The following is a 121896-nucleotide window of genomic DNA, read 5'->3' as shown; positions in this document are numbered from 1 at the left end:
AAACTCTTATGAACTATTTTTGTTGTTATCATTATATTTGTCCAAACAAATGTACCTTTAGTTGTACCAGGCATTAAAATGAACAAGGAATTGAAGAAAACAAAAGTGGTCTAATATTTTTTTCCGGGACTGTAGATACTATGCATGCAGAAGTTGCATAATTGCTTCCAGAAGTTTCTGTCAAGTAGCATCTTTAAAAGTCACTGCTGGTAAAGTAATGCACTGGGAGGAGGGTGGAAAGTCTACAAATTTTAAAACATAAACTTGTTAGTGAGAAATTAGCCTAAATTACAATTTAGAATGGCAAAAATTCAAAATCATCGTGTGGTTTCAGTTGTTTTTATTGTTTTCACCTTCATAAGAGTCGGTTAAGCTAACCAGTGGCACCACCGGACAAAAGGAGGGAAACATAGGCCATCATTTTTGTTTTGTTGTGATTTGTTGATGTTATGGAGGAGGATAAGTGGACTAGGCAGAGCTCTGCACTCTCTGCATCCTCTTATAGTGTGTCATTGTTGTGCTTTAGTGAGTCCTTTGTGTCCTTTCCTTTTACAAACCTAGCCTTAAGTCTTAACTCTCATATGTAATGCCTTTCCTTTGCACAGATCAGATTTTTCAGCCCTAAAAGAAAGTGACTTTGTGTTCAGCCTTGTGTTCCAGTGTCCGTGAACCTCACCTGTGTCATTCGGTTTCGGCTGCAGGATCATATTCCTTGTAAGTTAATTATGACTCTGTTATTGACAGGACTTTTAATAGCCTATCTGTGTGTGAGACAGAGGAGGAGATAATGTGTGTTTGCATAGTGTTAGAAGACAGTACACAGAAACAAAGTGTTTGCATTTGCATGTACTTGGAAAAGCTTCTTTCTCCTCCCTCCTTCCCTCTCTCACCTCTCCTCATGTTTGGTCACGCTGCCTCTCTCAGACAAACATAGCGCCCGGCACTCGAGGAGCAGCGAGAGGGGGAGCAAACACACTGAGAGACGAGGAGAGAACAGGGAGCTCAGTAAATCTCTGGCGGAGAGGGAGGAAACGAGAGGAATCACAGACTTACACCAGGCTCAGCTGAGGACTTGACGAATGCTCATCCGGCCCGGCTTAAGGTTGTCCTCACTCAGTCAGCTGTGAATGAGCGTCTGAGCAGAATGGGGATGGTTTTGGTCCGACAGCCGCCGCGTAGGATCAGCCCCTCTGTAGATGATCATCACTCCTGTTGGATTATTTCACAAGATGTTATGAATGGGAATGGCAACAGGAGGAGAAGATGGTAATGTCACAATCTGCTCTCTCCTTTTCTTACTAGAACGAATGTTTCTGGTATTAGTTGTTATAGTTATAGTTCCATGCTTGACTTATTCATTTCATTAATTCCTTATTAAAGCTGACCTTCATGTTTGCCTAAAGATGGACAGATTAATCAGTTTGACAGTTTAATCAGTGCTCTTAGGATATCTTAAAAACTTATAAATCACTCGACTCTGATGGTTAATATGCTATCATTAGAACTCCTGACTTTGACAGAAAATACCTCAATAATTAAAATTTGCACTTGTAATCATCTGGATTTTTTTTAATGCAAATTTGATGCTCTCATCCAGATTTATTCATTTATTACTTTGATTCATGCAACTATAAGCAAATCAAAGTTTTCAGTCAATATTACCAGCCAATTTATCAGCTGTCTGCTTTGTCCGGCTTTGAATAAACCTCAGCATATAATTTTTTTTACACCATCGGCCTGACCTGGTCTTAACTTTGCGGTGTTGACTCTTTCCAAACATGTTTACTGTTTTATCTAGCTCGTGTTGATGCTGTTACTAACAAGCTTAAACCTGGTAAACACTAGAATATTTGCGCTAATATAAAGTTCTGGCATGTTTGACATACTTGTGTGCTTGTACTTATATGAGGGCTGACCTGTCGGGGGGGGGGTGTTAGATGTCCTGTAGAGTTTCACCTTCCCGGTATTTGCTTCATAATATATGGTTTTGCTGTCATAAGCGTCACTGGGACATGACAGAGGAGAGGAAGCTGCCTAATGCTACCTCCGAAGGTGACTTTCCAGACTTAAGTAACCTCTTTGTAGCTGAAACATGAGGTTAATTAAGGGATTATTTTAAGTATTGTGTCCTTGTGGTCATTGGTTATGAGTTTACGATATTTATGAAGCTTTAAGGCTGTTAACGGAGGAGTTTCAGCTGCTCAGTGATGTAAGGATTTGCTGTCCTTCTCAACTTTCTGTTGTGCAGACAAAACAATGCACTTAAAAGCCACTTTAATTACATATGTCTTTTTACTATTTTACACTCAGTTCCAAGGCTCAGTATTCTTCCAAAAATTTGTAATATCAGTATAGATATTGGCTTAGATACTAGTTTCTATACAATATTTTTTGCTGATTTTCCATCTTTTTTATTTATTTATTTATTTTTTTTTTTTATTGACATTCAGTATCAGACATTCACATTCAGTACATCACACATACATATAGCATACATTTGTTGTCTGTTTTAAATGCCAGAATAATATCTTTGTTTTGTCAAATAACCAAATAAAAGAAAGAAAGAGAGAAAAAAAACCAAACAAAAACAAACTACGAACAGGTCGGGAGTGATCTCTTCCATTCAGCACAAACACTAATTTGTGAAAACAAAATCAGGTCTATAGGGTGTGACATAGTTGACCCAGTTTTCCCAGTATGAAGCAAATTTCTCCAATTTGTGATTAACAAATACTGTTATCTTGTCCATTTTATAAGCGTCTCTTGTGATTTCCATCCATCCTTTTGAAGTTGGGCTTTTTGATTTTCCATCTTAACAAAAATAAAATTACATTATGCAAAATTACATTAAACAGCACAGTTAAAATCAGAGTGAATAGCTGTTTGTCTGTGTGTGTCAGGCCTGCGAAGGATTGGAGACACCTCCAGGGTGTACTCCACCTTTGCCCGTTGGTAGCTGGGATAGGCTTCATCACCTCCACGACCCTCTCAAGGACTAAGCAGTTCAAAAAATAAATTAATGAATTAATACAGTATAAATTTGTTGTTATGTTTTTCAGCTCCTCTGCATTTTTATACATTCAAAGCAACATAAAAAAACAGCCCTGTCTTTTATCATAATAGATAGATAGACAGACAGACAGACAGACAGGGGTCAAAACACGGTATTCGAAATCTCTTTGACAGGACATTTTAGACACAATTTGACAGATTACTGTTGCTAAATGACCCACATTACTTTTAAATTCATTTTTGCTTTAGTTGGACCACAAGGGATTATCTAAAACAAGGAGCTACTTTATATTGAAATAAATGTTGGAATGGCAATCAATTAAAGTTTGCTCTGATGGGACATGACTGTGTTTGGACCCATGGATGGATGGATAGATGGATGGATGGGTGGATGGATGGATGTACTTTATTTATCCCAAACTGTGAAATTACTGTGTAGCAGCAGCATAACACACATTTAATAACAATATAAAACCACAGCAAATGTGAGTAAAGAGAAATATAACATAAGAGCAAACACTATACATTGTACATTATGAAGTACAAATATTAAAAGATCTGGGTAGAATCTGGATCATAAATGTAATGTGCTGAAATAGAACTGTAAGGTGCAAAACAATATACTGTCTGTTAATATAATATCATCAATACAAGTTATGGCTATGTGCTACGTTCACTGACACTAATGGGATTTACTCCTTGAGTGTGAGATTTGGTATCAAGCAGATTTTTCATAAAACATTCAAAGTACTCAGCCCTAATGGGAAGATAAGAAAGTGCATTAATTGTCTCATTAATTCTAACTCGTATAACATGCTGCTTTTTGCACCATGAAAGGATTTATGTTACATTCTAGCAGTTGACATGACAGTTACAGCACTGTCTCATTTTACCGCTTAATGATTTATGTATTACATTGCAACAAGAAGCTCTTTTTTTTTTTTTTTGTTCCAACATGCATGTACTCTGACTGTGCAGTGCATATGGCATAGCTTCCATATCATACACTGCCTGCTACTCTCTACTGGAGTGTTTTGACTCAAGGTGAAGGTTTCAGGTTACTGAGCATTAAGACTGATTTCACAAACCAGCCACTGTATCTGCCTCCTTCCTGGATCCCCTTTTACTGGCATGTGAGTCATGCGAGAGCTAGAACGGATCTGTATAAAAGGAACTAAGATACTGCACAGCATCAGGTCAGAGATGTTGGAAATTGCTGCTCTGTGATGTATGATTTCTTAATTATTTTGCAAATCCCACTCTGCTTTTCCCTGTGAATGTATTTTCTATGTTGTAAAACCTACTTCTTTTCCAGAGAGGGTGTGTCCTGCCAGTGCATAAAGTGGATTTTGTTTGGCGCTGGCTGCAGGATGTTATATAGAGAGCTGAATTTTAAAATACCCGCCCAGCTCTCATGTAGGTTTGATTTGGCAGGACGCTCAGTGTATGTGTGTGTGTACAGCTTCCTGCATATTTGCCGTGTCGTTGAAACCAGCATCCATTAACCCGACTATTCCTGTTTTGGGAGTGACCTCAATGTTTGGGAATTTGTTCCTGTGTTGACCAGGTTACACAGAGCATCTTTTTTCTCTCAGCAGAAAGGCGTCTTGTCCTGTTCTGGTGATTCAATGGAAATACACAACAGTCAGTGCACTGCTCTGTTTGCCAAACTACAAATCATCACCTCGTCTTAACCTGCAGCCCGCTCTTTTACAGTGCAGTCACCTCATCTGCAAACTTTTAATGTTGCTTTAAGTCTTTCTAGCGATAATCACTTTGTTATGCGACGTCTATACTGAGCTGATACTAATGCAGGTGTTCATAGTCTTTAACTCGGAGTGGTGTATAGATGTGTAGAGGGGTTTTTTCTGAAAACTACACTGCTCATTTTGCTCTCTGGCTTTGCAATTAGTTTTCTAATAGTATGAAAACACTGACACCTGATATTCACTTGTCCTATGATGATCCAAAGTCTTGTATAAAAGTTGATTCATTCAAAATCAATTTGCTCTTAACCCATAAAGACACAGTGCTACTTTTGCTGCAGTTTCCAAATGAAATTTTCCTGTCTATTTAACCTTTCCTAAGTGATTTATCACATTTATTATAATATTGTCATCTGTATTTTGCATTTTTCACTATAAACCATGTATTTTCCTATATTTAATTTAGATGTTTATGAAAACTCAGAGTTTATTCAAAGTTTATCACATAAAAACAGAGAAAACTGAAGAACAGTAACTTTTTAAGCAAAGTTGATATTAACTAAACATAAGAACTAGTGTGTTTATCCTGTTATTTATCAAACTCCATGGGTTTTACTGGTGAATCAATGTTGTAGAAGACGACAGTGTTTCCATGTTCACTACAGAGCCTCTGAACGACCAAATGGGTCATACTGTATCTAATGACCATGAAAACTTGACCAACTGCATTTTACACCAATTATTTACATGTATTGATAGGATTAATGGATCGACAGGTGTTGAACATTTTAGGTCAGTAGATGCTTTTGGTCGCCAGTGGAGGTTTGGGTCTTTATGGGTTGATTATCTAAATCTATAGGTCAGCCATAAATACTACTCTAATAGTTATTGTTAATTATAAGATTTTTAAGGTAGTTTTGAGCATCATCTCATTACATTTGTGGCTTAGCATTAGCCACGTTGGTAACGATCTGTAATTTAAAGAAGGAGCTAAAGCATGCTAGAAAAACTGCAGGATGTCTCATGTTCAACCCAGACAAAAATGTTGCCATTGTACATTTGTGCAAACATTGGATATGTAGAGAACCTGTTTTTTTTTAAAACAAAAATACAATTGTGTGTACATTTGTGCCTATCCACATTAAATATATACTCGATTGGGTTTGGTATAATACAGCAAAGACTTGATTTATATAAAAAAGACTCCCTGCATCCAGGAAGTGGAGGTCAGTCTCATTAAAACAAAAAGAAAGTCACAGATCCATCAAGAACAAGTTACAAATGCCCGTGGTTTCCAAAAATGTACAATGGCAATGTAATTTTTGGTTTGGTTTTTGGGTTCCATGTGCTAATTTACATGTTCATAACATTGTAAGTCTTTATACAACATGAGGAACTATGTATTTCATGAACAAAGTAGTTATAATATGTAACTTTAAACAAGTACATTCTCTGGGAAACAACACATCTCACTCATGTATCCATCTGGTTTCTGAATTTTTAACCAAATCAGCTACTGCAATTCTATCGTAAATGGATATTAAAAGTAACTAAACTTAGCAGGAAAATTACAAAAATATCAAGGCTGAGCTTTAATGTGTCAATCAGTGCTGACATAGAAGAATGAGAATGAAGGACTGAAAATATTGATGCTAGATTCCGTCATATCTATACTAATTTGGGGTAAATGTGCATTTTATGATCAATAGGTAAGACAGTAGAAAGTAGCTATCATATGTAAATAATCCTGAATTGATAGGAACTACTCATCTATTTGCCATCACAGTTGTATGTGAACTACAGCTCATTAAATATGTATTAAAACTACTGAAAGCTGCTTTCTTCAATATAATATATAGATATGGTAGGTTGATAAAGAAATGTCCTTATGGAAGGTCAGTGCTGCAACGTTTGAGTTCAGCTTGGCTCGAGATTTGTGTCTCTTGGATCTAATCACTTGAATTCAATCAAACGTTTCTCAGTTCCAGTATTATTTTCAGAGGCCAGTTGTACTGCCAATTACACTGAGACTTTACTCCAAATACACTGATCATTTGGATCAGATGGTGGCTGAATCCTAATATCAGGCCTCTCCTTTGGAATTAATGGCTCTGAAGGAAAATAATGGCTAAAAAATAAATCTCACCTACATTTACCCGGGATTTTGATGCTTAATTTGATGCTTTAATTCCAGATTTATTGATTGATTAATTAATTAAGGCAAATATTTGACTAATCTGTTCAGTTCTGCAGTTATACCACTCGGTTAATGTGTTATTCACTTTTTCGTGTTAGGAACTATCATGCACTGTTGGTGCTGGTTGAGTTTCCTCTCTAAGTGATGATACATCCTGAGTTTTATTTGGTGTTGAAAGGAAGTCAATTGTCACTTTTCCATTGACCCTCAAATTGCGCAAATATAACTTGTGCATAAAAATTTACTTAATGGAAAAACAATAATTTCGCGAAAAGTCTCATTTTTTGATTAAAAGTTTTTGCACTCACAAGAGGTGGTTTTTCGGGCGTAGCGCAAATGGTATGTCACACAGAACTGCAGTGGAAAGAGTTTTTTTTCACAACTAGAGTCATGTGAATTAAAAAACCAGATGCTGACATATGTTACAACAAGCAAAGAAGAAGAAGAAACATGTTGCAGTATGTGTGGACACACCAGGAAACCCAATCATTTTTTAATGTAGTACGAGATAGAGGGGTAATATATAATAATAATGAATATATCTGTAAATCAACACCATGTTTACGTTCATCGCCATGTTTATGGAATGACTTCTTGTGTCATCTCACAATAATAAATAAACAAATCATCACATTTGTGATTTAATGGAAAAACCAACATTACGCACTTCTTTTTTTTTTCGACATTTAGTGAATATCTGTAAAGTTTTGCGCTGATGTCCAATGGAAAAGTGACTAGTGATGTATGTACAAGCATGCAACAAGTAGCTTTAGAAGAAAATCAGCACGAAGACATTTTTTTAATTGCACATTTTCTCAAATCATCTATATATGGGACGACACAGTGGTGCAGTAGATAGCACTCGTGCCTCACAGCAAAGAAGGTCCTGGGTACGATGGGTCCACCAGGTGATTGGGGTGGGACCTTTCTGTGTGGAGTTTGCATGTTCTCCCCGTGTCCGCGTGGGTTCTCTCCGAGTACTCCAGCTTCCTCCCACCATCCAAAGACATGCACTGATAGGTTAATTGGTTAATCTAAATTGCCCATAGGTGTGAATGTAAGAGTGATTGTTTGTCTCTATATGTTCAGCCCTGCGATGAACTGGCGACTCGTCCAGGGTGAACCCCTCCTTCACCCCTATGTAGTTGGGATTGGCTCCAAGCGACCCCCATGACTAGTAAGGATAAAGCAGGTTCAGAAAATGAATGAATCTATATATGTGCGTGTGATTTTGAAGATACAGTTCCAGATTTGGCTTCACGTGTCTCATTTTGTCCGATTAGCGTCAGTGAGTGTAGTTCATCTCGTCTTGATGTTGAAAGTGTTTTCACGTGTTTTTCCTGTATCTAAGTGATCATTTCTGGTTGTTTGTTATGAAATCTTCTGGTGTGAGTTACATTAAGCACAGCTGTGGGCTAATTACAGATGAGATGAGTAGGCCAGTGAAAGCTAAGCCACACTTTGATATAATAACACACCTCTCACATGCAGGGCAGACACGTCAACACACTCATGATGTGTTTGAAGACGTGCTTAAAGTCTGGGTTCATTCATAATTCCCTGACGTGTTTTTAATAACTTAAACACAGGTCTCGCCACCTCCTGACTGCTACTTTACAGCCACCCTCAAACCATCCTGCTGATCAAGGCCGCCATGATTAGTGTTTGCCCTCCGCAAGCTCCGATTTGCTGATCCCTCTGAAGCTACTAAATATACCGTCTGGCCGTCTCGGTGCCTCTGTGGTCATGTAGTGGATCCACTCAGCCTGTGTTTATGCCCAAATCCAGTGCAAGTTGGCTCGCGTCTATGTTCAGATACCATCGGGCGAGCTGAGGTAAAGAGACAAGAGATGTTTTGCTCAAAAAAGAAAACGATAAGAAACTCGCTTTTTGCCTTTTAGGCTAAAAGGTACAACACTTTATCTATTCATTGAATCCATTTACTCATAGCCTCCCTGACAAAAGATGGTATTTTGTACCTTTTTTCTCCATGAACTCTGTCCTGCTGCATATTCCCAAACTGTATATAGCAGAAAATGGTGAATTATTGAACAAAATGCTAAAAATACATATGTTTCTGCTCAACCTGGAAAATATTTATGGCGTCTATTTTCATCTAAAATCTCAGAATGGAACAGTCTTCCTTAATCCAGTCAATTAATATTGGATTTTCTCAAGGACTGATTCTAATTTGTGTGAAACTGCATTTATATTATGAATCCGATTATTTAGAATTATTTATCACAGGCAGCAAAGTTGTTTATGTATTTGTCAAAAATAGCACTTAAACATATGAAATTACATATAAATTTGTAGAGAAAACCACACAAATGCATTTAGAGAGCAAAAACATTTAAGATAATTAGATGGAAGTTTCAGTAGTTGTTAAAGATCCAATGCTAGGCAGATTATTTTACATTCAATTCACTATCACAGAAGTAATCTAAAAAAAATATATGATGTGCTATTTCAAGATCCCATATTGGAAAAGTCTCCTTCACTACATATGTTGTTTATAAGGTAAAGTCACATATGAGGAATCACTGAGCTGTATTGATTGGCTGTGGTTTGTTGCTGCTCATCTTCTGCGTCACTGCTAATCTGTTTACTGTAATTCAATTTTCTGCCCAGTCACAAAATACTTCAGATATTTTCACTCTAGGTTTCCTGGTTTCATGTGTTTTCATTCAGAAAGTCTGACTGAATGACACTAACAGAACAGCAGGAGGTAATACACCAGTGCATGATGGGACAGTTTCTAAGATGAGAAATCATTTTTGTGAAATGTCCTCAAAAGGTGGTTCAGTTCAGATTCATTTGTACTCAAGGATGAACTGATTTGATTCAGATTTTAGCCGTTAAATAACAGGCTCTTCGATCATGTTTTTAAAAATAAGTTGCAAATAAAAAAATAAAAAAATTATAGAAAATGTGAATAAACTGGGCTGTACAACAAAATCCTAAGTGCCATCCAGTCAGTGCATCAATTCTATACAGAACCTACTGTAAAAATATAAATACAAATGAAAGCAGCTGAAATAAATAGGTAGAAAAAAAGCAGAAACCATTCACTTACACACAAGCATACATTTTGTCATTGCACTAATCTCTTAAAACATATTGCACATCAGGTGTTTTTTTTTGTTTACTGAGTTGTATGATTTTTTTTTTTTTTTCCAGGAAGCTCATTGGTTTCATTCATTGTGGTCCACCGTTAAATTATGACTCCATCAATAATATTTTAGGCATTGATTGGAGCATGCGATTGATAGAATCAGATTTTCTGTTTGTTGAATAAAACATTTTTTAATCTTCATTTTATCCCTTTTTTTTGATGAAATTTACCATTTTGCAGTGTCAGTGAATTACTTTTTAACATCAGCTCCCCCATGACCACTCGCATTCACACCACTCTGCCCGCTTTTGTCCAAATATGATCATTTCATAGGTAGATACAGTATATGAAATCTTTGAGTCTTTTATCCACTGGCTTTTTAAACAAATGTGACCTAGTCTGGTTATAAATTTAGTAGATATTCTTGTGCTGGCGTTGCTTTCTGTGATTGTTCTGTGAAGTGTTGTTAGTCTGTTTTTGGTTGTTATTTAAAGTTTTAGTACAACTATTAGGGCTTTTTTTTTTTTTTTTATACTGTATGGTAATTGTTATGTTTCTTTTGTTTTTACAGTATATCTTTTGACTGTTGTGTATAGTTCTAGTTGTACTTTTCTAGCACATGTGTATTTAATATTTTATTCTGGAGCTTTTTGCACATGCCTACATACATTTTTAGTATTCTGTGTGATATTTTTATGCAGTCCTTTTTGCACTAGCAAGTGTTTTTGCTGCTAAACAGAACAGAGCTGCTCAACTGATTTTCGTTGTTCCTATGACAGTGACAATAAAGATCAATTCTATTCTCCTCTATTCTATTCTGTTCTATTCTATTCTATTCTATTCAACAAATTGCCCCTTGGAAATATTACAGTTTTACACTTTTCTACTCGACTCTATTTCTGATTCCAAAGACCCAAACCATATCTTCAATACAGTTTATAGTATATGCCTGACTGTTAAGAACAGAGTAGAAGAAGGAGGGCATTCTGTAGCTGTATTTTTAATATAAAATAATTGTAAAGTTTGGGTTTTTTTGTTTTTTTGTCATGGATCAGGCTGAAGAATACTTTGTTCTTATCCGTCCACCCTACTTCAGCCTCTCCTTCCTCCAGGTATATTTTCATGTTTTATGGGAATATTCAGGAAGATGTGTAATAGGATAAAATGACGAAGTGACATTATGTTTCTAATAGGTCAAAGGTCAACTTGACTGTGAAATCATAATGCTCTGCGTCCTTTCCTTGGAACAGAAGGGCAGATTGTGATCACTCATCACTGAACTGTGTGCAGTGTGCTGACTTGAATGTGTAACCCCTTCATAATAACACGTAAATTGTATGTTGACTGTTCAGAGGCATACAAAACACATACAAAACACAATTCTAGTTTTTGTCTAGACGATGCAACCATGAGGAGATGTTCGGTGTTTTATCTGAGTTGACTTTTATAAATTAAGAATGAGATTCCTGGGATTGAAAGTGCTGATGTGGAAAACTTTGTGTTTGTGTCTGAAAATAAGCTTATGGTCATGTAAATTCACCACGTGCATTGTCATTTCATCTTTATACTTTTAGCTGAGGTTAGATACAGAACTGCTCCTCTGCACTTAATAGGGCCTGAGATATGGACTTTCATTTGGCTCATCTTCCCGTCCTTGACTTCTTCCATGACTCAGCATATTAAAATGACCCACTCTCATTTAAAATGCTTAAAGTCACATTAAGGGGCTTTGGATTTCTCGTAATGAGGCTCGACAGAAGGATGCACACGTTGAAGCTCATTGTGCTGCTCTCAATCTCATATTTAGCTCCCTTCTGTTCTCTCTGAAAACACCCGGGATCAGCATAAATCTTTATCACGCAATGGATTTTTTTTTTTTTCTTTCTTACAGCTTGTTAGCAGTGAGCAACATTTCCTCTCAGACCACTTGAACGAAAATATACTGAAATGTAATTGTGGAATTTTTGCTTGATTTTGCCAAAAAACAGTCACCCAAGGAGATCTGTCGGCTATTTACCTCCCATTTCAAAGGCCACAACTCTGTCAAAATGCTATGTGGTCACTGTCAAGGAGCGTGTTTACATGCACACCAATACTCCGACTATTATCCGATATCTGGAGTTGTTAAACTGACCGTGTAAACAGGATAATCGTCTATGTTTTATCAGATAACAGCGGCCGTCTGATTATGACAAATTGGATTAACACACCTGGATTTCTCCCCAGTACTCTCATGTCTTCCTACATGTATACAGGTTAATGTGACTTATTTTGTTCTTTTATGTCTGTGCATGTGTAAGCACGAGAGATGCAAATTATAGATTAATTCACTAATCATTAGTTGGTTGACCTTATCGATCGATTAACGATTAATTGATAAGAGGTGATTTTCCTGAAAACCTGAATATCTTTTTCAGTAGGGTCCATAAGAATAAAAGCTAAATATTGTTTATATACTTCATGAAAAAAGCATGTCATATTCCATAATGATTGATTTATTGAACCATTAGGGATACAGTACAGGCAATGACATTTATGGAGTAGAACTAAATACATTCTACAGAGACATAAAATGAAATAAATGGATCTGAAGAGGGGCAGATGAAATGGGCATTTCTGACTTTGCATCACTACCTGACACGATAGAGCGAAATTTTTATTATTGATAATTAATTGATAGTCAATTAATTATTTACATTGATAATAAGCACAATTAAAATTGTAGAGAACGGAAGTTACACAGTCAAATGTTAGCAGAAGACAACAGGAAGTTTAAGTCTGCCATCACTGCATACATGCGTACTCCGAGAGAAATCTGATAATGGACTGGAGCATCTAAACCAGGGTTTGTCGGTTTCAATTTATCACATTCAAGTGCATGTAAATGTGTTAGATCTGATATTACAATTATCTGATTACACTCAGTTATCTGACTTTTACGGCCATGTAAACAGACTCAGTGTCATGTAAGATAGAAGAAAATGAGCATTTACCTGGACATTAGATGATGAACACATGCTTTTCACACACAGACGTTCAACAGTCTTTATTAGCCTGGCCAGCCATCCGGTTTTCTTAGCGTATTCAATACTGAAATATGCACGATCTATTCAATATCAAATTAATCACAAGTCTGGGAGGTAGGTGTTTCACAATGCGTCATACACACCAACTTCTTTGTAACAACTGTTGTCGGTTGTTTATTTGATTTAAAAATATGGATTGAATTACAGATTACGCCAGTTCTTTTCAACCTTGGGGTCAGGACCCCACATGGGGTCACCTGAAATTTCTAGGAATTGATAAAAAATAAATAGATAAATAAATAACCTTACTAATAAAAAAAAATACATGGTGAGTTGAGAGAAAATCATAATACATAAGACATCACAAACTCTTAAAGTGCTGCAGCTCTTTCATAATTCATAGTTGGAGTTCTTGTTTGTTCAGTATTAATTGTCAGCCTTGTAAATCCAAGCTGGACTGACTGTACACATTCTGACCAAGGAAAATAAAATTCTCACTTTGTGCAGTAATCTACACCTGGCATTTCTGCCTCCATCCATAATAATATACATTATATAGTCTAAATAACGTCTAAAATTAATGCTTATTTGCAACATAGCATAGCAAAATATATATAGCCCCCCCAAAAAAGTCTCTGTTTTGAATGTCTGGGGTCGCTAGAAATTTGTGATGTTAAAATGGGGTCAGAGCCAAAAAAGGTTGGGAACCAGTGGATTACACCCTGTATTCTTAAGTTTCTCTGACAAATGTGTCACGTCCACCTTATCTGTGATTGTTTTACTCGGTGCCTGTTCGTCCTGCCTTCATATTTTGATTCAAGCCCCTCGATTCCAGACGGATTTCTCATTGCGATAGACAGATGGCTGGCCAGGCTAAGTCTTTATACCTATCCATCCAGTGAAGAAACTATATCTGCAGAAAAAACGGAATGTAATGAAGTGAGAGTCTTTGAACAGCTGTTTATCTGCAGACTCTGGATACCCAAATCTGTGACACCAGTATAACCTGGAAGTCACCTGGGTCAAACCAGAGTCAGGGAGGAAGAGGTCAAAGATCTTGGCATGATGGCATGAACAGATGGTTGTTTCAGTCATGTTCAATTAGTGTTGTAAGTTATGTGACATGTGAACATATACCAACACACGTATTTCTTTGGAATTTTTACTGATGGAACCTAAAGAGGAGACACATTTTCTGTGACATTAAAGAATATAAAACCATTATAGAGAGTTCAAGTCCTGCCCCTTCTGGTTTTGCTCCATGGGACCTTACTTCAGGAAAGAAAGTGCATATTTAGTTGTTGTAAAAGTGTCGAACTATCATACTGTGAAATATAAAGACTACCCACCTGTCGTCATGGTAACTGTCTCTGTCGAAGATCTGTTCAGAGTTGCTGAAAGCGTCTGTGCAGCTTTAATATAGCCAGACTGGAGTGATTTTCACCTCTTAATACTTTTTCACCTTGCTCTTGAAGATTAAGGTCAAATATACCAAGACAATGATCCTTTTGGTGAACACATGCAGTCCATTGAGCTATATGTTTATTATCATGTCACAATTTTCTTGGCTTGTAAAATAGAATATTAAGATCATATGTGTAAATATTTGCACTATTAAAACAGGATCAAATATTCTGCTGTTCAACTGCTGTTCTTATATTTTCCAAAGTTAGGTCACATAGGGAAAGGTGACATTTTGACTCTTTATATCAATATACTTCGTGAAATTTACCTAAAGCTTTATCATTGTAGTAAATAAGTGAACATTTGTGTCTTGGGGAGCTCCATATTTTGTTTTTACAGGTAGAATGAGTTCTGGAGCCTTTTCTCTTTTATGAACCACTCTGCTGAAATACTAACAATGTTATTATAACTTGTACGGGTGTGTATTGGCAAGAATCTGGCAATACGATACAAATCACAATACTAGGATCACGATACGATATATCATGATACTGTTAAAAAGGCAAATTTTTTGTTTCTTTTTTAAAACGATTATTTCCTGGAAGAATTGAATTACACCAGAAATATGCACAAATACTAAACACGCTTTTATTTGATCACAACAGGATCTAATGCTATATCACAAAATGTTCCTGTGTGAAAACTTTGTTTTACAGACTTTACAGATTAAGATCCTGCTCAAATGTTCATATTCTATTAGTTCATAACTAATATCATAACATTATTTTTGTGCAATCCCAACAAAGGAACTAACATCTGCCTCTGTCAGACAGTTAAAAGTGCTTTTAGGATGCTTCAAATAAGCATTATTTAATAAAACAGTGTTAAATAATAATAAATAAGATATAAGCAATAAAAAAAAACAAAAATGAAACTCCGCCATATCTGCATTTGAATAAATACCTAAAAATATTGATACAGTACTTTTTAATATCGATACAGTATTATGAAATGAAATGTCGTGATATATTGCAGATTCTATACTTTCTAACACCCCTAATAACGTGTATTAATCAGCATTCTCCTTTGATGCTATCAGATTAACAATTAAAAAGTAGATGATTTTTCATTGTTGAGCTTTTATCTTCTCAGTTATTATCCATCTGCTTCTATTGGAACCAGCACTAACAGCCTGTCAAACATGTTATTGGCCCAGATCCATCAGTCAAACAGCATCTAAGACAATTGACAAAACCATTTCCTGCTTCTGTGCTCTTTTTTGTGTGGGCAGCAGGAAATCTAAATAGTTTGTATAATCCAGAGGGGAATCAGTTTTTAAAGATGAAAACTCACAGACATAAACACAGGAAATGGATTCTTTCATTTGCTTGTTTAGATGCTGTATCAGTGTCTGTAGGAGGTTTGAAGTCTGGCCAGTTCACACACTTTTGATTATTTTGCTTCACATATTTCTCAGACATTTTATGTACACAAAGCAACAGTTTTGGAAGTTGGAAGTTTGTGAGTCAATGTATTGGATGATGTCTCAGTAACTGTGCAAATAAAGATGAAAATTACTGGTATTGGATTTGATGTAGTAGTAGTTCATGTAGTAGTAGAAGTGGCCATATAGAAACAAATACTAATTAACACTTAAATATTTTGCTCCATATGGTTTTCTGCTTCTTTCTTGAGCAAAATCTAGACTAACAGGAACACATTTCTCTTCTAGATGACCAACAGAATTAAGAAAAAGAAAATTTAGCTTATAGTTTTACATATCAGGACATAGAAAAACCATCTGGTCCTTTTCAGGCTAAAGTGTAAAACTTCACACAACAGATTCCACCATATCATATATTTAACTACAATGAAGAAAAAATGGTGATGAATAATTAAAAAAATATATATTCAAAGGGTGTGTATGTTCTTTGCTTACCAGGACTGAAGCTGTGTTTTTTTGTTTAAATGCACAAAATCCAACATTTACATTAATTTAACTAAAGCACCAAGGCCTATGTTACATATCGTGTTGATTTGTACACAGTGCATAACATTAACCCTTTAACAGCAGTTATCTCTCCGGTGCTGCATTCTGCACTTTACAACATTCAAATTATTGTAATTCCTGAACCGTTTGCACTAACACAAAATTCAAACGCCATCGGAAAGCTAAGATCCCGACCTTTCCGACACTATATAACACTTTACAGCAGCAATGTGGGACTCTATTACAAGTAGAAAGGAACTGTTTCAGAGACTTCCAAACAGGCCAAAAAATCAACACCTAAAAGCATGTTTTGTAAAATAGTTGAAAATGTATTTTTGCAGTCTCAAAATGTTCCGTCATGGACATTTACAGTTGTTTCTGATAATAAATATGCTAAATCCTTCAAGTCTGTTTTTTTCTTTTTTACTAAAGCATAGTGTTTTAAGCATTAATTATTTATAATAATGATAATTAATGGCCAGATATTGAAAATTAAGTTCGTCCTGAAAACAAATGTGCAAAAGAATTGGCAACCAAGACATTTTCTGACACTTCTATTGACAAGAAAACATGAAGACACCGAGGCAGCCTGTTATAATGGCAGTCTTAAAAGGGTTAAAATCACAGAAACACCCTAATTTTTTCATTGTAACAACACATTTCATTTGGAATCATGTCTCTGTGTTATGCTAATATTATTGTTTAATGTTGCTTGCAGATATTTCACTAGAGGGTTTTGATTCAACATGATTATTTGTCAGATAAGGCTGTAATATTTAGGGGTGAAGCTGCATCTGCGAATGGCTACATGCTATTGTTTTGATTGAGAGATGTTTAGCTTGTGAAACTGCATACTGTGCCTTTAAATATAGGGATGTATATATCAGTATACAACATCCGTCTTCATTTCACCTCTTGCATTAGCTGATGTTTATCTGCTGTGTTATGAGTTTTTTTCATAAATTTGTATGGTTGGATTTGTGCTCATTCAAAGATAATGCAATGAAGGGCTGAAAGACTTTAAAACAGTTTATTTAGCCCATTTTTATTTATATAATGAATATTTTTTCTTCTTTTTTTTTTTGATAATGAAGGATTTTTTTTTAACTACAACAACAAAACCAAAAAAAAGCAAATGGTTATCAGGCTAGAATTTTACAATCTGTGCATCTGCATTAAATATCATGTAAGGAAAATAAATAAATAAATCATAATAAATAAATCACAGAAGGACACATAAATATGTTGGGTCTGCCATGGTTGCCTCGCTTAGTTAATTTATGATATGTAATGCTGTATGTAATCCATACAAGCCCAGTTTAAATTCGGTCAGGGATCCGTTCCATCTCTCTTTTCACATTTCTTGTCACTCTGTTAGATTTTACAGAGGCTTAAAAGAACGAAGTGCTCAAAAAACATTCCAAAATCAGTAACGTCCCTGTTAAAGATAGAATATATTAGAGGAAAATGTCCCTTTGGAATGTCCAGAGTCTGTATTTCATTGTTAAATATTTGGTTCTTGTTCAGGCAGGAACCTCCATGACATCTGGAATGTGCAAAGACTATTTTCGTTTCATAATCATACCGGACAGAGATATTCAAACTGTCCCCAGCTCCCACGCTGAGACATCTTATCCACAGTAATGCGAGCATCGTCGTTTATTTCACTGGCTGAGTGAGAGAGATCTGGGTGTTTATATTGAGCCGTGTGAATCCACAGCAACAGAATACTGGCCCGAGCAGAGAGACAGATCTGTACAGGCTGCTCATTCAACACATACCCAAGACAGACATGCAGATAATAAACATGTTAACAAAAAAAAAGAGAAAAAAAAACACAGAAAAAAAAAAAAGTTAAAGCATTTACGGTTTTACAGCCCTATGTTTGTAAGCAGGTCAGTATCTGCATAGATCCCTGTAAGCAGGTGTACAGTAACTGGTGAAGAGTGGTGCTTTTTACAGCTGACTCATATTACCAGCAGTGTAAATACACTAAGACTTACATTTCACTGTTGTTGTGAGCGCTCCAAAGACTCTCTACCTCATGTATATTTATTCATTTATAATGAATCATCACTGCCAGGGAACCTTTCCTACTTAAAGTGGCTACAATCAATACTTTGTAACGTGAACAGGGTCCTTTCTACTGTCATCATCTGACTGTGCACTTTCCTTCAGCCTGAAACTTTATTGTTTTTGCTCATTTTTATGGCTTTCACTCCTGATGCAGCTGTTACATAATCACCTTATTGCAATTATTTAACTTAAAAGACTGATTTTTTTTTTTTTTTTATTAAATGGAATTATGCATTTTAAAACATTTCCCTGTGGTCTGCATAAACTGTAAATGCTCCACAGGTCCATCTTCAACCCTATTTCTGAGTAATGACACCAGAAAGGTCGTTCTGAGCGCTGGCCCTTTAAATGCAAATGACCCCACCCCCTCCAGGTTGTTGGCTGTGCTACTCTGTTCCGTTCAACCAACAACTGAACATTTTAGGAAACCAGCTCGAAGTTTGGACATATTTTCAGTATGGGCTACAACCTACTGACAAACAACTCGGAGAAATGTTCGTTGGAAGGCTTGCCCTTTTATGTGCAAATTTAGTGACATAACTAGTTATAAAACGTAACAAATTAAGCAGGAATTAAAATAGGTTGTAGAAATCCACTTGATTTTTGCCAAAATGAATATAAAGATACCTTTGCAGCACCTGGAGGGTTCAAATTCAAACTTTTTGAACTATTAGGGTCCAAATACACAAATAAATGAACCAAAGACTAATAAAAGTGGATGTAGCTAAATATGACCCCTTTAATTTCAGTTATTTTGGGGAACAGTTGCACCATTCAGTTGAAAAACATGAAAAACAGCTGGTAGAAACAGAAATTTGATATTTTTACATCCTTCACAATCATTACAATTGAGTGTCTAACTTTTATTGGTTTCTTTCATTATAATAAAAAGGTTTTATGTGCATTATATGAGCACAAATGTTTGGACGCATAAAACTGTAGGTTTGCAGGACTTCCCACTCCCACTTATTGTAAAGATTAACAAGATAAAAATGTTCATGAAAGCTGTTGTCAGTGATTATCCAGTGGTTACTTGTGTTTTTAAAATGATTATTTATGGTCTGAATGTGACAAATATTTCAGAAATCAGGATGAAGAACCTGTCCATCCATCCATCCATACATACATACATTCAAAAAAAAAAAAAAAAAAAAGAAGTTCACATTGAGTAATATGAAGTAAAAACAAACTCTGAAGTATTTTCCAAGCATATAAGATGGAATGGAACCCAAATTAACCCCAAAAACTAAATAAAAATGCTTATTTCAATGAAATGTATCACAATATAAAATTATATTTTGACATTTCTCATTACTATTTTGTAGCCCAGCCCTCTGTTAGCAAAGAAACACCTGAATTCAAAGAGTCCCAATACTTTTGTCTATATAGCGTATTTGTATTTATGTCAGAAAAAAGGTACAAAAAGTGAACAGAGACAGTATTTTTATTAATGCATTGATAGCAGTGCATGACTCCTCTTCTTCTGCAGTTGGACTACACGTGTCTAAATGAGCCATTATTAGGTTATTACTATATTACATATAAAATAGCAGTATTAAGTGCTAGACAAATGAGTGAGCCAAAACAAAAAATGGAGCAAAAATACTGTCAGTAACGGACATATAGTGTAAATACAAACACAAGTCCTCATAAACAGTGCCGGGACTGAGTGATATAGCCAAATATGTTATCACAATAAAAGTTAAATCTTTAATTCTTTTAGTCTAAAGCAGTGGTTCCCAACCTTTTTTGGCTCATGACCCCATTTTGACATCACAAATTTCTGGCGACCCCAGACATTCAAAATGGAGACATTTTTTTGCTAAAATTCATTTGTTTTTGATCATGTAATAGTTTGCTGTACTATATTGCAAATAAATGTTAATTTTAGATGATATTTAGGCTATATAATGTATAATATACCTACATATACTCTGTTCGGTCCGGTTTTCTGACTATGACTGTGTCCGGGCAGGTTGAAGCATAGCTACATATATGGTCACATGATCGGGTCAATCAAGATATGCCCTCTCAGATATTATGTCCTGCATTTTATTTGAACTCGATTTTTATTAGGAAAAGTGTGTGGTGTTTTAATTATAATGACATATATATATATATATTGAATCATTAAATCATTTTTTAAGCGGAATTTTTAATTTCTATCAATTACTAGAAATTTCAGGTGACCCCATTTGAATTCCAGGTGACCCCACGTGAGGTCGCGACCCCAAGGTTGAAAAACACTGGTCTAAAGGCTGTACTCTTGAGTTATACAGGGTGGGGAAGCAAAATTTACAATGAACATTTAGTTGTTTTTTCTCAGCAGGCACTTCGTCAATTGTTTTGAAACCAAACATATATTGATGTCATAATCATACCTAACACTATTATCCATACCTTTTCAGAAACTTTTGCCCATATGAGTAATCAGGAAAGCAAACGTCAAAGAGTGTGTGATTTGCTGAATGCACTTGTCACACCAAAGGAGATTTCAAAAATAGTTGGAGTGTCCATAAAGACTGTTTATAATGTAAAGAAGAGAATGACTATGAGCAAAACTATTACGAGAAAGTCTGGAAGATACTATTAAAGAAGAATGGGAGAAGTTGTCACCTGAATATTTGAGAAACACTTGCACAAGTTTCAGGAAGCATGTGAAGGCAGTTATTGAGAAAGAAGGAGGACACATAGAATAAAAACATTTTCTATTATGTCAATTTTCTTGTGGCAAATAAATTCTCATGACTTTCAATAAACTAATTGGTCATACACTGTCTTTCAATCCCTGCCTCAAAATATTGTAAATTTTGCTTCCCCACCCTGTAATTGTGGTTTTAAGAACATTACATACATTTTAGAAACATTCAACAACATACCGACCTTCTTCTTCTTCTTCTTTAGAGTTGCAATGATTCATCAGTTAAGCTCAAATCTAATTAATCAGTCAAAAAACTCATTTTAGTCTCATTGAAGAAAGTGCAGATTTGTCTTTGTGATAAGAAAACATTTGATTGTGAATAGAATTAAATTACAGTGATGATCGTCTGAGTTTGTATTTCACACCTCTGTCTGCATCTCTCTCCGCTCTACTTCCCCATCATTTTTACACCAAATACCGCCGACCTCCTCCACTTCCTCCTCCAGTGTTATCATGTTGACCATTAGTGCTTTTTGTCCCAGTGGGGTGTGGCAGAAGACCAGAAATCTGTGAGTCACAGCGATGTTTCTGGAGCTGTGGGGGCTGAGAGCGGAGCAGCTGTAGACGATAATGTGAGGGGATGAGACAGAGAGAGGACAGGGTGTTGTTGCTTGGGAGGAAAAAAAATGAAATCAGCCTCAGATGGAAGCCAAAAACAAGAAAAAGAAAGAGACAAAGCAGAAAAGTGTGTTAGTCTGAAGACCTACTTGGATATTTTGTTAGTACTTCCATATAGTTTTGTGTGTACACCATACACTAGGTAAAAAACAAAAACAAAACAGAAATAATGATCTCAACATTCATTTCATTCATTCATTTCATTTGTTTATTTCGAGCATTTATAGTATACAAGCAAATTCAAAATCCCCCCCCCCCCCCAAAAAAAAAAAAAAAAATCATTCATTTAAAAGGAGTGGGAAGAAGAAGAACTTATTTAATCCCACCCCCATTCTCATCATCTAATAACTGAACATAATAACATTCTTTTTTTCTGTATCATCACAGCAGGCGTGGAATTATCACCAACAACAAACAACAACTGTTGATCCTAAATATATCAAAATAAGTGAGTGAGTGTTAGATTTTTGTTTTTAAGACACCAATTCAGATAGTAACTGCAAAAAGTTAAAACTGCCGAAAAATGATTAATATGTGATGGTTATGACAGATAGATTTAGCTCAATTCAAGAGGAAATTGGTGTTCATAGGTAATAGTTTTATGACATCTTTTAATATTGGCATTTTTGGTCTGTAAAACTGACAGTTAAGGGGTTAAAATTCTCAAAATAAATAAATAAATAAACTTCACATAAAATTTGTTTGCAGAGAAATGAGTAAAAATGAGCATCTTATTTTTTTTTGTTTGTTTGTTTTGTTTTTACTTGCTTGCATCCTTCTTGCATGCAAAGTGGAAATAACTCAGAATCTGCACCAACATGTGTTATTGCAGTAGTGATGTAGTAGCAACAAAGTTAAAGATTGTTGGCCATTACTTTCATTTCATTTTTTATTTGCTAGTCTTTCTTGTTCCTCTATATAATCAAGATGGCGACCATTTAGGGTGAGAATTGTCTGCTGTCAAACATTTAAATAAGATGAGGTATTAGCAGAGTTAATATAATCAGCATTAAAACATATTTAATACATTTCAATTTCATCACCTTAAAAAAAAATCAAGGAATTAAATTGTTTTCTACAGAGTAAAACAGTAAAAGACTGAAACATTACAAAACAACTCTGTTAAACTTAAGCTGCAAAAAGCTGCAGGTCAACCTCTTAAAAAAAATTTAACATTACCACAAGTTGACTGCCCATCACTTTACTATAAAATGGATAACTGCCAAACTTAAAATTAAAGTAATAGATAAAAAATATATATATTTGGATCACTGTAAAACAAATTAAACTAAATTAATCAATGAATCTGGAACAGAGCATCAAACTAATTGTAAAAAAAATACATCTTCCAACACATGATTTCAACCATCAGCCAGTATTAGAATCAGATTCTGCCAGTTTTTACCAAACTGATTAATTTGTTCATTTCTAAGTATGTGCTCTCAGAGTGCACTGTATTTTGCTATAACTGTGTGTTTGAATGAATTTACTCAAAATAGCGAGTGTAGAAGAAGAAAATATGAGACACAGTTCTCCAGTTGTGCAGTTCTTTCAAAAGGTGCAAAGAATGTCTTGCATAGAGGACAGTAGAGGTTATGAGGCAGCGATCCAGTTGTAACTCTGGAGATGTGATCTGACATAACCCGACACACCCTTATCTGTTTCCATCCATGTTTGCCTCCTTTCATAACTACAGCTGGGATCCATTTAGATTCTATGGAATGAGCTGTTCAGCTGCATAATACTTTGTAAGAGACACATAAAGCTCTCGGTGCATCGTTGGTAATCAGGTAATGGCTGGTTGCAGAAATATCTTTAATAAAAATAAACAACAATAACACAACAATTAAGGCACATTGGAAGAACACAGTGACTTAATGAGGAATGAATAGTTTCACATGTTGCTTCTTCAGAATAGCTCACCAAAATTACATATACATGTACAAATGCAACATGGTTGTCGCCCATAAGATTGGAATAAAATGTCATGAAATAACTGTGACAATGTGATTTATTTTTGATAGTGAAACTGGGACACAGTTATGTAATCACTGTACCTGGTCAAATGTGATTACTGATTTAAATAGGAATAAAAGGAGGAATGTGGAAAACAAAATTTTTCCAACATTATGGGCAACAGTGTACACATCCATATACATATCCATATGAATAGATGAATAAACATATACATATCCATATACATATGAATATGTACATATACATGTGGGTCACATGATAATGATGATGGTCTTTATTTTCTTTTTCACAACACAGTTATGTTATTTTGAAAGGCATTCACTTTTTTATTATATAACAAGGCAATGTTACACAATTCCTCATTTTTTCCAATCTCTTCTCTTGGCTTTTTCCTCTTTCCTCTTTTCTCTTTTCTTTTCTCTTGGCCTGATCAATGAATATGTGGTTGCGTTCACTTTCTTTAGCCATAATTGGACAAATCTCTTCATCATAGTCTTCCAAGTATCCCAACCTCAAGCATAAAAACTTAAAAAGAAGAAGAAATCGTGTAAGTGTTCTGGAGGTCATACCACCTGCTTCTTTACAGTACTTTCTCTTGCCTACTGCCTGGTATTTCATGCATCCTCGGGAAGAGAAGCGTAGGAGAGTCTCTCCCCTCGGAGCCCAAGCCATGCATTTACATATAGTACATTAACCCCCGAGGTCTGCCGCTGTGGCCTTTTCCGGGCTAAATAAAGCAGGTCCTATAAGTGGGTAGCGGGCCATGAGGTCAAAGGGAACGTGAAACCATAAACTAGAGGGCTCTAGCCTTGGGACACACAGTTTACTTGGATATCTGCTGTCAGACTGGCTGGCTTTGTGTTTAATGATGACCAGCACGTAGTGTTCATGTTTATTTAGCTATTCTCTTGACAGGTCATGAGGTTGAAAACAAGGCCCATGAGATTTACTGTGAGATGCCAGAGAGATGAAAAGTGTTTGGCTGGAATGACAAGAGCTGCAAATCACTTGTGGACACGACACGGAGGTTCGTGATGATGGAGTGAAAGTCCACGTAACAAGTCTCTCCTTCTTCTTTCTAATTTCAGAACCTTGACTCTCTGGAAGGCTCGATCCAGAACCTGCTGTCGGTCCTGTATCCACCCTTTGAGGCCACTGCACCCACTCTTCTCAGCCAGCTCTTTAAAATCATTGAAAGTCGATATCAAGGCGACGCTCTGCGGTGCCTGCTGGACTTCCTGGTCCCAGCAAAGCACATCTTGGACACTGTGCAGCAGGCTGCATGTGTAAGTACAATAATGTTGGAACTTGGAGCTTGTGTCAGTTGGCTCCTCTGAGATTAACCAGATCGCTGCATCATGCATGTTCTGTACATAATGGTCCCAACTTTAACTGGCATAATGAGGACATATTTAATGATCAAATCAAGGCAGCTGCAGGTTTTGGACTTACCTGGTAGAAGTCACATGAAGTCTTTATGAAAACAGCTTCACATGTAATGAGTATAATAGATACTGTCAGGGTGGATTATTATAAGAGAAAATGTTGTGGTTGATGAAAACTTTACACAGCCATAAAAGCATTTGCAGTAAGAAGAAGTGCCGAAGTCCTGAGATACTGAGTCCAACCTAAAGAGATACAACAACTGTGTAAACAACACAGTCTCCAGATGTATCCATCAGTGCAACAAAGGCAAAGACAACATAACATTTTGGGTTTTTGAGTGGATAGTGTCAGGAGTGAAACAAGGTTATTATCGTTAACGAAAACTAACGAAATGATGAAAATTAGAATTGAAAAAACATTTTCGATAACTGAAATAAATAAAAACTATAATTAAAAGAAAAAATGAAAACTAACTGAAACTGTATTGTGTGCTTACAAAACTAACTAAAACGAAAAAAAATTATGGATAAAATTCCTTTCGTTTTCATCTTTGTCAATGTAGGATTGATACAAAATCAATTTATTTCGCTCTAGCAATTTTAGCTAGCGGCACCATACGACACTTAACCATCCGTCACTTCTCGTCACTTGTCGTTTAGAGTCGTCTTCTCATCTTCTCTACCTGGCAACATGGAGACTAAAGTTGGGAGAAAGCAGAGTCCTGTATGGGATTTATTTGAATATGACGGCAAAGAAGATAAAATATATGACAAAACTAAAATTAAAACTAAAACTAAACTAAAACTAAGCATTTAGAAAAAAATGGAAACTAATAAAAACTAGCAAACCTGCTCTAAAAACGAATTAAAACTAACTGAATTAGAGAAAAAAAAAGTCAAAACTAAATAAAACTAAACTATAATGAAAAATCCAAAACTATTCTAACCTTGGAGTGAACTAGTTTTTATTAAGGGTTGTAGTGGGTTTAAGTTTTACATCATACAGACGTAAAACCAAGGTTTATGACACTGTTTCTGCCTGAGTGCTGCATATGTTAAGTCTGAAGAAGTTTTTCAAGTGTTTAACAAAATAGGTAGGGCATATATAGGGTATATGTTTGCTGTAATGTCACACTTTAACTAATCATCTTCAATTAGCTGGATTATTGATCTCAATAAGTAATTAAGACATTTATCACTAATAAAAAATGTGGGTTCTTCTCTGGATCTAATGAAAAACTGCAGCTACTTTTATTTAACTCGATTGTTGCCTTTCTCCTCATTACACCACAAAATGTTCAGACCAGGTTGGACAGAACTTGCATGGTTTCAAGTGTTTAACAAAATTAAATGGTATACATGTAGTTCACCTAATCTTGGTTGGTCTGTTTTGTTTTGTTTTTTTTAAATTATTATGATTATTTTGACTAGGCTGTACAGCATGAGTTAGCTATGTCACACTTTGATTAATTTTTAACCCATTTAGACCCAACGCTACTTTGGTGGCAGTTCCCAAATATATTTTTCTCTCTATTTAACCTATCTTAAGTGATTTATCACCATTTATTATAATATTATCCTCTGTATTTTCAGTGTAAATAAGGTATTGTCTTATATTTAATCCGCTGATCATGTTGATGTTCATTAAAGCTCAGAGTAAATCCAAAGGTTATTAAATCAGACACAGAGAAACCTGAAGAAAAAGTGATGGTTTCAACAAATATATCAATAACTGAGCATAAATCAAGTGTATCCATCCACTAGCATTGATCAAACTCTATAGATTTTACTGGTGAATGAATGTTGTAGAAGATAACAGTCTTTTGCACATTCAGTACAGAGCCTCTGAACTTCCAAATGGGTCATATCTGATGACCATGAAAAGACGACAAACTGTATTTTACATCAATTATTTACATGGATTGATGAAATTAATGGATCAACAGGTATTAAACATTTTAGATCAGTAGATGGTTTTGGTCATCAGTAGCTGTTTGGGTCTTTAAAGATTAAATTGGCTGGATTATCAATATCAATAAGTAATTAAAAACTCCATCCCTTATAAAAAAAAAAAAAATTAGGTTCAGGTGGTAAACAGTCAGATTTAGTTAATTTCCACTGATCATAATGTCAGTAAAGATAAACAGATATATGTATATTTGTGTGCTCTTATTTGTTTTCCTTGGTGGATTTTAGACCTATATTGGTAACACTGAATAATAAGTACACATTATGAAGCATTAGTTAAGCATTAACAAATACTGAATTCATCATTTATAAAGCATATTTCTGATATGAATACTCATTAGTATTTAGTTTATAAGCACAGTTATAATGGTTTTACTCATCACTAATAAGCATATTAGTTAAGCATTAACAAATACTGAATTCATCATTTATAAAGCATATTTCTGACATGAATACTCATTAGTATATGGTTTATAAGCACAGTTATAATGGTTTTACTCATCATTAATAAGCTCATCTACAATGTGCTTAATGATTGTATTTTCATACTTTATAAATTATGGATTCAGTATTTAAAAATTTAGTATTGCATCACTTACAAACCAGTTATGATGTGCATTTATGCTCACACATACACTATTCAGACATGTGCTAATGGTTACTGAATATGTTAGTGGGTATTTTATACAAACTCACACATTTATTTTTCAATAGATGTCCTATAAACAGTTATTAACACAGGAATTCATTATTTCAGGTAGTTATAAAGCACTTACTACTCAATAATTAAGTATATAGTGTGAGCTCATCTAAAGTGTGCGCTATCTATGCCATCTAAAGCATTTACAAATGAGATTTAAAGGTTGGCAATGCCTAAAGACTCACAAAAGTCTCAATTATTCTAACAAAGGACATACACAGCGCATGGGATTATTAAAACAAACTGCAAGATTGAATCATGAATGATTATGATTATGAATGTTTAGTAAAACCATTATAACTGTGCTTATAAACCATATACTAATGAGTATTCATGTCAGAAATATGCTTTATAACTAATGAATTCAGTATTTGTTAATGCTTAACTAATGCTTTATAGTGTGTACTTATTATAAAGTGTTACCCCTATATTCTGAATCTGACTCCAACCCCAACCCTCTGTTTTCTGTCCATTTCCTCTTCAGTCTCAGTACTCGGACGGTCTTTTCCTCTGTGAAGGCTGGCCGCTGTGTTTGCGTGACCAAGTCGTCATCCACTTTGCTCCCATCGACCCACTGCAACTCCAGCCCGGTGACTTTTACCTCCAAGTGGCACCGTTCTGCGACCAATCAGCTCGCATCGTGGTTTGCAGCCTTTTGGAAGAGGAGGAGCTCCGAGTGGAAGTAGTGGAGGAAACCCCAATCCCCGAAACCTCATACCCGTGTATATTCAGCCGTGACTGGTTGGAGGAGATCAACCAGGGTCGCCATGGGACCCCCCTCAGCCGATGCCTGCTCGCCACTGAGCAGGGCGTGGTGAGGTTACCATGGGAACGGGTGGCCGTGCCTGATTTTGTGGATGTGCCGGAGCGTTTTGGGAGTAGTATGGCCTCTACTCCCTCTTCATATCCACCTCTACCACCTCCACTTCCTCTTCCTCATTTTCCTGAGACTTCTTCATCAAAACACCCACTTCCTCTCTCATCTTCAAAGGAATCTGCACAACCTCAAACTAATTCTGTCAAAAAATCTTCACATGCACCTTCCTTTTCTGTGGAGACAAGGATTTGTCCGGCAAAGCACGGCATCGCTGTGTCACTTTGTTTGGTCGATACTAGCACTGCTTCTTCATCCAGGGTGTTTAAATTAAAAGAGCCTGAAGCAGAGTCCAAGCCCATAGGCTGGGTTTCTCCAAATACATGGGACAGCCGCTGTACTGGGCCGGATACGAATGCAGAGACTAAAACGAGTAGTACAGGTACATGCACCCCTGCTAGCACTAGTAGTCATCTGAATAAATGCAAGGGTGGAGATCCGATTGTTGATGAAAATATAGAAGATAAACACAAAGATACAAGCAGAGGTCAACAAACAGACCAAAATAATAGTACAAGGTGTGCAGAAGGAGAATATATTGATATACAGCAGGCAACTATGCTTTTTGGGAGAGCGCAGTCAGCATCTGGAGGTCAACAGAAACTAGAAATGCAACCACACACACAAACCGAAGCACAAATGCAAAGAGTTCCACAAAGGCAATTACAAATGCAACCTCATGCATATATGGAGTCGTACATGCAAACACAAGGACAGGTATGCACACAGATACCACCTCAGACACATGCACAGTTACTTACAAAACCACCAACACACAGTCCTGTATTATTGAAGCCTAACACATCAGGGGAAACAGGACCTCCACCTGCCCTCCAGCATTCCCAGCCTCATCTTCAGGACTCCACTGATGCGTCTCCATGCGTCCGAACTCTCCGGTTCTCAGAGAAACCCTGTACCCCATGCATGAAGAGGAAACAAGGCGGGAAGTTTTCCAGAGCTCAGGAGTTGAGGTGTCGCTACAGAGACTCGTACCAGGCTGCGATCCAGAACCCTGTCGCTTTTGGACAGGAGAAAGACAGGGGGAAAATGTTGGCGGTTTTGGAGGAGGATGGTGATTTTTCACAGTGTGAGGGCAAGAACTGGCAAACAGAGACCGATACAGGAGAGCCGTGGTGTCACATCCAAGAAACGTGGATTCAAAACCAGCCTGATTCCTCTGTTAGTGGCGCAATCTGTAAGGAGTCAGGGGAAATAAACACTGTTCCATATTGGAAACCAGGAGACCCTGCTGCCTGTATGGATTACAGAGCTACTAGTTCTCAGATAACTGAAAGGACCACTGTGCCACTTAGGGAACCAAGGGACACACACTCCGCCAGACCACATGGCAATTTACATGTAAACGGGACAAGTTCACCAGCAGGAGTGAGAGCAAATGCACTGTTTAGCTCAAACGAATCTAAACAGTCAGATGTGGTCCCCACCAAGCCTTATGGATTACCGTTTTGTTCAGGTGAAATTTCAGGGATGAACATGAACACCGCCAAAGCTTGTGAACAGCTACAAAACAGAACCAACTCTTTCAGGCTTCATTCAGTTGTGTCTCCTGCATCTCCACTCAGCAGAAGGGAATCGGTTTTGTCAGATGGAAGGTGTTCCTCTCTTTCCACAGCAGTGGTGGACACCTCAGAGAAGTGTGATGTGGTTATAGTTGAAGGTCAGAGGGTTAGGAGAAGAGAAACCATGGACTCCTGTGCAGAGATTCCTCAGCTGCATGTGGTTAAGTGTAAAAACAGCACAGCCTTCGGACTGGTTTCCCCAAAGATCAACAGGAGGAAGTTGGTCATTCCAGGTAAATTACATACTGTTTGTTATTTTATTCTTCTAACACTGAACTTTTACCTATAAAGACCCAGTGTTAATTTTGTGGCAGTTCCCAAATATTTTTTTCTCTAGATTTAACCTTTCTTAAATAATTTATCACCATTTATTATAATATTATCCTCTGTATTTTATGGGGTTTTTTTTCAATGAAAACCATGCTCTTGTATTTAATTTACTGATCATATAGATGTTCATAGAAGCTTAGATTAAAGTTGAGGATTATTATATCAGAAACAAGTCATAATTCTTCCCACTCCTTTTCGAGTGCTGAAAAAAATTGTTTGACCATGTTGTATGGTTCTTTGTTGTCTGATGATTCTATGAGCTTGGAATAAAACTAAACTAATTAACTAAGTAACTAACTAAACTTCATGGGTTTTACTGGTGAATCAATGTTGTAGAAGATGACTTGTTTCCACGCTCCGTATGGAGCCTCTGAATGTCCAAATGGGTCGTATGTGATGACCATGAAAAGATGATGAACTGCATTTTACACCAATTGTTTACATGGATTGATAGGATGAATGGTTCAGAAGTTATTAAATATTTTAGATCAGTAGATGGTTTTGGTTGCCAGTTGCTGTTTGGGTCTTTATGGGTTAAGGATTTACCATTCAATGAATATCTGTCTTCCTTACTTTTACTACCATAAAATGCATCCATTGTCTATAGATGTTGCTCAAACTGGTAGTAGAAATGGACATCAGATGGAGAACCAGCCTCAGTCTGATCAACCTCCAGCAGTAGTGATGCAGAAGAACCCTCCATCTGCCCGTCCCAGACCAGACCACCTCCCCCTGGGTTCCCCAGACCCCAGAGCCCACCCCCTCTATCAAGGAGTAACATCACTCACAGGTGAATCAATCTGTCAGTCTGTTTGTAAATGTATTATGGCCTCTGTACAGTCCTGGTTCTGTAGATTCCACTATTCTAGCCAGTTAGTAACACAGGTATTTCTTTTCTGTGTGGTTGGTAATATTTAGTTTTTTGTTTTGATTTTTTTGTTTTTAAAAGGGCTAGCTTGTGCTAAAGTGATGACACACACCCTCAAAGTGTATCCATGAATAAAACTTGTGAAAGAGTGCTGAGGGGAGGGATATATTAGTTTGGCTGTTGAGTTTATATACCAACAATATATTCATTTTTCAGAGTAAAGACAAATATTACTCTTCATCCATTTAGCTTTTGCATCTGTACTGTTGTGTTTTTTTAATTCCCTGGTGTTATTTATACAGCACTGGGCCAACATTAGGTTAGTTGGTTTAGTAAAGTTCTAATGACCACACATATGTCTCTCTCAGTTTGCATTAAGATCCAATCTGTATATATGTGAAGTATGTACAGCAGAAAAAACAAAAGCTGAAGGGAAAAACTAGCTTCTATGAACCACAGTGGTCGTATTTAATGTGACCTGCCTCTCCACTTAACATGTCTTTAACCCTTTTGTTCAGAAAATACAAGATTTATTACATTCATTTTCTGATGTTTTATACCAGGTTTCATTCAACACATGTCAGATGTTTCTAACTGTTTGTGCTGCTTCATATCATGGGGTCAGGGGTCACACTAAATACTGAGTTAGAACCCTTTCAGTTCTGTTTTTGTGTCTCGTTTAAGGCTGCGCACATATTCCTGTATTTTCTTGTCATATCTGAAGAAAAGACAGTCATAAATAAATATATTTGGTTATTTTAACCTCGAAAAAACAACTAAGTTAAAGGTGGAATAAGACTTTTGCACAGTTCTGTATATCTGCATTGTTTACTCTCTTCATACATCTCAGAAACCTTTCCTTCGGACTCAGCCCACATTCTTTTAGAGCTGCACTAGTACTGGAGATAGTTCTGGCACCATCCACTATCATTCTAGAACAAAGTTAAAAACTCTGGCTAGTTTGTATTTCTTTAAATGGATCATAGTCATTTCAAATGGCTCTAAGCCCAGGATGGAGTGACAATGCCAAAATTGTGCTGTGGGACTAGTTGTTTTGATGTAACAGGAAGTGACGTGGTATTAAAATGAAATCAGTAAACCTCACATTAAGACATATAGTATGTGTTGGTGAAAACTTGACATTTTCAGTGTGTATATAGTTGCAGGTCAAGGTTGTTGTTGATGTCACAGGGGTAAAATACTGTATTTCCCCCAAAAAATTACAATCGGACTTTCCGCGTTGATAACTTTCAAAATAATTAATCAATCTAAATGCTATTTCAGGGTATGAAACTATTACTTTTTACCTACATTTTGCAGAAAACCCCTTTTAATTCGGTTCAGTGGTCACGGAGAAATGTGGATCTTTGTAAAGCATTGTCATGGGTTCTTTGACAGGTTAAGGGAGGAGTTTAGAGAAAGGAAACGCGTCTCCTTACAAAACTTGGAGGGAAGGGACTTCTGACATGCTTTACAAAGATCCCCATTTCTCCGTGACCACTGAAGCAAATCGAATGGGGTTTTCGGCAAGATGTAGGTAATAAGTGATAGTTTCATGCCCTGAAATTGCATTTTGATTGATTTATTAATTTTAAAGTTATCATTGCAGAAAGTCAGATTGTCTGGGTTTTTTTGGGACCTACGGTACAGGCAGTGGAAACGTAAAGTGGCAGAATTGTTGCAACAAATGACCTCCTATGAACCAGATTACCCTTTCCTTATATTTTATCCAGTAATACAACATGAAACCTATCTTATCCCCCCCCAAAAAAACTGTACAGAAGCATAAAAACAAAAGCTTTTTTATTGAATTCTTCTGGAGCTGAAGGGTGAAAGAAAGTGTTAAAAGTCATAAAAGAAATCCTCAATCTGCCTATTTATCTTCATTTAAATGTAAGTGATTTGTCTATTGATCTGTAGCCTACCCTTCTACAAAGTTTCTTGAAAAGGAGTGCCGTAGTTTTTGTGAATTCCTGTAAACCAACAAAGAGGCATCAACTACATAACATCCAAGGAGCAGCAGCAAAACAAAGTCGATGCTTTTCTGAAGATTTTGGTCGTAACTCCTCGTATGTAGTAAAATGCTACAGTCAAAGTTCTTCCTCCTGTCATTTTTTGAGCTGATGATACTTCAGGATTTAGTAGAGATTATGGAAATATTCCAACCAGTCGGCAGGACTTAAATTCTCGCTGATCTTCTTTCCTCAGGAGGCAGAGACAGAACAGGCAGAGCAATAGTTGAGCTCTATGGAGACCACGAGGGATGGAGATCAACGATAACAAGCCAGGAGCTGTTTAAAGTGCTGCTGTACTTCTACTCCATCACCAGGTAAGAACATCTGTGTAGACCAGGGGTGGCCACGCTTTTCAGATTGAGAGCTACATTTGAAATGACCAAGTCAAAATGATCTACATACTCTAAAAAATACCCAAATACGCAGTGGTGGGAAAAAGTTTTAGGACATATTGCATCAAGAATCACTCTTAAGTCATTGAACTCTGCCAAGTATTGTTCCATTCTCCAAACCCACATGCTTACATCTGCACATGCTCTGTTCCATCCAGGTCAAAACTGGATGTTTCAGCAGATAATAAAACATATCCACAGCATGACAGGTTGAAACTGTCAAGAATTTAGTTATATTTTTTTCTTGTTAAGGGTCCAAACACAGTAATGTCCCGTCAGAGAGCAAACTTTAATTGATTGCCATTCCAACATTTATTTCAATATAAAAGTAGCTCCTTGTTTTGGATAATCCCTTATGATCCAACTAAAGTAAAAATTAATTTAAAAGTAAAAATGTGGGTCATTTAGCAACACTAATCTGTCAAATTGTCTCTAAAATGTCCAATCAGAGAGATTTCGAATACCATGTTTTGACCCTTAACAATAATTATTTGCATTTGTTTGTGTCTGTCTGATGTAGCTACACCTTTTGAAACACAAAAAAGAGTTTTCCACAAATATTTCATGATAATATTTGAGACTACAATTTTGAAGTTTGTGTTTTTCAAAGGAACACTGAATATTAATGTCACTCCCTCCAGGAAATACACCATGCCAAAGTTCTTCATTTACTGATAGATTTATTCTTCTGAGTTTATCACTGGTAAATCCACCCTCGAACTAAGCAACACACACATAAGTACACAATAAAACACACATACACATTGACTGAATCCATTATATGCAACACAATATAATATAAATAAATGTCCATCGCTGGCTGCACAAAAACAAGGGGGGGGGGGGTGAAAACGGCAAACACAAAACCCTTCAGGGAAATCGAAGTAATTTAAACTTTATCTCACAAGCGGAGCAAAACCTCTCATCATGGTTAAGGTTAATGACGTTCATTTTGTCTTCTGTTTATGTAGTTATACTTTTCTTTTTTCTTTTGTTCAGACAAGGTATAACATCTAAAAACTATACCTTGTCTGAACAAAAGAAAAAAGAAAAGTATAACTCTCATCATGGTCTTCATGGTCTCAAAATGCTGCGACAACTAAATTGTCCCTGTGCAACACAGACTGTGTACAAAGTTCCTACCTATTAAACAAAGTTAGAAAAAATACATTATATAAATAAAACATGTAAACAAACATAAAATTACAAAAATGAACATCAATGCCTTTTATGGCAGTTAAAACTAATAAACACTGTAACTGCTGGTTATTGAATGTGTCCACGCTTCGTACTGATGTCCACAGCAAGTTTATTTTTCACAGAAGATAGTGCGATAGCACACCGTGAAAACTAAATACAACAAGAAAAGTAGACAAGGTTTTACTTAAACATCATCCTTACACAACAGTAGTTTCTGTTAACATAAATTAAAAGTTGTTATTACCGTTTTTGCCTAGATAACCAACAGAAAATGGGATGGGGTGTAATGTTCTCTGTTTGGACCCGCCAGATCTGTCCTTTCCTCCCGTGTTTTCCTTCGGTTCCGTGTTGGGGGCTACATGACAATACATGAACTTTGACCAGGACGAACTTACTTAGTGCAAAATACTAATTTGACTTAACAAAACGACTTAACTTACAACAAATCAGATATTTCAAAAATGATGTGCAAAATAAAATTAACTCAAAAAATCTAAAATAAAATGATCAGATTAATAAACTACTGTGTTGCCATAGCAACTTGATGTCCTGAAACTATATCCGTTACAAACACAATATGTGCCAATACGCAAGATTATAGCTGAGGCTAAATTTATCTATTTTAAGAATGTCCAAGAACTTTTTTCCACCACTGTGCGTTTATTTATGTGAGTCTACTTTATGTATACAATATAATAGGCGTACCTTACATAACTACATGAACCTTTACAGCACAATACAGTTAAATCCATTTCTGGTCAGTACCTTACTCTGAGTTGGACTGAATAGAGTCATTGCACAGTCTGGACAGTAACTGCTGGTCCTAACCTCAAACAGACCCCACATGAGCATCATAGTGAAATGTTATGTGAACTCAATAATTTTCAAGTGAGAATAACGACTGCTGTCCGATTAACTGTTAATTAATTTTAGATCCCTCATCTTTCTCTTTCTCGGTTCATTTTTGGAGGGAAATCAGTGATGTAGTTTTTCTGAACAGTTTCAAAGTGCCTCTCTACATTTCCCTTCTTTGAAATAGCAATTATAATTTAACAGATCAGATAAATGCACTTTGAATATAACATGGTGGAAAAAAGTCCTCCTCCCATTCTGTATAGAAGTGGTCAGTTTTGGGTTTCTTACTTGGTCCAGCTCTTAGCCCTTTTTAGCTGCTTTTTAAACACTTTTTAGTAAATGTAAATTGGAAGCCTAGCTATTTCACTTATCTTAATGGGGTTTTGCAGTAGTGTGCTGACCCCTGTGTTAGTAAAGACCATCACCCTACAGGTCAATCAAATATAAAATGCCATATGTAGGATAAATGATCAACTATAAAGGTTTTTTTTTGTTTTTGAGGGCACACAGTCTACCCCCATTACCACTGTGATTAACCAGACATGTTGGGACCCCTGATATAGACATTACTGGGAAATAAAGTATTCATCTGACCAGTGTGTGTTGTCTACTGTTTTTTTTTTTTTTTTTCTAGAAGAGAAATCAGAGAAGCCGGACTGACACTGATCTTTGATGCAAGAAAGACAAATCCTCAACCACAGCTCTATAAAGCCTTAATGTCGCTTCAAGTAAGACGCACACAAATCTCCCGTTGTACATCTGAAAACAGGTCAGAGTTAAATGTTCACTGGGTGTTAGCGTCAGGTTGGATGACGGCTCCTCACAGACAGTACATCCTGACTAAAATGCCAAGTTCTTGAATAATGTATCGGCTCAATAGTTAATTTATGGAGTGTTAAATTGTTACAGGAGCAGACTCCCCAGGCCGTGAACAGTTTGGTGCTTCTGGTGGATAAAGAGAACAGCCATCGGCCAGAGAGGTGTCCAGGGATCCAGGTCAGCTTTTTCACCCCTCCAAACAAGCTCTTTATGGAAAACAGCTTCTGTGAGGTTTAATCACTTTTTACATATGCAAAAGAAATTAAAAGTTACTCAAGTTTGTTACTTACTTTAATCTCAGATTTTTTCTTGCTGTGTTGCCATAAATTTGCACAATATTTAATATAAAATTACAGTGCAAACAAGCAGTGATGTAATGAGACAAAGTAGTTTTACTCAAGTTTATTTTAAAAGTGCTTTGATTTCCTTTTATTCTTTACATTCAGTACATTTCTGAGCCTGATATTATACTTTTTACTCCACTAAATTTGTGTGACAGCTGCAGTTATTTTTCCGATTGTGAAAACCACATATCTCCCATGTGTTGATTCTAAAATGTTTGTGATATACTGAATAATGTGGTGTATGTATTTAGTGTATAAACTCAGCCAAATTAGTTATTTAAAAATGTTTAAAACCCATTTAGGACTTGTTTGTAAATGTGTATGTGGTTCTCACATGATAATATTATTATGGAATATAATGCATCACTGCAGCTTTAACTGCAACTGTGTAAAGTAGTGTTTTCATCATGTACAGCAGTAAATGCAAAAGTATAGTTAACCTGATGATACATGCCAGTACATATTTTAACTAAGTTTTATAGAGTGAGGTTTTAAAGGCTGAATTTTTACTTATGGAGGACTATTTTCACAGGATGGTATTAGTAGTTTTTCCTTAAAAGTTCTGAAAACATACATAAATGTATAGAGTAGACAAAACCTGTTTAACAATGATTTTGCCACCAGGAAATACTTGATTTGATGCAGTCTAATCCCAAAAGTGAAATCATCAAATAGCAGGATTTTGAATCATACACAAGTCAAAATGTAGCCACTATCACCTGCATTTTAGTTCTATTAAAAAACTAAGTGATCAGAATTTAGATGGGTTTTTATAATTAAAAGAAAAATACAGTACAGCCCAAACTGATGTAAAACTGGAGTTCTTATTTTCATTTCCTCTAGTACCAGATGAACATGTTTTGTTGTTGTTGCCCAGTGACTTAACCTCTTGAGACCCAGCAATGCATTTTTGTCATCTGTAAGGGACAAAAGTTTGACAGTTTTACTTGAAAAATGCTGTTCATTGCAAAGGACATTCTATTAATAAATAAATAAATTAATTAATTAATTAATTAATTTTTAAAAATGTATCTGAAAAAAACAGTTTCATTATGCAGTTTCCAATCAAGACAATTGTTTAATATAAAAAAAGCTAAAAATGTTCACTTTCCTGGGTCTCAGGAGGTTAAAGACCCTCACACTGTTGTCCATTTAACACCTTATAACCACATGTTGATCGATGCATTCCCTGTGATCAGACTGAGGTGTTGACTTCAATGAAAGCCCTGTTGAAGCTGGTGGAGGTGGGTCAGCTGAGCTCCCACCTGGATGGGACTCTGTGTCCGAGCCTCTGCGACTGGATGGAGCTGAACCAGGTGAGAACGTCGCCTCAACATGTAAAATGTCTGTGTTTTTTTTCTACCTCTGATCTGGAGCTTGTTGTTCTTCTCATGACTCACTCATGTCTATGTGTTTTATTCTGCAGAAACTTTACCCATTTGTGTCTGATCTTTATGAGGCGTCCAGTCTGTTACTTCGAGCCATCAGTAGGTTAGAGGAACCTGTGAGGACGGACACTGTTCAGGTATTTAACACACCTTTACACTCTCCTTCACTGCGTTTTTGTTGCCTCTTATTTTAACCAAAAACTTGTAGCTTACTGTCTTGTTTTTTTTCTTTGAATCTGTTTTTGGCCACTGTATACAGAGTAACACCATCTTTATTATTAACAGAGATAATATAGTACAATTTAATAATACTACAATTGTAGTTTCATATTTATTATAGCTTTTTTAACCCTTTCAAGCATGAATTATGAGAACCTTAATCAAGATTTTTTTTTCCTGAGTGTTTTTATTCTTCTTTAGGCATGAAAAAAAACAAAAAAAAACAATGCAATTGTTTTTTTATTAACCTATTTTTCATGGAGTTATGAAAATGTCCACTCAGCTGGACACCATGCGTTTAATTTTAGAAGCACAGAAACATGTATTTACTGATATACTGTGTGAAAACTATGAAATAAAAACATTTTTAGTGCTGTTAATCTGATGTTTTCTCACATTTTAATATACCTGCATGGAGATAATACGCAACAAACCCCCCACCCCACAAAAAACACACTTTTTGTTAAAAAAAAAAACAAAAAAAAAAAACCTGTTAATTACAGTCTAATAACAATTAGCTTTTTTTTTTTTTTAACTCAGACATGTTACTGCAGATCAGGTTTATCTAGAACAGCAAAGTTACAGCAGTGGTATGAATTACAGTGTATGGGATGATGCATATACGTCCACTGTGTTGGCTGATATGGAACTAAAACAACAAAATCCATGAATATACAAGAGAACACCTTTAAACAGCTGTCCACTGTGGTGACCACTATGCATGAAAGGGTTAATCATAATTTCCTTTTACAGTTTTGTTTTACTTTGTGTCAAAAGTGCTTTATTATGAGGACTTGACTAGTTTAGTTCAGGTTTTACTTACTTTTAGAAGCAGAGAAAGGTGGGACAAAAGAATATACAGCATCAAATTATAAAACTATTGTTGATTAAATGTCCAATATTGTGCATATCTGTTATATTTAAAATTACTAAAAGGATATTATTAAATGTCGTTATTGTTGATTGTCACTGATCATTGTTGTATTCAAAGTGGACACATTTTTATCTTGATTTTTTTTTTTATCAGTGCTTTTAGTATAATGACCCTGTTTTTTTATAAGTGTCTGTCTTTTTATGATAATCCTCATAAAATAGCAGTTGTTCTACTAAACCATTAAAGTGAGTCAAGTCCTTTTTTTTAATCTAAATTAATTCCAAAAACTCTCCGTCTAACAGACTGTGCAGCAGTGCATTATGGACCAGAGGACTTTGATGAGGGATGTTCTGGAAGACATCCGATTGGTCAGCCTGCAGAGGGAGGGCGGGGCCATGTTGGCTCGACTGAGAAAGGAGAGCGACCTCAAATATCCCCACAGTGAAGACCTGAGGTAAACACACAGTGTAAATGTCATGTCTGTTTTGTTTGAACACAACAGCTTTGTTACCTGTGTTCATGCTTTAAGCAGAAGAGTACCCAGTTTGTCTCTGTGCCAACACATAACATCAACATAATATTCTGCCATTATAGTAACATTTTAGGCTCATTATTTAAAACAGTAGTAGTCTGATTTGTAGGAAAGAAATAAAAAAAAAATCTTTCGTATTGTAATGGTCAGATAAAGGGTTAATTTTGAGTTTTTTAGTAGATGCTAGTTTAGTTTTCATTCTTTAAAAATGCTTAGTTTTAGTTCAGTTCTTATTAGTTTCAGTGCTAATTTTTGTCTTTTTCATTTTTTAACATGGCATATTAGTGTTGAGAGTCAAAAAGGTCTGAAAATGTATTTAATTTCATTTTATTTAATTTATTTCATTCATGGTTGTGCATTTCATCAGCAGACATTCAATAATAATCAGGTGAACAAACATATACACAGCCATGCTCAAAAAGGAGCAGGATGAAGAAAATCTTATATTTCCTGCCCCCTTCTAAATAATAATAGCCTTAATGGTTAGCTATACACCCCTATAAAGTCGTACTGTATAAAGTCAGACAAACCAAACAAAATACATCCAAAGATGATACAAAATGAATACAAAACCACGTGCAAAACTACATATCTAGGTAGTATAAAACAAAACATAGGTAAATGTATACCTGATGAAATGATGCAAAACGGTTACGATACCAGACCAGAATAAGTACGTAAATAAATATGTCACAAAATGCAAAAACAAATTTGAAGCAAAATGTAAAAACTTATAACTGTTCATATAATGTCATTGCTCTTTCTTTATACACTTTCATCAGTTGGAATGTGTTTTTACATTCCTTCGGCTCATTATAAAGAGAATTCCAGAGTTTAACCAAGTTTAATGTAGTGTGTACTAATCAGAATATTCCCAAACAGGACTCTGGAGCTTTTTTCTGACTTTCCCAACATGATGCTAGTCATGAATGCATTAGAATCACACATGCAAACCATATAAAAATGTGGAAGATTTTATATCAGTCAAAAAATAGCAGGCTTTTTCATAAAATATCAAGACAAAAATTTGATGTATTATTGTAGTCTATTTATTTATTTATTTACTTTATTACCTAGTTTTGTGTCATTTTGTTATTGCATGAAGCTGATAAGGATAGGACATATTTTACTGTTTTTCTGTGATCGCAATGTAGCTTTAATACTTCTGCTGTCACGTTTGCTGTTTTCTTCCATTTCAGTATTTGGCTAAACCACCTGTTATATGCATTTTTGTGTTTACATAAGTCGGTAAATGTATCTTTTTCGACTCCATGCAGTGATGCGGTGGACTCAGTCACCAGCCTTTATAACCATGTGGAGGAACAGACTCATGTCTTGGTGCAGAGATCCAACATGTCACTGGAACATCTGGATTATCTGCTGCAACTCAGAGAAATTGAAGGACACTTTTCACAGGTACTTAATATTCACTGACTTTCAAAGTCATCAGATAAACAGTATCTACTTTTAAAAAAATACTGCATGTGATGATAACAGGTAATAGAGGTAAATGAAGGAGTTAATAATTTGAATGAAGTACAATCATTAGTTGTTTTTAAACAATTTTGAGAAACAGTTGATTAATTATAATGTGCAGCTGTGGAAAATATTAATACGTTGTGTATGTTTTTGCTCATTGAACAGATGAGTGACAAAATGGAGAAGAAGTACATAAATGTTGAGTAAAGATATTAACTATGATTTTTTTTGTGAGAGTTTAATATTGAAGAAAGGGAAAACTAGCAGCAACTAAGAGAAAATCATGAATTGCACTTGAGTAAAAGTTGTAGCCATTAAATTCCTCGTCTGAAAGTATGTGTAGCATGTGCACAGACTCTAAACACTGAACTCTTCTTTTCCCTATAGATGCAGCAGTGGTTTAATGTAGAAGGGGAGCGCCACCTGCTGGAGGCCGAGTTGGTGGAGGACTCTGGAGACCGGATGGAGCAGATCCTCAACAGCTTCACTCGTTTTCTTATTGAAGCCAATGTGAGTTTCCAGGTTCTAGTGGTTGTGTTTCTGTCTGTGCATCGCTCTGACTCATTCTCCTTCTTCAGGACCGGAGACATCACGCCATGTCGTTAGTGTCTGAGGCAGAGCAGCTCCAGCAGAGTGGACCGTCCTACCCGGAGACCGAGACCTTCAGGACTTTGGTCAACTCCTTCAAGTCCGGTCTGGAGGACTTCCTGTGCAGGGCAGAGGCGTGTGGCAGAGAACTGCAGACCATGGTCAATGTGTGCGATTTCTGTGAACAGGTTTGGGTTTTTTGTCATTACAACCAGAGTAGTCATCCTATAATTTAACTCTTAAAGACCCAAACAGCCACTGGTGACCAAAATCATCTACTGATATAAAATCTTTAATTACACTGGTCTACAATTTTTTTAGAAATGATTTGCTTCAGAGATTAAATGTGCTAAATGTTACGTATTTTAAATAAGATTAATTGGAAAATAAATGACAAAAGTGCCGGTTTGCTGATGTTTTCAAGGTATATGATTAAGTGTTATTACACATATATATTGGTTTATGTACATTTGTATAATAGTTTTATAAATCTTCCACTAAATAGAACCTGTAAAGTGAATGTATTCTAATGTGCAGACAGTATTTGAAGTAGATCTTGTAGCTCTGAGACAAATATTCCTTTTGAGTCAAACCCATTCTCTTGTTAATTCTTGAATTTCACATTTTGACCCAAGGCTGTATCTTGGAAAGTTCAGCCAACCAGCATTTTTTACTTGATTTTTCTTTGTCAGTGACTCTCATGTGGTAAAATTTCATTGCTTTTATTCTGGAAGCATTTTCCTTGTAGACCAGTGTTACTTCTGATCCACTAAACCTATAAATTGATTGATTGATGTATTTATTTTAAATATGAATGTCAAAACAGAAGAAAATAAATAAACAAAACACTTAAACATAAGACATATAATACATATTCAAAAAGGAGTGAGAAGAAGTACAACTTATAAATTCCCACCCCTTCTCCTTATATAATTAATAACAATAATATCCTAGTCTAAGCATATCTATACTATATACTATAATATGACTGATACTTATTATTAAATGCTGTGGTTTCTGGCTTTATATTATTATGAACAAATAAATGCATGTAAATAATTGGTGTTTGTCATCTTTGACAAACTGCGAACGTGGAAAACGTGGAAACACCATCATCTTCTACACCACTGATTCACCAGTAAAACCGATGGAGTTTAATTAATGACAGTGGATGGAGACACTTGTTTTATGTTTAGTTATTGATGTATTTGCTGAAAAAGTCACTTGGTCTTCAGTTTTCTGTGTTTCTGATATAACAACCCTCAACTGTGCAAGAAACCATATCCCTATTCAACCTGTGGCAGGATCAGAATGTGCACAGATGTAAATGGTATACCGTAATTTCCAGACTATAAGCCGCTACTTTTTTCACACGCTTTGAACCCTGTGGCTAAAACAATGATGCGGCTAATCCAAACGCACTCACACTAAATTCTTCAGATCAGTCATTTTGCGTGTCATGTACACACCCTCATCATGGAAAACACACGAAGAAATGCATATGAGCGCACAGCTTTCATTTAAAGGCGATCGATCTGGCTGTGGAAGAAGGAAATAGAGCTGCTGCGTGTAAACTTGGCATCAATGAATCGGTGGTGAGATGTTGGAGACAGCAGCGTGCAGCTTATATTCAGGTGCGCTCAATAGTCCAAAAAGTAGCTTTTTTAAATGTGTCTGTATTTTGGATTTTGCCCTTTATTTTGCTCTTGTGTGCTTTTGTGTTTTGCCGCTGTAAATCTGGAATTCCCCCTTGTGGGACTAATAAAGGCACATCTTATCTTATCTTATTTTATCTTTACTTTAATCTGAGCTTTTATGAAAATTTACATGATCAGCAAATTAAATACGGGAAAATACATGATTTTCACTATACAGTAAATGGTGATAAATCACTAAAAGGTTAAATGTGGAGAAGAACTCATTTCCGAACTGCCACAAAAGTAGCACTGGGTCTTTATGGGTTAAACACTTAAGTTGTCAAATTTGTGATATTTTATCTATTGTGTCTTTGAAATCAGTATGCTTTTTTTTTTTTTACATTTACCCTTCTCTAAGACCTTACAAATAAAAGTTTGAGTAATAACTGAAATATACAGTATAATAATTTAAATTAAAAGTTCCCTCTACTATCTGTCTGCTGTTATTTAGACATTTTATATGATTAACTGACAGGGATGAAGTAATAGAGCAAACATATACTGGAATGAATCAATCAAATTCCTGAATGAAATGCTTTGAATGATGAAAAACTGAGTTTAAATGCATTTTGTCAAGCCAGGTGTATGTACATTTTACCTCAAATATGTAAAGTTTTCATGATTTATTGTTTTAATTGACACACCATACGCTAAGAATGCACATTTAATCACTTCGTTCAATTTTAGTTTTATTTCACTTTTGTCCATCTGATCTGTTCTTGGATAGATTTACCAGGAAATTAATCTTTTTTTTTTTTTTTTTTTTTCATCAGGCTTCAGCTCTGGCCAGTGAATGCCAAGACTACCTGGAGCAGAGTCAGCATCGGACTCCCACAAACCAAGACCAATTCCATGACCAAAATCCTGCACCTGTGGATCAAGCAAACACTCAACACCAAAACCCAGACCCTGTTCAGACCTCCACCTCCAGTAACCACGCCATCCTCCAGTCTTTCCAGGACAAGTTCATCCAGTTCAGCCCAGAAAGGTTTCAGGAGGTGAAGACCCAGGCCAGCACCCTGCAAGGCTCCAGGGGGATGCGGGTCTGGAACGTGGCCTGGCTCAGATGCCAGGAGGTCCGGCAGCAGCTTCAGGAGAGGCTTCAGGACGCTGAGGAGATTTACCACCAGGAAGCACGGTCCAGCAGCTGCTGTGAACATCATTATATAGACGTGGTGAGCACTAATATTCAAACGGTGACACCCGGTGGCCAGACACTGGTGGTTCAGTCGACGCCCGGGCCTCGACACCCACAGTGGGAGGGGATCGTGTCTGGAGCGGTGGATTTAGGCAACAGACGACCGACGTTTGGCGCCACCAACTCAACAACTGTGGCCTGCTGCAACATCATCGTAAAACCTGATGATCACAGTGATCCTGGAAACATTCAGGGGTCAGAGGTCCCACCACAGTCACCTCACAGGTAGTTAACCCTTTATAGGACCCTCATAAAAATACACTGAAATTCAAAATTTCAACATTAGTGTGTTATTGGAGGACATAAGAAGACTTTATTACTTGTGTGAAATTTTTCAAAATGTTTTATTATAGAATAGAAAATTGAGGTCAATGAAGTTACCATATTCGGATAAAGTTACCATATTTGGTTCTTTACCCATAAGTGGCAAAAAAGTAAAGTATATCTCAGAAGTGTACAGTCGCGGAAAAAAATATTGGACCACCCTTGTTTTCTTCAGTTTCTTGTTCATTTTAATGCCTGGTACAAGCAAAGGTACATTTGTTTGGACAAATATAATGATAACAACAAAAATAGCTCATAAGAGTTTAATTTCAGAGCTGATATCTATCCATTTTCCATGTTTTCTTGATAATAACCAAAATCACTTCAGTTCTTACATCAGTATCTATGGTATTGTACTGATAAAAACAGTGCTTTTAGGCGTTCCATGTTTTCTTTTCTGTCTGTTTTAGTCACATGATACACACAGGAGTTCGTACTTGATTGCATAACCATTGTTTCTGATGACTTTTGATGGTGTAATAATTTTTTCCTCGACTCTATATAAAGATTACAAGAAAAACATGTTTTTTTTTTGTTTGTTTTTTTTGTTTTTTGTTTTTCTCTTTTTTTTATTAAAAAAAAAAGAAAAAGAAAAACATTTGTAATGTGAAAGGAACATGTGTTTTAGAACATTAGAACAACATTTTTAGAACATTTGAACAACATAAGTGCTGATCCAGACACCTGTCAACATACACATTATCTCTTTGAACATCATTCCTTACATTTGTACCATTACTTCACGGTACCTAACAAAGCAGTTACATTTTGTTTTGAGATTGTTGCCTCACTGTCCTCACTGTAACTGTTGCTGTCACTGTCTTGTAATGTTTGTGGAAATTACCAAAAATAGTGCCCGATAAAGGGTTAAGATTATTAAAATAAAAGGTTACTATACCTACAATAGTATTTCTATGTAGGTAATGATGTTCTATTGTTGCATTTCTTTTTTTTAATGTTAAAGGTAATCTTTGTAGTATTGATATTCCAAACTTTCAACAGCAGAGACAAGTCGTGTACTAGAACACATTTAGTACTACCAAAACCAAGAACGAATCAGTGCAATGTATCTACAAATTGTATCACTCACTGAATAAAGTTTGAAGCTCATTGTTTACACACATCTGTTTTATGGTATCGTCATCTCCAAAATAGTCAATCAAAATAATATTGTCTTATAATCTTCACATGCTGCATCGGCTGATAGTTTACATTATAACTCTGTTAGTTTACCTCTGTTTTAGACAGAAAACACAGTAAAACCACAAATCATTTCTGTTTTCTGCATGGTTTGTGCACCAAAGATCTGTTTGGAATCGCCCAAACAAGGTCAAGGTCAACAAATGGCAAATTAGTCTAAATAATAACACCCCATAATAACTTTATACATTCATTATCCTGATAATCAAACTGATCCATGTAGGAGAAACGCTTTATTTTCAGAATCAAACTCCCTTCTTTTTATTTAGAGCTGTGTCCAGTGGTGAAAACAAGCACAGTGTTTCTAGATTTTATCACTTTGTCATATTCTTTGAGTCTTAAACTTGTTTGGTGGTGGTCCTTTATTGGACTTATGTTTTTTTACTAACAGTTCTGTCTCAATCAAACCAAATATACATGAATGACCTAAAGAAAAAACACTATAATTGATGGTAAACGTTGTAATGAAAGATTTGGAATGAGTCACTTTGTGTAAGTGTGTTTGCAGACTTGGGGGCTCTGGTCTAGTTCTAAGGCTCAACTGAATGACCCTGTTGTTCCCTTTGTGTCATTTTTTAACAGGTCAGTTAAAAAAACGGACAGGGAAACCAGAAGGAGGCAGGCGGCTCGAGCGAGGAGCGAGCGAGATGCCGCCGCTCTATCTCAGTCCCATACTGTCGGCTGCCAGTGGTTTCCATGGGGGCGAGGTCTGGGGGCCAGGTCGGCGAGCCAGGACTCGTGCACCACCGGGGCAGCGACGGCGGGGTCATCCACCCCTCCAGAGGAGCGGGTTCGATCCCCGTCGTCCTGCTCACACCACGGCCAGCCTTCCTGCCGGATCCTCCAGGAAGCTCAGAAGTTCCAGATTTCCCGCCATGGGAGTTTCTGCTCTGAGGAGTCCTGTATGAGTGACCGGGGGGCGGCGGGGGGAAATGGCGCTCTGTGCTGTAAACACTCCAGCCTGCCCGTCAGGAGATATGATGAGGCGTTTTGTCCACAGGAAAGTGCCAGCAGTGCCTTGTAAGTTTACTGCGACTTAATGACATTTCAATGTGTTTCATGATGATGTTTCCTTTTTATGTGAGTCGGACAAATGTACATAATGAATGGAGTCTTATTGAGGTTTGATGCACTCTTTTCTGTCTCTAAGCTTACAGTGATGGACTACAGGTATTGTTTCTACTCATTCTCTTCTCTTTTATACTTGGCATCCATTGGTTGATTACTGTTATTCATTTTAGTTTCTTACTCTAATGAAAAATCTATCTGAAAGGCCCATTAACAAGATGTGTCTCATTGAAAGCACTCAAATTTAGGAATAGTAATGCAAGCTGAACGTTTTTATCATAATTCAGATTCTTGATAATGCTGCTACATGATTCATGAGTAGACTATAGAAAAACTATTTCAGGAATTCAGCCCAGGGTCAGTAAATCCATAATCAATAGTGACTGTTTTATAATACATGTAAAAAGAAGTGACTGCATGTTGCTGCAAAAATAATTTTTAAAAAGTATCTACAACACAAGTAAATATTTATTAACTATGTACATTTTTGTTCCATGCATATGTAAGTGTTTTCACTTATGGAAAACCAGTACATTTTAAATGCATTTGCTGTATTTCATTAGTATTCACTGATTTATCACATTTCATTGTGTGTATGTGTGTGATGAACATCAAAAGAAATCATTGTATTAACTCCTGATGTATTAACTCCATTTAACCAGTCAGGTGAAGCCTTCACTTACCCTCAGATTCTGCAATTTAAATGGATAAGATCTGTATTAGTTTACACACTAATAGCAAATTTGAACATTATCACAAATGGCTGACTTTCTTCATATCATGCATTATATAAACAAGTGTTTTAATACAGGAGGCAAGAAAGCATGCAGCAAAACACAACACTGAGTAGCATGAAAATGTATGTAACTGAAGATGACGCTGCAAAAATTAAAAAATAAATGCAAAAGATTTACCTTCTCATTAGGACCAAACTACCCCTTAAAATGTACATTTATACTGAAGAATGAACATAATGTACACAACAGTTCACAAACAACAGACAAATAAGATTAAATAACGTGTGTAAAGGTTCACTATATGTCTAGTTTAGGAGGATTTATTTGCAGAATATAATGTTCATAATTATTTTTTCTTAGTGTATAATCGCATGAAAATCAAAATCATGTTTTTCATACCACTGAATGAGCTGTTTATATCTACTCACCTTCACAGAATCAACTATCGGCCACATTTCTATGTAGTTTTCTATTCAGAAAGTTTGTGGTTTTCTTTTTTTAACTTAACAGCGGGCGCTTTCCAGTGCCAAGGTGTATTACTGCCACCTACTACATCTGAGGAACACAGTTATTGTTACCCTTAACTAAAAAGTCCAGAGCAAACCTTAAACTACCTCATCATTCTCAGATTGTGGTTGTATTTGCTTTGCAGGAGGCTGCAGCGAGTCCTGGAGGAGCTGGTCATCACCGAGCGGGAGTACGTACGCTCACTGGGATACATCCTGACCCACTACCTCCCCCTGCTGGACAGACCAGACATCCCCCAGGACCTCCGGGGAAAGCGTGGCATCATCTTCGGGAACCTGGAGAAGCTGTACGACTTCCACAGCCACTACTTCCTGCCAGAGCTGGAGGCGTGTCAGAGGGAGCCCGCCATGGTCGCCCGCTGCTTCCTCAGACACGTGAGTAACTACATAGTCACAGAAAACATAAATGGATGTATATTTATATCAACTTCATTAAAATGTACCGTTTTTTTTTTTTTGCCTATATTGAGCTGCTTATAAAACCAATTTCATTCTAAAAGATTTTTAAGAAAGCTTAGTGATTTTTTTTTCCAGTAAAATAACTGAACAACTACACTATAATACTCTCATATTAGTGTTTTATAGAAAAAATATTAATTGGATTTGAAAAAACTGGGACATTGTATAATGTAAACAAAACCATAATGCAAGGATTTGCATTGAAAATGTTTGTTGCATCATGAAACGTAGAATACGACAATCCAGGACTGTTATACAGCAATAATCCTACATCAGACAAGATCGTTTATGAATAAAATATGGATATAATGTATATGTTTTTAATATTGAAGATCTGCACTTTTAATTTTATTTATGGTGTTATGTGTTTTTTTTTTCCTCAGAGTGAAAGTTTTGGCCTGTATGCTCTGTACAGCAAGAACAAACCTAAATCAGACATTCTGATCCTGCACCGACGCCATGACATCTTCAAGGTCAGTTTATACCATATCTACAAGATGTTATGTTTTGTTAGTTTTCAATTAAAATATACTGAAAAAAGGAACATAAGTGCTTGATGTTTGTGTAAATAGTTTCAAATATGTCTTTGGCCCTTTTAAAACTATTTTTGACTCAAAGTTAAGAGATAAGTAAAAACAAAAATTAAAAATGCAGAGAAATGTAAATCCAACAACACAATACCAAAGTATATTATTCAGTTTGAGGTTTTTGTCTCTTTGTAAGTAACATTCGTGCTGTTATTTGGTGACTTACATCACATTTTTTTAAAAAAATAAAAAATTCATAAAAATCTTAAAAGAAAAAAGAAAATCAGAAAAAAACACAGTCAAATCGATCAGACCAATCAGGCTACTAAAACAATAACATAAAAATGTTGTGTGTGCCTAGATTTTTCTCTATTGACAAAGAAACACATAATAATATATAGATACAATATCTGAAAATCATTAAACATTACTGTGACTTTCCAACTGATTTCCTATCATTATCATATACTATAATTTAATTTTGCCATACATTTTGTTTGGACAAGAAATGAAAACTTTGAGCAGCCTGTGATTTTCATTCAGCATCAGAGCAAAAGAGAACAGTCCAGAAAAAGAAGAACAGGTCACATGTGGAAAATCCTCCTGAGACCCAAGAAAGAAAGGTTTTTTATGGAATGTCCTTTATAATGGACAGATGGTGTTTTTTTAATGAAGCTGTGAAATGCTTGTCCCCTACAGAGGACAAAAATGCAGTTCTAGGTCTCAGGAGGATAATTGTTCACGTCTGTGACACATTTGGATGTCATCTAGACTTGGAAACTATAATAAGAGCTGTCAGGGATGTAAAATAGGACTGAGATGATGTTTACTTGACCATCAACAGAGCTTTCCCCTGTCTATTTTAGCCATAAACCATCTGTTCCATAACAATAAAATTATATAAAGTGGGATTTGAGATAAGTGTTATAAATTTCAACTGATTAAGAATAATGTAATGTCCACTAAAAGATCAGGACACAGTTTAGGAGCCGAACTATTGATAAGGTGAACCTAGCAGTTGTATGGGACTGATTGCTGTTGTCAGGGTGTTTGTGTAGGTCTGGAAAGTCTTAAAAAGTGTGAAATTTTGAAATATTGTTTTCCAGACCTTGAAAAGTCTGGAATTTTTTGTGAAAGTTGCAATAAAGTATGGAAAAAGTTTCTCTCACAGTTGAATTTTAGAGTATGCTCAAAGGCACATAATCTTGGAACATAAGAAATGCATAAGGAAAGAATCTAAAAAACTTAATATGATTTCTCTAACCCGTCTGTACTGGAATGATTCTAGTGAAACTAGTTTGTGTGATATCCATGCACTTTTGTGATTTTCATAAGTTTTGAAAATGTTTGTCAGTAAAACATAATTTACTGTGAATTATGCATTCATTCATTCATACATTTATTAAAATTACCTTTTTTACTACACACAAAAGGTACAATCTCAACCAAAAAAGTAGGCACACAAGTATAAAAGTACATAAAGTCAAGGTCTTGGGGGGAAATGGCAGTTTTGGAGGAGTCTGGCCACCTGATTGCACTTTTTGGAACCTTCTCTTCCACACTGCTTTTAAGTAAAACAAACCAGAACATAATTGTGTTTGTCACTCTGTTGGCAAGACGTCTGATTTTACTCAAATGGAAATCTCCAACTCCTCCATCCCATATTCTTTGGATCAAATCCATCTTGAACTGTATACATGTAGAGAAGATACAATACACACTTCAAGGCTCCAGGACCAAATTTTATACAATATGGACCCCTTTTCTTTCATATGCTTGAGATCGAAATTTCCCAGCCATCCCTGATTGATCAGTTGTGTCTTGTGTATTCACATATGTGGCTGTTCCCCCGCTAGACTGGAGTGAACTGAACCTAATGTACTACTGAATATGTAGGAGTCTGAGATTATGTGCTCAGTGAGGCACTTTAAATGCTGAGATGGACCATGTTTACACTGATTGACTTACATACGATTGTATAATTGTATTCTTTAATGTCAAGGTACTGTTTGTTTGTTGTCTGTTTTCTTTGTTGTGGTTATTACCTCCGCCAAGAGTAACGGCGGAGGTTATGTTGTCATTGGGGTCTGTCTGTCTGTCTGTCTGTCTGTCTGTCTGTCTGTCTGTCTGTCTGTCTGTCTGTTTGTCTGTTAGCAAGATAACTCAAAAAGTTATGGATGGATTTGGATGAAATTTTCAGTAAATGTTGATACTGGTACAAAGGGAACAAATGATTCAATTTTGGTGATGATGGGGCGGGGGGGGGTGGTTGACTAAATTTTCAAGAAATGTTGATACTGACACAAGGAACAAATGATTACATTTTGGTGGTGAAGGGGGGGGGGACTGAATTGCCTTGGCGGACGTCTGTGCTCTCCGAGTGCTTTTCTAGTTTTATTTTGTTTTTATACATTACTGTCACCTAGGTTATTGACTTTATATCCTTTTACATACAAAGGTGTGTTGTATAGTTATAACCTGTGACTGAAAAAACTCAATAAAATAAGTTGGGAAAAAAAAACAAAGAAAAAGTCTGGAATTTTAATTTGGATAAAGAACAAGCACCCTGTTACTGTTGGGTCAAAACACAGTATTCGAAATCTCTCTGACGGGATATTTTAGAGACAATTTGACAGATTATTGTTGCTAAATGACCCACATTTGTACTTTTAAATTAATTTTTGCTTTAGTTGGACCATAAGGGATTATCCAAAACAAGGAGCTACTTTATATTGAAGTAAATGTTGGAATAGCAATCAATTAAAGTTCGCTCTCTGACGGGACATTACTGTGTTTTGACCCTGTTTTATTTTCCAGCTTCACCCCTTGTCTCTGTTTCCTCCCCAGAAAAAGCAGCAGGAGCTCGGGGACCTGATGGACCTGTCGTCGTACCTGCTCAGACCCATCCAGAGGATCAGTAAATACAGCCTCCTGCTCCAGGACATGCTGTCTCTGGTCGGCTCATACAGACCAAAAGACATGATCCAAGATACACTCCTGGCTTCTAGTGTGTGTGCACAGAGTGTGTGTGGGCCCGGTGTGTATCTGCCTGATTATACCAGCACTGAGAGGGAGCGTGAGAAGGCGGAGATCCAGGCGGCCGCAGACCTGGTGCGGTTTCAGATGCGTCACGGTAACGACCTGCTCACCATGGACGCCATCAGGGACTGTGACGTAAGACATGAACGTGGTAAATATGATCTACGTGAAACACCGTGGGTCAAAGCTTCACCTTCTTCTGTTTCCTGCTCTGGTTCATCAGGTGAATCTTAAAGAACAGGGCCAGCTGATTCGCCAGGATGAGTTCACCGTTATCTTCAGGAAGAAAAAATGTGTCCGCCGCATATTCCTGTTTGAAGAGCTCATCCTCTTCAGCAAAACCAAGAAAACGGATATTGGCAATGACGTCTATGTCTACAAACAGTCCTTCAAGGTCTGCACACACACACACACACACACACACACACACACTTATCCTACTACAATCTGGAGCTTTAAAGGATAGGTGCACTGTTTCTAAAAACGTGGAATAAAATTAAATAAAATAATTTCAATTCATAAAAAGATAGTGGCAATGTTATTTATTCTTAATAGATTAAGTGTAAATAGGAATAAAAAGAGGAATGTATCCAAGAACAAAATTATTCCAACTTTACAGATAACTGTGTACTCACTATTCAACTTTATATTTACAATATAGAGGCAAATGTTCTACTTTTTACTCCATTACATTTGTCTGACAGCTTTGATCAGATTACATTTTACACATTTTCATCTTGTATCTTTGCTGAAAACAATGAAAAAAGCTCCAAATATGCTGATTTTTAATGTCATGATGTGATAAACTGAAAGATGACGTGCTTAAAAAACTGTTTCTTAAGCTAAATAAACTCTTTGATTTGCAAAAACATATTATCACATAACTGATCAGTCATTACAAGTTGTTTGTTTTGTCACGAAACTGAACAGTCATTACAAACTGTTTATTTATGCATGTTTATGGTTTCACAGGATGATGCTATAACCTCCTGAGACCTGGGAAAGTGAAAATTTTAGCTTTTTTACATTAAACAATTGTCTTGATTGGAAACTGTATAATGCAACAGTTTTTTCAGATACATTTAAAAAATTATTTTTATTCATTTATTTATTTTTTTAATGGAATGTCCTTTGCAATGGACAGCACTTTATAACCTCCTAAGACCCAGGAAATGTCAGCAAAGTACAAGCTTTTTTTGTTTTTTATTAAATAAGTGCCTATATTGAAAACGTCATGATGCAACAGTTTTTTCAGATGCAGTTTTTAAAATTCTCATGGAATGTCCTTTGTGGTGGACAGTTTTCTTTTCTTTTTTTTGTATAAAGTTGTGAAACTCTTGTCCACAAATGTGGACAGAAAACCCATAGCTGGGTCTTAGGAGGTTAAGTAAAACTGTCACACTTTTGTCCCCTACAAAGGACAAAAATGCATAGCTGGGTCTCAGGAGGATAAACATATTATAGAGTATAATGCATCGCTGCAGATAAAAATAAAAACATTATATAAAGTACTCCATACAAGATCTACCTACAACATCTGCAGATGTAAAATGAATCCAAAGACATTACAATAGCAAATAATACTGCACAATGACTATTTTTAATACTTTTCTTACATATTATTACATAAATGAGGATATGAATACATGTCTTTATTTTGCAGTGGAGTATTTTCCCATTAGTACTTTTACTTAAGTAAATGATCTGAATTGTTGTTCCATCACTGATAGGTTTATAGTTTTTCCAATATTCAGGTGTCTATATCATCACCGGTAAAAACTGGCATGTTTCCTGTAATTGTTCAATTGCAGAATTCTTTAGATGTAAGAGATGGGGAATAAAAAATATTATAACTCAAATTATCTTAGAATGTAGTTATGTAAGAAATGTATTTATTGTATTTATTTTGTCCCCTTTCATTTTCACTAATGAAGGGGTCCTGTCGTAGTCGATGCAAACAATAAGAATGACAATAAATGAAAAGATTTTTCAGTAATTATGCAACAAAATCGTAGCCTCTGTTCAAGGAAAGACTGGAACCCTATTGTTGAACCAGTCCTTTAAAAGAAGCTGTCATTATTGATTCTACTAATAAGTAAACTTTCACATTATCTTGTCTGTTGGTGTCATTTGTCTTTGCCTCTATGTGTTGTTTTTCCAGACCAGTGACATCGGTATGACCCATAACTCTGGTGTCAGCGGTCTGTGTTTTGAGATCTGGTTCCGCAGGAGGAAAAGTGAGGACACCTACACACTGAGGGCGTCCAGCATGGAAGTGAAGAAAGCCTGGACCGCCGACCTGGAGAAGATACTGTGGGATCAGGCCACTCACAGTAGAGGTTAATACAATAAATACAAAAAATACAACCACAAACCTTATTTATGTGGCAGCAGAGCATAACTGAAGAAAGATATCATTTTTAGTCTGAATATTGTGTGTGTTTTCGGTTCAGAGATGCGTTTGCAGGAGAGGGTGTTCATGGGAATGGGTCGTAAACCGTTCATGGACATTCAACCCAGTGAAGCCGCCATCTGTGACCGGGCTGTTAACTGCATCCTGCCTGGTAGAAGTAAGTCAACTGATAAACATTGAACACCAAAAGGAAGTTTGAGAATGCACAGAATGAATTATTTTGGGGTGCTTTGCTCAGATAAGGCCAATCAGACACATGCTTTAAAATAAAAAATACTAATTTCTTGCCTAACTAGCCTCCACTTAACCCTTTATAGAGCACTCATTGAAATACTCTGAAATACTCAGTGAAATACTCTCAAAATTTCAACCTTGGTGTGTTATTTGACATTGTCATCTACCTCCTCTTGCCATAAAACGTCTGAGCAGCACTTGCTGCATAGTAAACACATGCAATATAACAACTGTTATAAGGTCATAAACTGAGAAAAATCACTCTTATTCGCTATTTACAGCTTCAAAATGTCTATAAAATCTCTCTGAATCTCTTTATAATGTTATAAAAATCAACATGCTTCTGGACCTCACTGAGGCACAGGATTGGCCTCATATTTAATGCTTGAAGAAATTGCCAAAAACAGTCACTTGCCTGATAAAGGGTTAACAGTTCATTCTATGATTTTTTTTTTTTTTACTTTGGTTGGAAGGTTATGTAAATGTCAAATATGTCTTCAATTGTGGTAACACACTTATAATTCTTTATATATTCCTTTATATATTGATATATGATGCAGGCACCAGTGGTTTCCAGCTACTGTATTTTTTCTCCCAAAACTATGAAAACTAAAACACAGTCTACAGTGACAGAGACAGAGACAGTGTTGGCTTAAGGTCAAAGAAAAACATGGACAAACTGCCAAAATAAAATACAAACAGACATAATAAATGTGGCTTGTTAGCTATGTTCTACCAAAAAGAGGGAGTTTGATGTCTTCATGGTTTTTACTTTTAATGAGCTTTAACTTGGCTGCATATTTCCATGCATTTCACAGTCCAACGTAAAAGAAGTGTCCACAAGATCTGCGCTAACCCTGAAGCCCAGACCTTAAAACCACCATGTGGTATGAAATGATAAATGATGAAGAGAAAATAATAAAATAAGCTAAATGTGTATGGAGCCTGTCGAAAGTCTTTTATTACTTTTGAGATACACGTGTTCTTTTATTTATATGCAGCAAACAGCATCAAGATTTATTCTGACCAGTTAAGTACTGTATATAAATGTACAGCTATTGTTACAAAAACTAACAGTGGTGGAAAAAAGTTTTTGGACACCCTTAGAATTTTACACAGTCTCTTATATTAGCATGAAATATTTATGGGAAAATCTTGTTTGCGTTTCAAGAGGTGTAACTGCATCAGACAAACACAAACAAATGCAAATGATTTTTTTGTCTATTGTTAACAGGAAAAAATAACAAAACTAAATTCTTGACAGTTTCAACATGTCATGCTCTGATTGTGTTTCATTATCGTGCTGAAATATGTGGTTTTGACCTCGATGGAACAGAGCACGTGCAGAAGGGACCGTGTTGAGAATGGAAGAATACCTGTCAGAGTTCAATGACTTAAGAGTGATTCTTAATGCAATATATTACAAATGCATGGGGCGTCTGAAAACGGTTTTCCACCACTGTAGTATATGATAAATATTTGTCAAGCTATCATCTTAGACAATAACAGTACATTTTGGATTAAATAGTAACTCAGAGGAAACAATAAAATAGTGACAGTTCCAATGATCTGAGGGGGATACAGCAGCTTCTGATTATTTGATTATTTGCTCAAAAATATCTACAATATTCTGGACAAATGTTTAAAAATTGTTTGTCATTTTGATGTATTTAATATGTCAATCATGACTGTCACTAATCCAAAGCAGCTGAGTTAATGAAACTAACCCATATTCGTGCCTCAGCCCACACTAACCCACAGTGGCTCATCCATTTCATTTCTCTTTGATGACATCTATGTGTCGTCAGTCCCTGTGGCGTGTTGTTCACACAGGGGTCTAGAATATCCTCGACCTCACTCCATCGGCTCCGGCTCCACGGCCTCCACCACCATCAGCCAGTCGTCATCCTCCTCCGGCCGGGGCTCGCTGCCCCCTGCTGGTTACCCCGGTAACCAGTCACAGGGGGTGGAGACCAGTGCAGCTGTGAGCTCCTCCCCAGAGGCTGTGACCGACAATGAGCTCAACAACCACCATCTTCATCAGCATCATCTTCACCGCAATTGTGAGCGGTGGAAAACAGTCCATCATCCTCTGAGTGAGTCTTTAAGAACCTGGTAAAAATGTTCAATCTGGAAGACACTGTTAACTCCTAAAATAAAAAATAAAACTAAATATTTAACTTTATGCAACATATGTATAAGTATAGCCTCCCAGATAGTATGACATTTGAGAAAACTACACAAACTAACTATTTTAGAATATTATTTAGCCTGGCAAATTATTAATATTGTGTAATATGGAAGTTTTCCCACTTCTGCCATGTTATAATATGTTACTGTTCTTATGAGTTAAATGATGACAAATATATAAGTCTATGCACTAAAGCTCAAACATCCAAACATCTTAATATAGACAATAGCAGCTTTTATAGTATTTAAAGGTGCTTTGCTTGTACAGAGGGAATTGCTTTTTTGTATTTTGCAAACTTTGTGTTAAAGGCAAATAGACTTGAATAACAACAGCAACTGCATTATTGTTATTTTATTATTGATCTTATTTTTCTTTATTAAAATTTTTATTTACCAACTCAAAATTGGTACCATTAAATGTGATCCCTCACTGACAACTAAATAATAAATAAAACATGAATTATATTAATGAATTAAAATATGATAAATTAGCTGAACTTCTAAACACAAGCAGTTCTCTTCATTTAAGAGTTGCAGACTCTACGTCCTTTTCAGCCCCAAAATGTTTGACTCAGTACAAATATTGTGATTTTTGATAAAGAAAGATAGAAAACTTATCCCTTCAGCAGTTCACTAACTAATAGCCTATGCTACTGTTCACATTACAATTTGGGTTCTTTCAATTAATTTACAGCAGATGCTAATTTATGTGACTTTAAGCCCCCTCCTCTCAAAAACAAATATTCCTCAATCTGCATTTTTTACTGTGCAGTGTTTGACACTGATGATTTTAGCATCTGAAAAAAAAAAATCACAAAAATCTGTATTTTTGCAACAGAGGTACCAACAGGATTTAGGATTAAATGAAAAGTTTGGACATGATCACAATCAACCTTACAAATCTTACAAGTTTGATACGAAAACCTGAAGGCATTTGATCGACAGTAGACCCTTATAGAAGCAGGAAACATGTCATGGCTACATGTTAGAAATGAACTGTTTTAATATTTAGAAATTCCACATTTTTTTCAGTGAAGATGAAGGACGTCAATGTAATAAATTTCAGTCAAACTTGAATTATTATTCAATGCAGAGTGTTTTTATTGTATCTTATGGTGAAAGGGGTCTTATAGTTGTATAGTGTTATTATAGAACAGGGTTTAGTTTACTTTATTTATTTTCATTTACAATGTTTTGTTATTTTAATAACCTTGTCCAAGATGATTTTTTTGAGTTTAAGAGTAGAAATTAAAGCTTGTCTATTGTATGGTTTTGTTGGTGTTAAAAAAATAAAACTGAATGAAGCTGTACCAAGTTTATCGCCAAGAGCCACAAAAGAAAACACTACCTACCAAGAAATCACTGTCACCATCAAACTTAGCAAAACCATCATTCTGTACAGTAAATGAGCCGTCTTTTCTCCTCAGTCGACAGCACTGAATCATCTGGAGACTGCCTCACCGTCTTTGGCTCAGATCAGAGCTGTTTGTCTGCCATTGGTGGCGACGTGGTGGACTCCTCCTCCTCATTCGTCTCCGGACGTCTGTCAATTTGTCAAACGCCAAGCCTGAGGATAAACAGCTCCCCGGCCGTCAACAGGAAGAAACCTGGTATCGCCCCCAAACCTCAGAGTCTGCCTAGTACTCAGGTAAAAGCTGGAGAAAAGCCCCCAGATAGTGTGAAGGCAAAGACTAAAGACTAGATTTTTAGCTCAACTTCTGAAAAACTAGTTTTTACCCCTTGGCCAACTTCTGGTCTAAAGGGTATTATAATCGTTTTGTCGTCTGTCCATCTGTCCATCTGTCCGTTCAACGATATAATCACATTATCTGAAGAATACACTGAGATATCTACACCAAATTTATTTATTTTTTTGACAGTTAGTTTTTATTAGTTATTTATCATTTTGTCATACAGAGCATAACAAACAACAATCGGCAGCAGATAATAGTCACAATTTAATAGTAATGACAAATTAGCTTACAGTTATGAAATGGCAACCAAGTTGATATCTGCACCAAATTTGTACTGTGGATGCATCTTGGCATGGAGCAGAAGCCTATTGAAAATAGGTGACCTTGACCCTACTTTTTCAAGGTCAAATGGCCTTGTGCAGTTATAATATCTGAGTACTTTCAAATATAAATATGTATGTAATAAGTTTAACACAAAGACAATCTAATCTAAATTATAGGGCAGTAACGTTCAACAGAATCTTACACTATATTTGTCCGAGGAGTATTAAAAGTGTGCAGCACATTATGTTTCCTGACTGATTCTGGCATCTTAAAATAGACACAATAGTCGCTTTTCCATTGGACATCTGCACAAAACTTTACCGATATTTACTAAATGTCAAAAAACCAGAAGTGCGGAATGTCGGTTTTTCCATTAAATCACAAATGCGATGATTTGTTTATTTATTATCGCGAGATCACATGAGAAGGCATTCTATAAACATTACGACTAATGTAAATATGGTGTTGATTTACAGATATTTTCATTATTATTATGTTGCTAAATTTAAAAAATGATTGGGTTTCCTGGTGTGTCCACACATACCACGACATGTTTCTTCTTCTTCTTCGCTTGTTGTAACGTATGTCAACATCCATTTTTTAAATTCACCTGACTCTAGTTGTGAAAAAGGTCTTTCCATTGCAATTTTGCATAATATACCACTTGCGCTATGCTCAAAAAACCACCTCTTGCCAGCGCAAAATCTTTTAATCGAAAAATTAGACTTTTGGCGAAATTGTCATTTTTCAATGAGGTAAAGTTTTATGCGCAAGTTATGTTTGTGCAATTTGAGGGTGAATGGAAAAGTGACTAGTGTTACCCAAGAACAAGGAACATTTAATTAATCTATTTCTAAATGTAATGTCAAATATTTTGTGTTTCAGGGAGATAACATTATCATCGGAAAATCAACAGAAGTTTAACCCTGGATTCTTGACTTAAGGTATACATAGTGTTAACATTCTTCTGTGGTTGTCAATCTATAACATAGTAAATTGTGGCATCTAAATTATTTTCTTTATGACAGTTTTAATTCTAAATGGTTTCTATAAATGTGTCTTTGCAGGAGCTGTTCAGTCTGAGTTCTTCTGTTCATCTGCAGACAACAGCAACCTGATTACTGCCTTCTTTGGTTTGATTTTTAAATTTTATTTGATTTTATTTCGCGTGTGTGTGCGTGTGTCAGTATCACACTTTCCTACCCTTAAAAGCTCCATTCATTATGGACTGATGAGATCCATGTAAAGACAGGAAAAGACTGTAACAGACAGAGACGCTGATGGGTCATGTGATCAACAGAGTCCTCATGGAGCTACGAAAGTCCTCTTATTTTATTCATTTGTTTTATAACAAAGAAAGAGCAGTGGAAGAACTTTTTTTTTGCAGTGAAACATGAATCCACAAATGTGTGATGCTTCCAGCTGAATATTCATCTTCACCTGCAGCTCGACTTCAGACTGAACTGATCAGGATGCGATCAATAAGGACAATTTGACACCCTGAACAACAGCAGCTTGAAAGCAGAATAATTCATTTAGACGGTTCAGAAATGTCACCAACATACTTATTTTCTTAAAAAAGCACCTGATTGTGTTGCGTTTCCTTTTCCTGTCAGTTGTTGACCTACATGATGTGAGTTAATGACTTTTCTGTGGTTTATTTACATTCACTAAAAACCATGTGTCATTCAATAACCTACACATTGTCATTCCATACTCATCACATGCTGATTCTTGGCTAAGACGTCACATTTCAACACAAAGGGTATCCTTAGAAGCATAATCTCCCAGGATGTGAGCCCAAAACACATCTAGATAATGCAGTAGTTACAGTCTGGCTTTGTTTAGGCATAAAAATAACTTGATTAAGGCTAGAAAAGGAGTTTAGGGCATAGGTTGGCAACCTTTCCAATCTAAAGAGCCATTTTAGGACAGAAATTGAGAAACAAATATCTGGAACCAAAAGATATCCTTCAATGTTTTACCTCAAAGTGGTGACTGGTTAAGAAGCTCTTTAGGATTAGTTGTCGAGAATAAATTAACATTTACCAAACTACAAAGAAACAAGTGGTGCCAGGCACAACAAACCCTGCCCCTCACACATATTGTAGCTTATTTTGGCATTGATCCAGCTGATGTCATCATGTCTATGCATGTGCTGATGTCAGCATATCAGTTGCCTCTGTATATGTGCCAGGTTTGAAGTAAATTGAAACAAAATTCATGTTTTTATGGACATGTGAAATTTCGCCCATTATAAGTAAATGGGAGGAAAAAAAGATGTAAAAAATTCAGAAAAAAATTAAACTTTGACCTACTTTTCCTAAAATGTAATCAGACCTGTTGTGAGTCACAGGCAACCAATGAACCAAATCTGCTGCTCCAGAAATTTGAATTTGTGGCCATTATAAGTAAATGGGGAAAAAAAAAATTAGAAAAATTCATTAAAAGTTTGAACTTTGACCTACTGTTCCCAAAATGTATTGAGATCTAGTCTGGGTCACTGGCAATCTATAAACCAAATTTGGTATGAATTCAACCAATAGTTTTGCTGCTACAGACATTTGAAATTGCGCCCATTATAAGTAAATGGGGGGTGGGGGGGGTGTTTGGAAAAATTAATAAAAAAATTTTGACCTATTGTTGCCAAAATGTAATGAGATCTGTTGTGGGTCACTGACAATCTATAAACTCAATTTGGTATGAATTCAACAAATAGTTTTCTGTTAGAGTGTTAACAAACAAAGAAACAAACCAAACTTAAAATAATACCCCTTACCTCGCCTTTTGGGGGGGGTAATTACAGAAAATGGTTACATTTGTCATTATGGTTGTGCAGTAAAAATGGACTGGCATGTGAAGGCTTTCTTTGCAATGGAGAACACAGATGAATGCCTTCAGTGTCATACAATAAAAAGTAGTCAATGCATGACTGTATGGTTGTGACAATAATAACAAAATGTGTAACAAAAAAAATAATAAGTGTTGCAAAGGGCATAAGAACCAAATGTGGTCTGGGAGCCACCGCTTACCTACCCCTGGTTTAGAATAAAGCACATGATTAAACAAAGCATGAAACACAACATTAACCTCAGCGTTCTTTATCTGATTCTGCCAACTTTGGTGTTGTGACTACGAGGTAAAATGTGACGTGTGAGTGAAAACAGGCCACAGTGACACATGATGATACACATGACAAGTCGTCAAGGGATTTAACACAAGGAATTTCATTTATTTATAGTGTTTACTTATTGCTATTTTAGTTCTTTTAATCCTATTGAAGTCATAAAATCATGTTACATCTGTTGCCTTGGACACAGAAACACAATATAAAAACAAGAGACGTAGATGTAAAAAAAAAAAAAAAAAAACTGATAGGAATATAAGACATGATGAACAGTTAATAAGACACCAGAGGAGATGGTTTTGTTTACTGGATCCATCAAACAGGACCAGCTTCTATATTTTAAAGTGAACACAACACTTCAACAGTCTTAAGGAGCTGTGGTGTGTCCTTGGACAGAATGTTTTGGTTAGAATACAAAAAGACAAACATAAGTCAGTCTGAAACACACTCCTGGTCCAGCGGTATCTGCTGGCTGTAGAACAGGCCTTAAGTTCATGACTGTAAATGGAAACGAGTGCAGTGTGATGATCAATACATAGTCACTGGTTTATGACGGTGAAAGGAAACGGCCCTTTCTCCCACATTTCTGTTTATTTCTGCTGCTGCCTTCGTTTTATCTGAGGTGCTTACCGCTGTTCTGTATTTTATAAAGTATCAGAGGGAATAGACCACTTTAGAAATGACAGAAAATAAAGTATGTTTTTACATTTGAACATTTCAGTAACTACAGTTAACGCATTACGTTCAGAAACCACTGTTACTGTTATTAGGGTCCATTATGTCTCACACAAACTGCAGCTTCACACACAAGAAATGTACACAAAATGAAGTATTTGTCATATTAATGTGATGGGTTTCAGTGTATTGAAATGAAAAATGTCATTCTATAATGTTTTCATTTTACTCTTGGTGGAAAATGTACAGTATTTACTTTGGCAGGTTTGTTTTCTCTTAAAGCCACTGTTGCATTGTATTTTCTTTTTTTTTTTTTCTTTTTTTTTTTTTTGTTAATAATGATCATCATCTTTAGAAGCTTTGTTTCTTTGCTTCTTTCTTTTTTCTATCTTTTTCATTGTTTCTTTGTTGGTTTATTTCTTTGTTTCTTTGTTGGTTTGTTTGTTTCTTTGTTTTTTTCTTTGTTGGTTTGTTTATTAGTTTCTTTGTTGGTTTGTTTGTTTCTTTGTTGGTTTTTATCTCCACCAGGAGGTATTGTGATCGCTTTGCTTTTGTGTATGTGCATGTTTGTTTGTTTGTTTGTTTGTTAGCAAGATAACTCAAAAAGTTATGGACGTATTTTCATGAAATTTTCAGGAAATGTTGATACTGGCACAAGGAAGAAATGATTAAATTTTGGTGTTGTTGGAGGGGGGGGGGCTTCATGAAAATCTGTCCATAACTTTTGAGTTATCTTGCTAACAAACAAACAAACATGCACGGGAGGCAGATCTATCTTGGCGGAGGTCTGCGCTCTCGCAGTGCTTTTCTTGTTTTGTTTGTTTCTTTGTTAGTTTCTTTCTTTCTTTCTTTCTTTCTTTCTCTTTTTTTCTTTCTGACTAGACAGCTTGTGATAATCAAAGGATGTGGAACCAGACTGTTATGTGACACTTCCTTATTCTGCAAACATCTTAATTCCTCAGAAGTGCAGACTGATTGCAAAATTTCCTTTTGTCAAGACGTGCAAAGTTTAGTTCGGTTTCATTCTCATTGTCCGTAGTACGATTTGATGACCCATCTTGTTCAGTGTTAATGAAAAAGTTTGTTCCTCTGAATTGAATTGAACTTTCTGAACTTTCATTATGCTGATCTAAAAACAGCCTTACAGGGAAAAAAAAAAAAAAATCAAACAGTTTTATATGAAGTATTATTTATTGTTTTCCAGTGATAAAACCTGATTTATTTGCCTTTGATTTTGAATGATATTTTGTTTATGTTGAATCACAGTAATATATGCTACAACTATAAAAAAAAAATGCATAAATAAATTTGTTGTCAATTTTATTTGTGTTTAAATTAATATGTGGTTTAAAATGTCTTCTTTGTGTACATTTTTATTTAAATTTTTTCAAAAACGTGCTCAAAATTCCCTGCTTGTGTTGCTATAAAAACATTTTTAAATTATGCTATCCTGTACACATCCACAATATGCAATTCTGAATTTAAGAACTGCTATTGTTTTTACCAACAGTTGTAGTATTAAGAGTGGCAATGAAAACCATCTCAAACAGGTTAGGATTATCTCTTAAAATACATAAAATACTGTCTGTTCACGGCAAAAAATGTACTAGAAAGTTTAATTATGTACATGCAATACACAAATTATACATGAAATTATAACTTTAATGGTCTGCTGTTATATCAGCAATAAAAAGAACAAAAATTTACAATTATTTTTCAGTGGGAAGTGAAAATAAAACAATCAAACCCACATCTGTTCAAAGATAAAATACAGGGTTTTTATTAGACTTCATCAGTTTCTTAATATCCAGTGCAGTTCTTTTGAAATTGCAGTTTAAGTTTTGTACTCTTACCATTTTTATCCAGTTTCTGATTTCATATCAGGTGTATATTGCACAGTCTTAATGGGTAATGACCTTTTTTTTTCTTTTAAAACTGCTATTATTCTGAGGTATTTCACACCACTACAGCATATTTACCACAAATGTAGCAGCTGTTGTCCTCATTCGATCAATGTGATTAAAACTCTGTGATGTACAGAAGTGGAAATGAGTGATTCAAAGGGAAACAAGTTCCACCCAAGTAAGTCATTCCTCAGAACACATGTTTCTCAAGTCACTTTTTACGTCACTGTTCACAAATTTCTACTGAACCCACAAAAATTCTGCATGAGAGTCAGGTGTGGCACTGATGTTGACCTGTGTTTTTGTAAGTTCCACCTTCGCCTTAAATTAGTGCTTTTTTTGACAACATATTTTAGTCCAGAGACATAGTTCTGTGGCAGTGGCCTCTGTTTAACGTCCCCAAAATGTCAATCTCAATTTTGGAAAACCTGCTGACACTGTTTTGTTTAGAACAGGGGTGTCAAACTCATTTTAGTTCAAAGGCCACATAAAGCCCTATCTGAGTAAAATAATAGCCCTAGAAATAATGAGAACTCCAAATTTGAGTACAAAAAAGTAAAATAAAAGTATAAAAATATTTGCATTTGCAAATTATCTTTTCATTAAACAATCTGAATAACCTGAACAACCTGAAATTTCTTAAGAAAAATGTATGCAATTTTAACAATATCATACCTCAACCTATTTATTTATTTATTTATTTGACAGGGACAATGCAGTCAAATACAGTTACAAGTTTACAGCTGATGTGGTGCATAAAGAGTTTATAGCTAGTGCTAATTCTCAATTCCAGTCCCCGGTTGGGCTCTTCCACAACATTGCAGTACAAGTATAAAATATGCATCATTTAAAACAATCATACCGTACATAAAAATATAATATACATAAAATACACAGCGTTTAAAACAGTCATACCATACAATTCAATACTCTAGTGTTGTTATCATTTATATGTACATTACAGAGGATCTATAAAGGCACAAAACATTTAATAACAGACATAATGATGATCCTCAGTGCCATGCCATGTCTCCCTGTTGTGTGTGGGTGTGTGTGTGTGCGTGTCTAGTACGGAGGGTGGGAGGGAGGGGTTTTCTTTGTAATTGTTTTTCTGTTTTTATTGTGTAATAGTTTTTAATTCTGTAAAGCACTTTGTGTTGCATCTGTGCATGAAAAGCGCTTTATAAATAAAGGTTGATTGATTGATTGATAATATTGTTAAAATTTTGGAGTTTTTGAATTTGGAGTTTGTAGCTAAAATGAGTTTGACACCTTTGACTGTTAATATTTTCTGTGTTATCTTTGTAGTTCGCAAATTCATCCCACAGGCTGGTTTAGAAACTGTCTGACTGCATTATAACAGGTTTTAGACACAACGATCCAGACACTTGTTCCCCGTTTGGGTCTTGTCAGTCACCACGTGTCTTACTCTGATTCATCATACCTGCTTCAAGTGACCCCTTCAAGAAGAAAACTAAAGGTCAGCCTGAAACAAAAAGTAGTATTTCAACACAGATACTTAAATAAAGTTGATTCTACTCTTTTTATCTCCAATAGAAGCTGTTGTGCAGTTAAGTTCTGCATTTTATCATGACATGACCAACCATATTCACAGAAATTTGAGCTGTTATTCAAGTAATTAATGGTAATTCTTCAGCTCCCTGGTTGTGTGCGTGTGTTTTCAGGTGTTACTTGTCAGATATTATTTCTGAAAAATCATTTTCCAATCACCATCCACACATTTCAGACATGTCTCTGGCTTTTTAACTAATCTTTTTGTCTATAAATAATTTTAATGTTTTTCAGTAGCTGATCGATTAGGAAGAGTTGATATGTTGACAAATGGCCTCCTTCAGTGTGTTTATATGACATGAATGCAGCTGTATGACATTAAATTATTAGAACAGGATTTGATCTGTGACATAAGATGAAAATGGCCACCTTGTTTTTTTTTGTTTTTTTTTAGCATACTTATTTATTTATTGTTATACAGAGTACAATGGAAACATAAAAGTACAATACAATATTAACATAACATGAACACAACAGAACATAGCCAGGGGATAAAATATGCAAGTAGAATTAATACATCAGTTTACGCAAAGATCCTAAGTGTTACATAGATCAGTGGTTTTGATAGCTTTTTTATTTTCAGAATACTGAATACTTGAAATATATTGAATAAGATCAGTTTTAAAGATTAAAAAGGAAGGTTTGTGGTTGGAGAATTTGGATTTATGAATGTGATGTTTTGCTAAAAATTGAATTAGATTGATGATGTAATATTGATCTGATTGTTAGCAGGATATGAGAAAATACCAAACAATGTTTTTGCCTAAGTAAGAGAAAAATCAAAATCAGTATTTTGACAAAGAAATAAAAAAAAAACCCAGACATCTTGCCAGAAAACACTTGAGAAGGGACAGGACCAAAACAGATGATATACATTTTCTTCTGATTGATTACAAAAGGAGCAATCCACACTGATGTCCTTTTTATATCTGTGTAGGAACAGTTTGCAAGGATAGAAACGATGAATTAATTTGAGAGAAACTTCTTTTATCTTGTTTATAATTAAATATTTAGAGGGTAGACACCAGATTTTCTTCCACTTCAGGTTTGGAATGAGATTATTCCAATAAGACTGGCTGCCTTGTGAATGAGGTCTGTGTTACACAAACTATTACAGAAGCGTCTGCCTGCCCATCCAGATCACGTTTTCCGCTTTTAGTAACTGAAAAGGCTGGTCTTTATTCCAGCAGGTCCACAGTGGATGGTTCTGTGTTGTAGATTCATGGGAATGGAATGCGGCGTGCTCTGTGTTCAGGGTTCATTTCCCAGCGTCCTTCACTGCCCAGACCCATGATAATGGTCAGTATTATTGAGGCTGGGCCAAAAAACCCCCAAAAGAAAAACTAATTACTACTGAAGCTTGATTGTCCCTTAATTACTGAAAGTTGACGGTAATTAGTGATGCACAAAGCTCCACTTTAATCTCAAATAAACTGTGATGCAAATGAAAACATTTGGAGGATGATTGCAGGTTTGTTACAGTGAGATGATGCTGATTGGATGGAAGCCTTGGACACAAAGGAATTTGCTGAGTGATGTGGTACTGAAAAACAGAAAAATGATGAGACAAAAGACAAAAATTGCAATGACCTTGGACAAAAGAGAAAAAAAAGAATAAACTTTTTATAGAACTACAGTAGGACATAGTTGGCCAAGTTTGTATTGTCATCAAACAATAATTTCTAGAAGTGCTTAAAGAACAGCGTCTTTCCACAATTAGGCACTTTTTTTTTATACCTATATTAAGGTTGTGTCAAGTTACATAATAACTGTATATAGCTGTAAAGGTGTGTTACATTATAGATAAAACTATGAGGAAGGAGCACAGTCTGTTTCCCTTGTTCCAGCGTCATATTTATTCCAACCAGTTACCAGCATCTACTTTGATATCAGTCACTGCAAAACAAGTAAGTTAAGTAGGGAAAATAAGTAAGAAATGTTTATGTATAAAGCAAAATTTTTCTACTGGTGTCAAGAAATGTCAGTTTCCAACAATGAAAAGAAGTAGGAGACAAAATACACTTCTAATTTGACGATTATTACAAGAACATCCTTCAGAGGAACACTAGTTTGGGAATCCCACCTCATGCCTGTTCCATTAAACACTCTGAGAAAAACAGATAAATTAGTTAATCACTTATAGCTAAAGTGGTTCCATAAGGATTCATGCAAACAGACTCATTCAAGATCAGCCCTGGGAGTTAAGATAGAGTGGCGGCCATAAGTGTTAGAACACTTGGCATATTCAAGAGGTTTTATCTGTTTTTGTTTGTTTGTTTTTCATTCGGCCATTAAGATACCCTAATTTGAACGAAATACCTAGAAAAGTCAACATTATCTCTATAAACCATAGAACAAAGCTATCATAAGAAGATTCGTGGTCATTTCATTTACAAAACTGTCAGTGTCACATAATCACGCTCCTTCACAGAAGAAGCCAAATTCCTTCTGTGATCCTTGTCATGTGTGATTGTGGTTAAACTGATGGTGATGGTGAGTCTTATGACAGACGTGTGATTCTGTTGAATATACGAGGCATCCCTCCCGATGAATCCTTCCAAGTTCACAAACAATCCAGTGGTGCTTTCCACCTTTAAGATTTGGTTTCAGTTTAGGCGCCACTTTAAATTTTTGTCGACCTCCACCTTCATACCTATAACTAAAAATCATCTATTCCCCCCTTCACTTATGGACTCCACTTTTATGATTTGGCAGAACCAAGGCATTAAATGTTTCAGAGACCTCTATAAAGATGGTATCTTTTCTACATATTCTGATCTGATGTTAGATTTCAATTTACCAGCTAACCATTTGTTTCGATATTTCCAACTACGACACTGTGCTTCCACTCTTTTTACAGGTTTCCCTTCTCTTCCAGCCAAACAACCATGGGACGATCTTCTAACTTTGAAACCCAAAGAGAAATCTCTTATATCAAAAATTTACACACAGTTAATTTCATTTGATGATGATTTGATGACTTTGAAAGCTCGAATTTCTTGGGAAGGTGAATTAGGCTTAAACCTCACAGACCAGCTATGGGATAAAGCTATCCTTAGTATACGGTCCAGCACACCATGTGCTAGATTACAACTTATTCAGTTTAAAGTGTTGCATAGAATCCATTTATCAAAATCTCGACTCTCTGCAATCTATCCAAATATTGTGGACCAATGTGACAAGTGTCAAGGATCTCCCTGCAACTTAACCCATATGTTCTTTTCCTGTCCTAAGTTACTGAAATTTTGGGGTGATTACTTTATGATCATGACTAATATTCTTAGGAAAAATATCAATATTCACCCTTTTATAGCGATATTTGGGCTCCCTGTTGACTCCTGTCTTAACCAAATAGAGTCTGATATAATAGCTTTTACATCCCTCCTTGCAAGACGACGTATCTTATTTTTGTGGAAGTCTCCTAAACCCCCGTCTATTTCATTTTGGCTTAGAGATGTTATGTTTTTTCTTAAATTAGAAAAGATTAGACTCTCACTACAAGGCTCCTCAATTAAATTCTTTAATAAATGGCAATCTTTTTTAGATTACTTTCAGTCTTCACAAACGTTGCCTTCAAATTGATCTCTCACACCTCCACCCTACTCTGTTTTATTATTGTTTAGGTATTGTTGTTTTTTTGTTGTAATTTGTTCTGTCTACCAATTATTGTCACATTTGATACATCTACGTAGGTAATGTCTAATATTTAAAAATAAACACAGGTATCTACAAGCTATGAATTTTTTTTTTTTTTTTTTTTTTTTTTTTTTTTTTAAATTTCCATTAGCTCAATTAATATTCTTGTACACCACAGATTTGATACTGCTTGTACTTATTTGATTTTCTACTGCTCAGAGACTGTTGTGATGTTCTTGTTTCTGCTGTTGCCCCTTCTCGGAGGGCCTTGGGGTTGGATTGGGAATGGGGAAAAATGATATAAAAAGGCAATGTATAATGAATGCATTGTATTTATGCTCCTTTGTATGCTCTGTTACATTGCTCATAAAAAGATAAATTAAAAAAAAAATTAAAAAAAAAAAAATGTATGTGGCATATCCTGCTCATTGAGTAAATATTAAAGTTAAAAGTAAAGTCAGATGTTTTAATACTTTTGGCCACCGCTGTATATGGCATGGTAATGCATGGACTTTTGCTCTGTCTTCTGTTTTATTATTGTGAGTCCAATAGCTTACAGTTGCCACTCACATATTGCATCCACAAATTATTGTAAGAAAGGTGATCCAAAACTTTAAATGCAAAAAGTATATTCAGCTCCCATTTGAAATTCAGCTTCTGCATCCACAAGGACTAACACAAGGATTGGGGTCTTTATGGGCAGTTACTCAGTTTATTTAAAAAAAAAAAAAAAAAAAAAAAAAGAAAGATAAAAAGAAAAAAAAAATTAACCCATAAGGACCCAGTGTGACTTTTGTGGCGGTTACCAAATAAATTAACCTTTCACAAGTAATTCATCACCATTTATTAAGATAAGATAAGATAAGATAAGATAAGATAAGATAAGATAAGATAAGATAAGATAAGATAAGATAAGATAAGATACTTTATTGTCATTATACAGAATGTACAATGAAATTCAGGTGCACTATCAGGATATGGACTCATAAAATAGCAATAGTAATAAATAGTATTAATAACTATAAAATATAAATATATAATTAAAACAATAAAAACAAAATATAAAAACATACATGCATCACTTATAATATTATCCTCTGGATTTTGCATTTTTTCCCAGTGAAAATCATGTATTTTCCTATGTTTAACTGACTGATCATGTAGATATTTATAAAAGCTCAGAGTAAAGTCAAAGGTTATTATATCAAAACAGAAAAAAAAAACACTGAAGAAATAGTGACTTTTTCAGTAAAATCTATCATTAACTGAACATAAACCCAGTGTGTCCATCCACTGTCATTGATCCAACCCCACTGGTGAATTAATGTTGTAGAAGATGACGGTGTTTCCACATTTACCATGGAGCCTCTGAACGTCCAAATGGGTCAAATCTGATGACCATGAAAAGATGACAAATTGTATTTTACACCAGTTATTTACATGTATTGACAGGATTAGTGGATCAACAGTTTAGATCAATAGATGCTTTTGGTTGACAGTGGATGTTTGGGCCTTTATGGGTTAAGTCACCAAACATATACTTTTTTTTTTTTTTTTTTTTAACCTTTTTGATTTTAGTTATAAATGTACCAACCAATATGCTGGTGAGCTCATGCTACATTTAAGAAAAACTTCATCCCTTATTATCCTTTTTTGCAGTTTTACCTATTCATGTAGCTATTATTGTTCTTTTGGTGTACATTATACATATTTATTTTATCAGGCACATTTGATATTATTTACAGCCATATAATTGAGCACAAATACAGTTGCAGAAAAAATTATTAGACCACCCCTTGTTTTCTTCCATTTCTTGTTCATTTTAATGCCTGGTACAACTAAAAGTACTTTAGTTTGGATAAATATAATGATAACAACAAAAATAGCTCATAAGAGTTTAATTTCAGAGCTGATATCTATCCATTTTCCATGGTTTTCTTGATAATAACCAAAATCTCCTCAGTTCTTACATCAATATCTGTGGCATTGTACTGACAAAAACAGTGCTTTTAGGCATTCCATGTTTTCTTTTCTGTCTGTTTTAGTCACATGATACACACAGGAGTTAGTACTTGATTGCGTAACCATTATTTTTGATGACTTTTGATGGTCTAGTAATTCTTTCCATGACTGTGTATCTCATCATTTAATTTTTTTTCCTTTTTTTTTTGACTTAACAGTAGTAGTAAAGCAATAAATAAATAGCAGTAAATTTTGTTGGCACAGGTAATACTGGTGAACACTGGTAAAATAATTTATTTCCCTTTGACTTTGACTTACAGGAACTCTCTTTCAATAATACAGTAGTTCACAGTTAGCCTTCCTTGGACCAGGATCATTTCTAAACATGTGCTGGAGTAAATTAACTTCAATTTCAACACACTAATTAAAGTTAGAACACCTTCATACATGAAGCTGGGTACATAAAACAAAACAAGGAGGGTTATTATGTTGTAAACAATATTATATCCAGTTAATTTTATTATTCATAGCTTAAAAATCTAACACACTGAGACTTCCCTCTGACCCCAAGTTGACAATGTGAATATGACTTTGACTATTATGACGTAAACCAGCTGTGACACATGCAAAGCCAGTAAAACTAAATGTAGTCATTTTGTTATTTGCAAATGAAATAACTCATTCTTAGATTTGTGCTTTTTTTTTTTTTTTTAATAATCACAATATGTATATGTGTGTGTGTTTAAAAGTAACTGACCTCTGAGCTTTCAAACGTTTTAAAAGTATGTTCAATATAATTAAAACTTCTCTTTTTTTAACGCTTGTGGAAGTTTTACGCACAATTTAAGGATAAAAAGGAAGTAGTATGGTGAGTCTCTTTGCGTTCCCTGACTAAAAAAAGCATTGGTGATGCAATAAACTGACAGATGGGGGTGTCCCGATCAGGTTTCACTCGCTACAAATATCCTCCCAGGCTGTTAATGTGCGTAAAGTAGACACGCACCGGCTGCAACTGAACTTTACGCACCGACAGAGAGAGGAAAAGAGACGATTTACAGCAGACATGAGTCACGGTAAGGACAAGGAAAAGCATGCTTTATATTTTACTATAGGTCAGATGATGATATAGCTTTTTACTTCGTGCTGTCAACCCATTTTCAACAAGTATCAGATAAAAGACGCATGTGAAATGTGATGAGTTGGAATGGTGGATGAGGTTGGATATCTCAGATCTAGAACATAGTGATACAGTATCTGTGGTGTTTAATGTGCAGCTGATGATTTGTCGTGATTTACAGCAATGAGGAAACATGACGCTGCAGATTTATTGATTTATTGATTTATTTTTTAATGAAGCCATCAAGACGCACAATTGGAATTTGTTACATTAACAGTTATTGGTTTGTTTTACGCTTTTTTGCAGTTTTGGACATTGAGCGCTGTGACCTGAACATCTCAACCAATAAAAGCAGCCATCACACAGACCTGTTTGGAGATGACATTCTGATTGTGAGGAGGGGGCAGAACTTCACCGTCACTTTACATCTGAAACCTGGCAGCAAAGAGTTCAAACAGGGTGAAACGAAATTCACTCTGATTGTTGAAACAGGTACAGTGTCATAATATTTTGGTTCACACACAGGGATTTGTCTGTTTTTAACGTTTTTATTAAAATATTCACTTTTCATCTTTCAGTTGGAAATGAAAGGATATCCAACTATTTATTTTTCTGGCTTTTAATAGACATAATCCTCCATCTTTTTTTAAATTTCTGCATTGTTTATGGTTGATGACATGTATAATAATAATAATAATAATAATAATAATAATAATAATAATAACAACTTTATTTATATAACACCTTTAAAAACTGAGTTTACAAACTGCTTTGACAGACAAAGCAAAAGTGCACAACAGCTGAATAAAATAATAGAAAACAACACAACACAATAAAAGAGATAAGTACAGCAAACACAAAAACATGACTAACTTTGAAAGTATCGTAGTGGAGAGGGTAGAGATAACTGAACATGATGCTGTCAGATCAGTGCAAACTGAAGGAATGGAATAAAACAACATCATGTATGTCAATATAAATGAATAATCAAAATCCTGAACAGTTTTTAGTTGTAAATGAGTCACATTTTGCAGTTTTTCTGTAAGTGCTAAATGTGCATAGAACTAACCATAAAAAAAAAAAAAGTTTAATAGCATTGTTTATGAGCTTATTTATAAATTAGTAACTTTTACTTTTTGGGGCATTTTTGCATGTATTTTCTGTGTGAAATCCAGTTCTATTAACCTTCACAGATCCTGACCCAGTGCTTTTAATGACTAAATCTACCCATAAAAAGTGTATAAATTAAGTGCTAATAAATAATAAATATAAATAAATATAAAGAGTAGTGGAACAAAACACCACACAGCAGCCAATTATCCTTTAATTCACTTTGAAATTATGTTAATTTACACAGTTAAAGGGGTTTATGTAGTATTGAGATTCCAAACTCTACAGCAGGGGGCTGATCAGGTCACAGTTATGACAACAAAACAGCCAGTGAATCAACTCTACATGTCCACAGACTGTATACTTCATTGATTAAAGTATAAAGCTCATTGTTTACACATATCTGTTTTTAAATTATCATTAAAAAAAACTTATATCTGGTTGTTTCTACTGTCAGTCAAAATAACACTGTGTCTTCTTCTCACGTGCTGTATCAGCTGACAGTTTACATTATAGCTCTGTTTGCTTCACTCTGATTTTAGACAGAAAGCAGCCACAGTAAAACCAAAAATCACCTCTGTTTTCTGTACAGTTTGTCTTATCAATAGCTGCACTAAAGATCTGTTTGGAATTGAACAAAAAAGGTCAGAACTGTCACAGTTTAGTCTGAATTGTGGATCAACAAATAGTAACTTAGTAAAGATAATAACATCACATAATAACTTTAAAGCTTCATAAGCCTCACAATCAAACTCACCGTTGTAGAAAAAATTAGCCATTTCATCATCAAACTCCATTCTTTTCATTTAGAGCTGTGTCCAGTGGTGAAAACAACAACAGTGCCTCGAGCCTTTTTCATTTTGTCACTTTTTTTTTTACTCTAAGGCTACGTTCAGACAGCAGGTCTTATTGCACAATTCAGATTTTTGGGTGAAATCCAATTTTTTTGTGTGCTCATTCATATTACACATTAAATGCAACTTCTATCAGTTTTGAGTATGAACTGAATGGGACCCTGAAGTGACCCACATGTGCAAAAGAGGTCCTGATGTAATATGTGACCACACAGGCACGCACTGTGTTTATGGAAGTAAATATGTTTTTCCTGCCGCTTCTTCTCCTGGGACGCAGAATTGTGACATTTGTCGCATTTCAGTGACGTGAAGATCAGACAAATACAACTTGGCCATTCAAACTGAAGTCCCATTGCAAAATATCGGATACGTATCGGATTTAGGACTACATATGAAAGTGGCCTGGGTCGGATTTGAAAAAGTTGGATTTGTGCTGTTCAAACTGTCTTTAACAGATCGGATACAGGTCGCGTATGGGCAAAAAAATTGGATTTGGGCCACATTTGCCTGCAGTCTGAACATAGCGATAGTAGGTCTCTTTCTGATGCTTTGGTCCGAGGCCCCATAGCGTTACTTTTCCTCACCGTAGAGCAGGGGTCACCAATCCTGGTCCTTGAGGGCCGGTATCCTGCATGTTTTAGATGTTTCCCTCTTCCAGCACACCTGACGGTCATTATCAGGCTTCTGCAGAGCTTGATGATAGGCTTATCATTTGAATCAGGTGTGTTGGAAGAGGGATACATCTAAAACATGCAGGATTCTGGCCCTCGAGGACCAGGATTGGTGATCCCTGCCGTAGAGGACAGACAGAGTGACTCACTACTCCCTCTCGTGGTCACATAAATCCACCGGTCCGTCTATATTCAGTTCATATCTCTATAGTCCAATACATTGGCATTTTTGTCATAAATTCAGAGCTCTTTATTCTAAACACTCTCATGACAATTTTAAGTAGTTTTTTACATTTTGGATAGTAGAAATACTACATATAACCCCTTTAAGGTACTCTGATTACATTTAACAAAATGTGTTTGCAGAGATATGGTTACTATTTACTTTGCATGTGTTTTTAATCTCAGTGGGATGCATACTTCTGTGAAAGGTGCTATATAAATAAAGTTGAGGTGTCTGCATGCGTGAGTGTCTCTCAAAGGATTCACCTCTTTAATCCTCAGCCTATCTAATGTTCATGTCTATTCCTGTCTCTCAGGTCCATTACCCAGGAAAGAATCAGACACCAAGGTTTCTTTCGGACTGTCTGACTCCACAGTGGACACTGACTGGAGTGCTTCTGCCATAACTGGTCCCTCTGGAAACACAGTCTCAGTGAGCATAAATTCCTCTCCAAACTCCCCCATTGGTCTTTATTCTCTGACTCTTGACCAGGAGGGACAGAAGACCACTTTAGGACAGTTTGTCCTGCTTTATAATGCCTGGTGTCAGAGTGAGTACAAATTTTTGAAAGATTTTTGTTTTTGTTTTTTGTTTTTAGAAGACAAGCACTATAAGACCACAGTCCAAATCCTCTTACTTTGGGTCATTCTTCATCATCTCTCTCAATTCATGTCATGGATTCCTGAAAACATTCATGTAAAATCCTCTATCAGGTTCATAAACCTTAAAATGTGGCCCTTTGAGCTCAGTGTCATCACTGATGTGTGTGGTTCAAGTTTATTTTTCATTGGATTGGGTTCAAGTTCATACTGAACACCAAAGAAACCCTTAAGATCATTTGCAACGTGTGTCCATGTTCACAGTCTTTTCTGAAATCAAATGAATAAATATGAATAATTTAGTTCAGAAAAAAGTTAGAGGTAGGCCTCACTGGGGCAAAACACAAAATGGAGATGTATATAAAGGAGTTAGGACAGGAGTTGAATGTAGATTAAATAAAAGAGCAAAAAACACTAGCAATCAACTCCCTCTAGGTGATAAAAGTTGGCTTATTGTTTCTTGCTGTTTTGCACTACTTTCTTTTTGGACATTGATAATTGGCTCTTTGCAGAAGTCTTTTTTGTTCTTTTGTTTTTTGTACATGATTAGTTATGTAATGTGAGGGTGCGTTTGTGGTTAATAGTTCATTCTTTATAAAATGAGACAGCAGGATGGAGATGGATTTCTTCTTACAACAGTGCTTTACTTTTCACATACCGTAACCGCTACCACAACACTTCCTGAAACATCATCTCACATGATCGAACCAGCCAGTTGGGAGCTAACAGTACCGAGATCGTAAATGTAAGTGATTTAGAAAGGTACATTCACTGGGTTATTTTATCTGCTTATATACAACAAATGAAAATAATTAAATGTGTAAATAATAATTCTGCAAACTTAAATGTAAATAGTTATTTGGCTGAACACTGTCAATATACTTTTTAACAAATACATGAATTAACTTATTCCCTGTAATTTATTCCATTGTTAAACTTTACATTCCTTCAACATAAATTATTTTAACTTCTGAGCCTTACAGTTACATGAAGAAAGAATCTGTAACTCTCTAAACTTGATATGCAACTTTCCTTCAACCAAATGTTTAGTTGTGTCATTATTGTCACCCAATATGCTTGAATGTGGTCCAGAATCATTGGAAAATCAAGAATTTGCTAAATATCACAAACTGAACCTTAAAGTAAAGCTATATAAGTAGAATTTACTTGTCTGAAAACCAAAAATAGTCATTCAGTCAAAGGTTCTCAATCGGGGTTTTGCTTTCATACATTATGTTTTTGGATTTTTATTAATGTCTTTATGTGTGTGTTTCATTACCTCCGCCAAGGAGGTTATGTTTTTGCCAGGGTTTGTTTGTTTGTTTGTCTGTCTGTTTGTTTGTCTGTCCGTTAGTGTGCAACATAACTCAAAAAGTTATGGACAGATTTTGATGAAATTTTCAGGATTTGTTGGAAATGGGATAAGGAAGAAATGATTAACTTTTGGGGGTGATCCGGAAGAAATCCTGGATTCTGGATCACTTTGAAATTTTCGTTAACATTGTGGTAAATGGGGCCAAAATTTTCGTTTCCCAATATCTCGCTTAATTATTGACCAAAACTCATGAAATTTAACTCAGGAATTGACAATGGGGTCCTCTATCACATTTCAAAGGCTGATCCGGATCTGATCCAGAAGGCGGATTTTATTTTAAAAAATAAATGTAGGATTTGTATCACCGATTATGTGGGGAATTTTTGCGCTTGGCGGAGGTCTGCGCTCTCCGAGTGCTTTTCTAGTTTTACTACTGTTTAAGGCTGATTTAATTCAGCTATTTACTATTGGGTAGTTGAATCTCAACAGTTTAATCTTTGAGAAGTAACTGAAATTGTCACAATATCAAAATTTAATGTAGCATAAAATATAAAGGTGAAAAAGCACATTAAATTTACCCCCGTAGTTACATTCCACTACTTTTTTTACACAGTGAGAACAACAGTGTTGTGTCGGCCATGGTGAGGGGTTCATTATGATTACTGGGTCGTACGTTGGATCAGCCCCAGAGCTCAGCTTGGAAAGACACAAACATCAATACTTCACATACAGAAACAGACAAATACACGACATACAAATGGATAATTAAACGCCTGCCTGTGGGGATAAAACTACTTGAATCCTAGTAACCAGTTGAAATGTGTAACATCATTGCTAGTTGCCTCTTACTATTGCACACTGAAGCTTTAATTTCTAAATATATGAGCATTTGGAGGATGGTTGAATACAGAATTGAAGCTGTCTTTACTAAAAACAGATTTGGAGTTTGGATTCTATGAGTTCCCATCAACTTAAAGCTGCAGTGTTACTGAGCCAAAGACATAATTACCTGTCAGGATATTATAATTCAACTGGTCTGAGAGGGCGCAAGAGGTTTATTCACCTTCCACATACTCTAGAACCGTAGAAAATCTGCCCTGAGACCAAAAATTTGGCTCATCACAGCTGTTTTCAGGCAGGTGGGGTTGGGGTGGGAGGGTTAAGTATGTGATTGACAGCTGTAATTACCAATCACAATTCAGTTTCAGTGTTATCGCCACATGGAAGCACAGAAAAGTGTCTCATGAAATCAATTATATTTATATTTAGAATTTGGACAGAGAGGAGAGAGCTGCAAAAATAAGGTGTATATTTAAGTACATTCTGGCTCCTACAGCTGTAAAATAAATGTATTCATGAAGTTTTTCAAGGGAATTCACAACATGAGCATGTTAATTAACACTGTGTTAATGTGCTGTTTCTGTGTGTGTTGGATGACAGGAGATGCTGTTTACATGCCCAGTGAGTCAAAGAGGAAAGAGTACATTTTAGGTCAACATGGAGTGATCTACAGAGGGACATATAAACGAATCAGTGGGACACCCTGGAACTTTGGACAGGTTGTTGAACACTATTTAGGATTTTCTCACAATTCTCACTGTTACAAATATACCAGACGATAAATCTTAACATTAATCTGTGTGTTCTCCTTTCATCTGTCTGCAGTTCGAGTCAGGAATACTCGATATCTGTCTGAAGATCTTGGATGTCAACCCCAAATTTGTGTCAGATGCAGACAAGGACTGCTCTGGGAGGAGAAACCCCATTTATGTGACCAGGGTGTTGAGTGCTATGGTATGTCTGTGCACTGCATATTGTAATTCAAGTGGTGACCCAGCAACCACAAGTCTGTTTTTATTTTTTTTTCCCGTATCAGGATAGCCAACATTAACCCATAAAGATCCAAACAGCCACCAGCAACCAAAAGCATCAACTGATTTAAAATGTTTAATACCTGTTGATCTATTAATCCTGTCAATACATGCAAATAATTGATGTAAAATACAGTTTGTCATCTTTTCATGGTCATAGGATATGACCCATTTGGACGTTCAGAGGCTCCGTAGTGAACATGGAAACACTGTCATCTTCTACAACATTGATAAAACACAGCAAAATACATGGAGTTTGACAAATGACAATGGATGGACACTCTTGTTTTTAAATTCAGTTATTGATATCTTTGTCGAAAAAGTCACTTTTTCTTCAGTTTTCTCTGTTTCTGATATAACAACCCTCAACTTTAATCTGAACAGTAAATTAAATATCAGAAAATACCTGAATTTCACTGAAAAATCACAAAATGCAGGGATAATATTATAATAAATGGTGATCAATTTCTTAAGAAAAGTTAAATATAGAGAAAAAACTATTTTGGAACTGCCACATAAGTAGCACTGGGTCTGTATGGGTTAAGACAAAATTCCAGCCCCTGAAAAGCTTTTAGTTTCAGATGAGCAGGCTGCAACTACACCATGGTCTTTCCTTTAATTCTTTTGTGTTGCTAGTTCGTCCCCCTGGAGACTTTTGTGCTGAAAAGATGGAGTCGAGGGAAGCCAGCTGTGACAAACCGTGGGCTTAAACTTAATAGACCAAATTCACACAGTAGTCATTTACCTCACACTAAGTGTGGAAAGCTCAAATATCACTTGCAAAAGGACCAGAAACAGAAAAAAACTGAAGAAAAAGTGACTTTTCAGCAAAATATATCATTAACTAAACATAAACCAAGTGTGTCCATCTACTGTCACTGATCCAACTCCATGGGTTTTACTGGTGAATCAATGTTGTAGAAGATGATGGTGTTTCCACATTAACTACAGAGCCTCTGAATGTCCAAATGGGTCATATCTGATGACCATGAAAAGATGACAAACTGTATTTTACATCAATTATTTACATGTATTGATAGGATTAGTGGATCAACAGGTATTAAGCAGTTTAGATCAGTAGATGGTTTTGGTCACCAATGGCTGTTTGGGTCTTTATGGGTTAATAACTCTAGATTCATCAGTTATGTTAGTTAATCATTATTTGTCTAAATAATCAGAAGTGATAGAATTACATATATATTTTTACTCAAGTAAAAATGAGAACGTACCTGCTCAGAAATGTACTCAAAGTATTAAACTTAGCCATTTAAAGGACATTTCTACCTGCTGTTCCTTTGCATTGTGTCAAATATCTCTAATGTCTATTGTTTTTGTTTTCTGATGTTAATTTATGGGCTGTATTGGACTGATACAAAACTGTCCCCATGTGGACAATGACGTTTGTCCTCTATACAGTAGAAGTTCAGACTGGTGAATGGAAAAACTTTCATTTGTGTGTATATTATAGATAAATGTGCTAATTTGCACATTTTTTTCATCTTATTCCTGTAATGGTCACGTATTTAGCAGTCATTTCCTCTGTGTCTGTGCCCACAGATCAACAGTAATGATGAAGGCGGTGTGCTGGTGGGAGAGTGGTATGACTTTGAGGGTGGAGTACACCCTGGAACGTGGACCGGCAGTGGGAAAATCTTGCGTCAGTGGGCAAAGAGTGGTCCTGTTCGTTTTGGCCAATGCTGGGTCTTTGCTGCTGTTGCATGCACAGGTTTGTGTCGAGTATGGGATGGCCTTTGGAAACTTACAAAGACTGGTTTTGAGACTGATAAAAAAAAAAAAAAAATCCCAAATGCATCATATTTCAAACATCCCCTAGTTGATATGTAAAGCTGATCTGTGTGGACATTTATTTTCTGGATTAGCCAGGTTAAAGCCAGTATGCATAACGTGTCATTAAATTAGATACAGTTCAATAATATCTGTACTAATGAGAGGCAATATTTTAACTGTTGAAGAAACAGTTAAACAACTTTATTTATAAAGCACTTTAAAACAACCACAGTGGACCAAAGTGTTGTACAGATGACTAAAAGCACAATAAAAATTAATAAAAGCATTAAAAAACATTAAAATCAAATAAAAATAGATAAATAAAACAAGTTAAAATATAAAAACAGAAACAAAATGTCAATCTTGCACACATGTTAAAAGGCCAAGGAGAACAGGTGGGTTTTAAGAAGAGATTTAAAAACAGGCTAGGGCAAAAAAAACAGGCAAATATAGAACATTTTCCTAAAAATACTACATAGACTCATACAACAAAAATCCCTCACAGTGTGTTTCTGTACAAGTGTGTGGTGGGGTATTTATCTACAGATGCCCTTTTCTATTTTCACCTTTTGTTTGGGACGTTTATGGACCTGGACCCTGTGCAGTGTGTTTGTACCTACAGCCAATATCTTAATCATGCAGTACCTTCAGGCAGGTCAATACATAAACAGCACAAAGAGATAAAACCCATTATATGGAACACGCAAATATGCAAATCTCTCAGCCTCATTTTTCAAGGGAAAAATGTCACCTAATTTGCTTTTCACTGTTTCAGTCTGTTTGTATCAAACTCCTTAATATGCAAACAGTTGTTGTTTTCGTGTGTATTCATGTACGTTTGTCTAATCAGGTCTGAATTTGTTCTCTTCCAGTATCACGTGCCCTGGGCATCCCATGTCGAGTGGTTACCAACTTTGGATCAGCTCACGATACTAATGCTAATCTGGTTATTGAAAATTTTTATGATGAAAATGGAGAAGACATGTCTGATGACTCAATTTGGTGGGTGAACACAATAAAGAACAATTTATTTAATATAGATGTTCAAAAGCACAGTATTGTAGTGTAGACTTTTTTTTTTTTTTTAAATTATTAAATATAACAACTATGATGAACTGGCGACTTGTCCAGGGTGTACTCCACCTTCGCCCCTATGTAGCTGGGATAGGCTCCAAGTGACCCCTGTGACCCTAGTGAGGATAAAGCGGGTTCAGAAAATGAATGAATGAAGGAATAAATATAACAAACTGTTCATTCATTCATAACCTTTATTTAAAATCGGAGATATATTGAGGAAGCAACCTCATTTACAATATAGCCAAGACAAAACAAAACATTTGAAACATACAATGGACATATCAGAAATACCAAAAACTGTTACAATGAGGTTCTGGTCAGTGGAAGCAGAGCTGTCATTTAATGAATCAAATACAGAGTTAGTTTGTGTAAAACTTCTGTCACACTCTTCTGAAAATACATCGTAATAAGCTGATTCAAAATGGTCATGTTACAGTGTTCTGTTTTATACGTTTTTTTTTAGGAACTTCCATGTGTGGGTGGACAGCTGGATGACTCGCCCTGATTTAGGGGAAGACTTTGACGGCTGGCAAGCCAGTGACCCCACCCCACAGGAGAAGAGTGAAGGTGAACTTTGGCTCTGTTAAGTTTTTATATAACTATTAAAGAAAGAAAGAACATAGACAAAGAAAAAAACACTGTTGTTTGCCTCACATGTTGCAGATTTAGTTGTGCTTGTTGGTTTTAACATGTGACTGTTTGGTGTATGTGGTTATGCCATCTGCCAAACTTGTGACTACTTGGTTTTTTTGATCATGTAATGTATCTCAGCATTTTTCTCCCTAACAGAGTTTTTTGTTTTGTCATGTCAATCACATTTAGTGCTGCTGATTCATACTAATTTGTATCAAATTAATGTAATTTTGTCTTTTACAATGTAGCTTTGAACATTATTTGCACACCTTTGGTTATTTGTCTTGACTGAAAACAAATAGGTATTAACATTTTCCTTATCTATGAAAGTAATATGGAAATTTATGGCATCATGCATAATTCAATTTCTGATCTGTGATGCATTCAGGTGTTTACTGTTGTGGTCCTGCCCCACTCAAAGCCATCAAGGAAGGAGAGCTGACCAGGAAGTATGATGCACCCTTTATTTTTGCAGAGGTGAGTTTTTTTGTTTTTTTTTTATGATTTTTTGATCTAAGGTAGATCATGTTTTTTTTACTTGTGAGTGTAACGACTGTGAACTCTTCCGTATTTATAATTGGTGTCTTCTTGTTTTCTGTTTGTGGTCAGGTTAATGCAGATGTTATTGACAAAGTACAACTGTCAAACGGTCGAATGGTCGAGTTCGGTGGCTCAACCAAATCTGTTGGGCGCTTCATCAGCACCAAAGCAGTGGGTCGAGATGAGAGACATGACATCACTCATCAGTACAAGTATGCTGAAGGTACTGCAGAGACTCACATCTGCACACACACACACACATTACACACATATTACTCACACTGCATGACAGATGCAGGTTCAAAGTTTGAATGTCATCAAAGTTAGGAGTAAACTGCGACATTTGCGATAGAGCCTTTCTTTAAAGTCAAAGTATATGCAGGAGTATACACATTTTCATTGTTTGAACAAAATGTCCACTACGTTGATCTATATGATTCAGGCTCAACAGAGGAGAGGAAGGTCTATGAGAAAGCTCAGCACCACAACAAGCTACAGAAGCGTGGAGAAGAACCTGGCCTCTACCTGAAGGTGTGTTTGATGTATTTATTCACTTTCTTTTAACCATGAAATTAGTGCTTTTTCTAGATGCAGGTCCGGCAGATAAGTGGATAAAGCATTATATCACATTAACATTAGGAGATCCTGCAGGGCTGGTAGTTCGATCCCTGACCTAGTTTGTTTATCACTCTAAGCACTTTGACTAATAAATTGCAAAACCACTAAAAAAAGTGCAACCTTTTAATACAGGATACATTTAACTAACATTAACAAGACTTTTTAAGTGTTGACAAAAGCATGGTAACTTCTAGTGGATGCATAATAAAGTGACCTTAAAGAGACAAAAAATATATAATTGTTATTATAATATTCTTTTATTATCTTATTTATTACATAAATGTCATATTAATGGTTTGATGTAGGCATGTGGTTGTGTTTTATTCTTAAACAAATAAACCACAAGATGTGATGGTTTAGAGCGATTTTAGATCAGCTAAATGATGAATGATTAATTTTCAGTTCAACACTATGAGGGTTTGAGATTATGACTTTTCTATTTCTATGGTCGAAAGAATATAATGAACTTAACCCTGTAAAGCCTGAACCATTAAATCACTGACAGAAAATTCCATTTCTTTGAAACTGGAGCTGTTATTGGTCCTTCTGAACAACCAAAAAAAAATGTTATCCAAATGCCAATTTCCATGTATGAGTTTCAATTTTGTGTCATATTTCATGCATCGGGTCTCAGTGCTCAGATATTATTATTTTTGAACAAACAAAAACATGTCTAACAAACTGGTAATTTCTTTTCAAAATTGGCAGAGTTCTGCCTCCTGACAGTCTTGTAGTGTCACTGGAAAGGCCTCTGGAGAATGAATTCCTCCCCTCTTATGGATTATCTGTGTATTGCATCTATCTGTATCAAACTGTATACATCAGGTGTGTCAAGAAAAAAAATTATCACACTGATGATGTAGAGGGCTTCAAAACTCATGTATCAAATATGATACATTCAGTCTTATAGGGTTGAACTGAATTTTCATTCAAGTAAATGGGAGCTATATGTTGTTGTTATTTATGAAATGACCATCTCTCATTTTACAGTTTTTCATCTCCTCACAATAGATTGATGATGGGACAGATGAGTAAATAAAAGGATGAGGGATAAAGTAGACAGTCAGGAATAAATAATCCCAATTCTACATCATTATTTATCCCTTTATGATCCAAAGATCAAGCTGGCAGATTCGATGATTGTGGGTTCGGACTTTGTTGTGAACGCTATCCTCAAAAACAACTGCATGGATACGAGAACCTGCAGCTTCCTCTTCTTCGCCAGAGCTGTCGGCTACAACGGCAGAAAAGGAGAGAGCTGTGGGTTTACATCAGACAAAGTGGAAGTGCCCTCTGGAGAAGGTTAGAAAAATATGTACTATACAGTCATGGAAAAATTATTAGACCACTCTTGTTTTCTTCCATTTCTTATTCATTTTAATGCCTGGTACAACTAAAGGTACATTTGTTTGGACAAATATAATGATAACAACAAAAATAGCTCATAAGAGTTTAATTTCAGAGCTGATATCTAGACATTTTCCATGTTTTCTTGATAATAACCAAAATCACTTCAGTTCTTACATCAATATCTATGGCACTGCACTGACAAAAACAGTGCTTATAGGCATTCCATGTTTTCTTTTCTGTCTGTTTTAGTCACATGATACACATGGGAGTTAGTACTTGATTGCATAACTATTGTTTTTGATGACTTTTGATGGTCTAATAATTTTTTTCTGTGACTGTATGAGTGAAGCTGCATCAACATTGTTTTGAAAACTTAAAAAGTTAAATATAATATGAGGTTGTTTTTTTGTTTTGTTTTTTCAGAAAAACGTCTCTCTCTCAAATTGGAGTACAGCAGCTATGGCCCAGTGATCACTTCCGATAGACAGATAAAGCTGTCAGCCGTCACCGTCGACAAACAGACTATAAACTTCTATAAAGCTGAAAAGGTCATCGTACTTGACGAACCAAATGTGGAAGTCAAGGTAAAAATGGAGGCAAAAATAATCAATAAACAATTAACAAATAGGCTACTATGTGCTCTGTAATGAAAGAACAAAAGCACCAAGAGAAAATAAAGCAATAAATAGTATTATCTAAACATTTAGTCACTTACTTCCAAGTCCAGTGTCATGGTCAGACTACACATTAGTGTAAATGGGTCTACATTCACAACTTTTATTACTAGGGGTAAAAATGGAAGGGGTTACATGCCATCTTATAGATAATAAGTATATGTGCAGTTCATAAACACCATAACAGTGTGTGTAATACTGACAAAGACCCATAAAGTTTAACCCATAAAGACCCAGTACTACTTTGTGACAGTTCCCAAATTAATTTTTCTTTATATCTAACCATTTTTAAGTGATTTATCACCATTTATAAGAATATTACCCTCTGCATTTTGCATTTTTCAGTGCAAAACATGTAGTTTCCTATATTTAATTTACTGATCATGTAGATGTTCATGAAAACTGAGAGTAAATTCAGAGGTTATTTTATCAGAAACAGAAAAAAATGTAGAAAAAGTGGCTTTTTCAGTCAAGATATCAATAACTTAACATAAACCAAGTGTCTCAATCCACTGTCATTAATCCAAATCTATGGGTTTTGCTAGTGAATCAATGTTGTAGAAGATGACGGAGCCTCTGAACATCCAAATGGGTCATATCTGATAACCATAAAAAGATGACAAACTGTATTTTACACCAATTATTTACATGTATTGATAGGATTAGTGGATCAACAGGTATTAAAAGGTTTAGATCAGTGGGTGGTTTTGGCTGTCGGTGGATATTTGGGTCTTTATGGGTTAATGTTGGCTATCCTGATAAGGAAAAAAAAAGAAAGAAAAACAGGTTTGTGGTTGTTGGGTCACACCACTTGAATTACAATATGCAGAAAGCTAATGGAACTTAGCTGGCATGTAGTTTTTGTACTTGTTGTAAACACGCAGCAAGCAGTAAATATCAAAAACCACAATTTATTACGGTTAATGAACTACTGCCCCAGTTTCTTTAAACTATAAACCACCTTGGTGTCAAAAATCTCCGCAAAAGGCTGCGTGTTCTCAAGATTTTTAGACCAACAGTGGCTCTTGATTACTCCATTTAGGCTGCTTACCAGACGGGGGTTGCGTAATTTAAAATTAACTCACCAGTTACGTTTCGGATGGACGGACCAAACCAGGAGAAACGGAAGAACTCACCAATAAAGAAGATTTGAGGTTTTAAAAAGTTAAAACAATAGCTTTGTTTATTGCTTTAGGCAAAAATAGCAAAAGTTACAAAAAGAATCTAGCATCAAACACACATTCGTCACAGAGAGAAAAAGAAAAAAAAATGCTAAAAAGAGTTTCCTTTGTTACCTTTTTATAGTCTTTAGTGACTCTTGGAGACTCCCATTATTCAATGACCTCATTCGTCATATGCTTATTATTGGTTAATGGTAGTTACTGGGCAGAACATGTCAGACATGAACTGGGCAGAACATGTCAGTCACTCCGTGAGCCAATTCTAAGAAAAGCACATACTTTTGCATGTGCACAGCTCTGACCTAACACCTGCGCTATTAGGCTAGCATTTCTTGACCACAAAAATCCCCTAGTTCATATTCTGGTTTTTCTGCTCTATGCTCTTTACCACAACTACTTTCTAAAGATGTAAAATTAGATCTTTTAGGTAGAATCTGACCTCTCCTCTAAGTTCAGCCCAGACAGGTGTAAGTACATCAAAACCACACACACACACACACACACACACACACACAAATCAAACCTGACTGTTCAGAACCTCTTAAAATAAAAATACAAGATACAGTTGGAAAATATAACTCAGAATATAACTTAAGACTTGCAAAAATAAAAAGACTCTTCAAGCAAAGAACTTGTAACATTACATTTTTTCTTCTCCGTTTTGGTTCACGATGTATGATTTATGATGTTCATCCAACATCTTTTTACAGCCAGATTTAAAGTCACACATTCAACTCCCATTTAATACGATCCGTATCACAATGTACTTTATTCAAGAAATATTTTGAGCATGTACTATTTGACGTGTTCATAAACATGTTTGATTTTCATTCCCATCTAATGACATCTGGTTTGCATCTGTTCTTCTTACTAAAGCTGGTTGGAGATATCAGAGTGAACGAACCGGTTACAGCAGAAGTGACCATGTTGAATCCGTTACCGGAGCCGCTGAAGGACTGCAGCTTCAGTGCAGAGGGACCTGGTCTCACCGGCGGCGAGATCATAATGAAAAAGTTAGTCAGCTCTGTGAAATATAGAGAAGATTCAGTGTATTGATTTGTTTTCTACTCTTTCCTATTATTGTTGTTTTATATGTATAATACACAGTTCAATACACTTGCACTAGAAATTGACACCATATTTATGTATTATTTAAAATAGGAATGCAAACATATGACGCAATCTATTTAAACTTAATTTACATCTTTAAGCACAAGATTTTGTTTTGTCATTTTAAACACATGCACTATGTCAAATAAAAATACCCTAAATAATGATCCAGGGTAAACCAGGTTAAATATTAGTTCCTAAGCTGTAAATGTGAGAATAGAAGGTAGCAGAAAACCTAATTATCATTGACTGACATTAAAATGATGGCGAGCTCTGTCTAATGTTTATATTGTTTGATTTCTGCAGGATTGGATCCATCGGTCCCAAAGAGGAGGCCAAGGCCAGTCTGGAGTTCACTCCTACTGTTGTTGGCTCCAGCGTACTCCTGGTCGGCTTCGACAGCAACAAACTGAAAAATATCAAAACCTACATCAGTGTTGGTGTGAAGGAAAAAGCTCAGCCAGTGGCCTGATGGCAATGACAGCATTATGTGTTCCTTTGCACTGGACTGGCCTTTTGTTTTGATGAATAGACTTATGAGATTAAAGTGACTAAAATCATCTAATATTTTATAATAGATTAATTTAGAAACACACTCATCATATCCACTAACCATTAGAAATGTGAACGAAAAGAAGGAAACAGTAAATTATGTTTGTAAGGATTAATGAATGTGATTTAATTTATTTTCATTTCATTATAGATATGATTTTGAAGCTACTGTGATAATGACTGGGAAAAGTTTTTGATGTTGTTATTCATACATGGAAGGAAAAATCTGCAGACTGAAAATACTTTTAATAAAGAAAATGGCTTCAATATTAAGGCTCCGTCTGGTGTGACAAGAAAACTAAAAGCCTGTCAGTTTCACCTACTGGATCATGTGTTGTCTCAGTAATTTCATCACTATTGTCAAACATTACTCAGGACATGATAAAGCATCAATACCTCGCTTCAGTACTGAATGTATGATAAGATGTTTGGATGTGGGTGCTTCTATGAAACATACCTAAAAACAGAACAGGGGTTCTAAAAATTCAAACCAGATATAGACTAATATTATGAAGCAAGTTTGGAAACACTTTGGGTCTATTTTAAAAAGAAATATTTACTGAGATGAAAGAGAAACTATTTTTCAGGTAAAACACTTTTTATATTATTTTAATATTATTTTTAATACCAAAATCTGTATATAACACGGTAAAAAGGACATGAAATTTACGAGCTACTATTTTTCGAATATCTTTTAATTCTCTCAGGTACATTTTGGGAATCGAACTAATTATGTAAGGCAGAGTGTTTCACAAAAATGACCACTGTTGCAAAATCACTCGCAATTTATATGTGTTTAAATGGGCAGGTACCGCACATAACGCGAGTGGACACGATGGGTTACAAACAAAACCTGGAATGAGACTGCCAATTCATGAAAAACCCGCAGGTCTGGATTACACAAACAACTAGGATCATCAAATTTAACATAGTGTCTTTATTTACAGCGGCATATAAGACCATTTCAAGCCATGTTTTGCAGATCAAATGCACTGACACCTAGGTAGTTTTTCATGTCCCAATTTTGGTCCTATTTTTGGCCCCAGTATTTTATTAAAAATTAATTAATTTTGGGATGGCTCAGAGCAAGAGTATATATTTTTTTGCATTTATCTATCATTAGGTACATCTTAGGGGGAAATATGTCTAAAGTTAAAGCTAAAAGTTTAGCATTATACTTAAAAGAAAGAAAAAAAGGAATACTTAGATGATTATTGTGGTTCTAACCTTTGTAATGAACATAAAAGGGCTGAGACCCACAGGCAAAACATAGATGACTAGAAGCACTCGGAGAGCACAGACCACCGCCAAGGCTGATCAGTGGCGCCCCCTGTGGGCCCCCCCCCCACGCCAAGGAGGTTATGTTTTTGCCAGGGTTTGTTTGTTTGTTTGTTTGTTTGTCTGTTTGTCTGTCCGTTAGTGTGCAACATAACTCAAAAAGTTATGGACAGATTTTGATGAAATTTTCAGGGTTTGTTGGAAATGGGCCCCCCCCGTGGGCCCCCCCACCCCCGATCACCACCAAAATTTAATCATTTCTTCCTTATCCCATTTCCAACAAACCCTGAAAATTTCATCAAAATCTGTCCATAACTTTTTGAGTTATGTTGCACACTAACGGACAGACAAACAGACAGACAGACAAACAAACAAACAAACAAACAAACAAACCCTGGCAAAAACATAACCTCCTTGGCGGAGGTAATAATTGTACTTCCTGGGAGGGTCCATACCAGATCCTGACCTATCAGACCACACCTCACTGTTCTAAAGGCCTGCATACACTTCAGACCTGTTCGGCCTGTTGGCTGTTTGATGCTCCTGTTTCCCTCCACATCACTGCATTCCAGGTGTGTACATTGTTTAGTTTAACTTTTCTTTTTTGATATATTTTTTAAGGGACACTAAATTATTTGACTATGGGTGTTTGTTGACTGTTGCACGGGCTTTATCTCCAAACCTTTCACTACTTAGAAGTGCTCAGTGTGGAACGTGTGAATCCTGTTGCAAATAACAAAATGCGTCAATGCACAGATTTTAAGCTACATCAAGCCTCTTTTATCTTTACATTTTTATTGGGGGTTTTTTCTGTCTCCTGTGACTTACACTAAAGCAATTGTTCCCTACATTTAAAAGATTTGACTACAAAAATTGCTTCAGGCATAAAACAACAGAAAATGACTCATAACTGAGAAACACCAGGTCATTAATGATGCATGGATAGTATGTGTAAAATTCTTGAAAACTTCTGACAGGAGCATTATTCCAATTAGGTCGGCGAGTGTTTCCACCAAGTGCCAGTTTGGGAAACACACCTGAGAGGAGTTGAACAATGATTCCTTAATGAGGCAGCCAGTTCTCCTGTACTGGTTAGAAGTGCAGATATAAGCATAACATTCTGATTTAAAATGGGGTTTTGCTCTTGTGTACAACATGTTTACTGCTTTAAGATAAAATAGGTTTGTCACATGCACAGTTGTACATCATGCAATGCACAGTAAAATACCTGCAGCCACAAGTAAAATAGAACATACAGTATTGCAGATGTGGATAAAGTGCATATACAGTGTTTTTCCTTGCAGTTGTAGACAGATGACCTGGTGGTAAAAACTTTCTTCAGCCTTGTTTTTAGGTGAAGAAATCCAAATTTAAGAGCACAACCTTCCATGTGTAAAGGATTTTAACAGCTAGTTTGGTTAAAATAACACTACATGACTGCAAAAAACCTAATCCACTACATTAAAGTAGTTTAGTTCAGTTTATTAATTTATTGTATCATGGACAATCCCAATTAATGAACTGTATCAATAACCGTAAAAAGGGGCAGCTTTAGCCAACATGGCTAGTCCCTGGCCTGATGACACTTAGGCACCTTAAAAAATAAATAAATAAATAAATAAATAAATAAATAAATAAATAAATAAATAAAAGCACATTAATTAAAAAGAGAGAGTTAGGACAGCTAAGAGACAAGATAAATCAATAAAGATAACAGTGATGCATCAGTACAATCATACAGAACAGCACATATAATCCAAACATACAAAAGCAGCACATACAATATAATCACACATAATACATCAGCACAGAATCACAGATGGGGATGTAAACAGACATCACATATGGACAGACAACATCCATGATCATGACATGAATAACACAGAGCCATAGGTTAATGTGTGCAGGTGTAGTTGTCTGCAAACCATGTTTTTAATTTGGTTGTAAAAGTGAAGTATGTATGTGTATCTTTCATGTGGGTGGGAAGTGAGTTCCAATTTTGTGTTGCTTTAACAGAGAACGATGACTTAAATTACATCAAACTTGGGTTTAAACATTTCTAACGGAAAAATTAAGATACTGACTGATACTGCAAGAACCATGACTGAATGAAAAGTGGAATAAATGGACTATATTTACACAAAACCAATAGACTGACTGTTGCTACCTGGGCACATTGTTTTCTTTTAATAATCATTTGTTCTCTTGTTTGTTTGTTTGTTCTTTTTTTGTTGTTTTTGGTTATTGTTATAATTGTTGTCCATAAAACTCAATAAAGATTTAAGTTACAAGTAAAAAAAGTTGGATTTAAAAATACCAAGTGAATTAACTAGAATATTTTAGTCAGCTGAAAATCTGAAACAGACTTTTTGTGACTACTGTGTAAAACATTTACATTTTATTTCTCTTTGGACTACAGTGTTGATCCCATGGCTAGGAAATGGATCTGACATAACATGAACTACCTGAAAAACATGCCACAGTAGCATTAATGACCAGGGTGAAAGTGTCAAAGTCACATTTCTTTATAAAAGTAGCAATAACTGAACAGGTAGATGGGGACGTCCATGTAAAATTTGACTCAAATATTTGTTTCTCTGCAGGATCTTTAGTGTGAGTGCCAACTGCAGCTGAAGTTTGCACATTTACAGCAAGACAACTTAGCAGCAGACATGAGTCAAGGTAAGAGGGAAGACTATTTCTAAGTATAAGACAAATGTTCATGTTATTATCGAGTGGTTAATCTGTTTATTCAGTGGTGAACAACTATGAATATTGAGGCTCAATTGAAATGTGATCAAGAAAACATCCACTCAGATTCTAACATCTTGTCTGTTAAACTCGATACACTAATAAGTCTTTCCATCTGTGCAGGTCTGGACATTGAACGCTGTGATCTGAACATCCAGATCAATAGAAACAACCATCATACAGACCAGTTTAGTGATCCACACAATCTGATTGTGAGGAGGGGGCAGACCTTCAGCATCACTTTACATCTGAAACCTGGCAGTGAAGAGTTCAACCTGGGTGAAACGACCTTCAGTCTGATTGTTGAAACAGGTACGGTCTCATATTTTGGTTTTTGTATCTGCATCTGAAGTTGACAAGTCACAAAGTTGAATGATTTTAGACTGAAATTTCAATCAAAGGAGCAATTTTCATTTTCACAATAAAACTGCAAGCAAAATACTCTTTATGGTGGCTTCATGTTGAGCCATTTAATCGTACCCTTGTGTCCTTGTTTCAGGTCCTGCACCCAAGGATGAATCAGACATCCAGGTTTCTTTTCCACTGACTTGCACCATAGTGGACACAGACTGGAGTGCCATGGCATATGCTGATCCCTCAAATGCAGTTTCTGTGATTATAAATTCTTCCCCAAATGCCCCTGTTGGGCTTTATTCTCTTACTCTTGACCAGGACGGACAGAAGACCAGATTAGGACAGTTCATCCTGCTTTTCAATGCCTGGTGTGAGAGTGAGTACTGCAACATTTGTATGTAACCAAGCCTTTGAACACACTTTTAACTTAGAAAACACACTTTTAACTTGGAAAACAGGAACTTAATGCTTTCAAAGGGATTCTAATAGCCATACACCCCAGTTCATGGCATGGGTTTCCCCTTTAGAAGTGGAGTTTTAAGCCTTTATAAGGTGCTATGATCCTAACTTTAGCCCTTGGAGTTAATGGTGTACACTCGACCTGCATGGGGAACAATTGAGAATAATTTGTTTATGGCCTTATTGACCTCGACCCATCTTGACAGGTGAAGTACAGTTGCAGAAAAATTATTAGACCATCAAAAGTCATCAGAAACAATGGTTATGCAATCAAGTACTAACTCCTGTTTGTATCATGTGACTAAAACAGAAAAGAAAACATGGAATGCCTAAAAGCACTGTTTTTGTCAGTACAATGCCACAGATATTGATGTAAGAATTGAAGTGATTTTGGTTATTATCAAGAAAACCATGGAAAATGGATAGATATCAGCTCTGAAATCAAATTATTAGCTATTTTTGTTGTTATCATTATATTTGTCCCAACAAATGTACCTTTAGTTGTAGCAGGCATTAAAATGAACAAGAAATGGAAGAAAACAAGGGTGGTCTAATAATTTTTCCATGACCGTATATTCAGATGGAATCATGAAGATTGAGAAATATATATTTGTGGGAATTAGAACTTTACTAAACTACAACAAATAAACCTGATGTTGGCCATACTGCACGCAACTGTAGTTTTAGGTTTGTCAGCTGATATAAACTGAGAGGATATCTAACAAAATATCAATGCTGACAGAAAATGGCTCTGAATGTTGTCTGATATCCATATTAAAAATCAGTTATTGATTTTTGAGGGAAAATAATAACTATCACCTAGATTTTTAATGGCTATTTTGATTTTCAGTTCTATATATTTGAAATTATTTATTTTAACACATACATTTATTTAGGCATTTATTACTTTGAGTTTACTTGAGTTTGGAAGAAAACAAAGGGTGGTTTAATATTTTTTTCCACTACTGTATATGAGAAGATAATGAAAGAAGACACCATCAGAACAGCCACTGTGGAGGATGGTGAAGTATTAGTTTGGTTGTAGTTTCTACAGCTGCTAAATATTGAAAAAAATCCATCAAGTTTTCATAGCATATCTGTAATATGAAGTTTCAGCAAGCCAAACTCTGAACAAGTAAAAGCTGATTTGGAGTAGAGTTTTGAGATTTTGCATCTGAAGTCGTTTTCTGTAAGAGGATTCCTGTGAAGGCATTAGGTGTGTTGGCACAAATGACCTGGTACTTTTACATCTGTGATGCGCTGATGCTTTGTGTGATTGATCAGAGGATGCAGTTTACATGGATGGTGAGGAAAGAGGAGAATATGTTTTGAAAGACTATGGACTGATCTACAGAGGATCACCTACCCAGATCAAAGGGTTACCCTGGAACTTTGCACAGGTTTGACAGTATTTAGGATTTCCTCATTACAGTTACACAGGTGTAGTCTTTACACTAAGAAGCTGTGTTCTCTCATCTATCTGCAGTATGAGCCAGAAGTGCTTGATATCTGTCTGAAGATCTTGGGTGAAAAACCTAGATTTGCCTTAGACACTGACCAGGACTACTCCAAAGGAGACCCCATCTATGTGGCCAGGCTGTTGAGTGCTGTGGTAGGTCATGTTTGAACACCTGAAAGTCCAATTTCAGGTTTTCACATTGAATGCATTTTTTTCCCCTCACTAATTTTGGGAGTGGACAAAGCTTATGTTAAACATTCATCTTCATCTAAATGTGCTGCTTCTCCTTATATTTGATGGACATTGGCTTATAGGCAGGTTTGTTCTGCTCATTTTTTTTTTACTTCTCCCATCTGTTTGTTAGTAATAGTTGCATTGTGTATTTCTGTTGTTAGTTCAAACACTCGAACTGTTAATACTGTAAATAAAACAGATTAATTCAAGTTTTTGTTAAATTTTCCTGAAGTTACCATCCCCTTCTGTCTGAAGTGAATAACTTTAAGCTGTGTATTAGTTCCTTTTAATCACTGTTTACTTGTGATCTCCATATCATAATTTTCCATTACCTCCATCTGTGCCCACAGATCAACAGTAATGATGACAGAGGTGTGGTGGTGGGAGAGTGGTACAACTTCGATGGTGGAGTACATCCTGGAACGTGGACCGGCAGTGGAGAAATCCTGCACAAGTGGGCAGAGAGTGGTCCAGTCCGCTATGGCCAGTGCTGGGTCTTCGCTGCCATCTCATGCACAGGTTTGTGCAAATAAGTGGCCATTTGTATTTTACAAAACCTTTTCAATCTACTTCACTACTTGTCTCAAAATGCAACATTTAGTCAGTTAGTTTTAATTATATTAAAGGAACTGTCTGCATTTTCTCTAGTGTTTCGTGCCCTGGGCATCCCATGTCGAGTGGTTACCAACTTTGGATCAGCTCACGATTCCGATGCCAGTCTGGTGATAGAAAACATCTATGATGAAGATGGGAAAAGGATTTCTGATGATTCAGTTTGGTGTGTGAATAGTCTCAGGAGTCTTTTTTTTTTCCCAAGAATGTCTTTTTTTAATGGATTATGAGATCTAAATGTATTGCATTAGACACTTATAGAGTGATTTATTCGAACATGCAATGACCTTTAACATATATGCGAACAAGCAAAACATACATAACAATACAAATATCAACAATTATAATGATCTTAGACAGAAGAACAGCGCGATACTTCCATTTACATGCCTGAAAAAGTCAGGGTGATGTTTTCTTTTCTATAAAATCTATTCAAAATAGTCAAATTATAATCCTGTTGTGCACTTTTTCAGGAACTTCCATGTCTGGGTGGAGTGCTGGATGATGCGCCCTGACTTGGAAGAAGGCTTTAATGGCTGGCAAGTTAGTGACCCAACTCCCCAGGAGACCAGTGAAGGTGACCTCTGACTTACAATGGCCTTAAATTTCTAGAAATGAAAAAGGCAGGGAAATATTTGTTATATTTCAAATGCATCCACTCAGGTTATGACTTTTTTGAACTGGTTTGGATGTCACTACATCTACCTTTACACCCTCTCAGCTACGTTTGCATTCTTTTGGTTCTTCCTTATGTTTGCCTCTTGACTGCAAAATTATTACTTCAAATGTTTAAAGTCATCAAAAAAAAAAAAACCTGTTAACTTTCATCCAGAGGGATTCTGATTGCAAGCTGTGACATAAGTCACTGCATGTATGTGTTCAGGTATCTATTGTTGCGGACCAGTCTCACAAAAGGCCGTCAAGGAAGGAGAGTTGACCACAAAGTACGACGCAGCCTTTGTTTTTGCAGAGGTAAGGGTTTCCTCTTAAATCCATGACTTTCCACATGTTACTGTGGCAGGTGACACATGCATACAACTAAGTCAGTCTGTTTCAATGGAAAATGATGAGTGACTCTAATGTGTTTCTAAATTGCATCTTTTCATGTCCTGTATGGAATCAGGTTAATGCAGATTATCTCGACTGCATACTCATGTCAGATGGAAGACTTGTCAAGAAAGGTGGTTCAACCAAACTTATTGGAAAACACATCAGCACTAAAGCAGTGGGCGTCGATGAGAGGAAGGATATCACCCATGAGTACAAATATCCTGAAGGTACTGCAACGCGGCAACTTTAAACATTTCTAAGGCATACTGCAGAGAAAATAAGTAGCAATGATCACAAAAATAGTAGCAACTCTAAGTTTAGAAAACATTCACACAGTTTCTCAAAGCAAAAAATCAGATTATCACTACTCGTTGCAGGATATTCAGGAAACGGGGACTTAACTGAACTTGCAACAATTGATTTCAAATGCCAAATAAAACTTTCAGATCCCAATGATGAAATGGTAATATTAGAGGAAGCTGAGGATGCCGTGAAATGCTGGAATTTTTACCTGCTAGTCACCATTTACTTTGTTTTCTAATGTGGCTTAGTAGCAAATATTGACAACCTAATGACCTTTATCCTCTACAGCAGTGATTCTCAACTTGTGGGTCGTGACCCAAAAGTGGGTCGCAAACCCATTTTCAGTGGGTCGTGGGCCTTTATCTGGGCAAAAAATGATGTTAAGAAACCAATCCTGTGCTTATTTTTTATAGATCTGAGTGCTGCCTATTTACACTCCCCAACAGTAGGTGGTAGTAATGTGCTGTAACACTAATTAAAACCAGACATTTCACAGCATTAAAGACCCATAAGTTTATTTTCAAATCATGGCGAAACTCAGGTATGACAATGGCTACATCAGATATGATTTTACCTACATGGAGGACAAAAACCTCAGTGAGTATAATTCTTGAATAAGTAACTGAATGCAATTTTAATGTTTAACTGAGTGCACATTTTTGGTTTTGATTAAAATGTACCTAATTTATTATTAAAGGGAATATTTCCATATTTAGCATCACCACCTACTGGTCAGTTTGGTTTATCATTAAACTTATCTTCTGTGTTGGCATACTGTGATACTCTGTATTATCTCAGATTCAAAACGCACCATCTTTTCATTAAATAAATTTGAGATGTTTAACTTTTATAAATTTGGGCCACAGCTTGTCATTTAGGGGTGATAGTGGGTCCTGCAGCCGGACTAGTTGAGGACCACTGCTCTAAAGGAACCAGAGGTCTTGTAGAGGTAAACTATGACCTATTTAAAGAAGTGAGAAAGCCATTGTTAACATGGAGGTGAATTATGCAGATACATAGATGTCCAGATTTCATGTGTGGTTGAAAAAAATTTGCAATGACATTTATTGGTGGAGATCAACAAAAAACAAACCTAATCTTCCACCAAAGAACAAACCTAATCTTGGAGATTTATATGAAAGTTTTTAAAATGGTTCAAGTGCTGCACATGTGATTTGTGTCGAGGAATTTTAGCACAGGATATTGGCACACAGTGGACAAACACATATACTCAGAGCCTTTTCTAACACAATGCCATTTATAACAAAACACACTGTTGGTCTTCATCATTCAGGCTCAGAGGAGGAGAGGCGTGTCTTTGAGAAAGCGAAGCATCACAACAAGTTAGAAAAGAGTGGGGAAGAGCCTGGGCTCCACCTTAAAGTAAGTGACGTTCTGTACCTTTTATCCACCTTCAAGTCTAGGTTTTACCTCCAGAACTAAACTTGACAAGATCTGTTGCGCCTTTTTATTTTGCTGGACAATATGTTCTCTGCACATTTGGCTGTAATAAAGTGGAAATCTAGTGAAGAATATTTGTTTCCAGCAATGCCTCTATACATTTATGCTCAGTTTTTCTAAAACCTGAGTATAAAGTTCATCCCAATGCATAGTAAATGTATAGTATGGAATAACCCAATGCAGACAGGTTATGTAATGTAATCTGGTCAAAAGGTATACTTGGTTACATTTTAAAACCTGTTCCATGGTTTTAAGGGTCTGATTTCAGGGACTAAAACTTGTGTTCTCGAACAGTGGTTTTCAAAGTGTGAGGGGCGTCTCCCCTGGGAGGCACAGCATGAGAAAAAAAAAAACCTGAATAAAAAGAAAAAAATTATAAACATCTGGATATCTAACATGCAAGGGGCAAAATGCATACATTTTTAGTACCTCAAGTGAAAGTGAGAGGACACAGAGTCTGGGGCGAGCAGAAAACAAAGGAAGTATGACCCTGATTATTTAAAGTTTGGCATTTCATGTATTGGTCCTGGTGATGCTCAGCTGCCACAGTGCGTTATTTGCAAAAAGGTGCTAGCTAATGACAGTATGCGACCATGTAAACTCCAGCGTCATATTGAAACTAAGTACCAAAGTTTGAAATGTTAAAAACACACAAAGATGTTAAGATATGTTAAGAGACGTTAAAAAAAACATACACAGATGTTAAAATGTATTTGAAAAGATGTTAAAAACACACAAAGATGTTAAAATGTGCAAACAAAGATGTTGAAAACATGTAAAGATGTTAAAATGTGTTAAAAAAGTTAAAAACATACACAGATTTTAAATTTGTTTAAAAAAAGATACTTAAGCACATACACAGATAAAGATGTTTAAATTGTTTAAAAAATGTGTTTAAGAATATATAAACATGTTTAAGATGTTTAAAAAAGAAAGACGTTTATAAAATTTATTGTTGAAAGCTTTTTTTTTAAGTCTGCAAGGAACATACAAATACAAATCAACAACTATAATGGTAATAATAGCAGTAATGATGGGGGGGGGGGGGGTGCAGGCTGCCTTTGAGTTCTCTCAGGGGAGTCTCACTATCCCACACTTTGAAAACCCCTGTTATAGAGTGAACCAGATTTAAAACTCAAGACAGGAGAATGCACAACCTAAGAACACATCAAATTGAGCTACATGCTATATTTTAGCTTAGACGTTTGTTACAAGATGTGTGCATAAAGGATGAAATGGATGGTCAGAACTAAATCCTCTAAATCTGAATCAAATATTACTGTTTAATCCCCTTATGATACAAAGATCAAGCTGACAGAGGAGATGACTCTGGGTTCAGACTTCGTGGTGAATGCGCTCCTCACTAATAACTGCATGGATGTGAGGAACTGCGTCTTCCAGTTCTCGGCCAAAGCTGTTTGTTACAACGGCAAAAAAGGAGAGGAATGCTGCTTTACTTCAGACAAAGTGGAGTTGTCCCCTGGAGAAGGTTAGAACTTGGTGTGACTTAAAGTTTCATTTAATAATTCTCTTGCATGAACTGGAATATATTGGGAATAATCATACTGTGCTTGTAGTGTTCTCAATTGGAAGTTGCCTTTGATTTTCCATATGGATTGTAAAATATTCACAAAGCAGCCAAAGAATATTATGGTATACAACATCGTTAATACAGAGGTTTGTCACTCCCTAATTTTCAGTATTATTATTTTTTCAGTATTATTATTATTATGTTGTATTGGAAGGAATCCCCATCTAACCTGTCCAAAACTGAACTGCTGGTCTTCCCAGCTAAGCCAACCATACAGCTGGACATCTCCATCACTATTGACTCCATACCTCTGGCTCCTACCAGTGTAGTACGTAACTTGGGAGTCATGATTGATAATCAGTTGACCTTCACGGATCACGTTGCCTCTGTCACCCGATCATGCCGTTTCACTCTGTTCAACCTAAGAAAGATCAGGCCATACCTAACCGAACAGGCCACCCAGCTCCTGGTGCAGACTATGGTTATCTCCCGTCTTGACTACTGCAATGCTCTTCTAACGGGCCTCCCAGCTTGTGTTGTCAAACCACTACAGATGGTCCAGAATGCAGCAGCGCGTCTGGTCTTCAGTCAGCCTAAAAGGGCACATGTCACCCCCTTACTCATTGAGTTACACTGGCTACCCATAGCTGCCCGCATCAAATTCAAATCTTTAATCCTAGCCTACAAAATTCTCCGTGGGTCTGCTCCTGTCTACTTAGGTGCACTAATAAAAGCTTATGTCGCCCCACGACCACTCCGCTCGTCTGGGGAACGTAGTGTGGTGGTCCCCAGACCTTGTACAAGACAATCCAGGCTCTTTTCATGGGTCGTTCCACATTGGTGGAACGCTCTACCAAGTGCTACAAGAACAGAGTCATCCCTGCCTATCTTCAAGAAGCTCCTGAAGACCCAGCTCTTCCGAGAGCACCTCCTGTCCTAGCACTTTCAAACATTCCATTTTAAATATTCTAATAAGGTTTTTCCCAGGACAACCACAGATTCTTTCACGATTATCTCTGGACCTGCTGCGGTGGTCCGGCCTCTTCCCTGCCCTCATCATCACCACTCACTTATCCTCAACCGCCTCCATGTGTCTCCCCCTACTCCCCCCTTCTCCCCTTCTCCCCCTCTCCCCCAGTCCCTATCTCTATCGCTCTCTCTTTTTCCCCTTCTCTACTCTCTCTCTTTAACCCCAACTGGTCAAGGCAGACGGCCATCCTCCAGGAGTCTGGGTCTGCTCGAGGTTTCTGCCTGTTAAAGGGAAGTTTTTCCTCGCCACTGTCACCAGTCACAAGTGTTTGCTCCTGGAGGATTCTGTTGGGTTTCTGTAGAACTGACTTAGAGTCTGGTTTTGACCAACTCTATATATAAAATGTCAAGAGATAACTTTCTTGTGATCTGGCGCTATATAAATAAAATTTGATTGATTGAGTGATTTAATTGGTTTTCCCCTGTAAGTCGCTTTGGAAAAAAGCGTCTGCCAAATGCGTAAACATAAACATAAACATAATGACACATCATCAGAATGGTTGCGAATGGAAAAATTCTCCTGCCCTCAAACGTCTTTATACTCATTACTCTGCTCAAAACTCCCTCTTTTGGAATCGATATCAAAGGTAGCCTCAAATCTGATTGTGAAACATTCTTTTAGGATTTGGACACAGTTTAGACGAACTTTCTCTCTTAGAGACCTGCCCACTTGTGCTCCAATAGCAAAAAAACATCAATTTATGCCATCAATCATAGACACAGCTTTTAATGAATGGACCAATAGAGGAATTACTACAATAGAAAACTTATTTATTGACACCAAATTTGCATCTTTTGATCAGTTAATGTTAAAATTTAACATTCCTAGGTCTCACTTCTTTAGGTTTTTACAACTTCACAGTTTGATAATGGCATCACTCACTCACTTCCCATCACAGCCACCCCATTCCCTCTTAGACACCATTCTGACAGTTAATCAAGGCTCCAAAGGGACCATTGGAAAAGTATATTCCCTTCTAAATACATATAATTTGGAATCTCTGATATCATTAAAAAAACAGTGGGAAGAAGACTTGGGGCTAGAACTCCCTGAGGAGACTTTGGGAAAGGCTTTAGACAGAATACGTTCCTCTTAAATCTGTTTACGGCACACAGTTATTCAATTTAAGGTTGTACATCGCCTCCACTGGACAAAAGTGAGACTAGCAAGGATTATACCAAGCTCTGGTCCCATCTGTGATCGATGTAAACAAACACCAGCCACCCTCTCACATACATTCTGGTTCTGTTCAAAATTAGATAATTTCTGGCATCAATATTTAAAACCCTCTCAGATGTCTTACAGACACGTATAGAGCCCTCTGCCATTACTGCGGTATTCGGAATAAGTTCACAAACCATTCATCGCAACCAACACGCAAAAAATATGATAGCCTTTGCATCTCTCATTGCCGGACGATTAATACTTCGTAGGTGGAAGGAGAAACATCCTCCAACCTTTAAGATGTGGATTAGTGATCTTTGACATCACCTGACACTAGAGAAAGTCTGCTATTCTACTAGAGGGTGTGTTCAGAAGTTTTATGAGATATGGAATCATTTTCTAACGCATATAGAGAAGTTGGATATCACTCATACAGATGTTTAGTAAGATGGACCCTTTATTATACAGAAATTAAAGCCAATCTGCTAAATGGTACAGTGACCCTTTTTTTTATTATTAGCATTTGTTTTGTTTTGTTTTGTTTCGTTAGGGGTGGGGTTCTGTTGGAACATGGGCAGGAAGTGGGGGGTGGGGACTGTTCTTGTTTGTATTAATTCATGTCTGAAATACAATTCTGTAGAGTCCCTGCATAAATACCAAAAAAAAGACTGTGCAAAAAAAAAGAATATTATGGTATACCTAAATGAGAGAATAAAATGACCCTTTCTTTGAAACAATGCAAGTACACATTGCAGTTCCCAAGCTGCATCAATGTTGTAAAATCAGATTTGTGTTTAATTTCTTTCCCAGAAAAACATTACTCCCTCAAAGTAGAGTACAACAAATATGGACCTGTGATCACCGCCGACAGATTGATCAAACTGTCAGCCGTCGTCATCGACAAGACAACCGTAGACATCTCTACAGCTGAGAGGACCATCATACTTGATGAGCCAGACATAGAGATAAAGGTACGGTGGAGAAAACCACTAATGGGAGTTTGTACTTTTGAGTGATCCAAGAAAATGTTTACCGGTAACACCTGGGGTGCTGTAAAGGGGAGGGGGGGGTAAACATGACAAATTCATGGGGCCCAGAATTCCCAGTCTTTTTCGTGTGTGTGTGTGTTTTTTTTTTCCCACCAAATTTTTTTCCTGGTATTTTTTCCCCACTAAATTCTTTTCCTGGTATTTTTTCCCCACTATTTTTTTTCCTGGCATTTTTTTTTCCCACTAAAGTTTTTTCCTGGTATTTTTTTCTCCACTACTTTTTTTCCTGGCATTTTTTCCCTCCAAATTTTTTTCCTGGTATATTTTTTTTCCCACTAAAGTTTTTTTCCTGGTATGTTTTCCCCACTAATTTTTTTTCCCACTAAATTTTTTTTCCTGGTATTTTTTTCCCACTAAATTTTTTTTCCTGGTATTTTTTCCCAACTAATTTTTTCCTACTAAATTTTTTTTCCTGATATTTTTTCACCCAATTTTTTTCCTACTAAATTTTTTTTCCTGATATTTTTTCACCCAATTTTTTTCCTGGTATTTTTTTCCCACTAAATTTTTTTCCTGGTATTTTTTCCCCCACTAAATTTTTTTCCTGGTATTTTTTCCCCCACTATTTTTTTCCTGGTATTTTTTCCCCCACTATTTTTTTCCTGGTATTTTTTCCCCATTATTTTTTTCCTGGTATTTTTTCCCCCACTATTTTTTTCCTGGTATTTTTTCCCCATTATTTTTTTCCTGGTATTTTTTCCCCACTAAATTTTCTCCTGGTAATTTTTTTCCAGATAATTTTCTTTCCTGGTATTTTTAATCCCCCACTCAGTTTTTTTTCTGTTATTTTTTTCCCCCACTCAATTTTTTTCCTGGTATTTTTTCCCCACTATTTTTTTTTTCCTGGTATTTTTTTTCCCCACTAAATTTTTTCCAGGTCATTTTTTTTTTCCTACTAAATTTTTTTTCCTGGTATTTTTTTTCTCACTAAAGTTTTTTTTCCTAGTATTTTTTCCCACTATTTTTTATTCCTAGTATTTTTTCCCCACTGTGACGGCCCCACACCTTTTGGGCACTGGGGGCACTGTCAGTTTTCTTTTTTTCAGGTGGAGATGGCCTGATTGATTGCACCTGTGACAGGCCTATTTAAGCAGGTCAACATGGACACTCACTCTCTCTCTGGTCTGGCCTGGTTTATACTCTCTCTGGTCTGCTGGGCTCTAGTCTGGTCTGCTGGGCTCTGGTCTGGTCTGGTCTTGGTTCTGCTCACTGCCCTGCTCTGGTCCTCACGCTCCTCTCGACTGGCGTTTTGTGTTGGAGTATATTGGTTTTGGTTGTTAGTTGGATTTAATAAACCTTGGTTACATTTTTACCACCTCCTCCGTCTCCATCTTTGTCAAACCTCAGAGCCGGGTCGTGACAAGTGGGGGCTCGTCCGTTCCTTGCTCCTGTGACAAGCAGAGGTTTGTCTTTTATTCAGCTTCACATTATCTGTAGTTCCGGCCGTGTGGGCGAGGACTGCATGATTTTTGTGAATGACTCAGGTTGTAGTAGTGTCCATAGTGACCTGGCGCGCAGGTATGTTTTTTCATTGTGCAGGTGAATGCGCAATCTCTTTGAATCTCGGAGACGAGAGGTGAGTCAGTTTTTTTTGTGAGTAGAGAGAGCCAGATGTGTGTTTTGTAGTTGTTCAGGTGAGTTTTAACACTGAGTTGTGTTCGTGTCATTTCACACTGGTGTGTGGCCTCTGTCCGGTCCCTGTTAGGTTCAGTGCGTCTTCCCCTTTGGAATTCTCTGGGGGGCTCTTCCTTTAGGTGGTGTTGAACGTGGGTAGAACAGTCGTCTCGGGAGCACGTCCGATGCTGTAGATGAAGTCTCCATTTTATCCAGTTGCTTCACTACACATACGGGATTGAGTGTCTAAATACCCACCACCTGTAGACACCTGAAGACTAGGGGGAGCTTAGAGAAGGTTCTGGTAGGCAGATAGAGGGACTAGCTGCGGTGGCTGTGGGGTGTGTTCTGGCTGTTTGCTCAGGTGTTCAGGTGAGTTCTGTTTTTTTTCAGGTAGGTTGGATTAAAATGGCCTCAGTAGAGGACTTTCTGTCTGCTCCGTCGGAGGAGTGGTTAGACAGCTGTTCGAGTGAACAACTGCTTAAGACTGCTGAACATTTTGATGTGGATGTGGGTGATGAGCGGCAGAAAGGTGTTATGAGGCAGATCATTAAAGGAAACCTGTTAGAGAGCGGGCTTCTTCAGTCTAAGCCTCAGGTTGGCTTGGCAGTTGATTCTGGCGCTGCATCTGTCTCTGATATAGGCGACGCAAGCTGAACGTTTGAGCAGCACCGGGAATTCCTATTACTGCAGCTGGAGCTGAAACGTCTGGATCTGACTTTGAGTCAGGGTAGTGGACCCAGACCTGCTCAGCCCTCTGATGTTCCACGTTTTGACGTGGCTACAAATTTATGTTTAGTTCCTCAGTTTTGTGAGCGGGACCCAGACATGGTATTTTTTTCCCCCGGTATTTTTTTCCCCACTAAATTTTTTTCCCGGTATTTTTTTCCTGGTATTTTTTTTCCCCACTAAATTTTTTTCCTGGTATTTTTTTTCCCCGGTATTTTTTTTTCCTGGTATTTTTTTTCCCCGGTATTTTTTTTTTCCTGGTATGTTTTTTTCCCCACTAAATTTTTTCCCCGGTATTTTTTTTTCCTGGTATTTTTTTTCCCCACTAAATTTTTTTCCCGGTATTTTTTTTTCCTGGTATTTTTTTTTCCCGGTATTTATTTTTCCTGGTATTTTTTTCCCCCTCTAAATTTTTTTCCTGGTATTTTTTTTTTTTTCCCCAGTATTATTTTTTTCCTGGTATTTTTTTCCCCACTAAATTTTTTTTTTCCTCGTATTTTTTTTCACCGGTATATTTTTCCCCACTAAATTTTTTTCCTGGTATTTTTTTTTTCCTGGTATTTTTTTTCTCCGGTATTTTTTTTTTCCCTGGTATTTTTTTTCCCACTAAATTTTTTTCCTGGTATTTTTTTTCGTGAGAAAACATAAAGGAAGGTCTGCACAACCAGTGAGCTCCCAAACCATTTAATCGTGACGTTTCAGGCCAAGGCCCTTCATCAGTCTCACGTTCTACTGTTTTTGGGATCCAGCACACCTCTAATTTTGGATGTGCGTGTCGTTCACCTTTTTTCATCTGGTATTTTTTTTCCCCACTAAATTTTTTTCCTGGTATTTTTTTTCACCGGTATATTTTTCCCCACTAAATTTTTTTCCTGGTATTTTTTTTTTCCTGGTATTTTTTTTCTCCGGTATTTTAATTTCCCTGGTATTTTTTTTCCCACTAAATTTTTTTCCTGGTATTTTTTTTCCCCACTAAATTTTTTTCCTGGTATTTTTTTTTTTTTTCCCCCCACTAAATTTTTTTTCCTGGTGTTTTTTTTCCCTGGTATTTTTTCTTTTTCCCACTAAATTTTTTTCCTGGTATTTTTTTTCTCCGGTATTTTTTTTTTCCTGGTATTTTTTTTGCCCACTAAATTTTTTTCCTGGTATTTTTTTTCCCCGGTATTTTTTTCCCCACTAAATTTTTTTTCCTGGTATTTTTTTTCTCCGGTATTTTTTTTCCCACTAAATTTTTTTTCCTGGTATTTTTTTCCCCACTAAATTTTTTCCTGGTATTTTTTTTTCCCCACTAAATTTTTTTTCCTGGTATTTTTTTTTCCCCCGCTAAATTTTTTTCCTGGTATTTTTTTTCCCCCCACTAATTTTTTTTCCCTGGTATTATTTTTTCCCCACTAAATTTTTTCCGGGTATTTTTTTCCCCAATAATTTTTTTCCTGGTATGTTTTTTGTTTTTAGTTAAAGCACTTGTTTTCCTTTTTGCATGGAGTGCAGTGATCGCCCACAACTGCTTGCGGTGCCCCAGTGTAACACACATCACTTTACTTCACCTCTCTTTACTTCAACTTTTGACACTTGTTGATGGCCTTGTGTCTTATATAAACTTTCAACATTAACCTGTTTCTGTTTTTCTGTAGCTGCTCGGAGACATCCAAGTCAACAATCCAGTGACTGCAGAACTGACCTTGCTCAATCCTTTGCCAGAGCCTCTACAGGACTGTAGCTTCACTGCAGTGGGAGCTGGGCTCACTGACAGCAAACCTATAATAATCAAGTGAGTTGGCTGTCAGTAGTGTAAAATTAAAGATGGCTTTTAACATGTTCCTCTAACCTTTACTTTAGCTGCACAGTATTGGTACATGCACATGTATTGGTACATTTACACTACATTTCTAAATTTGCAGATTTAAGTATAATTTTGCTGGTATTTTGACACATTCATAATTGGATAAGAATGTTAAACACCATTTCAGCTTTTTTATATAACTGTGCAATATTCACTACTGAAAATTATTTTTATCAGGGAACCACAGCTTTTTACACTGTTTTTATATGCATATTTATACTACCTTCTGTATTCTATAGTTTTTATATGCACATTTATTCTACCTTCTGTATTCTATAGTTTTTATATGCATATGTATTCTAGCTTCTGTATTCTATAGTTTTTATATGCATATTTATTCTATCTTCTGTATTCTATAGTTTTTATATGCATATTTATTCTATCTTCTGTATTCTATAGTTTTTATATGCATATTTATTCTATCTTCTGTATTCTATAGTTTTTATATGCATATTTATTCTATATTCTATAGTTTTTATATGCTTATATATATATATATATATATATATATATATATATATATATATATATATATATATATATATATATATATATATATATATATATATATATATATATATATATATATATACTATCTTGTATATATCATCCTTTATATATGTAGCACCTGTTTATTTATTGCTGCTGCCTACTGAGCCAATTGCATTAAAATTTCATGTTTGATGTAAAACGGTCTCTCTGTAAAAGGGTTGCCAAAGTGTGCAGACCAGATGAAACAGTGGAAGAGTAGAGGATAGCAGAAAACGGATTTAATGTTCAGATTCTGATGTAATTCCTGCAGGATTGGCACCGTCCCTCCTAAAGAAGAGGCCAAAGCCAGTGTTGAGTTCACTCCCACCAGCGCTGGCTCCAAAGTCCTCCTGATCAGCTTCGACAGCGACAAACTCAAAAACATCAAACTGCACATCGACATTGACGTGAAGGAATGAGAACTGACAATAATTAAAGATGCAGAACTGATCCCAAGCAAAATCAATAAAATGGATCTTAATCTGTTGTGACCCATTTGTTTTATTTCCGATACAAACTTTGTATGATCTGACACCTACATGAACGTACTAAAACTGGTTCTGTCTGGTCATCAGTATGAGTCCAGGTGTTGACTGATGCCTGCTAGAGCTAATGCATATAAATTATTCGTCTGGGTTTGTCAGTACTTTCCTTAATAAGGAACATTCTTCAATAGTCTCTAGTTCGCTTATATTCCAGTCAGTAACTCAAAAGCGCTTCAATTGAGTTCTTTTTGTTTAATCTGAAAAATGCTTTATTTTCTTTTTGTGCAAACTGAAAACATAAAGATGTAATTTTGAATTAAAAATTAATTCAGTGAATCCTTAGTTGCAACAGATGCTTAGTTTAAAAAACAGACTTTTTTTAAGTCACCAGTACACTCTAACGGCTATAAAATACACAGAATATTTTCTCATGCTGACTGATTTGTGTCTATAGATTGTTTTGGGCTCTTTAATTTCTTTGACTGTAGATCCATGACTGCAGTTTTCTTGTGTAGGTTAATTTATCCTGACAGGTTTCAGGTTGTTTCTTTGACTATTTCAGGTGATCACCAATGGCCTCCAAGGCTAAAGTACTAAGACTACATGTTATGTACACTGAAAATGATCATTTTGGACATGTTTTAAAAATGTTTCAGGACTGTTTTAGAAGGCTCCAAGAACATCAAGAACCTCATCCTGGTGAATTTCAGTTTGGTTTTGTGATGATTTCAGGTGGTCATCAACAGCCTCCAATATTGGAGTAGTAAGACTAAACTATGTGTCCAAAAATGATCATTTTGGACATGTTTAAGAAATGTTTCGGGATTGTTTTAGAAGACTCCAGGAACATCAAGGACCTTATCCTGATGAGTTTTAGTATGTTTTTTTATGGATTTTAGATTATCACAAACAGCCTCTAATTCTACAATAGTAAGACTGAAGTCTATGCACCAAAAATGATCATTTTGGACATATTTTTAAAAAATGTTTTAAGACTGTTTTAGAAGGCTCCAAGAACATCAAGAACCTATCCTGATGAGTTTCAGGTCTTTTTTTGGATGAGTTCAGGTGGCCATCAACAGAGTAGTAAGACTGAACTATGTGTCCAAAAAATTATAATTTTGGACATGTTTAAGAAATGTTTCAGGGTTGTTTTAGAAGACCCCAGGAACATCAAGAACCTTATTCTGATGAGGTTCAATTTGTTTTTTGTTTTTTTAAATGATTTTAGGTGATCACAAACAGTGTCTAATTCTAGAATTATAAGACTAAAGTATGTGCACCAAAAATGATCATTTTGGACATGTTTTAAAAAATGTTCTAGGACTGTTTTACAAGGCTCCAAGAACATCAAGAACCTCATCCTGATGAGTTTCAGTTTGTTTTTTTAATAATTTCAGGTGATCACAAACAGCTTTTAATTTTGAAATGGTAAGACTATAGTATGTGCACCAAAAATGATAAAATTGGACATGTTTAAAAAAGTTCCAGGATTATTTTAGAAGGCTCCAAGAACATCAATAAGGTCATCCTGAGGGGTTTCTGTTTGATTTTTTTAATGATTTCAGGTGATCACAAATAGCTTCTAATTTTGGAATGGTAAGACTATAGTATGTGCACCAAAAATGATAATTTTAGACACATTTCATAAGTGTTTCAGGGCTGTTTTAGAAGGCTCCAAGAACATCAAGAACCTCATCCAGATGAGTTTTAGTTTGGTTTTTGGATGAGTTCAGGTGGTCATGAACAGCCTCCAATATTACAATAGTAAGACTAAACTATGTGCTTAAAATGTTCACATTATGTAAAGTTTTTTATGTATGTTTCTAAGACTTTCAGATGACTCCAAGGGCATGTATAAGTGCTGCCTGAGGTATTTCAGGATTATTTGGCTTTAGGTGGTTGCCTTTAGAAAGACACTTGGAGTTTTGAAAATAACTTTGGACCTGTTTTTAACATGTCTGACACGTTTTAGTTTTGAGTTTGGTCCTTTGTTTTTGTTTAGATGATCGCCAAAGGCCAAGTAGAAGTAGACCAAGTAGAAGTAGCAACACAACAGTCACTGGATGTGTTTTCTGTAAGTATACATACACAACAATGACACATTTGTTCAAATGGTTCCAGTTTATTGGCATCCACTGAATCACTTTCATTACACAAAAGACTACCTGTAATGGTAGAGTCCTGCTAGTACAGTATGATTCTGCAGAGAGAAAAACATACAGCACATCATGTAGGTAACAAAAGATCTGACTAATACCTAAAGTGAAGCACAGTTGGGTCAAAATGCTGCCAAAATCCCTCCTGATTAACAGTGGTTGCTTTCTGTTAAGTTCAGACTTAAAAGACATCTGAATTCCTCCACCCTCAGCTGAATTCACTGGAAAATTCTGCATCCAATGCCACAGCAGAGGGCGCTGTAACACTAAAAGGCAATATGTTTTGGTCTCTATTATCTGAAAACAGTACACCAATCCCTTTGGTTAAACAGGGGCTGCAGTTGTTGTGATTCACATTCTCCTCTTTTCCAGACTATCCAAAGAGACCAGCGAGTAGCATTTCTCCACTGAATGAATCCACAGGCAAATTTCAGCTTAACATAATCACTGCCTACACTTAACTTTACCCAACACTCATCTCTCCAATCGAACAAACCGAGTAACTTCCAAAAGCATTAACGCACTTAGCTGTTTGACTTGGTAAACATATGACCTTTAAATTAAATGATTTTTTTTTCTGTCTGTACGCGAACCACTGGAAGTAAAACTGAAAAAAGTGTAATATATTTTTCATCTCAATCGCCGAAAAATGTGTAATATCACATTAAAAATTAAAGAAAGGCCGTTGATCCCAGAAAGGAAGTGACAGTTGCTTTTCAGCGGTATCTTTTTGTCATCCAGAGGCAATGTATAACCAATTCTTAGATGCTTTTAGGAAATTCTTATGTTTTTGTGTCATTTGAAATATTTTTTGTCTTCTTTATAAAGAATTTACCTTGTTTTCCAAAAATCATATCTAAAATACATACAAATTCAGCTGGAAATGACTATCGTCGTCTAACAATAATGGTAATATTCACCATATGCTGTTAAACATCAAAAAACGTATTTATAATCCCATTATTTTATTCATAAATCTTCCAGCTGTGCACACCCTAAAATAAAAAGACTCTTTATTTTCACTGTTTACCAAGATTGTATGTCAGATATACTTAAGGTTTGTTTTTGTTTTTTTATATGTAACAAAATGGGGATGTTTCTTGGGAAATAAACATTTTGAATGAGTCCAAACTTAAACCTTGTCTAATACACACATATGAACGTATTTTGCCTAAATGTCCAAAATCCAAGCATGAACGCAAACTAAGAAAAAAATAACCAGGTAGTTTATGCAGGAGAAAAACTGAAAACTTACTAAGGGGTCACAAACACAAATTTCTTGTCTAATAACAACATACGAGCTGCTGTGGAGTCGACTATGCAGGTGACAACTGTCGACCGTGGGAAGTAAAACACAATGTTCTGAAATTGTTCTAATACTTTACCGTTACCAGTGTAGTCAAAGCCTTCTTTCTTATGTGTCGGTACAAGCCTCAACTGAGAGCAAAAAAACAAAAAAAAAACAAAACAAAAACCCTAATAAATGGTATATCCTCTTCACAGTGTACTCACAAGCAAGATTTGTAAGAGCAAACTAACCACATCTGCTCACTTTGAACATTTCTGCCTGCTGAAGCTTTGCCCCTTCCCTACTCCTACATCGGTGGCGTTCTCCAACATTTCAAAATAAAAACAACGGAAAACAAACTTGAAGCTGGTGGAGTGAATCCTTAACGACTGAGCGAGAGCAGGGAAAGTCCAGGCTGTCACAGTCTCTGTTTAAACGTCCCGCTCTCCGTCTTGTCCTGCAGGTTTGGAGTTAGCGTGTCGGGCTTGGCTGCCGGGCAGAGATCTGACCACGCGAGTCCCCTGGCTGGTCGAACTGCGAGGAGTCGTTGGTGAATCAAACTTGGCGTGACGTTTGGGTGGGGAGGGGCGACGGGGCAGCTTGTCTCAGTGCAGGCCTCAGTCGGTGGAGAAGAGGTCCCCCGCCGACGGGAGAGGAGCCAGACCGCCGGTGACGTTGGGTAGGAGGGAGAGGTCAGGAAGACTCTGGATGTGAGACTTGAGCTCTTTCCTCACCTGGGTCACCCTCGCAAGTTTCTGCTTATACTCCTGAAAATGACATCAGAGGTAAATACAACATGTATGAAGATGAAATGAGGGGTTCTGATAAATATGTTTGAGTAATTTGTTTGTTTGTTTTTTCCCCAAGATAAGATGAAATAAAATAAGATACCGCCTTTATTGTCCCATATTGTGCAAATTCGCATTTTGTAATAGCAGGACAGTACAGAGCAGAATAAAGTAAAACACAGATAAAATAAAAATAATACAGAAAAAAAATAAAATCTCACTCAGTTATATACATCATGCGTGAGAAGTATGGTGAAGAATAAAGTGTAGATCCACGGCAAATGATATATAAAATAAGAAAGGTTTAAAAAATAAAAAATAAAAAAAGTAATAAAAAATAAACAATAAATGTAAAATCTCAAATCAATTATTTACACTGAATTAGAACAGTATGAAGCTCTTTTCCGTAGTCAGAGTATTACCTTCAGCAGACGGTGGTCAGTTCAGAGCACTGACCCAAGGTTTTTAGCCACAAAAAATCTGTTCTGAATGTACACTATCATAATCATTTATCTTTGTCTAATTTCCTCATTGTGTTTCCTCAACATATTGTTCCTTACAAAACAGTATAAGGAAGAGACTAGACTTTACTAATTTGGTTCAAGCATCATATTACCTTTAGATTTCACTTCTGAGCTAAATAAAACTAAATTATGGTTTGACAAATATAAGTTGTCAATAAATCTGTGTAAAACAAAATTCATGATTTTTGGCAAATATACAACAAGTAATGAGATAAAAGTACAAATAGAGGGTGTAGATATAGAAAGGGTGAATCAAAACAAGTTTCTTGGAGTGATAATCGATGATAAAATTTGCTGGAAACCTCACATAAAACATGTACAAAACAAACTATCCAGAAGCATCTCAGTCCTGGTCAGAGCAAAGGGGATCTTAGATCAGAAATCACTTCAGATTCTGTATAATTCATTGATCTTACCTTATTTAAGTTACTGTTTGGAGGTATGGGGAAATACATTTACAAGTTCATAACACAGACTTTTTATATTGCAAAAAAGAGCAATAGAATTGTTCACAATGTTGGTTTTCGGGACCACACAAATCCACTATTTTTACAATCTAAAACTTTAAAACTCATTGACCTTGTGGAATTCAAAACTATTCAAATAATGTATAAAGCAAAGAATAACTTACTACCGGGCAATATTCAAGAAATGTTTTGTGAAAGAAAGGGAGTCTATGATTTACGGGGAAAATTTAATTTAAAGATTCATAAAGTATTAAAAAAGTCATAAAGTACTACATTAAAAATTTCTGTATCACCATCTGTGGAGTAAAATTATGGAACTAATTGTGTGTGGGGATAAAACAAATATCAAACATAATTCAGTTTAAAAAAAGCTATAAAGAATTGATTCTTGAGAGGTACAGTATTTAATAATGACAATGAGGGCTGTTTATGGATGATGTTGTACTGATAAATCTGCTGTAATTATTGAAGAAAATGGTTGAATTGTTGAGTCTGTTTGTATGACGGCACTGCCATGAACATTTTGTTGTGAATTATTCAGTTGCTGCATTATGGATTGTTGAGGTTCGATGCTAAAATTAAGAAAATAGTATTGTTTGTTTGTTGTATTAAGTTAATAATAAATGTATAAAAGCACTGAGGGGTAGGATTAAATAAGTTCATACTTCTTCCAACTCCTTTTCGACCATGCAATATTCAGACTTGTATGTGCTTGAAGATAGATTCTGTCCATTTAAATGTTGTTTTGTTTTTGTCTTAATTTGCTTTGTTTTGTTTTATTTTGTTTCTTTGCATGTTCTAAATAAATAAATAAGATTTGATCTCTTATATGTGTCTCACTCCACAGCTTAGATGACCAGATTTCAGAAACATAGCCTTTCTGTGATCATGTGTACTTTTACATAAGTAAATCTGCACTCCTGTATATATCTGAGTGAATGGATGCAGTTACCTCTAGTTTCTTCTCTCTCTCCATGAGCGCCTCCTTCTGGCTGCTGATGTATTCTGTCAGCATGCGTGCCAGCTGCCTCCGGTCTTCCAGCTCCGCAGCCAGTCGACCGTTGTACTCCGCGAGCAGCAGACAGGCCTCATCCACAGTCTTCGACAACTTGTCTGCTGCCTCTTTGTCTGGAGACGAAGAAAAAACACACAGGCATTATATACAGAAAACACAACATTTGTTACAGCATTTTACAGTACAGGACAATAAAGTTGTATTCACTAAAGTCCTTTTCATATTTTAATCTTTACTTTGTAAGTACTTCTATTTGATTTGTAAACAAAATCTATACAAGTGATATATATAAACAAAGTCAAAATGCATTATTTTGCATTACATTAAGATAGATAGATAACTTTATTGTCTGTTCCAAGTAAAAGCAGAAATTCATCTTTTGCCATAGCTGTAAGACAGGCAAGTTTAAAAACCACACTCAGGCAAAACACTCCAACACAATCAAAAGCACGATACAATGGATAAAAACAAGTAAAACGCAAAATTACTAAAAACGCTAAAAAGTGGTTTCATCTAATTTTCTCATCAGGTTAGTTATAGCTACAACTGTAATTTTTTTGTGATGTAATTTTTTATTCTATAAATTTTTGTTATTTGACTCATACTTACATAATTCTTATCCTAAATCATACTTTTATTGTTCCATCAACTTATCCTCCTGGAAAGTGAAAGTTTTGGCTTTTTTTTTTTTACATTAAACAATATTGTCTTGATTGGAAACTGCATAATGCAACCATTTTTTCAGACACATTTTTTAAAAATGATTCTTATTCATTTATGTTTTAATAGAACGTCCTTTGCAATGGACAGCATTTTTTAAGTAAAACTGTGAAACTTTTGTCCCTACAGAGGACAAAAAGGCATTGTTGGGTCTCAGGAGAATATACATGTCCTTGAGAGTGAAAGACTAATGGTGCTATGGAGTTATAATTGCTACAAGTAAATCCTGGTTTTGTTTTCTTTGTGTGGTCATGTACACACAGATGGCGCAATAAGCCATCTACTGGACACAAGATGAGGTTTAGCGATGCACCAACATTTAAGTAAACATTACCAGATTTGCTTTGCAAATGTTTTGAGGACGGAAATGCACTTTGCATGATTATTAGACCTCAAGGATACACACAATGGATTCTGGTGAGTAACAGTGAATGTAAACAAAACATTTGTTCCTTTACAAAAACTCCTGATTTATCAAAAAGACAAAAAAAATTACTAATCTAACCCACTTTTATGTACCAAGGATTTGTTACATACTTGGGAGGATGTAACTCACTCTTTACGTCAACAGAAATTAAAACAATAAAAGTAAAGTGTGATTCATACCAGTGATCTTCTCCAGGAGAGAGACATCCTGAACCTCCTGCGGCAGTGATGCAATCTTCTGACGCACAGCTGCATCTCCTGATGCTGCATTCTCTAAATCCTGCAGAGCTTTCACCAACTCCTCAGTCTGATTTTTGGACAGAACAGGGGAAGAAAATTGAGATAAAAAATGACAAAAAAAGAAAGGAAACACATGAAATGCAGGAAGAATAGTAAAATTTTGTTGAAAAGGGCTGCAGACGTACCAGTTGTGCTGCAGAGTTGTCGACTGCATTTCGTGGAGATGTGTGGCTTCTGTAGTCATCATCGTCATCATCTTCATCTTCCTGAATTTTCTGATAAGTTCTTTTTATTGCCTTTTTCTCTTCTGCAGAAGGGAGCAAACACAATGCAGCATTATATTAACTGGCTTAATTTGATTGTTATGAATGGATTTAAACACCTAATAATTGTACGTACTACAAGCACAACTACTACAACTACAAAATACTGCTTCCAAAATACCCAACACATTTTAACTCACCAGCTCATGTAAACAGTCCAACAAAACATTCACAACAGAGACTATATCGTTTTTTGACGAAATAATTGCATTTCAATACAACCCATTTATAGGTAATACAGTTTAAGATGGACATTATATCAGTCATTGTGTGTGTTGATTTAAGTGGTCCTACAATTTCCATGTCATACCTGTGACACTAGCAGACAAACTTACACAATAGTTCAGCAAGTGAGTATTTTAAAACAAATATTTAACAGCTGTTTAACCTGAAGGTCTGGGGCTGTTTGAGTCCTCGATGGCCAGTTTGAGCTGCTGAATAAAGTCGCTTCTATAGAGGTTTCTCTCCTTCCAGATGTTGAGCAGTCGCTCCATGTGCTTTTTACAGTTCTCATCAGCATCACTGCCAGAAGACAAATAAATAGTAGAATTCAGTCAAAAATCATGCAATTATAAGAGGTAGGTTATATATCGGCCGGCCGATATATAGATTTTTTTCATTATTGAACTTTTTTTTTTTTTGAAAGCCGATATTTGATCAGTAGTAAAATGTTATAAGATATTTGATCAGGCACCTGTGTGGGCAGCACTTGAAGTTCAATAAATGTTAAAATAGTACTATGTGTATGTGAATTAATAATTTCATTTGTATTGTTGCATAAAAATCTTAGTTATCTGAGTGTTTCAAATGTATTTTACGGTCAAAGTGCTTTTAAAAAAATAATTAAAAAATTGGCCTTAAATATCGCCTCAAAAATTGGCTGTAGATATCAGCCGCTGGCTGACCAGATTTTTAAAAATTGACATCGGCCTTAGAAAAACCCATATCATTCAATCTCTACTCAATTCCACACACATGATTAGCTGAAATCAGTTAAATTACAGTTCTTTTCTTCAAAATAACTCCATTTATTGATTAATTATCAAAATAGTTGCAAGTTGCTTTATATTTGGTCACCTAATGGATTACCAGTGTACCTAATGCAGGTCTAACAGGCCCATTCACACATAAACATGTTTTAAACAACACAAGCTTGTGGTCATTTTAGTTGTGAAAAGGAAATACTGCAGCTACCTGGCTACATGGGAGCAGGCATCGACGAGCACCGACTCAAAGTCTTTGGTAAACTCTGGTCCTTTCTTCTTACTATTTTGGATGACATCATTGGCCAAATAGAGAAATGTCAGCTTCCTGTTGCTTTTAGCTGAAAAACACAAAAAACAAGAATGAATTTATTTTCTATGTAAATCAAAAAATCTAAGAAAAAAACATACTGGTGGTAAATCCATATCCTTTTACAGGTGCTGGGTAAGACAATATTGTACAAAGTGAACAAAATTATATTTGTAAATCTTTTTCTTCATATTTGCATATTTGTGGGCCCGTTTCCTGCCAAATACATTCCAAGTTTTCAGAAAACTAGCAAAATGCAATGTAAATTACACCCACTGCTGACTTGATTAACGGTGAAAGGCGCATATTAGCCTGACATTACCAGACTAGATCTCAATTAGATCTTAGTTTTAGGGTAATATCAGTGAGTGTTGTCTAAATGCTTATGGACAGATAGTTGTGATTGGCTCAACCAGGTCCACCGTGAATGGAGATAAGTGAGAAGAGGAGCAGAGTCAGGTCAATCTACCATATGAAGTAGAAGAACTGCTGCTAGATGGCTGGCATTCCTCAGTCATATGTATTTATAAGCAGGTTTGTCTATCATACAGTCTCAGTTATGTTTCAACACAGTATCACAGGAACAGTTTGGCAGAATATCCTAAACATTGGCTAAATATTGATACTAACACTCAGCTTGACTCAAGGATAACCGGGGTAGATTTTGAGGGCCAAAGGTGAAATATTAAGGTCCATGTAGATGGCATAAAACAGATTTTTGGGCTTAATTCAAGATTTTATATTGCATTTCAAGAATAGTGGGCACATCTGATTATTACGGCGTTTTACTTTAAGTTTTCAAATGCAAATACTGGAAACAACAACAAACGCTTCCGTACAGTGTCTCGCTTCACTTAACTCCAATACAATGGTTTGGTCCTTTTAAACATCATCAGGCATGTTGAAGGTCAAAGGGCTGTAGTAAATGAATTAAAGTTCTAATAAGTAAGAAAGTGTGTAGGAGCTTTTCTTTTTGTTTCCAAAGTTTACCTTTATCCTATGCACCTGTTGCATATCAAGGTGCACTGGGATTCTTTTTATATAAATGCAAATATAGAAAATAACAACTTCCCTCACCACAAAATAACATGCAAACTGTAACACCTTAGGACCACTTTTATATGTTTAAATATTCACATAGTATAAGATTTGGGGAGTTTCATTCGACTAACATTTAGGCTATTTGTTCAGTTCTTCACATGCCTCACCTTTAACCTGCATAGTTTCTCATCTACCTTTAAGCATTAGTAACTTATCACAGGCAAACTCTTTGCACCACATTAGGTTTACTGGAAAGTGGCCACCTTAATCAACGGTAATGTTGCATGCAACCTGTAACAGCGTATATCCATATGTAAAAGCAAAGACAGGTAAATTAGATATTTTTGGCCAAGAGGAGGTCAACCATCTCAAAGTATTTCTCTTGTCTTACCTTTCTTCAGTTCTCGGTGCCACACTTTGACGATGAGAGCAGAGTGTTTGCGGTGGTGGATGATCCACAGCGACAGGGTCTGGACGCTTTGCTGTGAGCTGCTCAGCTCCGACAGCTTCTTCTCCAGGGCAGACTCCGAGAAAGACGACATGCCGTAGTCTTTTTTGGTGTCCTCTGTGCCCTAACTGACCCCGACCCAGACCGAACCGCAGGAAACCGACCGAGCTCCGAGCTACTTTGGAGAAACTCGCTCCGTCATCAAATCTGAAGTTATGCCGGTAGCTTACAAACTGTCTGGTTCACTAGCTTTATGTTTAACTAGCTCCTTATGGCGCCGAGTTACAAACCAACTTAACTGGAGTTATGAGGTGACCCAGCTAGAAGTTAAATCGCTGAGTTTATCAGCAGCTGTCCCCTCTGTCTGCAGTGTTTGTTTACAGCTAACGTTAGCCAGACGAGCTAATCAGCCGTTAGCACGCTAGCGCTTGAACCAGAGCTTAAATAGCCTACGCCACTGCAACATAAATGAAAACCGTATCTTAAATTCACCAAATAATGTTAGACGTCCCAAGAGGGACGACAAAACTCACGCTTTGTCTATGCTTGTCTTACTAGTCTGGAAGATTTCTGGCTAAAAATGGCAGCTTGCACTTTCACCTCAACGTGTGCGTCGCTTAGTAATGACGCAATCAAACCCCCGGCGTCATCAACTTTGTCGATTACTTTAATACTATTTAATTTATTTATTTATCAAATTGACGGCTGTTGCTTTAAGATTAAATGGTGATCCTGTATTTTACTTTATTTATCTCTCTTTTTATTAAGTATGTTAGTTTTAATTTAATGTTTAAATGCGTTATTCATGTAAAATTTTATTTTTATTATAATGCACAAACTAGCCTTTGTAAGATATCTACCTGCAAAAGAGCCTATCCAGACTACTCAGATCCAGCAATAAAGATAAAAATTAAAATTTCACATTAAAATAGGGCAGGGTAACACAATCAATACAAATTAATGTTAAGAAGAAATAGTTTATTTTCAGTCTAAATGAGCTCAAGAGTACATATAAATCAAAAACTTCATTAGATATATACACCATTGGCAATACACAATGACAACAATCAAAATAACTATGACAGTCACATGAATGTGTTTTTCAGAATTATTTGTTATAAAACAAAAAAAAAAAATTAAAATATAATAAAGCATCACTGTTCCACAATTCTATGATTCAAAAAACAGTAACCATTACAATTCAG

At 36.0% G+C, this 121896-nt stretch overlaps 4 protein-coding genes across 4 annotated transcripts; 3 read left to right on the top strand and 1 right to left on the bottom strand.

Annotated features, from left to right (window-relative positions):
- The first annotated feature begins 953 nt into the window (after positions 1 to 953).
- Positions 954 to 61802, top strand: LOC115421915 (uncharacterized). Its single transcript, XM_030137921.1, has 26 exons — positions 954 to 1266; positions 24911 to 25108; positions 28360 to 29127; positions 29176 to 30562; positions 31267 to 31449; positions 33736 to 33856; positions 36624 to 36717; positions 36899 to 36985; positions 38352 to 38468; positions 38579 to 38677; positions 39936 to 40087; positions 41443 to 41581; positions 42032 to 42154; positions 42223 to 42420; positions 44703 to 45352; positions 47234 to 47671; positions 49109 to 49358; positions 49826 to 49915; positions 52817 to 53143; positions 53232 to 53402; positions 55170 to 55347; positions 55462 to 55578; positions 57464 to 57751; positions 59273 to 59493; positions 60749 to 60807; positions 60931 to 61802. The coding sequence occupies exons 1-25, from the start codon at positions 1264 to 1266 to the stop codon at positions 60785 to 60787; spliced, it is 6438 nt and encodes a 2145-aa protein (XP_029993781.1). The 5' UTR covers positions 954 to 1263; the 3' UTR covers positions 60788 to 60807; positions 60931 to 61802.
- An 11884-nt stretch (positions 61803 to 73686) lies between these two features.
- LOC115422947 (protein-glutamine gamma-glutamyltransferase 2-like) lies at positions 73687 to 90295 on the top strand. The gene is made up of 15 exons (XM_030139593.1): positions 73687 to 73812; positions 74163 to 74348; positions 77031 to 77264; positions 80069 to 80187; positions 80294 to 80422; positions 82057 to 82225; positions 83160 to 83289; positions 83828 to 83931; positions 84386 to 84474; positions 84607 to 84760; positions 84980 to 85068; positions 86274 to 86457; positions 86929 to 87089; positions 89237 to 89373; positions 89777 to 90295. The coding sequence occupies exons 1-15, from the start codon at positions 73803 to 73805 to the stop codon at positions 89940 to 89942; spliced, it is 2061 nt and encodes a 686-aa protein (XP_029995453.1). The 5' UTR covers positions 73687 to 73802; the 3' UTR covers positions 89943 to 90295.
- Positions 90296 to 97580: 7285 nt separating this feature from the next.
- Positions 97581 to 109904, top strand: LOC115422948 (protein-glutamine gamma-glutamyltransferase 2-like). The gene is made up of 8 exons (XM_030139594.1): positions 97581 to 97746; positions 98053 to 98141; positions 98293 to 98446; positions 99817 to 99905; positions 101289 to 101472; positions 104519 to 104679; positions 108735 to 108871; positions 109746 to 109904. The coding sequence occupies exons 1-8, from the start codon at positions 97671 to 97673 to the stop codon at positions 109891 to 109893; spliced, it is 1038 nt and encodes a 345-aa protein (XP_029995454.1). The 5' UTR covers positions 97581 to 97670; the 3' UTR covers positions 109894 to 109904.
- Positions 109905 to 112067: 2163 nt separating this feature from the next.
- Positions 112068 to 121287, bottom strand: rprd1b (regulation of nuclear pre-mRNA domain containing 1B). Its single transcript, XM_030139452.1, has 7 exons — positions 120635 to 121287; positions 119104 to 119233; positions 118298 to 118431; positions 117772 to 117893; positions 117527 to 117653; positions 116138 to 116313; positions 112068 to 114173 (listed from the first exon to the last, which is right to left on the bottom strand). The coding sequence occupies exons 1-7, from the start codon at positions 120783 to 120785 to the stop codon at positions 114024 to 114026; spliced, it is 990 nt and encodes a 329-aa protein (XP_029995312.1). The 5' UTR covers positions 120786 to 121287; the 3' UTR covers positions 112068 to 114023.
- Between the last annotated feature and the right edge of the window lie 609 nt (positions 121288 to 121896).

Source organism: Sphaeramia orbicularis, chromosome 7 (genome assembly GCF_902148855.1).
Source record: "Sphaeramia orbicularis chromosome 7, fSphaOr1.1, whole genome shotgun sequence".
Taxonomy (NCBI): Eukaryota; Metazoa; Chordata; class Actinopteri; order Kurtiformes; family Apogonidae; genus Sphaeramia; species Sphaeramia orbicularis.
The sequence above is the reverse complement of the archived record's forward strand: the minus strand, read 5'-3'. Positions and strand labels throughout refer to the sequence as shown.

What these genes read in the sequence shown, in the direction of transcription:
- LOC115421915 (XM_030137921.1), top strand. An exon ending in CTGCATCCTGCCTGGTAGAA is followed by an intron (nt 55,579 to 57,463) that starts GTAAGTCAACTG and finishes ATGTGTCGTCAG; the next exon opens with TCCCTGTGGCGTGTTGTTCA. An exon ending in AACAGTCCATCATCCTCTGA is followed by an intron (nt 57,752 to 59,272) that starts GTGAGTCTTTAA and finishes TTTTCTCCTCAG; the next exon opens with TCGACAGCACTGAATCATCT.
- LOC115422947 (XM_030139593.1), top strand. An exon ending in TCAGTACAAGTATGCTGAAG is followed by an intron (nt 84,761 to 84,979) that starts GTACTGCAGAGA and finishes TATATGATTCAG; the next exon opens with GCTCAACAGAGGAGAGGAAG. An exon ending in AACCTGGCCTCTACCTGAAG is followed by an intron (nt 85,069 to 86,273) that starts GTGTGTTTGATG and finishes TATGATCCAAAG; the next exon opens with ATCAAGCTGGCAGATTCGAT.
- LOC115422948 (XM_030139594.1), top strand. Translation starts at nt 97,671, where the DNA reads ATGATGCGCCCTGACTTGGAAGAAGGCTTTAATGGCTGGCAAGTTAGT. An exon ending in TGAGTACAAATATCCTGAAG is followed by an intron (nt 98,447 to 99,816) that starts GTACTGCAACGC and finishes TTCATCATTCAG; the next exon opens with GCTCAGAGGAGGAGAGGCGT. An exon ending in AGCCTGGGCTCCACCTTAAA is followed by an intron (nt 99,906 to 101,288) that starts GTAAGTGACGTT and finishes TATGATACAAAG; the next exon opens with ATCAAGCTGACAGAGGAGAT.
- rprd1b (XM_030139452.1), bottom strand. Translation starts at nt 120,785, where the DNA reads ATGTCGTCTTTCTCGGAGTCTGCCCTGGAGAAGAAGCTGTCGGAGCTG. An exon ending in GCACCGAGAACTGAAGAAAG is followed by an intron (nt 119,234 to 120,634) that starts GTAAGACAAGAG and finishes TGTGTTTTTCAG; the next exon opens with CTAAAAGCAACAGGAAGCTG. An exon ending in AAACAGCCCCAGACCTTCAG is followed by an intron (nt 117,894 to 118,297) that starts GTTAAACAGCTG and finishes TCCCTTCTGCAG; the next exon opens with AAGAGAAAAAGGCAATAAAA.